This window comes from Adiantum capillus-veneris, chromosome 20 (genome assembly GCF_014529385.1).
Source record: "Adiantum capillus-veneris isolate H3 chromosome 20, ASM1452938v2, whole genome shotgun sequence".
Lineage (NCBI taxonomy): Eukaryota > Viridiplantae > Streptophyta > Polypodiopsida > Polypodiales > Pteridaceae > Adiantum > Adiantum capillus-veneris.
This window is the reverse complement of record NC_140950.1, coordinates 50,956,562-51,100,740: the sequence shown is the minus strand read 5'-3', so window position 1 is coordinate 51,100,740 and position 144,179 is coordinate 50,956,562.

Sequence of the window (144,179 nt, the reverse complement as noted above, 5' to 3'; positions counted from 1 at the left end):
TGACCGATAAGACAATACGTACCAAGATGGCTCAATTGGAGACTTTTGGCGATGCGTACGATAAAGGTCAGTCATCTACTCCTTCTTTGTGATGTTTTATGTCTTTGATACGTCCTTTGAAAGCTTCTGTGAGATCGAATTTATGCGTAGAAGTTGAGATTAAAATTTGAATTTCTTAATTGATTTGGATAGTATTCATTGCTTCTTATCGTCTAAATTGATTGAGAAATTAAACTTGAAATTAAATCGAGAAGTTAAAAGACTTGTGGACTTAACTAGTGGTAATAATAGTTCCACGAAAGAGTTAGTAGAAAATTTGTTTTTTTTTCTTTGAAGAGTCGAAATCATAAAGATGATTTCTATAACATAAACATTGATATGCATGATGTTATCATTGGTATCAATTAGATCATTGAAAATCATGTTTTGATTGATTGTTAAGAAAGAAAAATATATCTTTAATCATTTGATGATGATAAGTCACACTCTTTGTGGAAAGAAAGAGATTCTAAATCTAGTTTTGGCAATGGAATTGATAAGGTGACTTAGATAAGAGTGTGAGACGTTGCTTGTGTTTGCTTGTGTGAGACGTTGCTTGTGTTTGCTAATGAGATTAAAGAGAATCTGGGGATAAACATAAAGAGACAAATCCAGAATTTATAGAGAATCTCTTACATGAAGTTAAGGACGTGTTCCGGACGATCTTCCTAGTATACCTCGGCCTAGAGCGGTAGACCATGCCATAGATCTATATCCAGGAGAGACACCTTATTCCAGATCTCCATACAGGTTCAATATTGATGAGCTTAAAGAGCTCAAGATACAACTTGATGATCTTTTGAAAATGGGTTTCATTAAACCTAGTGTATCTCCTTGGGGTAGTCCTATGTTATTCCAAAAGAAAAAGGATGGTACATATAGGTTATGCATCGACTATAGGGGATTAAACAAAAAGACCATTAAGAACAAATATCCTCTTCCTCACATAGATGAATTGATTAGTCATTTGAGTGGTGCTACAATATTTTCAAAGGTTGATCTTCATTCTGGCTACCATTAAATCCGCATTAAGGTCGAGGACATTCCAAAGATTTCTTTTCGTACACGTTATGGACATTATGAATTTAGAGTTCTTGCTTTTGGTTTGAATAATGCACCAACAACTTTCATGTGCTTAATGAATAATATTTTTCACCCGTATCTTGATGACTTCATTCTGGTATTCTTGGATAATATTTTTGTGTATTCTACGAATGAAGAAGATAATGCATTGCACTTAAAGAAAACATTTGATGAGGTTTTGCGTGAACATAAATTGTATGCCAAAGCAAGTAAGTATTCTTTTGCAAAGGATCAGATTGTGTATTTGGGAAGAGTGATTTCTAAAGAGGGGATTCACATTGATCTTGATAAAGTTAAGACTATGTTAGTAAGAGATGTAAGAAGCTTTATGGGTCTAGCACAATATGAGAGAGCACACATTAAAGATTTCTCTAAGATAGCAAGTCTTTTGACCGAATTGACAAAGAAAGACAAGGGTTTTGTGTGGACTTCTAGCTGTGAGACTGCTTTTGAGACCTTGAAGGCTAAAATAGCGGAAAATTATGTTTTAAAAGTTCCTGAGATGGGCAAACCATTTGTTGTGTCCTGTGACTCTAGTGGTTAACAATTAGGTTGTGTTTTGACACAAGAAGGAAGAGTGGTTGCATATGAGTTTAGGAAATTAAGACGACATGAATTGAACTATCCAACACATGATCTAGAATTACTTGCTGTTGTTCATGCATTGAAGCATTGGCGTCATCTCTTGCTTGGTGTAAAATTTGAATTGCGTACTGATCATCAAAACTTGAAGTATATTTTCACTCAGCCATTGTTAAATAACAGACAAAGAAGATGGATTGAATTGCTGGCTGAGTATGACTTTGATTTGAAGTATTTGTGTGAAAAAGAAAATAAAGTTGCAGATGCATTGAGTCGTACGTCCATGGGTAATTTGTTGACTGTTGTGCGATCCAATTTGATTGATGATATGCATGCTGAAGTTGAAAATGATTCTTTTTATATGCCTATTTTGAAATTCTTGCGTGAGAATATTGGTGAGAGGTATGAGAACAGATATCACTTGTATAAGGAAAATCTGTATTATTATGACCGCTTGTGTATTCCTACAAATTCTACTTTCAAGAGTCAAATTTTGCATGAGTGTCATAATTCAACTTTTTCTGGTCATCCTGGATTGAATAAGACACATGAAAAGATTAAAAGCTCATTCTTTTTCCGCGTATGAAATTGGATGTTAAGAATTATGTGCGTGAATGCTTTCAATGTCAACAAGTTAAGATTGAACATAAGAGGATACTTGGTGACCTTCAACCCTTAGACATTCCTTTACAGAAGTGGGAGTGTATATCCATGGACTTTATCATTAGACTTCCTACTACTCGTGGAGGGTATGATTCGATCTTTCTGGTGGTAGATAGACTCACAACACAAGCTCACTTCTTTCCTGTAAAAATAACTTATACTGCATTGACCATTGCATACTTGTTTATGAAAGAGATATTTTCTTTGCATGGCATGCCCAAGAGCATAGTGTCTGACAGAGATTCTAAGTTCACTTCTCATTTCTGGAGAGCGACTTTTGACTCTATAGGTACCCAGTTACGCATGTCTACTGCTTTTCATCCTCAAACAGATGGGGAAACGGAGAGAGTGAATCGTATTCTAGAAGATATGTTACAAATGTATGTCAATGAAAACCAATCTAATTGGAATGAATATCTGCCTTTGGTGGTTGAATTTGCATATAACAGTTCATATCATTCATCTATTAGGATGACTCCGTTTGAGGCAATGTATGGCTATAACTATCCTACACCTATTCATTTTCTTAATTCGAGGAATAAGGTAGAACTGTCACGTGAGATGCTTGAGAAAATGGATAGCGAGTTGGCCAAAATCAGGGGGAATATTAGAGAATCTCAAAAGAGACATAATCTGTATTATGACAAGAAACATCGTGTTGTGGAGTATGAAACTGGTGATATGGTTTTTTAAAGGTTATTCTTGAGAAGTCTCGTTTGATTCTTGGAAATGATAGAAGATTGTCTCCACGATTTGTTGGTCCATTTAAAATTTTGAAGCGCATTGGTTCATTAGGTTACAAATTGGAATTGCCTTCTCATGTTAAAGTGCATCATGTATTCTATGTGAGTTTATTGAAAAAGTATGTTCCTAATGTGCATCATGTTTTAGAGGACAACTCTTAGTTGAAAGATGACGGACCATTGACTGTAGAACCAGACTTAGTACTAGATAGGCGTTTTAAACATCTGAGAAATAGAGACATTGTGGAAAATTTGGCTAAGTGGCAGAACTATCCAGTAGAGGATGCATCATGGATTGATCTTAGCGTTTTACAAACAGAATTTTCCTCTCTTTAGACCAACTCTGAGGACAGAGTTAATTTTGATAAGGGGAGAATGTAATAGGACTAGTTTTTGAAGTTCTTAAAGTCGAAAAGAATGTAGCAGGGCATATCTTTCGTTAGTACGATTTGAAAGATTGTTGAATAGTCTATTAAATAGAGCTTATACGAATGAGTTGAGATATTAAGAGAGAACATATATATATATATTTTTAAATAATACACTAAAGACGGATTTGATAAAGATTAATGAATAACAGATAGTCTGTCTATGAACAGTAAAATTGAGATTTTTATTAATATCAATGTTTTATATTTATGTGTTTTAGCTTAAAATGCATGGGTAGGCTTAAAATAAGTTGTAAAAGTAGTGGAGACCCAAACATAGAGGTTTTATGAGTTGCGACCTAAAAGTTACGTTTTTAACCAAACAAAGACGTTTTTCACAATTTTGTCCGCGTTGCCTTGTAGAACAAACCTATTCCCGTCGTTTTGAGTACCTGGATCTCTCTGTTCTGAGTTTGTTTGTAAAAGTTATAATGAAAACAAACAGAAGACAGCAGCAGTGTAGTGTACACAGGGACAAACAGACATACAACATCATACAGTTCTCCCTGCTATCAACCAAGAAGTGGATTGTTTCTTCATGATAGAGTATGACAATTGAGATTATGAAGGTATATAATTATGTTTTTTTACTTTGATTATCATGTTGAATTGGTTGCACGAGTATGTTCTTTTGGCTATTTTGTAGGCGATGCAGAAATCAATGTGTGAAACAGGATCTGTGCAAAGTGTCATGATAGAAATCTAACCTTTACGGATCGCTTAGCGATCACGTTCTTAAATTATTCTCGTAGGTATACTCGGTACGAAAATCGTGCAGGCTTTTCGAGGAAAAGAAGGATAAAAGCACGACGGGTGGTGCGTTTGGGGATCATTCACCGATCTCTTCTTCTGCGAGTGCGAGTGCGAGTGAGAGTGAGAGTGAGAGTGAGAGTGCGAGTGCGAGTACGAGTGCGAGTGAGACGCTGCATGCAAGCGAACTGAAGCTCGGGGGTGGTCGAGAGGTTCGAGCTCCGTACAACGGAGTGCGCCCATATATTTTTCTCCTCTGTTGTATCAAAACTCTACAAAGATTCATCAATACAAAGATCTCTTTCTCTATCTTTTTCTATCGATCTCTATTATTCGGTTCCCGTGACAATAAGTGTTCTTCGTAGAGCTCCCAAGACAAGGTGTGTTGGCTGAATGTGCAGATTCCATACCAAATTTTTGAATAGTATCTGCAATAAACTTTGATTGTCGAAGGAATAAAATACCTTTTGTACGGTTCCGTTGGATTTGAATGCCAAGACACGTGTGAATCTCTCCAAGATCCACCATATCAAATGCAGAAGACAATAACTTTTTCACTTGCTGAAGAAATCCTAAATCATTGGAAACAAGGATGGTATCATCCACATAAAGAGCAAGAATCACAAAACTGCTACCTTGGCGTTTTATGTATAAGTTGGGGTCTGATGAGCAAGAGATGAATCCTTTAGAGGTGAGAAAAAGATCAAATTTTGTATATCAGGCTCGCGAAACTTGTTTGAGACCATATAGTGCCTTATGGAGTTGAGCAACAAGGTCTTCTTTACCTGGAATAACAAACCCTTCTCGTTGTTCTATATAAATATCCTCTTCCAAGTCACCATTAAGAAAAGAAGTTCGCACATCCATTTGATGAGCTTCTAAATCAAATTGAACAGCAAATGCCAATAAAACTCAAACACTTGTAATGCGAACAACTGGTGAAAAAGTCTCTTGATAATCAATACCAGCTACTTGGGAGTAACCTTTTGCAACTAAACGTGCCTTGAACTTGTCAAAAGATCCATCTGCTTTTACTTTTGTCTTATACACCCACTTACATTTCATAGCTGTACGACCAGGAGGTATTCACTTAGTATCCATGTACCTTTCGAGATAAGAGAATCGTACTCTGCTTCCATAGCCTCTTTCCATTGATCCTTTTGTGGTGAAGAGATAGCTTCATCATAAGTGACCGAATCTTCAGAAGTAGAAAAAGCATTATCAGCAATATCGTCATCATAAACATGACATGAGCCATGTTCAAACTCAATAGGCAGATCAACAAAAATATTAATATCATCATTGGCAACATTCGGAATGGATGTTTGTGAGGGGGAAAGTTGCTCTATAGGAAGAGTTTCATCATCTCAAAGAAATGGAAAAGCCTGAAGCAATGATTTAGTATCATCAAAATTATCCATGGACCATAAGCCTCCCATAAGCTGTTCGTTAAAAGTAGCATCACGATTCACAATTACTTTCTTGGAGGAAGGGTCATAGAGTTTGTAGCCTTTGGAAGTGTCAGAATATCCAATAAATATAACTTTAAGACCAGGAGCATCAAGCTTTGTTCGTGTTTCTTTGGGAACATGAATATAAGCAATACATCCAAAGGTTCGAAAATGAGATACAGAAGGAATGTCACCTGTCCATGCTGTGATGGGTATCTTACGAGAGGGTGCAGTAGTAGGAAGATGATTTTGAATAAATACTACTGTCAAAGTAGCTTCACCCCAAAAAACACGAGATAAGCCAAAATGAATCAGTATACATCTTACAACATTGAGAATAGTGCCATTCTTTCGTTCAAGAATGTCTTTCTGTTGAGGCGAATATGGAATAGTGTGTTCATGATGAATTCCACTGTCAGCACAGTAACTAACAAAATCTCGAGAAACATATTCACCTCCATTGTCACTATGAACCTTCTTAAGGCGACGACCAGTTTGAAGTTCCGCAGCCTTGTGGAATTGTTTGAAAACAGATAAGGCTTCAGATTTTTGTCTAAGTAGAAACACAGTCGTATACCTTGAGAAATCATCAATGAAAGTAATGAAGTAGCGATATTGTGATCTCGAAAAGAGAAGAGGTCCACATATATCAGTATGAACAAGATCCAATATGTCATGAGAATGAGTTGTATTTGAAAGAGGAAAGGGTTTGCGATTGTGTTTCCCAAGAGCACAAAATTCACAAATTCCCATATGAGGATGGGCTTTAAGATCCATGCCATGAACAAGATCACGACGTTGAAGATCAAGGAGTTTTAAGAAATCAGCATGAACAAAACGGTGATGCCATACTTTGCAATCATGATCACCTGGAGCAGTGACAACAGTTGCTACAACATCGTTGAGAGAGAGTTCAAACAAATTACCATTTCTAGGAGCAGTGGCTATAGTCTGTCCATCATTCTCAATTTGGCATTTCGTATGATCAAATCCAACAAACAGACCAAGATCAACAAGTCTAGCAACTGAAAGAAGATTACGTTGAAGATCTGGTACATGTAATACTCCTCACAAAATTCGAGTGGAAGAAGATAAGGTACCAAGATATAAGTCTCCAATACCCTTTACTTGACAAGTAGTATCATCAGCAAGATAAACAACACGTTGAACTGGCAGTGGATGATAGTTATGGAGCCACTTAGACTGATATGTCATATTTCCTGTAGCACCAGAATCGACAATAAAAAGTGATCCATCGCGTACATGAAGTATTCTATCTGAAGCAACTGAACATAGGATGCAACTTGTTTCTGGTACAATGTTGTTTCGATGTTCAGTAGCATATGCTCTATTCCGATCTGTGTTGAATCGACGCTTATAGCACATATCAGTGGGATGATGAGATCGTCCACAATATTCACAAGAAGAAGAAGAAGAGTCTCTAGATAAACGTGGTTGTTTTGTGGCAATATTGTGTTCTTCATCATATTGACGTGCCCAACAATCATCTTCAGTATGGCCATTTCTGTTGCAGTAAGAACATTGCTTATTAGGAAATTTGAGACGAGAGAAAATATTACCGCGACGGCCACCTCTGCGGTTTCCTCGTTGAAATGGACGCCTTCGAGCATAAAAAGCCCGTTCCATCTGTTGTGACTCAGTCTCCTCTTGTGAAATCATAGCTGTATCATGACTAGCATTACAACGTTCTTGACGTTGAGAGTATTCAATTAAAGACATGCAGGCTTGGTCGAAATCAAGACCATCTTTATTAGAGAGAATAGTAACAATGTTATCATAAGAAGAGTCCTTCACCGTATCAAGGAGAAGTGTAATCAGTTGCTTTTGTGGAACAGGATCACCGACAGCAGCAAGTTGATTAATAATAGATTTGAAAGATTCAATATGTCCCGTCATGGCAGTACCAAATTCACATTGTAACTTGTTAAGCAACCCTCTCAAATAAAGTATTTCTGTGACAGATTTCTTCTGAAAGTTTGCAATAAGGTACTTCCATACGTCGTGGTAAGTAGGAAGTTTATACATATCAAGCAAAAGGGAATCAGTAAGAGCAGAAAGAATATACCGACGAGCTACTTTATCACGTCGTTGCCAATCCATATAGGCAACATTTCAATCTTCAAATATAGGTCCTTCAGTGATAAGCACGTTATCATTATCCGTATGAACAGGCTGAGACGGACAAACACGATTTCCAAGAACAACATTGAACAGTTCATCGCCTTCAAGAATTAACAACATCTTTGGTTTCCAGCCTGGAAAACCTTGACCTTGGAAAGGAGGATTAGAACGCTGGCCAGAAGGAAAGCCGTTGACGGGAATATTCATAGCCATATCTTGTTGCGAGAAGACGTATAAGATAAGATCGCAGAATTTGCACACCATATATGGTGAAGGCCACAATTGAGAATGAGAGAGATATGAGGACTGCGTTCTGTCAACGATAAACGTAAGAAGGATGCTCAAGGAACTTCCAAAGATGTGAGAGACGTCACCCAAAAAGGGCAGGGTAAAGGAGACGTTAATAATAAAAGAGTCCTCAAAATAGAGTGGCGTGAGACGCAAGATTGACGGCCACAATACGAATAGCAAAAAGCTAAATCTTCTCAAAAAAGTTAACGCGAAAATAAGAAAAACGATTGCGGACGCTTCACGAAGAAGTAGGAAGAAGAAAGCTGCGTCAAGCTCAATTGCAGTAAAAACAACATAACTTTCTGATGCGAACTCCGATTGATGCAAACCTAGAACTCAAATCGAAGAGCTCGAGGAGACGAACAAGTTTTGGATGAAAAGTCCCATTGCGCTATGCTCCATTGCGCTTTTCTTGTTTCTCCAAATTTTGAGCAGAACAGCAAGAAAAATTGAGATGAAGTTCAGGGTGTCATCAACAAGAAAACGTAATCAACGATTAGATTTATTAGAAATAAACGTCACACAAAACACTAATCATATTCTCTTAACACAAAACAACCACAGTTAACAAGAATCAATGCTCAAAAATAAAATTTGTAGCAATTTTTGAATCTTACATGCAAATCGCATACACACTATTTTGTCACCATGAATTGAATCGGCGCATGATCATTACTGCTTTGATACCATGTTGAGATGTAGAGAGAAAGAGAGAGAGACGAGACAAGAGACACACCATATACGCTCCCAAAGACTGATTCATATTGAGGACAAGATACAAATATATAGGTGAGACCAAGTTGAGTAGAGTGAGCCATATATAGCTCCAACAATAGGAACATAATAATAGAGATAGAACACAAAAGATAGAGAAAGAGATCTTTGTATTTATGAATTTTTGCAGAGTTTTGATACAACAGAGGAGCAATGGAATATGGACGCAAGAGATGAAATGTAGAGAGAAAGAGAGAGAGACGAGACAAGAGACACACCATATACGCTCCCAAAGACTGATTCATATTGAGGACAAGATACAAATATATAGGTGAGACCAAGTTGAGTAGAGTGAGCCATATATAGCTCCAACACCCCCACTCAAACAAAGGTCTCTAGCTTTGGATGAAAAAACCCTTGGGGAGTTCAAAGGAAAAACCCAATTCTCTATATAATGTGAAAATATGAACCAGCGATGATGATGTGAAAGTGAATTGTGCATCTATGTACAAATATTCAAGTGACTCAGAGATCACAATGTGCAAATGTGGAGTGTGCATAGTGCATGGTACCTAAAAGATTACAATGTCATATGTACAAAGCTATTCAATAGCAAAGAATCTAATCTAGAAAGAGTGAGGCTGAAGCAACTCCAAGCTCCGAGCACAAGAGGATGAAACGTGAGTCGTTGAGACCTTTGGTCAAAATGTCTGCAACAATCATCTGGTCACTTGGACAGTGTTCAACCATAATGGTTCCTTTGCGTACTTCATACCTGACATAATGATAATGGACAGCAATGTGCTTTGACTTATTACGTACGTTGAACATAGTCTTTTGCAAGACTAATAGCACTTTGGTTGTCACACCGCAAGGGTGTGCTAGAAAGAGGAGAGTGACCAATATCAACCAGCATTTGTCGAAGCCAAATTAACTCACGAGCTGCAAGTGATGCTGCAACATATTCTGACTCAATCGTAGAAACTGCAACACAACGTTGTTTCTTGCTTGTCCAAGAAACAAGACAACCATTTATAAAGAATTAATTTTCACTAGTAGATCGCATATTTAAATGTGAGCTTATCTAGTTTGCATCTGTCTAGCCCAAAAGAGAAAGAGATTGCATAGAATCCAATGTGAGTTGTCGACGATAGACTAAAACAAAATCTGTAGTGCCTTTCTAGTATTTCAATACACGCTTTGCAGTTGTAATAGAACTAGTCTTTGAAGTTCTTAAAGTCAAAAAGAATGTAGTAGAACATATCTTTCGTTAGCACGATTTGAAAGATTGTTGAATAGTCTATTAAATAGAGCTTATACGAATGAGTTGAAATATTAAGAGAGAACATATATTCTTTTTTTTTAATAATACACTAAAGACGGATTTGATAAAGATTAATGAATAACAGATAGTCTGTCTATGAACAGTAAAATTGAGATTTTTATTAATATCAATGTTTTATATTTATGTGTTTTAGCTTAAAATGCATGGGTAGGCTTAAAATAAGTTGTAAAAGTAGTGGAGACCCAAAAATAGAGGTTTTATGAGTCGCGACCTAAAAGTTACGTTTTTAGCCAAACAGAAACGTTTTTCGCAATTCTGTCCGCGCTGCCTTGTAGACCAGACCTATTCCCGTCGTTTTGAGTACCTGGATCGCTCTGTTCTGAGGTCGTTTGTAAAAGTTATGATGAAAACAAACAGAAGGCAGCAGCAGTGTAGTTTACACAGGGACAGACAGACATACAACATCATACAGTTCTCCCTGCTATCAACCAAGAAGTGGATTGTTTCTTCACGATAGAGTATGGAAATTGAGATTATGAAGGTATAGAATTATGTTTTTTTAACTTTGATTATCATGTTGAATTGGTTGCACGAGTATGTTCTTTTGACTATTTTGTAGGCGATGCAGAAATCAATGTGTGAAACACGATCTGTGCAAAGTGTCATGATAGAAATCTAACCTTTACGGATCGCTTAGCGATCACGTTCTTATATTATTCTCGCAGGTATACTTGGTACGAAAATCGTGCAGGCTTTTCGAGGAAAAGAATGATAAAAGCACGACGGGTGGTGCGTTTGGGGATCATTCACCGATCTCTTCTTCTGCGAGTGCGAGTGCGAGTGCGAGTGAGAGTGAGAGTGAGAGTGCGAGTGCGAGTGCGAGTGAGAGTGAGAGTGAGGCGCTGCATGCAAGCGAACTGAAGCTCGGGGGTGGTCGGGAGGTTCGAGCTCCGTACAACGGAGTGCGCCCATATATTTTGCTCCTCTGTTGTATCAAAACTCTACAAAGATTCATCAATACAAAGATCTCTTTCTCTATCTTTTGCTATTGATCTCTATTATTCGGTTCCCGTGACAATTGGTATCAGAGCAAGCGGTTGATTCTGGACATGGAAGGATATGAGAGGAGGATGAAGGAGCAAGAAGACCTGATTCGGCGACTATGAGAAGATATGAAAATTGCAAATCGGGAGCGTGCTGAGGCTCTGCGGGGCAAAGCAGCACGAGAGCTTGATATCTATGTAGACCTTGATGGCCAACATGAAGGTGAAAACCATGCTAATCCACCTGAAAACAATAATCATCGTGGCGACGTTGGGGTACCGCCAAAAGAAACGATGACGATATGGGAGAAGCGACAACCAAATCATTCTTAACGAAGGCTAAGCTTAAAGAGTTTGATGGCATAAGAAAGATATGCGAAGATTTAGAAGCGTGGATTGAAGAACTCAAAGATTGGGATTATACTTTCAATATCGAGAACACGACCACGAGACTTTCGAATGCTCGAGCAAGGTGACCGATAAGACAATACGTACCAAGATGGCTCAATTGGAGACTTTTGGCGATGCGTACGATAAAGGTAAGTCATCTACCCCTTCTTTGTGATGTTTTATGTCTTTGATACGTCCTTTGAAAGCTTCTGTGAGATCGAATTTATGCGTAGAAGTTGAGATTAAAATTTGAATTTCTTAATTGATTTGGATAGTATTCATTGCTTCTTATCGTCTAAATTGATTGAGAAATTAAACTTGAAATTAAATCGAGAAGTTAAAAGACTTGTGGATTTAACTAGTGGTAATAATAGTTTCACGAAAGAGTTAGTAGAAAAATTGTTTTTTTTTCTTTGAAGAGTCGAAATCATAAAGATGATTTCTATAACATAAACATTGATATGCATGATGTTATCATTGGTATCAATTAGATCATTGAAAATCATATTTTGATTGATGTTAAGAAAGAAAAATATATCTTTAATCATTTGATGATGATAAGTCACACTCTTTGTGGAAAGAAAGAGATTCTAAATCTAGTTTTGGCAATGGAATTGATAAGGTGACTTAGATAAGAGGGTGAGACGTTGCTTGTGTTTGCTAATGAGATTAAAGAAGAATCTAGGGATAAACATAAAGAGACAAATCCAGAATTTATAGAGGATCTCTTACATGAAGTTAAGGATGTGTTCCAGACGATCTTCCTGGTATACCTCCGCCTAGAGCGGTAGACCATGCCATAGATCTATATCCAAGAGCGACACCTTATTCCAGATCTCCGTACAGGTTCAATATTGATGAGCTTAAAGAGCTCAAGATACAACTTGATGATATTTTGAAAAAGGGTTTCATTAAACCTGGTGTATCTCCTTGGGGTAGTCCTGTGTTATTCCAAAAGAAAAATGATGGTATATATAGGTTATGCATCGACTATAGGGGATTAAACAAAAAGACCATTAAGAACAAATATCCTCTTCCTCACATAGATGAACTGCTTAGTCATTTGAGTGGTGCCACAATATTTTCAAAGGTTGATCTTCGTTCTGGCTACCATCAAATCCGCATTAAGGTCGAGGACATTCCAAAGACTGCTTTTCGTACACGTTATGAGCATTATGAATTTACAGTTCTTGCTTTTGGTTTGACTAATGCACCAGCAACTTTCATGTGCTTAATGAATAATATTTTTCACTCGTATCTTGATGAATTCATTCTAGTATTCTTGGATGATATTTTTGTGTATTCTAAGAATGAAGAAGATCATGCATTGTACTTAAAGAAAACATTTGAGGTTTTGCGTGAACATAAATTGTATGCCAAAGCAAGTAAGTGTACTTTTGCAAAGGATCAGATTGTGTACTTGGGAAGAGTGATTTCTAAAGAGGGGATTCACATTGACCTTGACAAAGTTAAGACTATTGTGGAGTGGCCAACACCAAAGTCATTAAGGGATGTGAGAAGCTTTATGGGTCTAGCACAATATGAGAGAGCACAGATTAAAGATTTCTCTAAGATAGCAAGTCCTTTGACCGAATTGACCAAGAAAGACAAGGGTTTTGTGTGGACTTCTACCTGTGAGACTGCTTTTGAGACCTTGAAGGCTAAAATAGCAGAAAATTGTGTTTTGAAAGTTCCTGAGATGGGCAAACCGTTTGTTGTGTCATGTGATGCTAGTGGTGAACAACTAGGGTGTGTTTTGACACAAGAAGGAAGAGTGGTTGCATATGAGTCTAGGAAATTAAGACGACATGAATTGAACTATGCAACACATGATCTAGAATTGCTTGCTGTTGTTCATGCATTGAAACATTGGCGTCATCTTTTGCTTGGTGTCAAATTTTAATTGCGTACTGATCATCAAAGTTTGAAGTATATTTTCACGCCGCCATTGTTAAACAACAGACAAAGAAGATGGATTGAATTGCTGGCTGAGTATGACTTTGATTTGAAGTATTTGTGTGAAAAAGAAAATAAAGTTGCACATGCATTGAGTCGTAGGCCCATGTGTAATTTGTTGACTGTTGTGCGATCCAATTTGATTGATGAGATACATACTGAAGTTGAAAATGATTCCTTTTATATGCCTATTTTGAAATTCTTGCGTGAGAATATTGGTGAGATGTATGAAAATAGATATCACTTGTATAAGGGAAATCTGTATTGTTATGACCGCTTGTGTATTCCTGCAAATTCTTCTTTTAAGAGTCAAATTCTGCATGAGTGTCATAATTCACCTTTTTTCTGGTCATCCTGGATTAAATAAGACATATGAAAATATTAAAACCTTACTCTTTTGGCCGCGTATGAAATTGGATGTTAAGAATTATGTGTGTGAGTGCTTTCAATGTCAACAAGTTAAGATTGAGCATAAGAGGATGCCTGGTGACCTTCAACCCTTAGACATTCCTTTACAGAAGTGGAAGTGTATATCCATGGACTTTATCATTAGACTTCCTACTACTCGTGGAGGGTATGATTCGATCTTTCTGGTGGTAGATAGACTCACAACACAAGCTCACTTCTTTCCTGTAAAAATAATTTATACTGCATTGACCATTGCATACTTGTTTATGAAAGAGATATTTCGTTTGCATGGCATGCCCAAGAGCATAGTGTCTGATAGAGATTCTAAGTTCACTTCTCATTTCTGGAGAGCGACTTTTGACTCTATAGGTACCCAGTTACGCATGTCTAATGCTTTCCATCCTCAAACCGATGCGGAGACGGAGAGAGTGAATCGTATTTTAGAAGATATGTTACGAATGTATGTCAATGAAAACCAATCTAATTGGAATGAATATTTGCCTTTGGTTGAATTTGCATACAACAGTTCATATCATTCATCTATTAGGATGACTTCGTTTGAGGCAATGTATGGCTATAACTGTCCCACACCTATAAATTTTCTTAGCTCGAGGAATAAGGTAGAAGTGTCATGTGAGATGCTTGAGAAAATGGATAACGAGCTGGCCAAAATCAGGGGGAATATTAGAGAATCTCAAAAGAGACATAAACTGTATTATGACAAGAAACATCGTGTTGTGGAGTATGAAACTAGTGATATGGTTTTCTTAAAGGTCATTCCTGAGAAGTCTCATTTGATTCTTGGAAAGGATAGAAGATTGTCTCCATGATTTGCTGGGCCATTTAAAATTTTGAAGCGCATTGGTTCATTACCTTATAAATTAGAATTGCCTTCTCATGTTAAAGTGCATCCTGTATTTCATGTGAGTATGTTCCTAATGTGCATCATGTTTTACAAAACAACTCTAAGTTGAAAGATGACAGACCATTGACTGTAGAACCAGACTTAGTACTAGATAGGCGTTTTAAACATCTAAGAAATAGAGACATTGTGGAAGTTTTGGTTAAGTGGCAGAACTATCCAGTAGAGGATGCATCATGGGTTGATCTTAGTGTTTTGCAAAGAGAATTTTCCTCTCTTTAGACCAACTCTGAGGACAGAGTTAATTTTGATAAGGGGAGAATGTAATAGAACTAGTCTTTGAAGTTCTTAAAGTCAAAAAGAATGTAGTAGAACATATCTTTCGTTAGCACGATTTGAAAGATTGTTGAATAGTCTATTAAATAGAGCTTATACGAATGAGTTGAAATATTAAGAGAGAACATATATTCTTTTTTTTTAATAATACACTAAAGACGGATTTGATAAAGATTAATGAATAACAGATAGTCTGTCTATGAACAGTAAAATTGAGATTTTTATTAATATCAATGTTTTATATTTATGTGTTTTAGCTTAAAATGCATGGGTAGGCTTAAAATAAGTTGTAAAAGTAGTGGAGACCCAAAAATAGAGGTTTTATGAGTCGCGACCTAAAAGTTACGTTTTTAGCCAAACAGAAACGTTTTTCGCAATTCTGTCCGCGTTGCCTTGTAGACCAGACCTATTCCCGTCGTTTTGAGTACCTGGATCGCTCTGTTCTGAGGTCGTTTGTAAAAGTTATGATGAAAACAAACAGAAGGCAGCAGCAGTGTAGTTTACACAGGGACAGACAGACATACAACATCATACAGTTCTCCCTGCTATCAACCAAGAAGTGGATTGTTTCTTCACGATAGAGTATGGAAATTGAGATTATGAAGATATAGAATTATGTTTTTTTAACTTTGATTATCATGTTGAATTGGTTGCACGAGTATGTTCTTTTGACTATTTTGTAGGCGATGCAGAAATCAATGTGTGAAACACGATCTGTGCAAAGTGTCATGATAGAAATCTAACCTTTACGGATCGCTTAGCGATCACGTTCTTATATTATTCTCGCAGGTATACTTGGTACGAAAATCGTGCAGGCTTTTCGAGGAAAAGAATGATAAAAGCACGACGGGTGGTGCGTTTGGGGATCATTCACCGATCTCTTCTTCTGCGAGTGCGAGTGCGAGTGCGAGTGAGAGTGAGAGTGAGAGTGCGAGTGCGAGTGCGAGTGAGAGTGAGAGTGAGGCGCTGCATGCAAGCGAACTCAAGCTCGGGGGTGGTCGGGAGGTTCGAGCTCCGTACAACGGAGTGCGCCCATATATTTTGCTCCTCTGTTGTATCAAAACTCTACAAAGATTCATCAATACAAAGATCTCTTTCTCTATCTTTTGCTATTGATCTCTATTATTCGGTTCCCGTGACAGCAGTAGACCGATGCTTAAGAGAAGGACATGCAAGATGTTGTCCAAGATAATTAGCAGAAAATGAAATATCAGGACGAGTGTTCATGCCAACAAACTGAAGACATCAAATCAAGTTAGCATAAGGTTGATTTGTGACAAGTTGACTGCCATTCTCAGAAGTGTTCTTCGTAGAGCTCGCAATACAAGGTGTATTGGATGAATGTGTAGATTTCATACCAAATTTTTGAATAGTCTCTACAATAAACTTTGACTGTAGAAGGAATAAAATACCTTTTGTACGATTTCGTTGGACTTGAACGCCAAGACACGAGTGAATCTCTCCAAGATCCACCATATCAAATGTAGAAGACAATAACTTTTTCACTTGTTGAAGAATCCCAAATCATTGGAAACAAGGATGGTATCATCCACATAAAGAGCAAGAATCACAAAACTGCTACCTTGGCGTTTTATGTATAAGTTGGGGTCTGAAGAGCAAGAGATGAATCCTTTAGAGGTGAGAAAAAGATCAAATTTTGTATACCAGGCTCGCGAAGCTTGCTTGACACCATATAGTGCCTTATGGAGTTGAGCAACAAGGTCTTCTTTACATGGAATAACAAACCCTTCTGGTTGTTCCATATAAATTTCCTCTTCCAAGTCACCATTAAGAAAAGCAGTTCGTACATCCATTTGATGAGCTGCTAAATCAAATTGAACAGCAAATGCCAATAAAACTTGAACACCTGTAATGCAAACAACTGGTGAAAAAGTCTCTTGGTAATCAACCAGCTATTTTGGAGTAACCTTTTGCAACTAAACGCTCCTTGAATTTGTCAAAAGATCCAGCTTCTTTTACTTTTGTCTTATACACCTACGTACATTTAATAGTTGTACGACCAGGAGGTATTCACTTAGTATCCATGTACCTTTCGAGATAAGAGAATCGTACTGTGCTTCCATAGCCTCTTTCCATTGATCCTTTTGTGGTGAAGAGATAGCTTCATCATAAGTGACCGAATCTTCAGAAGTAGAAAAAGCATTATCAGCAATATCGTCATCATAAACATGACATGAGCCATGTTCAAACTCAATAGGCAGATCAACAAAAATATTAATATCATCATTGGCAACATTCGGAATGGATGTTTGTGAGGGGGAAAGTTGCTCTATAGGAAGAGTTTCATCATCTCAAAGAAATGGAAAAGCCTGAAGCAATGATTTAGTATCATCAAAATTATCCATGGACCATAAGCCTCCCATAAGCTGTTCGTTAAAAGTAGCATCACGATTCACAATTACTTTCTTGGAGGAAGGGTCATAGAGTTTGTAGCCTTTGGAAGTGTCAGAATATCCAATAAATATAACTTTAAGACCAGGAGCATCAAGCTTTGTTCGTGTTTCTTTGGGAACATGAATATAAGCAATACATCCAAAGGTTCGAAAATGAGATACAGAAGGAATGTCACGTGTCCATGCTGTGATGGGTATCTTACCAGAGGGTGCAGTAGTAGGAAGATGATTCTGAATAAATACTCCTGTCAAAGTAGCTTCAGTCTAGAAAACACCAGATAAGCCACAATGAATCAGCATATATCTTACAACATTGAGAATAGTGCGATTCTTTCGTTCAACAATGCCGTTCTGTTGAGGCGAATATGGAATAGTGTGTTCATGATGAATTCCACTGTCAGCACAGTAACTCACAAACTCTCGAGAAACATATTCGCCTCCATTGTCACTATGAAGCTTCTTAAGGGGACGACCAGTTTGAAGTTCCGTAGCCTTGTGGAATTGTTTGAAAACAGATAAGGCTTTAGATTCTTGTCTAAGTATAAATACAGTCGTATAGCTTGAGCAATTATCAATGAAAGTAATAAAGTAGCGATATTGTGATCTCGAAGAAGGTAGAGGTCTACATATATTAGTATGAACAAGATCCAATATGTCATGAGAATGAGTTGTATTTGAAAGAGGAAAGGGTTTACGATTGTGTTTCCCAAGAGCACAAAATTCACAAATTTCCATATGGGGATGGGCTTTAAGATCCATGCCATTAACAAAATCACGACGTTGAAGATCACGGAGTTTTGAGAAATCAGCATGAACAAAACGGTGATGCCATACTTTGCAATAATGATCACCTTGAGTAGTGACAATATTTTCTACAGTATTGTTGATAGAGAGTTCAAACAAATTACCGTTTCGAGGAGCAGTGGCTATAGTGTGTCCATCTTTCTCAATTCGGCATTTGGTATGATCAAATCCAACAAACAGACCGAGATCAACAAGTCTAGCAACTGAAAGAAGATTATGTTGAAGATCTGGTACATGTAATACTCCTCGCAAAATTCGAGTGGAAGTAGTATCATCAGCAAGATAAACAACACGTTGAACTGGTAGTGGATGATAGTTATGGAGCCACTTAGACTGATATGTCATATTTCCTGTAGCACCAGAATAAACAGTAAAAAGTGATCCATCACGTACATGAAGTACTTCGTCTGGAGCAACTCAACATAGGACACAGCTTGTTTCTAGTACAATGTTGTTTCGATGTTCAGTAGCATATGCTCTATTATGATCTATGTCGAATCGACACTTATAGCACATATGAGTGGGATGATCAGATCGTCCACAATATTCACAAGAAGAAGTATAAGAGTCTCTAGATAAACGTGGTTGTTTTGTGGTAATTTTGTGTTCTTCATCATATTGACGTGCCCAATGGTCATCTTCAGTATGGCCATTTCTGTTGCAGTAAGAACATTGCTTATTAGGAAATTTGAGACGAGAGAAAATATTACCGCGATGGCCACCTTTGCGGTTTCCTCGTTGAAATGGACACTTCGAGCATAAAACGCACGTTCCATCTGTTGTGACTCAGTCTCCTCTTGTGAAATCATAGCTGTATCATGACGAGCATTACGACGTTCTTGACGTTGAGAGTATTCAATTAAAGACATGCAGGCTTGGTCGAAATCAAGACTATCTTTATTAGAGAGAATAGTAACAATGTTATCATAAGAAGAGTCCTTCACCGTATCTAGGAGAAGTGTAATCAGTTGCTTTTTTTGAACAGGATCACCGGCAACAACAAGTTGATTAATAATAGATTTGAAAGATTCAATATGTCCCGTCATGGCAGTACCAACTTCATATTGTAACTTGTTAAGCAACCCTCTCAAATAAAGTATTTATGTGAAAGATTTCTTCTGAAAGTTTGCAATAAGGTACTTCCATATGTCGTGGAAAGTAGGCAGTTCATACATATCAAGCAAAAGGGAATAAGTAAGAGTAGAAAGAATATATCGACGCGCTGCTTTATCACGTCGTTGCCAATCCGTATAGGCAACATTCCAATCTTCAAATATAGGTCCTTCAACGATAATCACGTTATCATTATCCGTATCAACAGGCTGAGGTGCAAAAAACATGATTTCCAAGAATAACATCAGAGAGTGATTGCGCTTTGTCAACGATAAACGTAAGAAGGATGCTCAAGGAACGTCCAAAGATGTGAGAGACGTCACCCAAAAAGGTAGGATAAAGGAGACGTCTATAATAAAAGGGTCCTTAAAATAGAGTGGCGTGAGACGCAAGATTGACGGCCACAATACGAATAACAAAAAGCTAAATTTTCTCGAAAAAGTTAACGCCAAAATTAGAAAAACGATCGCGGACGCGTTACGAAGAAGTAGGACGAAGAAAGCTGCGTCAAGCTCAATTGTCGTAAAAACAACATAACTTTTTGCTGCGAACTCCGATTGACGCAAACCTACAACTCAAATCGAAGAGCTCGAGAAGACGAACAAGTTTTGGGCTATGCATCATTGCGCTTTTCTGTTTCTCCAAATTTTGAGCAGAACACCCCCAAAAATTGAGATGAAGTTCAGGGTGTCATCAAAAAGAAAACGTAATCAACGATTAGATTGATTAACAATAAACGACACACAATACACTAATCATATTCTTCTTAACACAAAACAACCACGGTTAACAAGAATCAATGCTCAAAAAATAATTTTTTTAGCAATTTTGAATCTTACGTGCGAATCGCATACACATACTGTTTTGTCACCATGAATTGAATCGGCGCGTGATCGTTACTACTCTGATATCATGTTGAAATGTAGAGAGAAAGAGAGAGAGACGAGACAAGAGACACACCATATACACTCCCAAAGACTGATTCATATTGAGGACAAGATACAAATATATAGGTGAGACCAAGTTGAGTAGAGTGAGCCATATATAGCTTCAACAGTGTATACTACACTCCTACTTCCGTCTTCTTGTTTTCATCATAACTTTTACAAACGAACTCAGAACAGAGAAATCCAAGTGCTCAAAACGACGGGAATAGGTCTGGTCTACAATGCATCACAGACAGAATTGCGAAAAACATCTTTCTTTCTTTGGCCTACCCATGCATTTTAAGCTAGAACACATAAATATAAAACACTGATGTTAATAAAAATCTCAATTTTAATTTTCATAGACAGACTATCAATTATTCATTAATCTTTATCAAATACGTCTTTAGTGTATTATTTAAAAAAAGAATATATGTTCTCTCTTAATATCTCAAACTCATTCATATAAGCTCTATTTAATAGACTATTCAACAATCTTTCAAATCGTGCTAAACGGAAGATATGCCCTACTACATTCTTTTTTACTTTAAGAATTTCAAAGATTAGTCCTATTACAGTCACCCACCTTTTCCACAATTGAAAATCAATGGAACTTTGAAAGTCGGAATAGTATGAAAGCACCCATACATATTTTATTAGGGCCATCCTGTGTACTTTCAGATGCCTTCTTTTCCTTTGATAGATCAATTGTGTCACCATGGAGACCAAGTGACTCTATAGGATAGCTTCTAGAACTTTCTCTTATGCACTAGCCTTCTAAGCATGGCATTAAGCTCAAGGCTAGGCCATCCATAGAGTGAGCACACAAGAGTGACCTCTCAAGAATGAATCCTCTTTGCATAAAAAGGCTTCTTATAAAGACATGGACTTCAAGTATTTCTACTATGGAATTAAATTGAGACGTCTACCTTATATAATTTGGAATACATAAATGAGTCCAAGACCTTATACAATGTAAATAAAGAATATTTTGCACATCCATAGCCCATCCGTGGCTTGGTGCATAATCGATGTAGCATGTGTTTTTTCCACTTTGCTTGTACTCTGTCTTCTTTGGCGTGGTCCTCTCTTGTTCCATCAACTTTTTTTCCTCGTGACAAAATTGTTTTTTACTTCCTCACTATTCCATGTCGAAAATCATGGACGTTCCATTTAGGCTAGAGGTTTGCCTAAATGGCTGGTGCATACTTTGCGTGACAATAAATTGGATGCACCTTTGTCTAGTCATACTTGTTCAGGTTCTTGCCGTGCATCTTATGCATCACACTACAACAGGTCACTTGAATTCCGGCGCCACATAACCGGCGTCACTGGCGGGCTTCGAAAGATATGTGTGTATTTATCGAGGGAGCTAAGGTTTTTTTTTAAATTTGATTTTCAAATTTCCTATGCCTCTTTCGGCATGTATTTCGACGATAACGCGAATGCGCATACCTACGCCTCTTCCGATTGCTGTACCGACAGTTGTACTGATAGTTGTACCATCGACACTTGCAAAAATCAAAACCGCGGGCTTTCTCTGCGTATTTCTCTTAGTTCTTGCACGTTTTCTCAAGCTCTCCTCTTTCCCATCTCTCACAGATCTATTGCGATACATGCCGTCGGAGGTTCTAATCTTGCTTGTGGGTTAGCGCATAACACTAATGTAAGATTGTTTTCATGTTTGCTTGTAGATTTAGGGTTTAGGGTTTAACCTTGTGTTTGTGTATGCATTTTTGCAGGTTGCAGGACTTTTACAACAACTTTCAGTGCTTAAATAGGATGAATGTGAGTGTTCAAACCTTTAAATGCATATTAGGTTACTTAAATTACTTTGTATATTAAGAAAAGAAAATTTCATGCTTTAAACTTTGAATGCTTAAAAGAAATTAGGATGTTATATGTGAAATTTCATTTTAAATTATGGAAAAAAATTGCTTAATTTTATGAAAAATTCTTGTGTTGAAGAATATTTTAATTGAATTATGTCGTTTTTCAAATTATGTAGTTGATGAGGTTTGTGTTTTAGATTAAGTTTAGGTTATAAGTAAAGCTAGATAAGGTTAGGTTACGTTAAGTTAAGCTACATTGTTATGTTAGGTTATACGTTAGGTTAGGTTAGGTTAGGTTATCTTATAGGTTAAGTTAGATTAAGCTAAGCTACGTTAGGTTAGGTTAGGTTAAGCTACGTTAACTTAGGTTAGGTTATCTTATATGTTAAGTTAGGTTAAGTTAATCTACATTAAGTTTAGTCACCTTAGGTTATATAAAGCTACATTAGGTTAAGTTAGGTTAAGCTACGTTCGACAATACAGCAAGCCATAGAGCTTACCCATAGCGCATTTTAAAAACAACACAATGGCGATCCATTCGTCAATACGGCAAGCCATAAAGCTTACCCACAACACATATGCAGTGTGGGCAAGCTCTATGGCTTTTCGTATTGCCCAACGGCTCGCCATTGTGTTGTTTATATGTCCGCGAGCGGTTTTGATCAAGTCCTAAAATAGCACCGTGGAGAGCCGTTTGGCAATATGGAAAGCCATAGATCTTGCTTACAATGCAAATGCATTATGGGCAAGCTTTATGGCTTGCCGTATTGCCAAACGGATCTCATGGTGTTGTCTATATGTTTGCGAGCGATTTTCAAGTGCCAAAATTACCTCGTGCTCCTAAAAACAACACAATGGCGATCCATTTGGAAATATGGCAAGCCATAAAGCTTTCCCACTAGGCATATGCATTGTGGGAAAGCTCTATGGATTGCTATAGCCTATGGCTCACCATTCTGTTCTCTATATGTCTGTAAGCGATTTTCAGGCCATAAAATCGCTTCGCAACTCTAAAAACAACACAATGGTGAGCCATTTGCCAAATTGGCAAGCCATAGAGCTTGCTCGCATTGCATATGCATTGTGGGAAGTTGTATGGCTTGTCATTTTGCTAAACGCCTCACCATTGTGTTGTTTTTATGTTATGTTAGGTTAGGTTAGGTGAGATTATAGGTTAGGTTAGAGCTATCGACGACATAATAATCGAAAAACTACACACAGAGTTCGAATAAGACTCGTGTACTTCTAAAAACGCAAATGGTACTTTGGTTAGGTTAGGTTATAGGTTAGGTAGATGTTATAAGTTAGGTTAGATTATAGGTTAGGCATAACGATTATAGATAAGGTTAGAGCTAGCGTCAAAATAATAGTAGAAAAAACGCAATCTGGCTTCGAAGATGACTCGTGTACTTCTAAAAATGCAAACGGACTTAGGTTAGGTTAGGTTATTGGTTATGTCACAGGAACAGGATAATAGAGATAGACAACAAAAGATAGAGAAAGAGATCTTTGTATTGATAGAGTTTGATACAACAGAGGAGCAATAAAATATATGTGCGCACTCCGTTGTACGGAGCTCGCCGACCACCCCTGAGCTTCAGTTTGCTTGCATGCAACGTTTCACTCGCACTCGGACTCACAGAAGAAGAGATCGGTGAATGATCCCCAAAACGCACCACCCGTCTTTCTATTTTGATTTTTTTTCTCCAAAAGCATGCGACCTCTCAAAATTGCCGCTTTTCTATTTTTGGCATTCGGTCGACTTGACTTGCGCGCCAAGTATACCTGTAAGAATAAGGTAAGAATGTGATCGCGAAGTGATCCGTAAAGGTTAGATTTTTGAAGCTTTCCAGCTGTCCTAAAATTTTTAGTTGTCTTTAACTGACCATAACTCCCAAACGAAGCCAAAACAACACAAGTCCGTCTCACACAATCTTGTTGCTCTCGTTGCGCTCTTCGACGACTGTCTGATGGAAAATTTCCATAGCCTACTCTGATTTGCTGAAAATCAACCTGTAAAACAGCATTTTCTACAAAAGCGATGCAAAAACAGCAAATCCCACTTTTTTCTTAATCATTGGCCCTCAACGAGTATCAAAACATATAAATCTCTAAAGATTCAGAGAACCAAAGTTGTTCCTTATAATACATGCTTCAATCGCTTCATACATCACTTTTTCAAAATCCCACTTTAACACCTTAAAAAATGCCCCAGAAAGTGTCTTTCGAATCAAAAACATTTATTGGACGAAAACGTTAGGTTAGGTATAGGTTTTACGTTAGGTTAGATTATAGGTTAGGCATAACGATTATAGGTTACGTTAGAGCTAGCGTTAAATTAATAGTAGAAAAAACGCAATCGGACTTCGAAGATGACTCGTGTACTTCTAAAAACGCAAACGGACTTCGGTTAGGTTAGGTTATACGTTAGGTTTAGGTTATAAGTTAAGTTACATTAAGTTAGGTTAGGGTTATGTTATAGGTTAGGTTAGATCTAGCATCAAATTAATGGTAGAAAAAACGCAATCGGACTTCAAAAGTGCACATAGACTTCAAGAACCTTAATATATAGTCATCGACCAATAAAGACGAGATTATTACCTTGTGGTCCTAATCTCCGTGCACCTCTAGACCAAGGTGTGTAGGGATCGGACCTGGCTAGATAATGTGAGGTTGCTAGAGCTAGCAAAAAATAGCTAAAAAAATGCAATCGGAGTTCAAAAGTGCACACAGACTTCAAGAACTTTAATATATAGTCATTCACCAATAAAGACGAGATTATTATCCTGTGGTCCTAATCTCCGTCCAACTCTAGACTGTGGTGTGCGGGGATTGGGCTTGGCTAGAGAAGGTGAGGTTCTTAAATCTTGTCATTTACTTAGTAGTGTGTAGTTATATCAACTAGAGTGTTTTAATTATTTGTTGCATCATTGGTAGATAAAGTATGGACGATAGGATGGCGTGTCCTTGTGCGCATTGAAAGCTTAGCTATCCCGTTCATATCGACGTCATGATAGAAACGATGAGGAGGGAAAGATGATGCAAATTCTTGCACGCATGGCGCTCTACACTAGTGCAAAAATCTCAGTTCTCCGTATTGAAGGCCATTCAAAGAGAGTACAGGCCGGCAGAGGGGTACGATCAAGTCTCGAACAACTCAATTTTGAGTGTGGCAAGGTCCACAATGTCACAACGTCGGTCAAGGGCGAGGATAGGTACAATGACGGTAGTCCCAAGCCGGCATGGTTGGACGCACAAGAGTAGACGAGGATTGCACGAGAGACCCGAGACAATCCCGATAGATTTAAGAAGTAGAGAGATGCAGCCAGAGCACGTTTGGAGTCTACTGCAGCATCACATCTTGGGAGTGGAGGCTACGATACGCTTCGACATGAGTTTGTAAGTACTGTATGTATGCTTTAAATTATTGATAATACATATGTTTTTTGAAGATTTATCTAATGATTAAACCATAATTTTGTAGAAAGTTTCCGTGAAGCGCCTTCTGACATGCCAAGAGGAGAACTATGGGTACAAGCATGGACTTGTGGCCCTTTTGACCCAAATGCAAGAGGAGCAAGAGGACGTCGATTGGGAGGCATTACCATGAGGGTCTTTTCACTCAGTGATTGTTTGCATATGTACAGTTTTGTAGTGCTTATGTTTATGGTCTATGGTTATGTTTATGGTATGTCACGGATGTTATGGTTAAGGTTTGACAGTCAACTTAAGATTATGGTTTTGCTATGATGGTATGAAAATCATCTAATGGTTACGGTTATGGTTATGGTTGTGCAATGATGGTATGGCAATCAGGTGATGGTTATGGTTTTGTTATGATGGTATAGCAATCATGTGATGGTTATGGTTATGGTTATGGTTGTGCAAGGATGGTATGGCTGTTATGTTTATGGTATGACAAGCAAGGAATGGTAATGGTTATGATATGGAAAATAGGTTATGTTTATGGTTTTACAGTTTTTGGCTTATGTTTTAATTATGTTAACAAGTTATGTTATTCTTACAATGTTGCTAATTTCCATATACTCGCTCTTTAGCGTCAACTTGTAGGTGGAGTGCGGTTGCTTGTGCACTCTTTCTTTGGACAGACAAGGCTGTTCTTTTCCTGCAGTATATGCAACATTATTTCCCAGCCCCCCCTGCCCAAAAAAAATTTGCAGATTTTGGTCGTCGGTACAGGTAATGGTATCACCATCGATAGGGGCAACGGTATGAGGGACGGAATTTAGTATGAGAGTACTGTTTCTTATTACGTTGAATATTTTGACGCCTATTTAAAGATGTATTTTGACGCCCGCTATACCGATGGTTAAACCAACGCTACAATACCACCGTCTCTTTCGAGGCTTATTTCAACACTTGTTAGTTTAAAAATTAACGTTATTTTGTCAGTACCTGCGTCGATTTGTGTGCGACGTCTTGTAGTGTCAGATTGTTATGCTTTGGTTATATCTAGCTCACATGATGTTAAGGAACCTCAATCATTTTATGAAGCACAGAGTTTAGAAAATTGGGTGGCTGCCATGCAATCAAAATATGATGCACTTGTAGAGAATGACACATGGACTTTTTGTAATTTGTCTCCTGGCAAAATAACCATTGGTACAAAGTGGGTCTACAAGATGAAACGTGAGCTAGATGGTGAGATTGATCGTCATAAGACCTGAATTGTAGTAAAACGTTATGCACAACAAAAAGGCATAGATTATGAAGAGACTTTTCCTCCCACCTGTCGTATGACTACTCTGCATTTTCTATGTGCATCAATTGCTTATTTTGGTTGGGATGTACATCAATCTGACTTTGTTACTGCTTTCTTGAATGGTGACATATTTGAGGAAGTTTATGTAATGCACTCTCGCAGTTTGGCAAGAAAGGACAAGAGGATAAGGTGTGCAAATGTAACAAAGTGTTGTATGGGTTGAAGCAATCTCCTCGTTCTTGGTATGCGAAGGATGACACTCATTTGGTCAAACAAGGATTTTGTAATAGTCCAACTTAAAGCACATTGTATGTAGAGCGCGACGGTAATGTCCTTCTCATTGTGGTTCTTTATGTAAATGATTTCCTAATCACTGGACCAAATGAGAGACATATCACTGAATTTAAGGCTAATTTGAATGCTACTTTTAAGATGAAATATTTGGGACTATTGCATCATTACTTTGGTATAGGTTTTTTAAGCAGTGTGATGGTGGTATTGCGTTGTAAGTGACATAGAGTCATTGCCACTCCCATGGAAACAGGTTTAAAATTGATTCTTTAGGATACTGATGATCCTGCAGATATCACTCTTTACCAAACTGTTGTTGGATGTATGCAACACGAGGCCGGATATTCAATTGTCACTCTCACATGTTAGCAGATTTATGCATAGCCCAGGGTCTAAGCATTGACTGGCTGTCAAGAGAATTTTTTGCCACTAGAGTGCACTGCAACAAAAAAAGCTATCATCGAAGCACCATGTCAATATCTGCGTCAATATAGGCGTCCCTGTGAACCTGTCGCTATTTGCGTCGATATCTGTGTGGAAAGGCTTTATTTGCGACGCAGATATCGACGTAAATAGCGACGTAGATATCGACGACCATAACAGAATTGTTTTTTCTTGTGCAGAGGGCAGGTAGCCTGGCCTGTGCCTAGTGAAAAGATGGACACAGCCACCACAGCCAGACTTCCTGCCCTCTGCCCAAAAAAGCGAGCGGCACCAAAATCAACCGTGCTCCCGCAGAAATTTCGATAGAGTTCCCTTCGTTTTTACATAAACTAAAAAATATATATATATCATGTATACGCCTCCTACATGCTATCCATGTAGGATCTCAAATGAGATTTAAGGCAAATGACCATAACGAACCATAACCATAACTTAAAAGCATAACCATAACGAACCATAACCATAACTTAAAAGCATAACCATAACTTAAAACCATAACCGACCAATATAACCACTTTGATCATAACCAGAAACAAAATTGACAATAACCATAAGCATAACCAGAAAGTTAAACATAACCATAAACAAAACCTGAACCATAACTATATATGTCTATACAAGAATAGGAGAAATATCCATGTCTATACAATGACAATGACAATAACCATGAGGGTCAGAAGAACAATAACTGTCTAATCAATAATCATAACCATATATATATGTCTATACAAAAGGAGACACAGAAGCGTGTCTGTGTCTCACAAAGCATATATATATATGAAATCCGGTCCACTGATGACTAGCTAGGCGTCACAACTTGCACATAGGACAACTCACAAAATTAGTATTGATATTACTTCACATATACTTACTTAATTAAATCAACTCACACATATTAACGTCTCACCTCAAGCAATCAGCGAGACTGTAAGGCCGCCCAGTCTACGGGCTCTCCTGAAGCATCAAGATCATTCAATACTTCATAGATACCTCTGTGATATCCATCTGACTCCTCCTGACGTGTCGAGGCTCGATGCATCTCAAGATTCTACGTTTATACAAAAATCAGAGTAATAAGAATACATGATTCATCGCGTTTCAAAAACCTTCATAGTTAAGATTGGATTAGAAACTCACAAACTCATAGCAAAAGGTGTCGAAGCCTCCGCTGCCAAGATGAGATGTCCCATTGGTTGTCTGTTGTATCTGCGCGGCCTCACACTGCTGTCTGAGCCGCGTGGCTGCTGTCCGCTCATCCTCCCTGATCTGCAGCCACGTCTCGTGTGGGATGCCTGAAGGCTTCGGCGAGCCGGTCCTGAAAGCCTTCTGAGTTGCATCTCGTCAATGTTTCACGGTGTCCCGTGCAACACCCTTGATCCACCTCCTCGGAAAAACGTCAGAAACCCGGAGCAGGCTGGTACTCTCTCAAGATGGTCTCCACTATGTAAGTGACTTTGTCCTTTTTCTGTTGATCCCAAGACGTCAGAATGCTGGTCAAAAACTGTAGCTCCGCGAGCTGGCAAATCCGCTGTCTCATCTCAATCCCGACTCTATCCATGTCAACAAAACCATCTGGCCGTAGAGTATAGAGCTTGGAGGCACTAGGATCGTGTGCCCCCCAAGGTGTGCGAAGTGTGCCTGGGTAGGACGGGGGTCATGAGCGAGGAGGGGTCGAAGCATCTGTGGACCCTCCTCCACAGCAACCACCACCTCCACCTGACAATCGTCGAGATCGGTGAGTGTGCCTCTGCTGCGGAGATGAGGACGTACCCGCCTCTGTCCCACCCCTAGGTGTCGAAGCAACCGTGATGGGAGAAGCAGGCGTCGTACACATAGGCGTCCCCCCCCCCCCCCCCCCCAGGCGTCGGACCCTCGAGTGTGAAGCCCGGAGGAGTAGTACCCGTGCCTCTGGCTACCTAGTACTGAGAAGCCTCTCCCATCTGAGCAGGCGTCGGACGTGTAATGAAGCCCATGAATGCATCTGCACTCATAGAAGCGGGATCTGAAAACTGGTCTGCCATACTAAAGTCCTACAGAAAGAAAGTAAAATAAAGCGTCAGAACACAGCTATTTAAATTAACTTTAAGCTTAATTTTAAATCAACGTCTTCACACAAACACTTACAGGCCTAGGACTTGACGAGTGAGGCATCATCGATAAGATCTTGCACCATTTCATCGTCTATCTCTAATTGCAAACATAACTCTGTCCCAACTCGTTCTAGCAGATTGTCTTCATCCATTGCATCTTCGTCTACAAGTGTCAATTCTGGCTCGTCTGCATCATCCCTCGTATATCTGTCAGCTTCCTCTGCCATACCTTCGTCCATCTCATCTAATGTCACAGTAGTATGGACATCGTCTGAATGACTTTCCTCCACGAGATCTTGCCCTTCAAATACTTGTTTATTTCTTGGAGCAACCTGAACCACAAACCACCACTGTCGCTCTCGAGGGTCCGGTACAAAGACCACTTGCTCGCAATGTTCGGGGAGAGTAAATGTGTCGCTCGCATCTGTCCAAACCTTTGTAGAATCTATTTGCACAAGTTTGTTTCCATCTTTGCGTACCGGAATAGCCAGAATTTTGTAAATCAAGAACCATTACCAGAAGCTTCTCCGTATCCTGGTCAATCATGCATAGTCCACATAAGAAGTCCATGGATCCTTGCATGTTGTTGTCCTACTGGTTCAACCGCATCTACTATGTTGATCCCATGCCATAACTCTTGGAGCTCGTCAACTAGTGGAGCTAGATAAACATCCATGTTTTTTGCCTTGAACTTACCAGGTACAATCAAGCTTAATATCAAATGAACCTTCTTGATGGCAAGCCACGGCGGGAGGTTGTAATTGATGAGGCACATAGGCCAAGTGCTCCATGACGAGCTTCTCAAGCCAAATGGATTGACTCCATCCATTGCCATGTCCAAATGCAAATTGCGTGGTTCACTCTTAAAATGTGGCCAGGTATCTTCAATGTTCCTCCAGGCCTTTGAATCAGCAGCAGCAGGCACCCTAAATGTTGCGTCAGTGGATCTATTCATAGAATGCCACCGCATCAACTTTGCAATGGAACCACAACAAAACATGCTTTTTATCCTAGGAATAATAGAGAAATGCCGCAACACTTTAGCTGGCACTGTCTCGCCAACTGCATCTTGTTTGTAGCGCATTGCTCCGCACTTAGGACACGACAGACAATCTGCGAATTCATTGCGAAAAAGAATGCAATCATTTGGACATGCATGAATCTTGTTGTAGTCCAAGCCAGCTGAGGTCAATAGTTGCTTTGTGTCTGGCCTAGAGGGGGGCATTTCATTGCCAATAGGGAGAAGTTGTTCCCGAAACAACCTGTTTAAGCCACATTAAATTAAAAAGCTCTCCAAGCACGTCACCATTGCAATCGAAAAATCTCTTTTTTTAAATTACGTACCTAAAAAGCATCTGACCACCCGTACACTGAGTGAAGATTCAAAAACTCCAGACAAGTACAAAGGTCGATGTTTTGGCGCCTTCATAAATTGGTTGACGTGCCAACTTCCTCAACATGTCTTCAGGAGATAGCCGCATGGCTTCTGGTGCTGCTTCGTTAGCGTTCTCCTCGCTTGTCTAGAAGAAGGCATCCAGCATCTCCTCCATGCCGTCGTCTTCTTTCTGTAAGTCCTTTTTTACTTCCATCCTTGGATCTATATTGGTCAATAGTTGCTTTGTGTCTGGCCTAGAGGGGGGCATTTCATTGCCAATAGGGAGAAGTTGTTCCCGAAACAACCTGTTTAAGCCACATTAAATTAAAAAGCTCTCCAAGCACGTCACCATTGCAATCGAAAAATCTCTTTTTTTAAATTACGTACCTAAAAAGCATCTGACCACCCGTACACTGAGTGAAGATTCAAAAACTCCAGACAAGTACAAAGGTCGATGTTTTGGCGCCTTCATAAATTGGTTGACGTGCCAACTTCCTCAACATGTCTTCAGGAGATAGCCGCATGGCTTCTGGTGCTGCTTCGTTAGCGTTCTCCTCGCTTGTCTAGAAGAAGGCATCCAGCATCTCCTCCATGCCGTCGTCTTCTTTCTGTAAGTCCTTTTTTACTTCCATCCTTGGATCTATATTGGTCGAACCTTCACGCATAATCCTTTTTCTCTCTCTCTCTCAGATGTAGGTTCTATGTCGCGAAAATCAATGCCCGTTCCGTAGGAGTAGTATCGTAGATTCTGTACGGTTCTTTAGAAAACTCTCCGTACTCGTGCACATGCTCATTACATATCCTACGCTTGCGCAAGATTTGATACTTGCAGAGCGTGCACGAGCATGCAATATTTTCCTCCATGTTAGTCGATGACGTTGCCATCTACAATGATTATGAATGTATACTCCTCACAATGTAAACTACCTCGCATTCTCTAGTCTTGCCCAATCTCCGTACACCTCGGTCCGGAGGTGTACGGAGATAAGGACCACCGGGTCAAAATCGTGTCTTTATTGGTCAAATCCTATATGAGTAGATACATACGTGCACTCCCAGGTGTACATGGCAATGCATGTAGCGGGCATAAACCCCTTTGCCTCTTTTAGTTCCATAGTTTCTTCAACATCCAACAGCTATCTGTTTCTTCTATCCGTTTGACCTACAGCTTTCCATACGTGCTTTTGACATTGTTTTAATACTACTTAATGAACTACGGATGGTTTCAGTAGGCATAGAAGCCATTTCCGAAGTCCGTTTGCGTTTTTTCGTAGAAAAACGCAATCGCATTTGACCTACGGCTTGTGTATTTGACGTTTCTTCTATCCGTTTGACCTACGGCTTGCCATACGTGCTCTTGACATTGTCTAAAGACTACCTAATCATCTACGGATGGTTTCAGTAGGCATAGAAGCCATTTCCGAAGTCCGTTTGCGTTTTTTCGTAGAAAATCGCAACATGACTTGACCTACGGCTTGTGTATTTGGCGTTTCTTCTATCCGTTTGACCTACGGCTTGCCATACACGCTCTTGACATTTCTTTAAGACTACCTAATGGACTACGGATGGTTTTGGTAGGTGTAGAATTAGGTTTCAAAGTCCGTCTACATTTTTCCGTAGAAAAACGCAATCGAATTTGACCTACGGCTTGTGTATTTGGCGTTTCTTCTATCCGTTTGACCTAAGGCTTGCCATACATGCTCTTGAAATTGCCTAAAGCTTACCACATCGTCTACGGATGGTTTCAATAGGCATAGAAGCCATTTCCAAAGTCCGTTTGCGTTTTTTCGTAGAAAATCGTAACCTGATTTGACCTACGGTTTGTGTATTTCGCGTTTCTTCTATCCGTTTGACCTACAAATTTCCATACGCGCTCTTGACATTGCTGTAAGACTACTTAATGAACTACGGATGATTTCGGTAGGCATAGAATCCATTTCCGAAGTCCGTTTGCGTTTTTCCGTAGAAAAACGCAACCAGATTTGACCTACGTCTTGTGTATTTGACGTTTCTTCTGTCTGTTTAGACTACGGCTTGCCATACACAGTCTTGACATTGGCTTAAGACTACTTAATGGACTACGGATGGTTTCGGTAGGCATTGAATCAATTTCCAAAGTCCGTCCGCGTTTTTCATAGAAAAACGCAATCGAATTTGACTTACGGCTTGTGTATTTGGCATTTCTTCTATCCGTTTGACCTATGGCTTGCCATACGTGCTCTTGACATTGCCTAAAGACTACCTAATTGTCTACGGATGGTTTCAGTAGGCATAGAAGACATTTCCGAAGTCCGTTTGCATTTTTTCGTAGAAAAACGCAACCTGATTTGACCTATGGCTTGTGTGTTTGGCATTTCTTCTATCCGTTTGACCTAAGGCTTTCCATACGTACTCTTGAAATTGATTTAAGACTACCTAATGGACTTCGGATGGTTTCGGTAGGCGTAGAATCAGTTTTCGAAGTCAGTCTACGTTTTTTCGTAGAAAAACTGAATCGGGTTTGACCTACGGCTTGTGTATTTGGCATTTCTTCTATCCGTTTGACCTACGGCTTTCCATACACGCTCTTGACATTGCTTAAAGACTACCTAATTGTCTACGGATGATTTTAGTAAGCATAGAAGCCATTTTCGAAGTCCGTTTGCGTTTTTTCGTAGGAAAACGCAACAGGATTTGACCTACGGCTGGTGTATTGGGCATTTCTTCTATCCGTTTGACCTACAGCTTGCCATACGCGCTCTTGACTTTGCTTTAAGACTACTTAATGAATTACGGATGGTTTCGATAGGCATAGAAGCCATTTTCGAAGTTCGTTTGCGTTTTTCCGTAGAAAAACGCAACCGAATTTGACCTACGGCTTGTGTATTTGGCGTTTCTTCTATCCGTTTGACCTACAACATTCCATACACGCTCTTGACATTGCCTAGAGACTACCTTATCGTCTACGGATGGTTTCAATAGGCATGGAAGCCATTTCCGAAGTCCGTTTGCGTTTTTTCGTAGAAAAACGCAATCGGATTTGACCTATGGCTTGTGTATTTGATGTTTCTTCTGTCCGTTTAACCTACGGCTTTCCATACACAGATTTGAATTTGCCTTAAGACTACTTAATGGACTACGGATGGTTTCGGTAGGCGTAGAATTAGTTTCCGAAGTTCGTCCGTGTTTTTCCGTAGAAAAACGCAATCGGATTTGACTTAGGGCTTGTGTATTTGGCGTTTCTTCTATCCATTTGACCTACGGCTTTCCATACCCTCTCTTGACATTCCCTAAAGACTACCTAATGAACTACGGATGGTTTCGGTAGTCATAGAATCAGTTTCTGAAGACCGTTTGCGTTTTTCCGTAGAAAAACGCAACCGGATTTGACCTACGGCTTGTGTATTTCACGTTTCTTCTGTCCGTTTGACCTACGAATTTGTTGAGAGAGAAAGAGAGAGCACATAAATAGAATCCCAAAGTGTGTAGAATACACACATGAGATGATGTATATATAGAGGGGACCTGGGTGCCATATATAGAGAAGCCATATATTGAGTAGCTTCACATATAAGCTCAACACCCCCGCTCAAATAAGTGTCCCTAACTGTGGATGAAAAAACCCTTGGGGGATCAAGGGAAAAACCCATAGCTCTATATACACCCACCGTTATATTATAAAAATCATTGAATATACAAATGTTCACGAGGAGCTACATCACTCCTTTTACAATAAATATTTTATGAGGAGCTAGATCACTCCTTTTACAATGAATGTTTTATGAGGAGTTACATTACTCCTATCCTATCAAATACAATAATGAATACAAAGGTTCAATAAAGAGGTGTAAAGTCTCTCGATTAGCTTGTAATCAAAAGTGTCTCCGTGAATCTGCTGTGTAGCTTGTCATCAATGTCCCATCACCAAACATGTCTTCATGTTGTCATCAATACGGCATCACCAAACATATCTTCATAAATCTTTTATTGTCACCAAGTTTGTCTTCATAAAATCAATTCTTTGATCAATCCTACATAGATCATAGACTAAAAAAAAAAACATAGTCATGAAAATTTTTAGCATCATTAGTGAAATAATTACGTTCACAATGCCATAAGAGATGGTTCGCGACGCCACTCTTTTGACGACATTTATACGTACGACAACATATGGTACATAAAGTATGAACGTAAAAGTACAAGATGTGTGATTACGTGATGCAAATGATATGTGTATATACTACCATCAAAGTATTAAAAAAATATCATCATTGTATCAATAAAAATGAATAAATCATCATGGTATCAATGAAAAGCATCATGATATCACCGAGAATAATCATTGTATCAACGAAACAATATCATGGCATCACCGAGAATAACCATGGCATCAAAGAAACAACATCATGGTATCACCGAGAATAACCATGCTTTCAACGAAACAACATCATGGTATCACCGAGAATAACCATGGTATCAACGAAACATCATCATGGTATCAACAAAAATCACCATGGAATCAACAAAATATCATCATGGCATCACCGAGAATAACCATGGTATTAACGAAATATCATCATGGCATCACCGAGAATAACCATGGTATCAACGAAATATCATCATGGCATCACCGAGAATAACCATGGTATCAACGAAATATCATCATGACATCACCGAGAATAACCATGGTATCAACGAAATATCATCATGGTATCAACAAAAATCACCATGACCAAAGTATTAACAAAACATCATCATGGTACCATCAAAATCACTATGGTATCAATGAGAAATTATCAATAAAACAACGTAAACTATATCTATAAAAGAATAATTATACGAGAATCAATGAACGAGTGTATCATATAACAAAAGATCATGTATCAACAGTAGCTCGATAGAATTTGGACAATCATCAACGACTGAATCGAAACGATATGTAAAAGGCTTCTACAGCAAAGTTATATATGATTGGTGAAGAAAAAATATAATTGAGAAGTTTTCAATTATGAGAAAAATCAAAAGCAAAAAGTAAAATTTTGATTTTCAAACATATTCGTAGTCCAAGACGATAATCCAAAATCGGTGCAGAATTTAGAGAAACTTTCTTCTGCAAAGTTATAGACCACATTGATTTCGATGGCTCAAGCGAATAGTATCTCATCGATTTCGATGCCTGGAGCGGCTAGTTTCTTCTGCAAAGTTGTAGACCACGCCGATTCTGATCCCTCACGCGGGTAGTTTCTGCAAAATCATTTTCAATTAGCAGAAAAATCAAAAACATAAAACGAAACTTGTTTTTCACGTATGTACCCAGTCCGTGAATAATAACTCAAAATCGGTGCAGAATTTGAAAAAACTTCCTTCTGCAAAGTTGTAGACCACATCGATTCCAATACCCACTGTATAGTTTCTGCAAAATCGTTTTCAAATAGCAGAAAAACCAAATACATAAAACGAAACTTGCTTTTCAAACATGTACGTAGTCCGCGAACGTTAACTCAAAATCGGTGCAGATTTTGAAAAAACTTCCTTCTGTAAAATTGTAGATTACATCGATTCTGGTAGCTTAGCGCGGGTAGTTTCTGCAAAATCGTTTCAATTAGCAGAAAAATGAAAAACAAAAGCGGAATATGCTTTTCAGGCATGTACGCAGTCCGCGAACGATAACTCAAAATCGGTTGAGAATTTGAAAAAACTTCTTTCTGCAAAGTTGTAGACCACATCGATTCCGATCTGTACCCTAGATAGTTTCTGCAAAACCATTTTCAATTAGCAGAGAAATCAAAAACAAAAAGCGAAAGTTTCTTTTCAGGCATGTATGCAGTCCGCGAACGATAACTCAAAATCGGTGAAGAATTTGAAAAAACTTCCTTCTGCAAAGTTGTAGACCACATCAATTCCAATCTCTCCATCGAGTAGTTTCTGCAAAATTGTTTTCAATTAGCAGAGAAATAAAAAACAAAAACGTACTGCTCTGATACCATATTGAGAGAGAAAGAGAGAGCACAGAAATAGAACCCCAAAGTGTGTAGAATACACACATGAGATGATGTATATATAGAGGGGACTTGGGTGCCATATATAGAGAAGCCATATATTGAGTAGCTTCACATATAAGCTCAACAGGCTTTCCATACACGCGCCCATCACTCTAGGGCTATCTATCTTTCCATTGCCCACTAAGTAATATACTCTTTGTTATGTGCCTTGAGCTTCCTTCATCTTCTCCAAGCTATGTGTGTTTTCCTGCAACCCTAATTCCAATGTTTTCTTGGTGATGTGATAATTCACTTTTTATTAATCTATGAGTACTTGGAAGCCAGGTTTCTTGTTTTATGGCAAAAACCTTGATTTTTGTGAAATCGATATTTAATGGCACTATGGTTGATATCATTCTATTGCACCCTTGTTATTATAGGTACTTCATGTTTCTATCATTGTTCTTGTCTTATTGCACCCTCATCGTCATTGGTGCTATGGGTGTTATCGTCTTATTCCACCCTTGTCGTCATTGGTGCTATGGTTGTTATCATCTTATTCCATGCAGCCTCAAGTTGCAACCTCGTCATCATTGGTGCTATGGGTGTTATCGTCTTATTGCACCCTCGTTATCATTGGTGCTATGGTAGTTATCATCTAGTTGCATGCACCCTAGTCACCACTGGTGCTATGGTTCTTATCATTCTTGTCATTAGGGATTTGGTAGTTTTGACTATGCACCACTAGTGTTTCATAGAATTTATGTACAGACTTTGTGCACATGTGATTGCATTAACGTTACGTTTGTTTTTGTGTCGTCTCTAGAGCACCATAGCGAACCATCTCAAGGATAATGTGATGTGATCATTCTTTTAACCTTCACATTTTGATATGTTTCTTGGGTTGATATCATTTATAGGATAAAAGTCACGTCAAGCAGCATGTACAAGGGCTCAAAGATATTGCAGCATGTACAAAGACATTGAAAGACCACAATGTATATTATCGAATGATGTAGCTTCTAGAAAATTCATTTTGTAATATTTGATCATTGCTAATATAGTAGTGTATGTACATGCTGCTGTGGATTTTTCCCTTCTACCCCCAAGGGTTTTCTCATCTACGGTTAGGGACTCCTATTTGAGTGGGGCTGTTGGAGCTATATATACCAACCCCTGTGCTATATATAACTAGGAGTCCCCACTATATATGTGTACTTAGTGGGTGCTCTACACAATTTGAGTTGTCTCACTCTCTCTTCGCCTCTGTCTTCTCTTGTGTCCATCTTCCTCCCTTGTTAACAATCTCATCAAGGGTTAGCTTTTCCCTTTTAAGAAAATGAAAAATATCATCTATAGACTGCCACACATGAGCGCACTTAATTCCAAGAGCTGCTTCGTTACCTCTATAGGTGGTAATGTCACCCACCTTTATCCACAATTGAAAATCAATGGAACTTTGAAATTCTGAATAGTATGAAAGCACCTGGACATACATATTTTATTAGGGTGATCCTGTGTATTTTCACATGCCGTCTTGTCCATTGATAGCTCAATTGTGTCACCATGGAGACCAACACTCTATACGATAGCTTCGAGTTCTCTTATGCACTAGCCTTCTAAGCATGGGCATTAAGCTCAAGGCTAGGCCATCCATAGAGTGAGCAAACAAGAGTGAAATGTCAAGAATGAATCCTCTTTGCATAAAAGGGCTTTTTATAAAGACATGGAATCCAAGTGTTTCTATTATGGGATTAAATTGTGCCCTCTACCTTATATAATTTTAAATACCTAAATGAGTCTAAGACCTTATACAATGTAAATAGGGAATATTGTGCACATCCATAGCTCATCCGTAGCTTGGTGCATAATCGATGTATCATGTGTTTTCTCCACTCTGCTTGTACTCTGTCTTCTTCGGCGTAGTCCTCTCTAGTTCCTTCTACTTTTTTTCCTCGTGATGACAAAATTGTTTTTTACTTCTTCAATACTCCATGTGCAAAATCATGGACGTTCCATTTAGGCTAGAGGTTTGCCTAAATGGCTGGTGCATACTTTGCGTGAGAGTAAATTGGATGCACCTTTGTCTAGTCATACTTGTTCAGGTTCTTGCCGTACATATTATGCATCACACTACAAGTGGTCACTTGAATTCGGGCGCCACATAACCGGCGTCACTGGCGGGCGTCGAGATATGTGTGTGTATTTATGGAGGGAGCTAAGGTGTTTTTAAAAATTTGATTTTGAAATTTCCGATGCCTCTTCCGGCATGTATTCTGAGGACAACGCGAATGCGCATACCGACGCCTCTTCCGATTGCTGTACTGACAGTTGTACCAATAGCTATACCGTCGACACTTGCAAAATCAAAACGGCGGGCTTTCTCTGCGTATTTCTCTTAGTTCTTGCACGTTTTCTCAAGATCTCCTCTTCCCCATCCCTCACATATCTGCTGGGATACATGCTCTCGGAGGTGCTTATCTTGCTTGTGGGTTAGCGCATAACACCAAGGTAAGATTGTTTTCATGTTTGCTTGTAGATTTAGGGTTTAGGGTTTAACCTTGTGTTTGTGTGTGCATTTTTGCAGGTTCCAGGACTTTTACAACAACTTTCATTGCTCAAATAGGACGAATGTGAGTGTTCAAACCTTTAAATGCATACGGAGTTTATTTAATTTACTTTGTATATTAAGAAAAGAAAATTTCATGCTTTAAACTTTGAATGCTGAAAAGAAATTAGGATTTGTTATGTGAAATTTCATTTTAAATTATGGAAAAATTTGTTTAATAATATGAAAAAATCTTGTTTTGAAGAAATGTTTTATTGAATTATGTCGTTTTTCAAATTATGTAGTTGATGAGGTTTATGTTTTGGGTTAAGTTTAGGTTATAAGTTAAGTTAGATTAGGTTAAGTTACATTAAGTTAAGCTACGTTGTTATGTTAGGTTATACGTTAGGTTAGGTTACCTTATACGTTAAGTTAGATTAAGGTAAGCTACGTTAGGTTAAGTTATATTAGGTTAGGTTAGATTAAGCTACTTTAATTATCTTATATGTTAAGTTAGGTTAAGTTAATTTACATTAAGTTTAGTTACATTATGTTATGTTAGGTTAGGTTAGGTAAAGCTACATTAGGTTAAGTAATGTTAAGCTACATTCGACAATACGGCAAGCCCTAGAGCTTACCCACTGTGCATATTAAAAACAACACAATGGCGATCCATTCGTCAATACGGAAAGCCATAAAACTTACCCACAACACATATGCATTGTGGGCAAGCTCTATGGCTTTCCATATTGCCAACGGCTCGCCATTGTGTTGTTTATATGTCTACGACGAGCGGTTTTGATCAAGTCCTAAAATAGCACTATGGCGAGCCGTTTGGCAATATGGCAAGCCATAGATCTTGCTTACAATGCATATAAAATCGCTTCTCAACTCTAAAAACAACACAATAGTGAGCCGTTTGCCAAATTGGCAAGCCATAGAGCTTGCCCGCATTGCATATGCATTGTGGGCAAGCTGTATGGCTTGTCATTTTGCTAAACCTCTCACAATTGTGTTGTTTTCATGTTAGGTTAGGTTAGGTTAGGTGAGATTATAGGTTGGGTTAGAGATATCGACGGCATAATAGTAAAAGAAAACACACTGACTTCGAATATGACTCGTGTACTTCTAAAAACGCAAATCGTACTTCGGTTAGGTTAGGTTATAGGTGAGGTAGATGTTATAAGTTAGGTTACATTAAGTTAAGTTACGTATAGGTTTTACGTTAGGTTAGATTATAGGTTAGACATAACGATTATAGGTTAGGTTAGAGCTAGCGTCAAATTAATATTAGAAAAAACGCAATCCGACTTCGAAGATGATTCATGTACTTCTAAAAATGCAAACGGACTTCGAATAGGTTAGGTAGATGTTATAAGTTAGGTTACATTAAGTTAGGTTAGGTATAGGTTTTACGTTAGGTTAGATTATAGGTTAGGGATAACGATTATAGGTTAGGTTAGAGCTAGCGTCAAATTAATAGTAGAAAAAACGTAATCAGACTTCGAAGATGATTCATGTACTTCTAAAAACGCAAACGGACTTTGGTTAGGTTAGGTTATAAGTTAGGTTTAGGTTATAAGTTGGGTTACATTAAGTTAGGTTAGGGTTATGTTATAGGTTAGGTTAGATTATAGGTGAGGTTAGATCTAGCATCAAATTAATAGTAGAAAAAACACAATCGGACATCAAAAGTACACATAGACTTCAAGAACATTAATATATAGTCATTGACCAATAAAAACGAGATTATTACCCTGTGGTCCTTATCTCCGTGCACCTCTAAACCAAGGTGTGTAGGGATCGGACCTGGATAGAGAATGTGAGGTTGCTAGAGCTAGCAAAAAATAGCTAAAAAAATGCAATCGGACTTCAAAAGTGCACACAGACTTCAAGAACTTTAATATATAGTCATTGACCAATAAAGACGAGATTATTACCATGTAGTCTTAATCTCCGTGCAACTCTATACTGTGGTGTGCGGGGATCGGGCCTGGCTAGAGAATGTGAGGTTGTTAAAACTTGCCATGTACTTAGTAGTGTGTAGTTATAACAACTAGAGTGTTTTAATTAATTTTTGCATCATTGGTAGATAAAGTATGGAAGATAGGATGGCGTGTCCTTGTGCGCATGCAAGCATCAGATCTTTCGAAAACAAAAAATGTGCGACCAACGCATACGCAATCACGGTCTCTTTCCGATAGAGAAAGTACAAGACCTACGTTTTTGATCTCATGGTCTAGAGATTGAAGGTCAAAGTTCGCAAGTAGATATTGCTCCAGATTCATCCTAGATAAGACGATTTTCAAACGAGCAGCCATCGACTGAGTCCTCCCAACTAATACCTGAAGCGGCATTTCAAGAAGTAGAGATGGAGCAGATGTTGGATGTGTTCTTTGACATGGATTCCAACATAGAAGGCGACTACATTGAACGTAGTACTACTGGACCAACCTTAGCTATCCCGTTCATATCGACGGCATGATAGCAACGATGAGGAGGGCGAGATGATGTAAAGTCTTGCACGCATGGCGCTCTACACTGGTGCAAAAATCTCAGTTCTCCATATTGCAGGCCATTAAAAACGAGTACAGGCCGGCAGAGGGGTATGATCAAGTCTCGAAGAACTCAATTTTGAGTGTGGAGAGGTCCACAATGTCACACCATTGGTCAGAGGTGAGAGACAGGTACAATGACGGCAGTCCCAAGCTGGCATGGTTGGACACAAAGGAGTGGGCGGGGATTGCATGAGATACACAAGACAATCTAGATAGATTTCAGCAGTAGAGAGATGCAGCTAGAGCACGTTTGGAGTCTGGTACAACGTCACATCTTGGGAGTGGAGGCCCTTTTGACCCAGCTGCAAGAGGAGGGAGAGGACATCGATTGGGAGGCATTACCATGACGGTCTTTTCACTCAGTGATTCTTTGCATATGTACAGTTTTTTAGTGTGTATGTTTGTGGTATGCCACATATGTTATGGTTAGGGTTTGGCTGTCAACTTAAGATTATGATTTTGCTATGATGGTATAAAAATCATCGAATGTTTATGTTTATGGTTATGGTTGTGCAATGATGGTATGGCTCTTATGCTTATGGTATGACAAGAAAGTTATGGTATGGCAAACAGGTTATGTTTATGGTTTTATAGTTTTTGGCTCATGTTTTAATTATGTTAACAAGTTATGTTATTCTTACAATTTGGTAATTTCCATACACTCACTCTTTAGCATCAGCTTGTAGGTGGAGTGTGGTTGCTTGTGCACTCTTTCTTTGGGCAAACAAGGTTATTTTCTTCTTTTTGCAGTATATGCAGCATTAGTTCCCAGCCCCCCCTGTTGAATTTTTTTTTGGAGGTTTTGGTCGTCGGTACAGGTAACGGTATCACCATCGATAGGGGCAACGGTATGAGCGTCGGAATTTAGTATAAAAATACCGTTGCTTATTATGTTGCATATTCTGATGCCTATTTAAAGATGTATTTTGACGCCCGCTATACCGATGGTTATACCAACTCTACGATACTAGCGTCTCTTCCGAGGCTTATTTCAATGCTTCTTAATTTAAAAATTAATGCTATTTTGTCAGTACCTGCGTCGATTTCTGTGCGACGTCTTGTAGTGTCAGATTGTTATGATTTGGTTATATCTAACTCACATGATGTTGAAGAACCTCAATCATTTTATGAAGCACAGAGTTTAGAAAATTGAATGGCTGCCATGCAATCAGAAAATGATGCACTTGTAGAAAATGGCACATGGACTTTATGTAATTTTTGTCTTGGCAAAAATACCATTGGTACAAATTGGGTCTACAAGTTGAAACGCGCGCTAGATGGTGGATTGACCGTCATAAGACTTGAATTGTAGTAAAAGGTTATGCATAGCAAAAAGGCATAGATTATGAAGAGACTTTTCCTCCCACTTGCCGTATGACTACTGTGCATTTTCTATGTGCATTGACCGCTTATTTTGGTTGGGATGTACATCAATCCAACATTGTTACTATTTTCTTGAATGGTGACATATTTGAGGAAGTTTATGTAATGCACTCTCGCGGTTTGGCAAGAAAGGACAAGAGGATAAGGTGTGCAAATGTAACAAAGTGTTGTATGGGTTGAAGCAATCTCCTTGTTCTTGGTATGATAAGGCTGACACTCATTTGGTCAAACAAGGATTTTGTAACAGTCCAACTTAAAGCACATTGTATGTAGAGCGTGAGGGTAATGTCCTTCTCATTGTGGTTCTTTATGTAAATGATCTCCTAATCACTCGACCAAACGAGAGACATATCGTTGAATTTAAGGATAATTTGAATGCTACTTTTAAGATGAAATATTTGGGACTATTGCATCATTACTTGGGTATAGGTTTAAGCAATGTGATGGTGGTATTGCGTTGTGTCAGAAATATTACATAGAGAAATTGCCACTCCCATGGAAACAGGTTTGAAATTGAGTCTTTATGATGCTGATGATCCTACAGATATCACCCTTTACCAAACTGTTGTTGGATGTATGCAACACGAGGCCGGATATTCAATTTTCAGTCTCACAGGTTACCAAATTTATGAGTCTCACAGGTTAGCAGATTGATGCATAGCCTTGGGTCTAAGAATTGACTGGCTGTCAAGAGGCTTTTTTGCCACTAGAGTGGTACTTTATAGCCTGGCTTGTTTTACCCCAAGGGGAGATCAATGCCGCCAGACTTACATGCTTTTTTGGACTTAGATTGGGCTGGTTGTTTTGACACACAACTGTCCACAAGTGGTTTTTGTTTCATGCTTGGTAGCTCATGCATATCATAGTTGAGCAAGAAGCAACCTAATATGGCCACTTCCAGTTGTGAGACTGAGTACAGGCAAGTCTTCATAGTTACAATTGAGTTTTGATGGCTCAGACGCCTTATGGATGATTCGGGTATTGGATACGATGCTGCCAACACTATCTACATGGACACTGCCAACACTATCTACATTGACACTCAAAATGCATTGGCAGTTGCGAGGAACCCATTTTTTCATACTCGCACAAATCACATTGAGGTGATGCATGGTTTTTAGGACCCCTTCTGAAGATGCAATAAAGGCACAGTCAATTGTTGGGGAGATGAGGATACTCTAGTCCAAGGGATCTCGAAAGAGAAGAAAAATCTACTTCACAAGCACCAAAGAGTAAAAAGTGCCATGGACAGAAGATACGTGGGAACGAGCTCTTATGCATGCCTACAACCTATATCTTACAAAATAGCCCATTCTAGGTGTGAATTTCTAGTGAAATTTACACGAGGATGTTCGTGTGGACTCACAGCACAGCATACTCCGTTTTCACTTTTTTACCGACAGTAAATATTTTTTACCACAGTAAATATTTTTCACCTACATGGTAAATACAAATCACTTTTTACCTACAGTAACTTTTTTTACCCATGGTAAATATTTTTTACTGCACCATAAGTATTTGGTAGGTAACAATTCACTGTTACTAGAAGCAGTGATTGGGCATCAACAATGCAGTTACAGGAGGAGGAAAGGGGAAAATCTTTTGGTAAAGGTGAGTCAACAGGGATAAAGACTTTTGAGTTGAAAAGAGACATGCTGATTTTTTCAAAGAAGCCATGGTTGAGGATTTTTTGAGAATTTGATATTCAGGAGGATCCAGCTGCCACCTCCCCCCCGCAGGCCCCCCCCTGACATGTGCAGAACCTCCAGTTTCAACAGCCACCTTACCTGCTCTTAAGTGCTGGTCAAGGCCTTATCCCCATGTGTCACAATCAAAAAAATCAGCATTTACCCTCCCCTCTCACATCACTCTAGAGAATATCTTGATGGTGACATATCAGGTGACCTCAATCTGTTGACCACCCTAAGCAAAATGTAACCCCAATCAGCGGATCTAAGCATGTTTATCCCTAATCCTAAACCCTCTCAGAAACCTATATAAGGAAGCCTTCTCTCACTCAAAACCAACACTTCACCCACTTCACCAAGCAACGAAGCTATGACGACATTGCTCACAACAAGGAGCTATGGATGGAGCTCTACTTTCTCTGTCTCTCTCTCTCTCTCTCTCTCCCTCTAGTATGCTACATTACTAGCCCTAAAACCTAAATAAGGAGTCTTCTCTCATGCTCCATGGCCACCATCCTCGCCATCATTCTCTAAGGTATTGATGTGTTGCTAGTAGGATCATATTGACTTACTGGGTTGATTGTTTTTTTGACAAGGGATTATGCCATCCTTGGCTTGCTTCTCTATATCCTTGTTATGTATGATTAGATGCCGTTGTATTGTTAAGCTGATGTCTTGTGTATATATATGCTACATAAGGTCCCTAAGCTTCGTTTCTATGTGTTTTGCCATATGTTTTGATGCAATCATAATGCCAGAAGTCTCACTTGCCTATGTGCACTATGTGTGAGGTCCCTAAACCTCTTAATTTAGGGTGGTGCCCCCTTTGTTTTGTTCTTTGCTTGTTTACACGAGTACAGAGGACACCCGATTGCACTGCTCTTTTTCCCGCTATCATTTTGGTGCCCCCACTGAGGAGGGCTACACAGACCTTCAGTCCACAAGCAATGTAGATGTGCAATCTACAACATGGATGAATGGCGTGAGGAGTTTGCAAATTGGAGAATAGAAGAGGAGGAGGCTTTAGAGGCCTTAAAAGCTTTCATCGAGGTCTTGTTACCAGGTTGCAGTGTCATTGAGATTCAAGAAGTAAGTTCTTCTACATGCCTTGTTCGTGATCGTTGCCAACGAAGGAGAGGAAGAAGAAGAGCTTGATATACCTCTCCTCTTAACCTATGAGTGCTCCAGAAACCTCCAACGCACACGAGCTTGAAATATTCTACATCAACATACACGAAGGTACTGTGACACACATTAAGGGAAGAGAAAGCATCACCAGACCTCTCTTTCCTGAGGAGCCGACTAAGAGGAGGAAGATCACCTCTACACCTAAGTGGCCCAAGGCCGCAGCGCGTGCTCAAGCGTAAGGTAACATTTGGCTTAATCTCATTAATAAGGGATTACATGACCACTACAGGCAAGAAAAAGGCTAGTGAGCAACCAACTTCAACCTCCAACTTGCAACCACGACTCTCACCCCTAAATCCTCCTGAAGCAAAGAGGCGAAGGCTTGCCTACAAGATTGCCGCCCGTCTACGAGTGCTCCCAGTGCACTTTGTGAATCCAGACACCACCAATCCCAAGCCAACCTCATGTCCGCGTGAAGATCACTTTGGATATTGTCCAAAGTGCTTTGGAGACCGGATGAAAAGCCTCCCTGCCCTACCTTTGCTGCTAATTTTCAAGAAGTTATCTCAATCTTAGGAAACTATCTTAGTTGATGATGTGCTGCACATTAATGGTGTCACTTTCATTCGTCATGCTGATTATGGTAATAGCATCCAATTGTTGCTTGCTAAAAGACTCAGCATTGTACAAAGTGTTGCCATCATGCCTTATGTCTTCACAGATGCATCAGGAAGAGTCGAAGTGATCCGAGGTGCTGACCTTCTGTGGCTGATCAGGCTCATTGGTCCCAAGGTGGTGCAACTAAGCTAGGCTCTTGTGTGTAAGTATGGATGCCAATAATGAGAATGATGATCCCCGCATGTTTCCTTTCCATTTTGTGCGTCATATCCGTGTGAATATTTGTATTGATAGAAAAATCTTTTATCAGCAAAGAATAGCCCTGTTGTTTGGAGCCGAGAGACTTGGGGAAATCTTGCGCTCTCCTCATCCTGTCATTCTACCCTTACTAGACTATTACCATTCCTTTGATGTGTCGATCTTCATTCTATTTTGAGCTAAGTTGTGCTAAAGCTCCAAATTGTAATTACCATACTCTATTTTAAAATAAATTGGAGCTGTTTGTGTAATTGTTTACTCTCTCACTTATGGCCTTCCCTAATTTTTATGGTAAGCCTGGGGAGGTTGCTCCAGAATTTTTGGATAATTTGGAAATGGCCTTTCTAGTATCGGGAAGGGATGATGAAGCTTCTAAGTTAAGGGCCTTTCCTTTGGTCTTGAGGGAAGGTGCAAAATTATGGTATCAAACTTTGGCACCTGAAGAAAGAAGAGACTGGGAGTCCTTAAAGATGGCCTTCATCGAAGAATTTCGCCGCCATGAGCCTCCAGAGGAGATATGGAGACAGCTGTTAGAGCTACGCCAAACATCACCCAATGACTATAGAAGCTATGAAAAAAAGTTTTCCAACCTGTGGGAGAAATGGTGTGCATCACTAGGTGAAGGAGAAAGGGCACCAGAATGCCTAAAGAAGGACTGTTTCCTGGCAGGGCTTTACCCCATCCTTCGAGAAAAGGTAAAAGGTAAATTCCTAGATACCTTTGATAAAGCTATGACTTATGCAAGGGAGAAGGATAGGAAGTTAAAATTCCAAGCTCAACTACAAGGGAGAATGGAGCCTCCACCGCTAGCTCAACCTACGGCAAGGGTAGTAGCAGGGACAAGAGCAACAGACCAAGAGTCCTCTCAACAAGAATTACTTCAACAAATCACCAATCAACTAGAGAGCCTGTCCATCAATCTGGTTCAAGGTGTAAGGGCTACCCAGCCAGGAAATAAACGAAATAGACAAGAAGGACAAAGGCAAGAACGTGAGTACATTTTCTACAACTGTGGAGAGGTAGGTCACGGCATGTATTATTGCCCCCATCCACGACGCTATCAAGGAAATGGTAATCAAAGATGGCCTCCTCGCCAGCAAGTCACTCCTCCTCGAGCTAGGCCACTAAATGGACAAAATGCACACGTGGCTCCACCAATCCAAATATTGAGACCCCCTCCTCCACCACCACAAGCACCAGCAGAGATCCCTCCACTACCATCGGGTGGGGAGGACAGGGCTGTCTCTGTCATAAGTCTTGACAATGGTAAGGATAAAGGGAAAGAAAAAATGGAGGAAGCTGTTGCCATGCCAATAAAGAGAGTTAGGAGACAGAGAACTGATGAAATGGAAGCTTCAGAGCCGGATAAAGGGAATGAGGGTTCCTCCCAAGTGATAGGAGACAAGAAAAGGAAGAGTAGGTCAAGGAGGCACATAGGAGTAGAAGACGTTTCACTTGGGGTAGGATCCATACCTTACGACCTGGTAGCAGATGTGAGTAAGCAAGGACCAAAGATTTCATGGCAGCAACTCCTCCACCTTTCCCCAAAGATGCGTAGAACCTAGTCTAAGATGGTCAGCACCAGGAGGGCTAAGGAAAAGTCAGTTGGGTCTATTAGTGCAAGAGGCATGAAGGATATCGTGCCAGTCATTGATGCAGAGATTAAGAGTCAGCGAGTCTCCAATGTGTACGTAGATGGTGGAGCCGAGATTTGTGTTATGACAAAGAAATTAATGCACAAGTTGGGTTTGGAAGTAAACGAGCAAACTTCCTTACAAGCTAAGATGGAAAATAATGTAAGGGTGGCTTGTGTGGGAAAGGTTAATGGAGTGAAGGTTTCAGCTTTTGGTGTTGCAATCTCAATTGATGCTTATGTGATCCCAACTAAGGGGGAGGGCTATCTGCTAATCCTTGGAAGACCTTGGCTTATGGCTGTGAAAGCTAGGCAAGATTGGGAGACAGGTTCCCTTGAGTTGCGACCAAATCATAAGGTAGGTGGCAAGCAACAAAAAATTGTGTATGACATGAAGCACGGTAGACAACAAGACCTAGAGATGGAGACTTCTATGGATGAATGGAGCACAAGCAGCTGCTCTTCATCTGAGGATGAGTCATCTGAGGAGGATGCTAGCTCTTTGGAAGTCATGGGTATAACACTGCGAAACCCAAAAGGAGAAGGTGGTCAAGACTCTCTAAACAAGGAAGAAGCCACAGGCTTAGAGGAGATGCTAGCTAAGGACCTACTAGAAGAAGAGAGAGAACCCTATTTGCAGGTACTAAAGAAGCATGATGGCCTCTTTATAACTAATTACGAGCACATTAAAGGAGTGACGGTAACCCAACACCATATCCAATTAAAAGAAGGTGCCAAACCAGTGGTGCAAAGGCTAAGGAGATTAGGGCTAGTGCAACAAGATGCACTCTTAAAAGAAGTAAAAAGATTACTCAAGGCAAGATTTATCTACCCAGTGGAAGATTCTGAGTGGGTGTCTCCAGTTGTGGTAGCACCAAAGAAAAATGGGAAGTGGAGGGTATGTGTGGATTACAAGCCTCTAAACGCAGCCACAAAAAGGGACCATTTTCCTTTGCCTTTTCAAGATGAAATACTAAATGAAGTGGCTGGTCATGAAAGGTACATAGTGTGTGATGGGTACTCAGGCTACTTCCAAATCAGAATTGCAGATGAAGACCAAAGAAAGACTACCTTCATAACACCTTGGGGGTGTTTTGCTTATAGAGTTATGCCTTTTGGTTTAACTAATGCCCCAGCTACTTTGAAGAGGTTTATGAACTTGGTGTTTCAACCTTACTTTGGTAAGTCCATATGAGTCTTCATTGATGATTTTTGCATTTACAGCTCTAGGGAAGTACATCTGTCCAAGGTTTATGAAGGTTTCACCCGTCTGGCCCAATTGGGTGGGCAATTGAATAAAGACAAGTGCCACATAGGTGAGAGCAAGGTCACTCTACTAGGCCATGTTGTGTCTCAAGATGGTATTGAGGCTGACCCTGAAAAGGTAAAGACATTGTTAGCTTTACCTACTCCTTCAAACGTGAAGCAACTAGTCTCCTTCATTCAAAAGGTTCGCTACATGGGACGATTCATACATCTCCTTTCTCAGGCAATCTATCCTTTGCAGCAGCTCACTAAACACACTACATTGACATGGAGTGAGGAGGGTGAAAGGTGCTTTTAAGAAGTTAAAACCATTTTGAGCTCATTGCCTGTCGTCCTACAACCCACATGGGGTGAATTATTCTATGAAAATCAGTGTAGGTCCAGCAGCTCTAGGAGCTGTCTTGATGCAAAAAGACCCAAAGACATCTCTCATGAGACCAGTCTACTTCTCTAGTAGAGTGATGACAGCTGCTGAAAAGGGTTTCAGCGCAACTGAGCAATTGGTGCTGGCTCTTAAGTTTGCAGTGGAGAAGTTTCGGGCTTACTTACTTCCGAGACAATTTGTGGTGATCAAAACTGAGGAGGTTTTTCCATATGCCCTACAACACATGGAATTGTCTCAAAGAATAGCAAAGTGGGTGGTGCAGCTTCAAGAGTTTGACTACACACTACAAGTAGAGGATTCCACCCGTGCTTGTTTGGCAGATGTCCTCACACAAAGGTGTTATGAGAAGGCCAAGAAAGAGGCACCTAGTAAGGTACCGCCTATCCCGGAGCCTGAAGTTCTACTGGGAGCACACAGTCTGTATTTTGATGGGGCTTACAAGAGGACCAAAGACAAGGCATCAGCAGGCATAGTAATATTAGGTCTAGAGAAGGAGAAGATCTTTGCAAAAGGGTTTCATCTAAAAGAGGTTCATTCTAACAATGAGGCAGAGTACCATGCCCTTGTTTTAGGGTTGCAATGTTGTCTTTCTCAGGGCATCACAAAGCTAAATGTTTTTGGTGACTCCATGTTGATTGTTAAGCAAATGGTTGGTGTATGGGCCTGTAAAAATGACAAATTGTCTGTTAAGATGAGGGACGCAAATGCCTTGTTGAAGGGTTTTAAAGAAGTTCGAGTGCACTTTGTACCTAGAGATCAAAATCGAGAAGCAGATGCCTTAGCAGGTGAAGAACTACAAACTCTCATAGTAGGTGCTATCCTTGTGAAAAGTCCTTTATACCAGGGAAAGGAGGAGCTGCATGATTTACTTTACTTTCTTGAGCATTGTGAAGCACCCTCTGTTATGAGTAAAAGTGAATGTAGGTGGTTGGCAAAAAAGGCTACTAGCTATAGCTTAGTGAATGAGGACTTGTATTGTAGAGGGAAAGATGCTGTCTTAAGGAGAGTTCTTGCATCCCAAGAGATAAAGGATATTTTGTTTAGTTGTCATGAAGGTGTGTGTGGTGGCCACTTTGCACAAGAGATTACTAGCAGAAAGATTTTACAAGCAGGGTTCACGTGGCCAAGCCTCCATCGAGATGTACAACATTGGTGCCGCACATGTGAGGTTTTCCAAAAAGCTACACCAAGGCGTCTTACCCATGAAAATCAGCATCCAATCAAAACCTATGGGCCATTTGAAAAATGGGGGATAGATGCAATAGGGCCACTACCTTGCACTCAATCAGGGAAGGAATACATCATTATGGGGGTGGAGTACATGTCCAGATGGGCAGAAGCTCGTCCCACAAAGCGCATCACAGCCAAGGACGTGAGTGATTTCATTTTTGAATGCCTTTTTTGCCGTTTTGGCACACCTTTGGAAATTCTCTCGGATAGGGGACCGAGATTTCGAGCTGATTTAGTCGGGCAATTGATGAGCAAGTTAAAATCAAGCGTAGGCACTCTACACCATACTACCCTCAGTGCAATGGTCTTGTGGAAAAGGTAAATGGTCTTATATGTAAAATCATCACTAAGCAAGTGCATTTACATCCTAAGGCATGGGACAAACACCTAGATGCAGCACTTTGGGCCTACAGAACATCCTTTAAAACATCCTTGGGGTATACACCTTTTCACTTGGTTTACGGGCAAGAGGCACTATTGCCTATAGAAGTGGAGCTAGCGAGCCTCCGAGTTCTAAAAGCACATCAAGAGGATAGTCAAGAGAAGCAGGTGGAAGGAAGAATCATCGATTTGGAGAGGTTAGGGCTAGATCGAGAGTCAGCAGTGAAGTACTATGCAGCCCAGGCAGAGAAGAAACGAAAGAAGTTCAATCGCAACCTTGTTAAGAAAGGTATCAAGGAAGGTTCTTTAGTGCTCAGATACGACAATCGCTTTGATCACAGGAAGGATGGTAAGTTCTTGCTTAAGTGGGAAGGCCCTTTTGTAGTGATACAGAGGTTCTCAAATGGTAGTTACCAACTAGGTGACCTAGATGGTAAGGTACATCAGACCCCGGTAAATGGTTGGCGATTGAAGGCCTACCAATGTCGTCTTTCACAGCCATATGCTGGTGAAATCAATGCTAAGGATGGTTCAGAGGAGAGCTCATCATATTTGAGCTCCAACTAGGGTAACAATCATGTACATAGTCGTTTCAAAAAAAAAGAGAAGAAAAAAAGAAAAAAAGAGAATGCTACCAGTGAAAGCGGATATTGACAATGGATGGGATATGGCTTTCAAGGGTCTAGGAGACCAGTTGTTAGTCATGGATGGATACAATTATTCATCAGAAAGGACTAAACAGGGTGCATCAGCCAAGAAAGCAGTAACATGGCAAATTCAATTGATACCAGGTAGGTAAGTATTCAAGAGAACCCTATTGTAGCACAACCTACAGCTAGAGGCATCAAATACCTCTAGCTTAAGGGGGAAGGCTATATGATGCATGGTTTTTCGGACCCCTTCTGAAGATGCAATAAAGGCACAGTCAGATGTTGGGGAGATGAGGATACTCTAGTCCAAGGGATCTCGAAAGAGAAGAAAAATCTACCTCACAAGCACCAAAGAGTAAAAAGTGCCATGGACAAAAGATACGTGGGAACGAGCTCTTATGCATGCCTACAACCTATATCTTACAGAATAGCCCATTCTAGGTGTGAATTTCTAGTGAAATTTACACGAGGATGTTCGTGTGGACTCACAGCACAGCATACTCCGTTTTCACTTTTTTACCTACAGTAAATATTTTTTACCTACAGTAAATATTTTTCACCTACATGGTAAATACAAATCACTTTTTACCTACAGTAACTTTTTTTACCCATGGTAAATATTTTTTACTGCACCATAAGTATTTGGTAGGTAACAATTCACTGTTACTAGAAGCAGTGATTGGGCATCAACAATGCAGTTACAGGAGCAGAAAAGGGAAAAATCTTATGGTAAAGGTGAGTCAACAGGGATAAAGACTTTTGAGTTGAAAAGAGACATGCTGATTTTTTCAAAGAAGCCATGGTTGAGGATTTTTTGAGAATTTGATATTCAGGAGGACCCAGCTGCCACCTCCCCCCCGCAGGTCCCCCCCTGACATGTGCAGAACCTCCAATTTCAATAGCCACCTTACCTGCTCTTAAATGCTGGTCAAGGCCTTATCCCCATGTGTCACAATCAGAAAAATCAGCATTTACCCTCCCCTCTCACATCACTCTAGAGAATATCTTGATGGTGACATATCAGGTGACCTCAATCTGTTGACCACCCTAAGCAAAATGTAACCCCAATCAGCGGATCTAAGCATGTTTATCCCTAATCCTAAACCCTCTTAGAAACCTATATAAGGAGGCCTTCTCTCACTCAAAACCAACACTTCACCCACTTCACCAAGCAACGAAGCTATGACGACATTGCTCACAACAAGGAGCTATGGATGGAGCTCTACTCTCTCTGTCTCTCTCTCTCTCTCTCTCCCTCTAGTATGCTACATTACTAGCCCTAAAACCTAAATAAGAAGTCTTCTCTCATGCTCCATGGCCACCATCCTCGCCATCATTCTCTAAGGTATTGATGTGTTGCTAGTAGGATCATACCGACTTGCTGGGTTGATTGTTTTTTTGACAAGGGATTATGCCATCCTTGGCTTGCTTCTCTATATCCTTGTTATGTATGATCAGATGCCATTGTATTGTTAAGCTGATGTCTTGTGTATATATATGCTACATAAGGTCCCTAAGCTTCGTTTCTATGTGTTTTGCCATATGTTTTGATGCCATCATAATGCCAGAAGTCTCACTTGCCTATGTGCACTATGTGTGAGGTCCCTAAACCTCTTAATTTAGGGTGGTGCCCCCTTTGTTTTGTTCTTTGCTTGTTTGCATGAGGCGTGGTTTGTGGAGTGTGCACGAGTACAGAGGCCATCCGATTGCACTGCTCTTTTTCCCGCTATCAGAGGTATATTACCACTATGTCAAGGAGAGGCTCTCAACACGAGAGATCATCTTGGCTTATGTGCCAACATAGGACAACCTTGCAGATATTTTCACAAAGACACTGTCTTGTAAGAAGTTCGAAGCTTTCAGCAAAGCTTTGGGATTACTCTCCTTTGTGGACTGAGCATATCCTTAGGGCATCGCACTTCCCTTTACTCTATGTGAAAGCTCTCGTTCACAGCATCACTCAAGGTGATATTTGCTACCATATACATGTGGTACTGATGTGTGAACGCACTTAAGAGCGTCGCGTTATTTTTTTTCGGGTTTTTTCCCCCGTGCACTTTATATATGCTCATCACTCTAGGGTTATCTATCTTTCCATTGCACACTAAGTGATATACTTTTTGTTATGTGCCTTGAGGTTCCTTCATCTTGTCCAAGCTATGTGTGTTTTCCTGCAACCCTAATTCCAATGTGTTAATACTTTTTTCTAGCATAGTTCCCTGCTAGAAAATTTGCCTAAATCTTCATTGATTTCTTCAGTTCCCATGACAATTTTCAACTTTTTTCACCTCCCCACGAGAGGTATTTTGTTTGTGAGATTCTTCATGTGAACTTATGTGTGCTATAGAAGGGATCGGATCCTTTGTAGAAGAAGAATATTTTTTACGTTTGATACCACTTTTATACGCTTGGAAACTCCAAGCAAGAAATCAATAGCAACACATGAACAACAACTACAAAATCATTTGACTTTATGAGAGAGAAAGAGAGAGTCAACACGACACGGCAGAGTTCCATGCCCAAATGCACTGGTCTTGGTGCCCCTTTCAATATTTCTTTATTATTATGCCACAAGGGTCCTTTGCACTCGTGATATCATATATTGTGTCTTTATTTTCTCCATCCATGTCTTTGTTTCTTGATACATGCTATTGATCTTTTCATGATTTGTCATAACATAGTTCACATAATTTTATGATCATTTTATGATGGTATACTAACGTGTGTGATGGTCTTCTGAATCATTGATGTATAGATGATATGATTTACCAAGCCATTATCTTTTACTAGTCATTGTGTTTGAGATTTTTTAGATTTTGCATTTCCTCACGAAAATAGCGTCTCTGATGCCATGGTATGTAAAGCCATGATGATGACTATTATTTTACAGTTTTTATTTGTTTTGAAGAAAGTATCTCTTATGCCATCGCACGTAGAGCCATGGTGATTTCTATTTCAAAATTCTTCTAAGCATCTCTAATGCCATGGTGAATAGTGTGATACCATGGTACATAAAGCTATGATGATGATAAGTGACACCACGAAACCTTGTTTATCGAACTGACGTGATAATCAAATACAAGATAGTAATCTTAATGCCATGGTGAATAGTGTGATACCATGGTACATAAAGCTATGATGATGATAAGTGACGTAATCTTAACCGACGTAAGCATCTCTAATGCCATGGTGAATAGTGTGATACCATGGTACATAAAGCTATGATGATAAGCTATGATAGTAATCTTAACTGACGTAAGCATCTCTAATGCCATGGTGAATAGTGTGATACCATGGTACATAAAGCTATGATGATGATAAGTGACACCACGAAACCTTGTTTATTGAACTGACGTGATAATCAAATACAAGATAGTAATCTTAAAGGCCACATACCTTTCTAGTTATATCTTGCCTGTCGAATGCTGGCACTTGGACTACTTTTGTAACATGGTTCAGTATCGACTCTCGATTCAAGTCCCCTCACGACGGCTACGACGGCCCCCAACAATCGGCCACACATTCACAAAGAAGAGCTATTTTTACTTTTGTCCTTTATCTTTTAGAACTCTAGTTAAAATCTGGGAATGTTTGATGGTGGGCTATAAATAAAGTGTGTTTCTGTGTTATAAGTAGCGTTCACTTATTAGTGGCTAATGGTGCCAGATGATGACGCTTCCACATAGTGATTTTAAGAGTTATGACTCAAACTGACTTCTTATGTGCATTTAACGTAAGGGGAATGGTCATGCATGTCCAGAAGACTTGGGTTTAGCGCATGGTAATCATAGTGGATGGTTTATTGCATGGTAGTCACCACACATGGTTCAATATCTTGTTATTTGTATTGCTTATTTTGGCTTTATTTCCTTCGATCAGGCTCAAGTTTTCATATACTCTGGGTATATAATAAAGTCTGAACAAGTTAGAGGATTTGGAAAAATATTACTCATCGCTCTTGTCATAAAACTTCATTTGATGTCCATCATTAATTACATGATTCGTGGAGTTTAACACTTATGCTTTGTACATAAGGACCTTACTAATTCTTTTCTTCGTGATGTGATAATTCACCTTTTATTAATCTATGAGTACTTGGAAGCCTGGTTTCTTGTTTTATGGCAAAAACCTTGATTTTTGCGAAATCTATATTAAATGGCACTATGGTTGATATCATTCTATTGCACCCTTGTTATAGGTACTTCATGTTGCTATCATTGTTCTTGTCTTATTGTACCCTCATCGTCATTGGTGCTATGGGTGTTATCGTCTTATTCCACCCTTGTCATCATTGGTGCTATGGTTGTTATCATCTTATTTCATGCAGCCTCAAGTTGCAACCTCGTCATCATTGGTGCTATGGGTGTTATCGTCTTATTGCACCCTCGTAGTCATTGGTGCTATGGTAGTTATCATCTCCTTGCATGCACCCTAGTCACCACTGGTGCTATGTTTCTTATCATTCTTGTCATCAAGGATTTGGTAGTTGTGACTATGCACCACTAGTGTTTCATAGAATTTATGTACCGACTTTGTGCACATGTGATTGTATCAACATTACGTTTGTTTCTGGGCCATCTCTAGACCACCATAGCGAACCGTCTCTAAGGATAATGTGATGTGATCATTCTTTTAACCTTCACATTTTGATATGTTTCTTGGGCTGATGTCATTTACATGATAAAAGTCACGTCAAGAAGCATCTACAAGGGCTCAAAGATATTGCAGCATGTACTTCCAAAGACATTTGAAAGAGCACATTGTATATTATCGAATGATGTAGCTTCTAGAAAATTCATTTTGTAATATTTGATCATTGCTAATATAATAGTTATGTACATGGTGTTTTGGATTTTTCCCTTCTACCCCCAAGGGTTTTCTCATCCACGGTTAGGGACTCCTATTTGAGTGGGGGTGTTGGAGCTATATATACCAACCCCTATGCTATATATAGCTAGGATTCCCCACTATTTATATATGTACTCTATGGGTGCTCTACACAATTTGAGTTGTCTCACTCTCTCTTCCCTTATATCATCTCTTGTGTCCATCTTCCTCCCTTGTGAACAATCTCATCAAGGGTTCGATTTTCCCTTTCAAGAAAATGAAAAATATCATCTACAGACTGCCACACATGAGGGCACTTAATTCCAAGAGCTGCTTCGTTACCTCTATAGGTGGTAATGTCACCCACCTTTATCCACAATTGAAAATCAATGGAACTTTGAAATTCTAAATAGTATGAAAGCACCTGGCCATACATATTTTATTAGGGTGATCCTGTGTACTTTCATATGCCTTCCTGTCCTTTGATAGCTCAATTGTGTCACCATGGAGAACAACACTCTATAGGATAGCTTCGAGTTCTCTTATGCACTAGCCTACTAAGGATGGGCATTAAGCTCAAGGCTAGGCCATCCATAGAGTGAGCACACAAGAGTGAACTGTCAAGAATGAATCCTCTTTGCATAAAAGGGCTTCTTATAAAGACATGGACTCCAAGTGTTTCTACTATGGGATTAAATTGAGCCCTCTACCTTATATAATTTTAAATACCTAAATGAGTCTAAGACCTTATACAATGTAAATAGGGAATATTGTGCACATCCATAGCTCATCCGTAGCTTGGTGCATAATCGATGTTTCATGTGTTTTCTTCACTTTGCTTGTACTCTGTGTTCTTCGGCGTAGTCCTCTCTAGTTCCTTCTACTTTTTTTCCTCGTGATGACAAAATTGTTTTTTACTTCTTCAATACTCCATGTGAAAAATCATGGACGTTCCATTTAGGCTAGAGGTTTCCCTAAATGGCTGGTGCATACTTTGCGTGACAGGAAATTGGATGCACCTTTGTCTAGTCATACTTGTGCAGGTTCTTGCCATCCGTCTTATTCATCAAATTGGTATGCTTTGCTTATGTCGTCAAGCTCACATGATGTTGAGGAACGTCACTCGTTTTATGAAGCACAGAATTTAGAAAATTGGATGGCTGCCACGCAATCACAATATGATGCACTTATAGAAAATGACACATGGAATTTATATAATTTTCCTTATGGCAAAAATTCCATTGGTACAAAATGGGTCTACAAGTTGAAATGCGAGCCGGATGGTGAGATTGATCGTCATAAAGCTCAACTTGTTGTAAAAGGTTATTCACAACAAAAAGGAAATAGGTTAAGAAGAGACTTTTCCACTCGTTTGTTGTATGACTACTGTGCATTTTCTATGTGCATTGGCATCTTATTTTGGTTGCAATGTACATCAATCTCACATTGTTACTGCTTTCTTGAATGGTGTCATATTTGAGGAAGTTTATGTAATGTAGCCTCACGCTTTTAGCAAGAAGGGAAAAGAGGATAAAGTGTGGAGATGTAACAAAGTGTTCTATGAGTTGAAGCAATCTTCTCGTTCTTGGTATGAGAAGGCTGACACTCATTTGTTCAAACAAGGATTTCATAACTGTTCAACTCAAAGCACATTGTATGTAAAGCGTGAGGGTAATGTCCTTCTCATTGTCGTTCTTTATGTAGATGATTTGCTAATCACTTGACCAAACAAGAGACATATTGTTGAAATAATTAAGGCTAATTTGAATGCTACTTTTAAGATGAAATATTTGGGGCTATTGCTTTATTACTTGGGTTAAGAGTTTAAGCAATGTGATGGTGGTATTGCCTTGTGGCATAAAATTTACATAGAGACATTGCCACTCCCATGGAAACGTGTTTGAAATTGAGTCTTCCTGATGATGATGATGCTGCAAATGTCACTCTTTACCATACTTCTATTGGATGTCTCATTTATGTATTCAACACGAGGCTAGATATTCAATTTTCAATCTCACAGGTTAGCAAATTTATGCATAGCCCAGGGTCTAAGCATTGGCAGGCTGTCAAGAGGATTTTCCTCTATTTGAGTTGTACTTTGGCTTATTTTATCCCAAGGGAGATCATTGCCGCCAGACTTACATGCTTTTTTGGACTTAGATTAGGCTGGTTGTTTTGACACACGAGTTTCCACAAGTAGTTTTTGTTGCATGCTTGGCAGCTCATGCATATCATGGTTGAGCAAGAAGCAACCTACTATGGCCACCTCCATGTGTGAGGCTGAGTACAAGGTAGTCTTCATAGCTATAGTTGAGTGTGTATGGCTCAGACGCCTTATAGATGATTTGGGTGTTGGATAGGACACTGCCAACACTATCTACACTGACACTCCGAGCGCATTGGTAGTTCTGAGGAACCCATTCTTTCATGCTCTCATAAATCACATTGAGGTGCATTACCATTATTTCAAGGAGAGGCTCTCAGCGCAAGAGATCAACTTGGATTACGTGCCAACACAGGACAACCTTGCATATCTTTTCACAAAGGCATTGTCTCGTGATAAGTTTGAAGCTTTCCGCAAAGCTTTAGGCTTACTCCCCTTTGTGCACTGATCATGTCCTCAATACATGGCACTTCCCTTTACTCTATGTGCCAGCTCTCATTCACCGCATCACTCTAGGGGAGATGTGCTACCATATATACATTGTGTGCCTTGAGCTTCCTTCATGTTCTCCAAGCTATGTGTGTTTTTCAGCAACCCTAATTACAACATGTTTGTACTTTGTTCTAGCATAGTTCCCTGCCAAAAGATTGCCTAACTATTCATTGATTTCTTTGGTTCCCATGAGAATTTTCAACTTTTTTTCACCTTCCCACTGAGAGACATTGTCTCTGTGAGATTCTTCACGCGAACCTATGTGTGCTATAGAAGGTATCGGATCATTTGTAGAAGAATAATATTTTTTATCTTTGATACCACTTTTATACTCTTGGAAACTCCAAGCAAGAAATCAATAGCAACACATGAACAACAACTACAAAATCAATTAACTTTATGAGAGAGAGAGAGAGAGAGAGAGAGAGAGAGAGAGAGGGAGAGAGAGGGAGAGAGAGAGAGAGAGAGAGAGAGAGAGAGAGAGAGAGAGAGAGAGAGAGAGAGAGAAAGAGTCAACATGGCAAAGAAAAGTTCCATGCCCAGATGCATTGACCTTGGTGTCCCTTTCAGTATTTCTTTATTATTATGCCACAAGGATCCTTTTCTCTCAAACTTTGTGTCTAGATCATTTGAAAAGTGAGGTCCCACGGGATCTTATAAACAGTGCAAGTGTTGCCCAAAGGTAGAGCCCCAAAAGCACTTCTCTCAAAAGTGCTCCAAAAGCTAGCACCAAACACTCCAAAATCTATTAGTACAATGCTTGGTGTCTCAAAGTTCATTACTGGGTTATCAATTTATTGGTGCCTTTGTAATGAATTTTTGATGGTTTGAAAAGACTACTAAGAAATGTATATCTGCTTCACTTAGCAAAGCCTATCTGCTTCACTTATTCTAAGTTATGTGTTGGAAATTGACAAAGGAAAATGGGCTAAGATAACTGTATAAGATTGGTGAAGACTGTTGTAGTGTAGACTTTTGGATATGGGTGAAATTAATTTGAAGTGTCTATGTTGATGGATAAAGTATGGATTTGGGTTAGCTTTTCTTCTTCACGCATACTTGCATACATTGCTAGGGCTACCCATTTTGTAAGAACACAGCTAATATATAGATGGTCTTTATGTGTGTGTGTGTGTGTGTGTATCAATCACCTACTTGGCATTAAGAATTTCATTTTGAAAATATTAGGGCAAGGGGGTGCACATGATGCGAGTGTTGGCCATTGTAGGGCCTCTATCAGATGTGAGCGCAAAAGCATGAAGCATGCAGATTTGGAATAAGGAGATATTTACTTGTATTTTCATTATGTTTAATGACCCAATGTTTAGAGGTAGAGAACAAATATTGTGAACAATGAGATAATGAATTTACAATATCTTCCGGTAGTTTGATCATATAAGCTAGTAGAAAACCAATAGTAGTAACACAATGGTGAAATGAAACTATCATTTCTCCATCATAAGTTGACGAGCTACTTTGGATGACGTCAAACACCAACAATTAAAAAGTCTAGATTACTAGAAACATGCCTTGAATAAGTTTTTTTTGTGAAGGCTGGCATTAATAAAAAGAGAAAAGGATATAGGAGTATTTGATGTGCATAGTACTAGTTCAAATTTATTACAATCGCATGATTGATTGTATTTCATTATTGAACAAAATGTCATTCCTATATTCGAGTATGTGTGAGAAGGTATCAAGATATGCTTATGATTTCTATCAAAAAAACAAGATGTTAGTCCAAGCTCTAAATCCATTCCTTTTTTGTATTTTCAACACGTGTTATGGATCAATGTTTAGACATAGATTAGACTCTGAAAACCAAATAAGTATTAGTCTGAAAGAAACTAACAAATGTATTCGAATTAGATGAAGAAGATAATATATTGCATGTAGTCTTCAATGTGACAAAATTAGTTGATGATGTCACAAGGGTGACGGTGACCGGCAGTAGCTAGCTCAACCATTTGTGCGCTTCTTCAGTGGTGCAAGGATAGATTAGGCACAGACCCTCACCTACATCAAGTATTTTTTTATCAAGACTAGCTTCGATAGTGGACTTGAAAGTGCATATCACTAGAAACTTGTATCTAAATCGGGAAAATAGGAGCCCACATGAAATCAAAGGTTCGATCGTGTTTTTTGCATGAGGGGAGGGACTATGGTGTTGGTGGTGGTGGTGGTCATGGTGTTGGTGGTGGTGGTGATGGTGATGATGGTGTTGGTGGTGTTGGTGGTGGTGGTCGTGGTGGTGATCATGGTCGCGGTGTTGGTGGTGGTGGTATCTCTCTATATATAAACAATGTTTTGCTTCTCCCATACCCTACTGCTTGCCATTTGTCCCCTTCCTTGCATGGCATCTTCTGCCTCTCCTCACTTCCCCTCCAGCATTCGTTGGTTTGCCACCTATCTCACTGCCCTCAATCGGATGCCGTGAGTATTGCACCTGTAAATTCTCACAACCGCGTCCGCATTCATGGGCACCTTCCAAGATTCCTTTCACTTTTGGAATTTTCTTGAGTCGGTACCCCCTACTACTGGCTCATTTCCTGTTCTTAACAGGCAATAGTTGTTTTTTTTTTGAAATGGGGGGGACCTACTTGCGTACCAAAAATACATCCAAAAAGTATTTTTTCCCAAAATCTTGGCAAAACCTACATATGAGAAATTATAGAGCTAAAGTGACTAAATTGGAAGATTTTTACACTTAGCTTCTCTAGAATATTTTGTAAGGTTTTTCCACCTTCAAATTTATAATTACAAACAAGGTCCTATTAGCTTTGCTATACTATGGTTGATTGTGAGCACTACTAACTAACAATAGCAATGATGGCATATGTTTGCTCCTTTGTTATGTCTTTATTTACTTACTGATATTGCATGTCTCTATGTCCGTATGTTCTGGAAAAGTTTCCCACCAACTCTATGTAGGCTTGTTCTTGACGTTCCTCTATTGCGTGAATGGGGTTGCACTATATAATCATGGAAACGTTATGAGCCAGAAGCTTCTAGCCTAATGGAAAACTGATTTCATGATGCATGGAAAATGAGATTATACAAGGAAAGTGAACAGTAACAATTACTGTCATGAAATGGTATAAGAAAATGGAGAGACGATAAGAAAAAGAAATGTGATATGTGTGGTACTTTAAGCAAGGAGGTTATTGTGGATTGATCCACATTGAGGAAAAGATATATATGTATAGGTGAAAACAATAGGAGTAGTGTCATAATAATCAATATCTAATTCTCCTAAATGATTTTCTCATATTAAACTGATCATTCAATGTGGGAAAGTGCCTGGGGAGAAAAAGCTAGAATATTGGTTAAGCTAGAAGACCGGCCTCAGTAGGGATCCAAAGGGGGGGCCATCTGCAAAAGATCCATGTGCAACAATGGGCTAAAAAGACCCTAAGGTTCAGCCCATTAAGACTTCCAAAATGCTAAGTTTCCAAAATTCAAAGGTAGTGTCCAAAGGTCAACCCTAGGGAAAATTGGATGCTTTGTGTGTGCCCTAAAAATCTTTGCACATCCCTACATGGCACGGGGCAAGCCCTTCCTCTAGGGGATGAGAGAGAAAGCCACACACACACACACAAGCCCCTTTACACAAAGGGAATTAGGGACACATGTCAGCTCCCTAGCCCAGATGCCCACAAGGTGTGCCCAATTCCTATTGGATGATCCTTGAAGTGGCTACATATACACTAGTGATGATAGACACAATAGAAAAAGTGTATGCGACAATCATAGTGATGCCAGAAACTGCACAAGAGATGATCACAAAGATCTAGGTAGTCACAATCCACATTGGATAACTTATAAAAGACATAGTACATACTAAGTCTGGTGGCAGCTTCTGCCAAAACTCCAAGCATAGTCGAGTCCCCCCTCCTATCCCTTGGGAACCGAAAGACCCAAGCTCTCGATACTCTCTATCTAGCATGGAGAGTTTTCTTAACTTCCTTGCAATTATGGATGCTGCTGACGTTAGAGTGTTGTAGCTCACAATAGTATACTCTTGGGATACGTTCTTTTGCTTTATTATATCATTCACAAATCCATATTCTAACATAATTTCATTAACCACTAAACTCACTAGAGAATGATAATCTACTGCTATCTCTACCAAAATTATGTGATCTTGCATCTTTCACTAGTAGATTTTCGCTCAAGAATTAAGGCATGCTACCTGAATAGTGTGCCAAGCTTCAACTTTTTTCGATATTCATGAAAAACTTAACTATTTCTTGTCTGAGAAGCATAAACTAGGTCAAGTTTGTATTTATATAGAAAGAACAAAGATTTATGGACTTAGGAGGTACTCTCTGACACTAATCATAATATAATTTATAGTAGCTACCTTGTATAACCTAGATGGACCTTTCGGCAAGCATCTTACCTTCATTCACTCCAATAAATCTTTAACTGAGTTTTTTCTATGTACAATTATTCCATTCTAGAATTCTAGACGTTGAATCATATTGCTATTCTTTTCTTTTTAACAATATAGTTTAATTGTCATAGCATATTGTTTTATTTCATGGTCAATTGTTGATAAAAACTTAACACTTGCAATTGTTGGATTTGGACTTGGTATATGATATTTTCATGTCGCGACAGTATTTATGGAATTGCAACTAACATTGACGAGAATTGATTATTGGATGATGAGTGTGACCAATGATATCTTGAATTATCAAGGTATAACATATACTGCTTATTCTAGTGTTATGGGACACTAGAATAGGTAATATGTGGATGATGACAGGCATAAACAATATATTTTATTTTAATAATTTTTTCCTTTTACTATGACATGTTCCTAACGTAAAATATTAATCATTGTTTTTGACAAGTATTGTTTGTAGATTCTTATCTTTGCAAGTGAGAGCAGTTTCTTTTCAACGGAGAGTATGTAATGGAAGTGATATTTTGGGAATTTACTGCAACTGACAGGTGGAAAAGGCTTGACCTATCTAGTCCCTATACAAACAGATATATATATATAATGTTTACTTTATCAAGTGCTCTTTTATGAGCTTTGGCCATTTACGACCGGCCGGCTAGTTTGTACTCGTTTTTGACCATTTAGCAAATCTATAATCAAATACGTGCAAGAGGAAAATGTTCACTCTTGCACAGGGGGAGATTGCACTTAGTGTTTGTCTTGTTCTTGTCTCCTCTCCTCTCTCCTCTCTTGATGTGCTGGCGTAGCACTCCGGTCTAGGAGGTGAACCTTCCCTTGCTCTCTCGCTCTCTCCCGCTTTCTTTTCCTCTTTGTTCATGTATGGCAAAGATTATGGTGCACAAGTTAGTTGTTAGGTATCTAGTTCTGTCAATTATGGCTTGCAGTATGTTGTTTTGTTTGGCTTTAAATAGTGCACGCCATAGCATTCCAACAATAGTCAACTTGCAGTGCATTAGTTTGAGCTCTTTGTAGATCCTAAGTACATTGTTGTACCTGACTATCTAGCTCCTAACGAGTTAGCAAAAGCTTTTGAGCATCTCCCTATGGTGGGCTATGGTGTCCAGACCCGGACACAAACCAAAGAACTCTAGTGTGTGAAACTAGCGTGATAACCAAATACACTATATATTTTGGATGCTTTCATCACCTGTCCAGTGTTTCTAGACCACTGGTCATGGAGGCTTTGCTAAAAGTGGGCCCATGTTCCCACAGTAAAGGTGTTCTTCCTCCCCTAGTCCCTCATGTTTTGTTGCTGCTTTTCCTGAATTGAAAAGGATAATAGGTCTCCACTAAGAGCAGAGTCACCCTCTCGTCTGTGAGCAAATGTCTCCACTAGACTGTAGACCAATCGTCTGATTAGCATCCTAGGTCGAGCACTAGAGAGAGAATCATCTCAAAGTCTCTCCTCTCGTCTTTGAGGAAATCTGTAAAGCTCGTCACAATAGCTCAAGGTGCACATAGTAGGCTTTTATCTTCTAATGTTTGGCGGAGAAGATTCAAAATGTTGGCTTCTTAATGATTTGAATATTGTTGACCTTGAAATAATGACGTGGGATGATGTCAAAGCAATAGGAACACCGCCTTCTCCTCATTCTGATCATACAACTACAGTTCAAGCATGCCATTATCTACTTGTATTCGGTGATAGTTCTCGGCTTCAATGACCTTCATGTTCTTGACCTAGACAGTATGGAATGGTCCTAACCTCAACCACAAGGAGTGACACCAACACCTCGAGAAGGTCATGCAGGCGTCAAAGTTGGAGATAGTTGGTACATTATCGGTGGTGAAGATAATAAAAGAGGACATCAAATAGCCATAGCTAAGAAAATTGAATGATGAATTGGTAGGGTAACTAAACACTAAACCATAAACCATCCTTTTTCCTCCTTGGCCAAACCAAGGATGATTCTATTGGTGCTCTACCTTTGGAGGAATTTATTGAGAAGACATATGCCGTGTCTATCACCATTTGTATTGTGAAATGACAAGTTTAACCAAGATCTATAATGACACGTCGAGCTCCATGGTGTCATGGGTGAAGTTACATGATGCATCTTTATTTTCTCCATCCATGTCTTTGTTTCTTGTTACATTCTATTGATCTCATCACGATTTGTCATAAAATACTTCACATAATTTTATGATCATTTTATGATGGTACACTAACATGTGTGATGGTCTTCATGTGAATCATCGATGTATAGATGAAAAGATTTACCAAGCCATTATCTAATGACTAGTCATTGTCTTTGATGTTTTGCAAATTTTTCATTTCCTTATAAAAATAGCGTCTTTGATGCCGTGGTACGTAAAGCCATAATGATAATTACTATTTTATAGTTTTTATTGTTTTTTAAGAAAGTATCTCTAATGCCATGGCACGTAGAGCCATGATGATTGCTATTTCAAAAATCTTCTAAGCATCTCTAATGGCATGGTATCTAGCAGTGCCTGTGACCTGCTACACTTGTTAGCTCCCAACAAGTTGGCTTTAAATAGTGCATGCCATAGCATTCCAACAATAGTCAACTTGCAGTGCATCAGTTTGAGCTCTTTGTAGATCCTAAGTACATTGTTGTACCTGACTTGTTAGCTCCCAACAAGTTGGAAAAATCTTTTGAGCATCTGCCTATGTTGGGCTATGTTGTCCAGACCTCGACACAAATCAGAGACCTCTAGTGTGTGAAACTAGCGTGATAAATGACTACATCATATATTTTGGATGCTTTCATCGTCTCTCCACTGTTTCTAGACCACCAGTCATGGAGGCTTTGCTCAAAGTGGGCCCATCTTCCCACGGTCAAAGGTGTTCTTCCTCCCCCAATCCCTCATTTTTTGATGCTGCTTTTCCTGAATTGAAAAGGATAATAGGTCCCCACTAAGAGCCGGGTCACCCTCTCATCTATGAGAAAATCTCTCCAACAAATTGTAGACCAATCTTGTCTCATTAGCATCCTAGGTCGAGCACTAGAGAGAGAATCATCTCAAAGTCTCTCCACTCATCTGTGAGCAAGTCTGTAAAGCTCGTCCCAATAGCTCGAGGTGCACATTAGTAGGTTCTAATCTTCTAATGTTTGGTGGAGAAGATTCAAAATGTTGGCTTCTTAATGATTTGAATATTCTTGACCTTGAAATATTGATGTGGGATGATTTCAAAGCAGTAAGAAAACTGCCTTCTCCTTGTTATGATCATACAACTACAGTTCAAGTAGTCCATTATCTACTTGTATTTGGTGATAGTTCTCATTCAACTTGCTTCAATGACCTTCATGTTCTTTACCTAGACAATATGGAATGGTCCCAACCTCAACCACAAAGAGTGACACCAACACCTCAAGCAGGTCATGCAGGTGTCAAAGTTGGAGATAGTTGGTACATTATCGGTAGTGAAGACAATAAAAGAGGACATCAAATAGCCATGGCTAAGAAAATTGAATGATGAATTGGTAGGGTAACTAAACCCTAAACCCTAAACTGTCCTTTTTCCTCCTTGGCCAAACGAAGGATGATTCCATTGTTGCTCTACCTTTGGAGTAAGTTATTGAGAAGACATATGCCGTGCCTATCACCATTTGTATTGTGAAATGACAAGGTTAACCAAGATTTACAATGACACGTCGAGCTCCATGGTGTCATGGGTGAAGTTACATGATGCATCTTCATCCATGGTTCAAGGTGATATCATATGTTGTGTCTTTATTTTCTCCATCCATGTCTTTGTTTCTTGATACATGCTATTGATCTCGTCACGATTTCTCATAAAATACATAACATATATTTATGATCATTTTATCATGGTATACTAACGTGTGTGATGGTCTTCATGTGAATCATCAATGTATAAATGACAAGATTTACCAAGCCATTATCTACTAACTAGTCATTCTCTTTGAGGTTTTACAGATTTTGCATTTCGTCACAAAAATAGCATCTTTGATGCCATGGTACGTATAGCCATGATGATGATTACTATTTTATAGTTTTTATTTGTTTTGAAGAAAGTATCCCTGATGCCATGGCACATAGAGCCATGATGATTTCTATTTGAAAATTCTTCTAAGCATCTCTATTGCCATGGTGAATATTGTGATACCATGGTGCGTAAAGCCATGGCGATGATAAGCTACACCACGAAACCTTGTTTGTCAGACTAACGTGATAATCAACTACATGATAGTAATCTTGAAGGCCCCATACCTCTCTAGTTATATCTTTCCTCTTGGATGATGGCACTCAGACTGCTTTTGTAACTTGGTTTTAGCGCATGGTAATTGTAATGGATGGTTTAATGCATGGTAATCACCGCACATGGTTCAATATCTCGTTATTTGTATTGCTTATTTTGGCTCTATTTCCTTTGATCAGGCTCAAGTTTGCATATACTCTTGTGTATATGATAAATTCTCAACAAGTTACAGTATTTGGAAAAATATCACTCATTGCTCTTGTCATGAAAACGTCATTTGATGTCCATCATTATTTACATGATTCATGCAGTTTGACACTTATGCTTTGTACATAATGACTTAACTAATTCTTTTCTTGGTAATGTGATAATTCACCTTTCATTAATCAGGGATGTGACAAAGTTTATGAGTACTTGGGAGCTTGGTTTCTTGTTCTATGGAAAAAACCTTGATGTTCTTAATCAATATTTTATGGCACTATGGGTGATATCATTCTATTGCACCCTTGTAATTGGTATTTCATAGTGCTATCATTGGTCTCGTCTTATTGCACCTCTTCATCATTGGTGCTATGGGTGTTATTGCCTTATTGCACCCTCATCCTCATTGGTGTTATGGTTGTTATCATCTTATTTCATTCACCCTTGTCATCATTGGTGCTATGGGTGTTATCGTCTTAGTACACCCCCGTCATCATTGGTGCTATGGTTGTTATCATCTTATTTCATGCACCGTCATCCATCATTGGTTTTATGATTATTATCATTCTTGTCATCAGGGATTTGGTAGTTGTGATTATGCACTATAGTTGATATCATTCTATTGCACCCCTGTAATTGGTATTTCATGGAGCTATCATTGTTCTTTTCTTATTGCACCCTCGTCATCGTCATTGATGCTATGGGTGTTATCATCTTATTGCACCCTCTCTTCATTGGTGCTATGGTTGTTATCATATGATTGCATGCACCCTCGTCATCATTGGTGCTATGGGTGTTATCATCTTATTGCACCCTCGTCATCATGGTGTTATGGTTGTTATCATGTTATTGCATGCACCTCAAGATGCACCCTCGTCATCATTGGTGCTACGGGTGTTATCGTCTTATTGCACCCTCCTTGTTATTGGTGCTATGGTAGTTATAATCCCATTGCATGCACCCTAGTCTTTGTTGGTGCTAGTGTTCTTATCATTCTTGTCATGAGGGATTTGGTAGTTGTTGTGACTATGCACCACTAGTGTTTCATAGAATTTATGTACCGTCTTTGTGCACATGTGATTGCATCAACATTACATTTGTTTCTGCCATCTTCTCTAGAGCGGCATAGCAAATCGTCTCTAAGGACTATGTGATGTGATCATTCTTTTAACCTTCATGTTTTGATACATTTCTTGGGTTGATGTCATTTACAAGATAAAAGGCACGTCAAGCGACATGTACAACGGCTCAATGATATTGAAGCTACTCAAAGATATTTCAGTTGCTCAATCATATTGAAGCTACTCAAAGATATTGAGCAATTTGCATCAATTCAATTATAGGGTTAGTAAACTTCCAAAGATGCTTGAAAGTGCACATTGTATATTATGGAATGATGTAGCTCCTGGAAAATGAATTTTGTAAATTTTGATAATTGCTAATATAATAGTGTATGTATATGGTGCTGTGGATTTTTCGCTTCTACCCCCAAGGGTTTTTTCATTCACTGTCAAGGACTCCTTTTTGAGTGGGGGGGTTGGAGCTATTTATACCAACCCCTATGCTATATATAGCTAGGAGTCCCCACTATATATGTGTACTCAGTGGGTGCTCTACACACACCTTTTGGGGTTTGCAAATCTGAGTGGTCTCGCTCTCTCTCATCTCTCGTGTCCATCTTCCTCCCTTGTAAACAATCTCATCAAAGGTTAGCTTTTCCTTTTCAAGGAAATGAAAAATATCATCTACAGACTGCCACACACGAGTGCACTTAATTCCAAGAGCTGCTTCATTACCTCTGTAGGTGGTAATGTCACCCACCTTTTTCCACAATTGAAACTCAGTGGAACTTTGAAGTCAGAATAGTATGAAAGCAAATTCCTAGCTTTACTACCACCCATTCATATTTAAGTAGGGAGATCCTGTGTACTTTCAGATGCCTTCTTGTCCTTTGATAGCTCAATTGTGTCACCATGGAAACCAACACTCTAAAGGATAGCTTTGAGTTCTCATTTGCACTAGCCTTCTAAGAATGGGGAAAAAGATAAGCTCATAGTAGAAAGAAGAAGCACATGACATACAGAAGAAAACCTTATCTGCTCATTAATCAAAACTTTACAAAGCTACCTTTTATACCCTGGATGTGTGTTGGGAACGAGCTATGGTGGATGGAACCAGATGGGAGAAGCCATGGCGACATATGCCAAAGAGAGAGAGAGAGACTCAAAGACTTGACACAATAAAATACCACACTTGCTTGTATTGTATTTTTTGAAAAGCTTTACATATATGAAACTTGTCATGCTAACTCCATGCAATCTGCACATATAGACTGCATATGTAGATGCATGTCCTATTACATGTTCCCACGGGATGTAGTTGCATGCCTTACCGCATGTTCCCACGGGTTGTTAGGCTTGAAAACCCAGCAACCCAACCCCCCCCCCCCCCCCCCCCCCCCCCCCCTCAAGCCCAAACCATTGACAATGGACTTGGTGCAGACCATGGTAAAGTTCAATCACCCAAAACTACGAGTAGAAGCCCCCTCTTGACAATAACATAGGTGTGTGTGTGTGTGTGTGTGTGTGTTTTGTTGACGTACTCAACACTCGAAGCAAATCTTCATATTTTTCATTGCTTGCCTCATTGCTATCTTCAATTGGTCGAAAATACCTTGAATTGATTTGAATATGTTTATTGGCTAGGTTCTTCTCACTGCAAAAGATTGTATTTGAAAGTTCACATGTCTTGCCCAACCAATGGGACCACCTGGAGTAGCAGTTCTGATCCAGACACAGTAGCCAAAAAATTCTCCAACTTGGAGGATTCAAATATCTTTTTTCAAAAGAATCTGATAGTAATCCATAAATTTCTTCGCATCAAGTAGCCCTTCATTTGTATATGCCGTGTGCGAACACCAAATCCATTGAATTTATCAAGCTTTGACATGATGATTGAAGTTGTAGATAGTTTTTCCTCAAAGCTGATGTCAAGATTGATGAATACCAAAAGCAAAACATTACGTGCGATATGGTGCATCAAAGTCTCCGTAAATGAATAATTTTGTTGAAAGAAAAATTTCAAGAATTTTTGACATGGATGTTTTTCGACAAGCTCACAATCACTGAACAAGACCTGTCGATAGTGATGAATAACGTGGGTTTGAAAGAGCTCTTTCTCACGGGTCAAGGATCAAAATAAGGCGAACAATGTAAATCAATGTGATTTTTTTTAAAAAAATGGAACTGTTGTAATCATTAACACGGCAGACGGCAGCATCGAAGGCAATTTTTCTCTAGAGCAACCACTAGAGGCAAAGTTGGAAGATGATGCAGTGTCAAAAACTCACGACCATGCAAGGGAGAGCATATTGAGGGCCAAGGTGACAAATTTTGAGCAGGTTGATAACCTCCCTCTCTCTTCTACAAGCGGCTGCTCCCACGAGGCTGAGTCGAGCCGAGGCCTTGGATGATTAGGCCCATAGCTCTGATACCACTTGTTGAGAGTGGGCTATGGTGGATGGAGCCAAATGGGAGAATCCATGGAGAGATGTGAAAAACAGAGAGAGGGAACGAGAGAGAGAGAGAGAGAGAGAGAGAGAGAGAGAGAGAGAGAGAGAGAGAGAGAGAGAGAGAGAGAGAGAGAGAGAGAGAGAGAGAGAGAGAGAGAGAGAGAGAGAGAAGAGGCCCGACATAATAAAACACAACGCTTGCTTGTATTGTATTTGTTGAAAAGCTTTACATATATAAGACTTGTCATGCTAACTCCATGCAATATCCACATATAGACTGCAGATGTAGCTGCATGCCCTACCACATGTTCCCATGGGTTAATGACAACACTGACATGGTCTTGAAAACCCAACAATGTGTTTTACCATCATCATCCTTTTTGCAACTTCTTTAATCAACATGTTAGTTGTTGCATTCACTTTTGCTATCATGCTTGCCAGTACTACCTGCACTAATTTGGATGTTCTTGCTCTTCGGGTAGGTTGAATCTATTGCATTGTCCATCAGTAGGCTCACACAAACATACATAAACTTTGACTAACAATATCATTGTGAATTTTTGTGCCCATATCAGCATCTTGCGTACAGCCATGCAAAAAGTCCATTATGCTTGTCCTCTGCCTTCTTAGGTGCAGCCCTCTCTCACTCCCTCTACTTTTTTTATCGCTACCTTAACTCCACTCTGCTCGTACTTTGTCTTCTTCAGCGCGGTCTTCTCTTGTTCCCTCTGCTTTTTTACCTCGCGACGGAATTGAATTTTTAATTCTTCGATATTCCACGTGGAAAATCATGGAAGTTCTATTTAGGCTAGAGGTATGCCTAAATGGTTGGTGCATACTTTGCATGACAATAAATTGGATGCAACTTTGTCTAGTCATACTCATTCGGGTTCTTGCCATGCATCTTATGCATCAGATTGTTATGCTTTGGTTGTGTCTAGCTCACATGATGTTGAGGAACCTCTATCTTTTGATGAAGCACACAATTCAAAATATTGGATGGCTGCCATCAATCAGAATATGATGCACTTATAGAAAATGACACATGGACTTTATGTAGTTTGCCTCTTGGCAAAAATGCCATTGGTACAAAGTGGGTTTACAAGTTGAAAGCAAGCCGGATGGTGAGATTGATCGTCATCATAAGGCTCGACTTGTTGCAAAAGGTTATGCACAACAAAAAGGAATAGATAATAAAGAGACTTTTTCTCCCACTTGTCGTATGACTATTGTGCGTTTTCTATGTGCATTGGTAGCTCATTTTGGCTGGGATGTACATCAATCCAACATTGCTACTACTTTCTTGAATGGTGACATATTTGAGGAAGTTTATGTAACGTAGCCTAAGGTTTTGTCAAGAAAGGACAGGGGGATAAGTGTGCAAATGTAACAAAGAGTTGTACTGGTTGAAGCAATCTCCTTGTGCTTGGTATGAGAAGGCTGACACTCATTTGGTCAAACAAGTATTTTGTAACAGTCCAACAACATTGTATGTAAAGTGCGAGGGTGATGTACTTCTCATTGTGGTTCTTTATGTGGATGATTTACTAATCATTGGACCAAATGAGAGACATATTGCTGAATTTAAGGCTAATTTGAATGCTACTTTCAAGATGAAAGATTTCAGGCTATTGCATCATTACTTGGGTGTAGAGTTTAAGCAATGTGATGGAGGTATTTCCTTGTGTTAGAAAAGTTACATAGAGACATTGCTATGTAAGTTTGGACTTGAGGATTGCAAACCTATTGCCACTCCCATGAAAACTGGTTTGAAATCGACTCTTCATGATGCTAGTGATCCTGCAGATGTCACTCTTTACCAAAATGCTATTGGATACATCATTTATGTATGCACACAAGGCCTGATATTTAGTTTTTAGTCTCACAGGTTAGCAGATTTATGCATAGCCCAAGGTGTAAGCATTGGCAGGCTGTCAAGAGGATTTTCCACTACTTGAGTGGCACTTTAGATCTTGGCTTGTTTTATCCCAAGGGTGGATCATTGCCCCAGACTTACATGCATTTTTGGACTCAGATTGGGCTGTTTGTTTTCACACACGAGTTTCCACAAGTGGTTTTCGTTTCATGATTGGCAGCTCATGCATATCATGGTTGAGAAAGAAGCAACCTACTGTGGCCAGTTCCAGTTGTAAGGTTGAGTACAAGGTAGTCTTCATAGCTAGCACTATGTATACTTACAATTAGAGCGCATTGGCAGTTGTGAGGAACCCAGTTTTTCATGCTCGCACAAAGCAAATTGAGGTGCATTAGCACTATGTCAAGGAGAGGCTTATGTGCCAACATAGGATAACCTTGTAGATATTTTCACAAAGGCATTGACTCATGAGAAGTTTGAAGCTTTTCGCAAAGCTTTGGGCTTACTCCCCTTTGTGGACTGATCATGTCCTCATGGCATGGAACTTCCCTTTACTCTATGTGCCAGCTCTCGTTCATCACATCACTCCAGTGGAGATTTGCTACCATATACATGTGGTAGTGATGTGTGTGAACACACTTAGGACCGCCGGGGCATTTTTTTCTCTCACTAGGAGGTTTTTTTCCCCGTGCATTGTATATATGTCCATCACTCTAGGGCTATCTATCTTTCCATTTCACACTAAGTAATATACTCTCTCTTGTGTGCCTTGAGCTTCCTTCGTCTTCTCCATGCTATATCTGTTTTCTTGCAACCCTAATTCCAACATGTTTGTACTTTATTCTAGCATAGTTCCCTAGCAGAAATTTACCTAAATCTTCATTGATTTCTTCAGATTCCATGACAATTTTCAACTTTTTTTACCTCCCCACTAAGAGGTGTTGTCTTTGTGAGATTCTTCACGTGAAGCTATGTGTGCTATAGAAGGGATCAGACCCTTTGTAGAAGAAGAATATTTTTTAGCTTTGATACCACTTTTATAGGCTTGGAAACTCCAAGCAAGAAAACAATAACACATGAACAACAACTACAAAATCATTTAACTTTATAAGCCTTGGTGCCCCTTTCGGTATTTCTTTATTATTATGCCACAACGGTCCTTTACTCTTAGACTTTGTGTCTAGATTATTTGAAAAGTGAGGTCCTAGGGGCTCTTATAAATAGTATAAGTGTTTCCCAAAGGCACAGCCCCAAAAGAACTTCTCTCAAAAGCGCTCCAAAAGCTAGCACCAAGCACTCCAAAATCTACTAGTGCAATGCTTGGTGTCTCAAAGAAATTTACTGGTGCTTTTGTAATGAATTTTGATAGTTTGAAAAGACTACTAAGAAATGCATATCTGCTTCACTTAGCAAATCCTATTTGCTTCACTTATTCTAAGCTATGTGTTGGAAATTGTCAAAGGAAAATGGGCTAAGATAACTATAAAAGATTGTTGAAGACTATTGTAGTGCAGAATTTTGGATATGGGTGAAATTAATTTGAAGTGTCTATGTTGATGTGGATAAAGTATGGATTTGGGTCAGCTTGTCTTCTTCATGCATACTAGCATTCATTGCTAGGGCTACCCATTTTGTAGGAATACATGCTAATATATAGATGGTCTGTGTGTGTATTTCTGTGTGTGTTTGAATTTAAAACCCCATCTTTCAGAACCATATATTGATAAACTTAAATACTGCTTGCAAAGGTACATTGTGTATAGAAAAAAAACCCGTTTGTTGAAAAATAGTACATTACAGGATACTTTGATATATGACAAAGTAGGAGTTAAAGCTGAAACTCCTACTAGATGAGAGCAGGGATCTTTACCTGAACTGAATTAGCCGATTAGTAATACTTTGTTTAGTATTACTTATGCATATATGCTTGTATTTATTTGGAGATATGATATTGTGGTGTTTCCCTTTCATTCTTTCTCTTTCGTGTAGTGATGCCCATGTGTATATGCATGTGCGTTGTATCAAAACATGGTTAGATCTATCAACGGCATAATAGTAAAAAAAATACACATGGACTTCGAATATGACTCTTGTACTTCTAAAAACGCAAATTGTACTTCGGTTAGGTTAGGTTATAGGCTAGGTAGATGTTAAAAGTTAGGTTACATTAAGTTAAGTTAGGTATAGGTTTTACGTTAGGTTAGATTATAGGTTAGGCATAATGATTATAGGTTAGGTTAGAGATAGCATCAAAATAATAGTAAAAAAACCGCAATCCGACTTCGAAGATATCGTGTACTTCTAAAAATGCAAACAGACTTTGGTTAGGTTATAGATTAGGTAGATGTTAGAAGTTAGGTTAGGTATAGGTTTTACGTTAGGTTAGATTATAGGTTAGGCATAACGATTATAGGTTAGGTTAGAGCTAGCGTCAAATTAATAGTAGAAAAAACGTAATCGGACTTCGAAGATGACTCGTGTACTTCTAAAAACGCAAACGGACTTTGGTTAGGTTAAGTTATATGTTAGGTTTAGGTTATAAGTTAGGTTAGGGTTATGTTATAGGTTAAGTTAGATCTAGCATCAAATTAATAGTAGAAAAAACGCAATTGGACTTTAAAAGTGCACATAGACTTCAAGAACATTAATATATAGTCATTGACGAATAAAGACGAGATTATTACCCTGTGGTCCTAATCTCAGTGCACCTCTAGACCGAGGTGTGCAGGGATTGGTCCTGGCTAGAGAATGTGAGGTTGTTGGAGCTAGCAGAAAATAGTTGAAAAAATGCAATCGGACTTCAAAAGTGCCACACAGACTTCAAGAACTTTAATATATAGTCATTGACCAATAAAGACGAGATTATTACCCTGTGGTCCTAATCTCCGTGCACCTCTAGACTGAGGTGTGCGGGGATCGGGCCTGGCTAGAGAATGTGAGGTTGTTAAATCTTGTCATTTACTTAGTAGTGTGTAGTTACAACAACTAGAGTGTTTTAATTATTTGTTGCATCATTGGTAGATAAAGTATGGACGATAGGATGGCATGTCCTTGTGCGCATTGCAAGCATCAGATCTTTCAAAAATGAAAAATCTACGACCAACGCATACGAAATCACGGTCTGTTTCCGATAGAGCAAGTACGAGACCTACGTTATCGATCTCATGGTCTAGATATTGAAGGTCAAAGTCAGCAAGTAGATATTGCTCCAGCTTTATCCCAGTTAAGACGATTTTCAAACAAGCAGCCATCGACTGAGTCCTCCCAACTAATACCTGAAGCGGCATTTCAAGAAGTAGAGATGGAGCAGATGTTGGACGTATCTTTGACATGGATTCCAACATAAAAGGTGACAACATTAAACATAGTACTGCTTGACCAACCTTAGCTATCCCGTCATATTGACGGCATGATAGCAACTATGAGGAGGGCGAGGTGATGCAAAGTCTTGCACGCATGGCTCTCTACACTAGTGCAAAAATCTCAGTTCTTCGTACCGGAGGACATTCAAAGAGAGTACAGGCTGGCAGAGGGGTACGATCATGTCTCTAACAACTCAATTTTGAGTGTGGCGTGGTCCACAATGTCACATCGTCGGTCAGACATGAGAGACAGGTACAATGACGATAGTCCCAAGCCGGCATGCTTGGACGCAAAGGAGTGGATGAGGATTGCATGAGAGACACAAGACAATCCTGATAGATTTCAACAGTAGAGAGATACAGCCAAAGCACGTTTGGTGTCTGCTGCAGCGTCACATCTTGGGAGTGGAGGCTACAATACGCTTCAACATGAGTTTGTAAGTATTTTATGCTTTAAACTATTGATAATATATATGTTATTTGAAGATTTATCTAATGATTAAACCTCAGTGATTGTTTGCATATGTACAGTTTTGTAGTGCTTATGTTTATAGTATGCCACAAATGTTATGGTTAAGGTTTGACAGTCAACTTAAGATTATGGTTTTGCTATGATGGTATGAAAATCATCTAATGGTTATGGTTATGGTTGTGCAATGATGGTATGGCAATCAGGTGATGGTTATGGTTATGGTTGTGCAATGATGGTATGGTAATCAGGTGATGGTTATGTTTTTGCTATGATGGTATAGTAAGCATGTGATGGTTATGGTTATGGTTGTGCAATGATGGTATAGTAAGCATGTGATGGTTATGGTTATGGTTGTGCAATGATTGTATGGTTGTTATGTTTACAGTATGACAAGCAAGTTATGGTATGGCAAACAGGTTATGTTTATGGTTTTACAGTTTTTGGCTCATGTTTTAATTATGTTAACAAGTTATTTTATTCTTAGAATTTCATAATTTCCATACACTCTCTCTTTAGCGTCAGCTTGTAGGTGGAGTGCGGTTGCTTGTGCACTCTTTCTTTGGCTAGACAAGGCTATTTTCTTTTGCTTCAGTATATGCAACATTAGTTCCCAACTCCCCCTGCCCAAAAAAAATAGTACAGGTAACAGTATCACCATCGATAGGGGCAACGGTATGAGCGTCCGAATTTAGTATAAAAATACCATTGCATATTCTGACGCCTATTTAAAGATGTATTTCGACGTCCTCTATACCGATGGTTATACCAACACTACGATACCAGCATCTCTTCCGAGGCTTATTTCAACTCTTTTTCGTTTAAAAATTAATGCTATTTTGTCAGTACCTCCGTTGATTTCTGTACAAGTCTTGTAGTGTCAGATTGTTATGCTTTGGTTATATCTAGCTCCATAATGTTGAGGAACCTCAATCATTTTATGAAGCACAGAGTTTAGAAAATTGGATGGCTGCCATGCAATCAGAATATAATGCACTTGTAGAAAATGACACATGGACTTTATGTAATTTTTCTCTTGGAAAAAATACCATTGGTACAAAGTGGGTCTACAAGTTGAAACGCGAGCTAGATGGTGATATTGATCGTCATAAGACTTGAATTGTAGTAAAAGGTTATGCACAGCAAAAAGGCATAGATTATGAAGAGACTTTTCCTCCCACTTGTCGTATGACTATTGTACATTTTCTATGTGCACGACCGCTTATTTTGGTTGGGATGTACATCAATCCGACATTGTTACTGCTTTCTTGAATGGTGACATATTTGAGGAAGTTTGTAATGCAGCCTCGTGGTTTTGTGCAAATGTAACAAAGTGTTGTATGGGTTGAAGCAATCTCCTCGTTCTTGGTATGAGAAGGCTGACACTCATTTGGTCAATCAAGGATTTTCTAACAATCCAACTTAAAGCACATTGTATGTAAAGCATGAGGGTAATGTCCTTCTCATTGTGGTTCTTTATGTAAATGATCTCCTAATCACTCGACCAAATGAGAGACATGTCGCTGAATTTAAGGCTAATTTGAATGCTACTTTTAAGATGAAATATTTGGGACTATTGCATCATTACTTGGGTATAGGTTTAAGCAGTGTGATGGTGGTATTGCGTTGTTTCAGAAAAGTTACATAGAGACATTGAGTCTTCATGATAATGATGATCCTGCAAATATTACTCTTTATCAAACTGTTGTTGGATGTATGCAACAAGAGGCCGGATATTCAATTTTCCGTCTCACAGGTTAGCAAATTTATGCATAGCCCAGGGTCTAAGCATTGACTGGCTGTCAAGAGGATTTTTTGCCACTAGAGAGGTACCTTACAGCCTGGCTTGTTTTATCCCAAGGGGAGATCAGTGCCACCAGACTTACATGCTTTTTTGGACTTAGATTGGGCTGGTTGTTTTGACACACAAGTGTCCACAAGTGGTTTTTGTTTCATGCTTGGTATCTCATGCATATCATGGTTGAGCAAGAAGAAACCTACTATGGCCACTTCCTTGTGAGACTAAGTAGAGGCAAGTCTTCATAGTTACAATTGAGTTTTAATGGCTCAGACGCCTTATGGATGATTTGGGTATTGGATACAACACTGCAAACACTATCTACACCGACAGTGCCAACACTATCTACACTGACACTCAGAGCGCATTGGCAGTTGCGAGGAACCCATTTTTTCATGCTTGCACAAAGCACATTGAGGTGCATTACCACTATGTCAAGGAGAGGCTCTCAGCACGAGAGATCAGTTTGGCTTATGTGCCAACACACGACAACCGTGTAGATATTTTCACAAAGACACTGTCTTGTGAGAAGTTCGAAGCTTTCAGCAAAGCTTTGGGCTTACTCTCCTTTGTGGACTGATCATATCCTCAGGGCATGGAACTTCCCTTTACTCTATGTGAAAGCTCTCGTTCACCGCATCACTCAAGGTGAGATTTGCTACCATATACATGTGGTACTGATGTGTGAACACACTTAAGAGCGTCACGGTATTTTATTCTGGTTTTTTCCCCCATGCATTGTATATATGCCCATCACTCTAGGGCTATCTATCTTTCCATTGCACACTAAGTAATATACTCTTTGTTATGTGCCTTGAGCTTCCTTCATCTTCTCCAAGCTATGTGTGTTTTCCTGCAAACCTAATTCCAACGTGTTTGTACTTTTTTCTAGCATAGTTCCTTGCTAGAAAATTTGCCTAAATATTCATTCATTTCTTCAGTTCCCATGACAATTTTCAACTTTTTTTCACCTCCCCACTGAGAGGTATTGTCTCTGTGAGATTCTTCATGTGAACCCATGTGTGCTATAGAAGGGATCGGATCCTTTGTAGAAGAAGAATATTTTTGACGTTTGACACCACTTTTATACTCTTGGAAACTCCAAGCAAGAAATCAATAGCAACACATGAACAACAACTACAAAATCATTTAACTTTATGAGAGAGAAAGAGAGAGTCAACATGGCATGGTAGAATTCCATGCCCAAATGCAATGGTCTTGGTGCCCCTTTCAATATTTCTTTATTATTATGCCACAAGGGTCCTTTGCACTCCTGGTAACATATATTGTGTCTTTATTTTCTCCATCCATGTCTTTGTTTCTTGATACATGCTATTGATCTTGTCATGATTTGTCATAACATACTTCACATAATTTTATGATCATTTTATGATGGTATACTATCGTGTGTGATGGTCTTCATGTGAATCATTGATGTATAGATGATAAGATTTATAAAGCCATTATCTTTTACTAGTCATTGTCTTTGAGCTTTTGTAGATTTTGCATTTCCTCACAAAAATAGTGTCTCTGATGCCATGGTATGTAAAGCCATGATGATGATTACTATAGTACAATTTTTATTTGTTTTGAAGAAAGTATCTCTTATGCCATGGCATGTAGAGCCATGATGATTTCTATTTTAAAATTCTTCTAAGCATCTATAATGCCATGGTGAATAGTGTGATAACATGGTACATAAAGCCATGATGATGATAAGCGACACCACGTAACCTTGTTTATCGGACTGACGTGATAATTAACTACAAGATAGTAATCTTAAGGCCCACCTACCTTTCTAGTTATATCTTGCCTCTCGAGTGCTGGCACTTGGACTACTTTTGTAACATGGTTTAGTATCGACTCTCGATTCAAGTCCTCTCACGACGGCTACGACCGCCCCAACAATTGGTCACACGTTCACAAAGAAGAGAGATTTTTACTTTTGTCTTTTATCTTTTAGAATGCTAGTTAAAATCTCATAATTTTTTATGGTGGGCTATAAATAAAGTGTGTTTCTGTGTTATAAGTAGCGTTCACTTATTAGTGGCTAATGGTGCCAGATGATGACGCTTCCACATAGTGATTTGAGGGGTTATGACTCAAACTGAATTCTTATGTGCATTTTACGTAAGGGGAATGGTCATGCACGTCCATAGGACTTGGGTTTAGCGCATGGTAATCATAGTGGATGGTTTAATGCATGGTAATCACCACACATGGTTCAATATCTTGTTATTTGAACTGCTTATTTTGGCTCTATTTCCTTCGATCAGGCTCTTTCTCCTTCGATCAGGCTCAAGTTTGCATATACTCTTGGGTATATAATAAATTCTGAACAAGTTAGAGTATTTGGAAAAATATTACTCGTCGCTGTTGTCATAAAACGTCATTTGATGTCCATCATTAATTACATGATTCGTGTAGTTTAACACTTATGCTTTGTACATAAGGACTTTACTAATTCTTTTCTAGGTGATGTGATAATTCACCTTTTATTAGTCTATGAGTACCTGGAAGCCTCGATTCTTTTTTTATAGCAAAAACCTTGATTTTTGTGAAATCGATATTTAATGGCACTATGGTTGATATCATTCTATTGCACCCTTGTTATAGGTATTTCATGTTGCTATCATTGTTCTTGTCTTATTTCACCCTCATCGTCATTGGTGCTATGGGTGTTATCATCTTATTCCACCCTTGTTGTCATTGGTGCTATGGTTGTTATCATCTTATTCCATGCAGCCTGAAGTTGCAACCTCGTCATCATTGGTGCTATGGGTGTTATCGTCTTATTTCACCCTCGTTGTCATTGGTGCTATGGTAGTTATCATCTCGTTGCATGCACCCTAGTCACCATTGGTGCTATGGTTCTTATCATTCTTGTCATCAGGGATTTGGTAGGTGTGACTATGCACCACTAGTGTTTCATAGAATTTATGTACCAACTTTGTGCACATGTGATTGCATCAACATTAAGTTTGTTTCTGTGTCGTCTCTAGAGCACCATAGCGAACCGTCTCTAAGGATAATGTGATGTGATCATTCTTTTAACCTTCACATTTTGATATGTTTCTTGGGCTGATGTCATTTACGAGATAAAAGTCACGTCAAGCAGTGTTGAGCTTATATGTGAAGCTACTCAATATATGGTTTCTCTATATATGGCACCCAGGTCCCCTCTATATATACATCATCTCATGTGTGTATTCTACACACTTTGGGGTTCTATTTCTGTGGTCTCTCCTTCTCTCTCAACATGGTATCCGAGCAGTACGTTTTTGTTTTCGATTTTTCTCCTGATAAAAAACGAGGCATCGGAATCGATGTAGTCTACAGCTTTGTAGAAGGAAGTTTTTTCAAATTTGGCACCGATTTTGAGTTATCGTTCGCGGACTGCATACATACCTGAAAAGCAACTTCCGCTTTTTGTTTTTTATTTGTCTGCTAATTGAAAACGATTTTTCAGAAACTAGCCAATTGAGCCATTGGAATTGATGTGGTCTACAACTTTGCAAAATGAAGTTTTTTCAAATTCTGCACCGATTTTGAGTTATCGTTCACGGACTGCATACATACCTGAAAAGAAACTTTCATTTTATGTTTTTGATTTTTCTCTTAATTGAAAAGAAGTTTGCAGAAACTAATCGTGCGAAACACCGGAATCGATGTGGTCTACAACTTTCCAGATGAAAGTTTTTTCAAATTCTTCACTGATTTTTGAGCTATCGTTGGCGGACTGCGTACATACCTAACAGGAAACTTCCGTTTTTAATTTTTAATTTTTCTCCTAATTGAGAATGATTTTGCAGAAACAGCCTGCGGAGGCACTAGAATCGATATGGTCTACAACTTTGCAGAAAAAAGTTTTTTTTTAAAATTCTGCATTGATTTTTAGTTATCATTTACGGACTGCGTACATGCCTGAAAAGCAACTTTTGTTTTTGGTTTTTTTTTTTTTTGCTAATTGCAAATGATTTTGCACAAACAATCCAGAACAATCATGTGGCGTATAACTTTGCACAAAAAAGTTTCTCTAGATTCTGTACCGATTTTGGGTTATCGTTCTTGTACTGCGAATATGTTTGAAAAGCAATTTTTTTTTTTGCTTTTGATTTTTCTCAGAATTGAAAACTTCTCAATTATATTTTCTCTTCATCAATCATATATTTGTTACTGACGTAACATTGCTCCAGAAGCCAGTTACATATCATTCCGATTCAGTCGAGCCGTTGATGATCATCCAAATTCTATCGAGCTACTGTTGGTACATGATCTTTTGTTATATGATATACTCGGTTCATTGATTCTCGTATAATTATTCTTCTAGAGATATGGTTTACACCGTTTTATTGATAATCTTTCGTTTGATACCATAGTGATTTTGATGGTACCATGATGATGTTTTGTTAGTATGTTGGTCATGGTAATTTTCGTTGATAAATGATGATATTTCATTGATATCATTGTTATTCTCGGTCTCGGGGGGTTCACTATGTGTAAAACTACCATATCACGTGCGTTCAAGACATGTTTGTAAAACCCCTTATCTGTGAATTTTGTTAGGAATATAATGTACCCTTTTATTTTAAAATCTGTAAGTTTTTTTCAAATTTGAATAAATAATTCCCTTATGTATATATATTTCTATAAGTTTCAAGAACTTTAAATACCCTTCTGTTGAACTCACGTGATAGGTTACATTTTTATTAGGTGACCTCCTCGGGTTCTCGGTGATGTCATGATGATATTATTTCATTGATACCATGGTTATTCTCGGTGATTTCATGAAGATATTTCTTTGATTCCATGGTGATTTTTGTTGATACCATGATGATGTTTCGTTGATACCATGGTTATTTTTGGTGATACCATGATGTTGTTTCGTATACCATGGTTATTCTCGATGATGCCATGATTTTGATACAATGATTATTCTTGGTGATATCATGATGTTGTTTCGTTAATACCATGGTTATTCTCGGTGATACCATGATGTTGTTTCGTTGATACAATGATTATTCTATGATGCTTTTCTTTGATACCATGATGATTTATTCATTTTTATTGATACAATGATGATATTTTGTTAATACTTTGATGATACTCATTGATATCACTACATTGATAAATGTCATTTTATGTAGTATATACATATGTCATTTGCATCACGTATCATGCATCTTGTATTTTTTATGTTCATACTTTATGTCCACATGTTTTGTCATACGTATGTATGTCGTCAAAAGAGTGGCATCGCGAACCATCTCTTATGGCATTGTGAACGTAATTATTTCGCTAACGATGCTAATAATTTTTATGACTATGTTTTTTGAGTCTATGATCTATGTAGGATTGATCAAAGAATTGATTTCATGAAGATAAACTTGGTGACAATAAAAGATTTATGAAGACTTGTTTGGTGATGCCATATTGATGAAAATATGAAGATATGTTTGGTGATGCAATAGTGATGACAAGCTACACAGCAGATTCACGGAGACACCTCTTTATTGAACCTTTGTATTCATTATTGTATTTGATAGGATAAGAGTAATGTAACTCCTCATAAAACATTAAGTGTAAAAGGAGTGATGTAGCTCCTCATAAAATATTCAATGTAAAAGGAGTGATGTAGCTCCTCATTAACATTTGTGCATTCAATGATTTTTATAATATAACGGTGGGTGTATATAGAGCTGTTGGTTTTTCCCTTGATCCACCAAGGGTTTTTTTTTCATCCACAGTTAGGGACCCTTATTTGAGCGGGGGTGTTAAGTTTATATGTGACGCTACTCAATATATGGCTTCCTTATATATGGCACCCAGGTCCCCTCTATATACACATCATCTCATGTGTGTATTCTACACACTTTGGGGTTCTATTTCTCTGCTCTCTCCTTCTCTCTCAACAAGCAGCATGTACAAGGGCTCAAAGATATTGCAGGATGTACTTCCAAAGACATTTAAAAGAGCACATTGTATATTATTGAATGATGTAGCTTCTAGAAAATTCATTTTGTAATATTTGATCTCATTGCTAATATAATAGTGTATGTACATGGTGCTATGTATTTTTCCCTTCTACCCCAAAGGGTTTTCTCATCCACGGTTAGGGACTCCTATTTGAGTGGGGGTGTTGGAGCTATATATACCAACCCCTCTGCTATATATAGCTAGGAGTCCCCACTATATATGTGTACTCAGTGGGTGCTCTACACAATTTGAGTTGTCTCACTACTCTCTCTTCCCCTCTGTCATCTTGTGTCCATCTTCCTCCCTTGTTAACAATCTCATCAAGGGTTAGCTTTTCCCTTTCAAGAAAATGAAAAATATCATCTACAGACTGCCACACATGAGCGCACTTAATTCCAAGGGCTGCTTTGTTACCTCTATAGGTGGTAATGTCACCACCTTTATCCACAATTGAAAATCAATGGAACTTTGAAAGTTAGAATATTATGAAAGCACTTGACCATACATATTTTATTAGGGTGATCCTGTGTACTTTTAAATGCCTTCTTGTCCTTTGATAGCTCAATTGTGTCACCATGGAGACCAACACTCTATAGGATAGCTTTGAGTTCTCTTATGCACTAGCCTTCTAAGCATGGGCATTAAGCTCAAGGCTAGGCCATCCATAAAGTGAGCACACAAGAGTGAACTGTCAAGAATGAATCCTCTTTGCATAAAAGGGCTTCTTATAAATACATGGACTCCAAGTGTTTCTACTATGGGATTAAATTGAGCCCTCTAACTTATATAATTTGGAATACCTAAATGAGTCTAAGACCTTATACAATGTAAATAGGGAATATTGTGCACATCCATAGCTCATCCGTATCTAGGTGCATAATCGATGTATCATGGGTTGTCTCCACTTTGCTCCTACTCTGTCTTCTTCCGCGCGGTCCTCTCTTGTTCCCACTGCTTTTTTTCCTTGCGACGAAATTGTTTTTTAATTCTTTGATATTCCACGTGGAAAATCATGGAGGTTCCATTTAGGCTAGAGGTATGCCTAAATGGCTGGTCCATACTTTGCGTGAAAGTAAATTGGATGCACCTTTGTCTAGTCGTACTTGTTCAGGTTCTTGCCATCCATCTTATGCATCAATTTGTTATGCTTTGCTTATGCCAAGCTCACATGATGTTGAGGAACCTCAATCGTTTTATGAAGCACAGAATTTAGAAAATTGGATGGCTGCCACGCAATCACAATATGATGCACTTATAGAAAATGACACATGGAATTTATGTAATTTTCCTCATGGCAAAAATGCCATTGGTACAAAGTGGGTCTACAAGTTGAAATGCGAGCCGGATGGGGAGATTGATCGTCATAAGGCTCGACTTGTTGTAAAAGGTTATGCACAACAAAAAGGAAATAGGTTAGGAAGAGACTTTTCCACTCATTTGTTGTATGACTATTGTGCATTTTCTACGTGCATTGGCATCTTATTTTGGTTGCAATGTACATCAATCCGACATTGTTACTGCTTTCTTGAATGGTGTCATATTTGAGGAGGCTTATGTAACGTAGCCTCACGCTTTTAGCAAGAAGGGACAAGAGGATAAAGTGTGGAGATGTTACAAAGTGTTCTATGAGTTGAAGCAATCTTCTCATCATTCTTGGTATGAGAAGGCTGACACTCATTTGGTCAAACAAGGATTTTGTAACAGTTCAACTAAAAGCAGATTGTATGCAAAGCGTGAGGGTAATGTTCTTCTCATATATTGTCGTTCTTTATGTGGATGATTTTCTAATCACTCGACCAAATTAGAGACATATTGTTGAAATAATTAAGGCTAATTTGAATGCTACTTTTAAGATGAAATATTTGGGACTACTGCTTTATTACTTGGGTAAATAGTTTAAGGAGTGTAATGGTGGTATTGCCTTGTGTCAGAAAAGTTACATAGAGACATTGCCATCCCATGGAAACATGTTTGAAATTGAGTCTTTATGATGATGATGATGCTGCAGATGTCACTGTTTACCATATTTCTATTGGATGTCTCATTTACGTATTCAACACGAGGCCAGATATTCAATTTTCAATCTCACAGGTTATCAAATTTATGCATAGCCTAGGGTCTAAGAATTGGCAGGATGTCAAGAGGTTTTTCCTCTACTTGAGTGGTACTTTACATCTTGGCTTATTTTATCCCAAGGGCGATCATTGCCGTCAGACTTACATGATTTTTTGGACCCAGATTAGGCTGGTTGTTTTGACACACGAATTTCCACAAGTGGTTTTTGTTGCATGCTTGGAAACTCATGCATATCATGGTTGAGCAAGAAGCAACCTACTATGGCCACTTCCAATTGTGAGGCTCAGTACAAGGCAGTCTTGAAAGCTACAGTTGAGTGTGTATGGCTCAGATGCCTTATAGATGATTTGGGTGCTGGATAGGACACTGCCAACACTATCTACACTGACACTCCGAGCGCATTGGCAGTTTTGAGGAATCCATTCTTTCATGCTCCCATAAAGCACATTGAGGTGCATTACCACTATGTCAAGGAGAGGCTCTCAGCACGAGAGATCAGCTTGGCTTATGTGCCAACACAAGACAACCTTGCAGATCTTTTCACAAAAGCATTGTCTCGTGATAAGTTTGAAGCTTTTCGCAAAGCTTTAGGCTTACTCCTCTTTGTGCATTGATCATGTCCTCAAGACATGGTACTTTCCTTTACACTATGTGCCAGCTCTCATTCACCGCATCACTCTAGGGGAGATGTGCTACCATATACATTGTGTGCCTTGAGCTTCCTTCATGTTCTCCAAGCTATGTGTGTTTTCCTACAACCCTAATTCCAACATGTTTGTACTTGGTGTCTCAAAGTTTATTATTGGGTTATCAATTTATTGGTGCCTTTGTAATGAATTTTTGATAGTTTGAAAAGAATACTAAGAAATGTATATTTGCTTCACTTATTCTAAGTTATGTGTTGGAAATTGACAAAGGAAAATGGGCTAAGATAATTGTATAAGATTGGTGAAGACTATTGTAGTGTAGACTTTTGGATATGGGTGAAATTAATTTGAAGTGTCTATGTTGATGGATAAAGTATGTATTTGGGTTAGCTTGTCTTCTTCATGCATACTTGCATACATTGCTAGGGCTACCCATTTTGTAAGAACACATGCTAATATACAGATGGTCTCTATGTGTGTGTGTGTGTGTGTGTGTGTGTGTGTGTGGGTCTCTATGTGTGTGTGTGTGTGTGTATCAATCACCTACTTGGCATTAAGAATTTCATTTTGAAAATACTTGGGCAAGGGGGTGCACATGATGCAAGTGTTGGCCATTGTTGGGCCTCTAGCAGATGTGAGTGCAAAATCATGAAGCATGCAGATTTGGAACAAGGAGATATTTACTTGTATTTTCATTATGTTTAATGACCCAATGTAGAACAGATATTGTGAACAATATAAGCTAGTAGAAAACCAATAGTAGAAACACAATGGTGAAATGAAACTATCATTTCTCCATCATAAGTTGACGAGCTACTTTGGATGACGTCAAACACCAAGAGTTATAAAGTCTAGATTACTAGAAACATGCGTTGAATAAGTTTTTTTGGTGAAGGCTGGCATTAATAAAAAGAGACAAGGATATAGGAGTATTTGATGTGCATAGTACTAGTTCAAATTGATTACAATCGCATTATTGATTGTATTCCATAATTGAACAAAATGTCATTCCTATATTCGAGTATGTGTGAGAAGCTATTAAGATATGCTTATGATTTCTATAAAAAAAACAAGATTTTAGTCCAAGCTCTAAATCCATTCCTTTTTGTATTTTAAACACGCGTTACGGATCAATGTTTAGAGATAGATTAGACTCAGAAAACCAAAGAAGTATTAGTCTGAAAGAGAGAGAGAGAGAGAGAGAGAGAGAGAGAGAGAGAGAGAGAGAGAGCTGACTTAGATCAATGGGAACGAGGTGGTTGCAAACCCCCGATCTTGTTAGAATTACAAACAAGGTCCTATTAGCTTTGCTATACTATGGTTGATTGTGAGCACTACTAACTAACAATAGCAATGATGGCATATGTTTGCTCCTTTGTTATGTATTTATTTACCTACAAATACTGCATGTCTCTATGTCCGTATGTTCTGGAAATGTTTCCCACCAACTCTATGTCGGCTTGTTCTTGACGTTCCTCTATTGCGTGAATGGGGTTGCACTATATGATCATGGAAACAATAACAATTACTGTCATGAAATGGTGTAAGAAAATGGAGAGACAATAAGAAAAAGAAATGTGATATGTGTGGTACTTTAAGCAAGGAGGTTATTGTGGATTGATCCACATTGAGGACAAGATATATATGTATAGGTGACACCAAGAGGAGTAGAGTGAGCCATATATAGCTCCAACAAGTTATAATCAGAATCATTTTGAAATTGAAATTGAGAATGAAATTAATGAGCTTATTGAGATCATGATTAAGAACAAGATTGACGCTCGGACCTATTGCATGCAAGATCACGCACCATGAAAGAATCAATCAAAACCAACAATATATATATATATATATATATATATTTATATATATATATATATTGAATAACGGAGAATTTATGAAAGAGGAAACTTGTAGTAGAAATAGAACCCCAAAGTGTGTAGAATACACACATGAGATGATGTATATATAGAGGGGACCTGGGTGGCATATATAGAGAAGCCATATATTGAGTAGCTTCACATATAAGCTCACCACCCCAGCTCAAATAAGGGTCCCTAACTGTGGATGAAAAAAAACCCTTGGGGGATCAAGGGAAAAACCCATAGCTCTATATACACCCACCGTTATATTATAAAAATCATTGAATATACAAATGTTCATGAGGAGCTACATCACTCCTTTTACAATGAATATTTTATGAGGAGCTACATCACTCCTTTTACAATGAATGTTTTATGAGGAGTTACATTACTCCTATCCTATCAAATACAATAATGAATACAAAGGTTCAATGAAGAGGTGTAAAGGCTATAGATTAGCTCGTAATCAGAAGTGTCTTTAAGAATCTGCTGTGTAGCTTATCATTAGTATCGCATCACCAAACATGTCTTCATGTTGTCATCAATATGGCATCACCAAACATGTCTTCATAAATCTTTTATTGTCACCAAGTTTTTCTATGATCAATCCTACATAGATCATAGACTCAAAAAACATAGTCATGAAAATTATTAGCATCGTTAGTGAAATAATTACATTCACAATGCCATAAGAGATGGTTCGCGACCCCACTCTTTTGACGACATATATACGCACGACAACATGTGTGGACATAAAGTATGAACATAAAAATTACAAGATGGATGATGCGTGATGCAAATGACATGTGTATATACTACATAAAACGACATTTATCAACGTAGTGATATCAATGAGTATCATCAAAGCATTTACAAAAGATCATCATTGTATCAATAAAAATCATCATGATATCAACGAAAAGCATCATAGAATAATTATTGTATCAATGACACAACATCATGGTATCACCGAGAATAACCATGGTATCAACAAAACAACACATGATATCACTAAGAATAATCATTGTACCAACAAAACAACATCATGGTATTACCGAGAATAATCATGGTATCAACGAAACAACATCATGATATCACCGAGAATAATCATTGTATCAACGAAACAACGTCATGGTATCAACGAAACAACATCATGCTATAACAGAGAATCATCATGGTATCAACAAAATATCATCATGGCATCACCAAGAATAACCATGGTATCCACGAAATATCATCATGGTATCAACGAAAATCACCATGACCAAAGTACTAACAAAACATCATCATGGTACCATCAAAATCACTATGGTATCAACGAGAGATTATCAATAAAACGGTGTAAACTATATCTCTAGAAGAATAATTATAGGAGAATCAATGAAAGAGTAGGTCATATAACAAAAGATCATGTACCAACAGTAGCTCGATAGAATTTGGACGATCATCAATGGCTCGAATGAATCGAGACGATATGTAATTGGCTTCTGCAGCAAAGTTATGGCAGTAACAAATATATGATTGATGAAAACAAAATATAATTGAGAAGTTTTCAATTATGAGGAAAATCAAAAGCAAAAAGTAAAATTTGGTTTTCAAACATATTCGATGTACGAGAACAATAACCCAAAATCGGTGCACAATTTAGAGAAACTTTCTTCTGCAAAATTATACACCACATGGATTCCGATGGCTGAAGTGAATAGTTTCTGCAAAATCATTCTCAATTAGGAGAAAAATCAAAAAACAAAAACGAAAGTTTCTTTTTAGGCATGTACGCAGTCCGCCAACGATAACTCAAAATCCATGAAGAATTTGAAAAAACTTCCTTCTGCAAAGTTGTAGACCACATCGATTCGGGTGGCAAAATTGTTTTTGCAACATTGTTTTCAGTTAAGAGAAAAATAGAAAACATAAAATGAAAGTTGCTTTGCAGGCATCTATGCAGTCCGCGAACGATAACTCAAAATCAGTGCAGAATTTGAAAAAACTTCTTTCTGCAAAGTTGTAGACCACATCCATTTCGATGCCTCATGCCGGTAGTTTCTACAGAATCATTTTCAATTAGCAAAAAAATTAAAAACAAAAAGTGGAATCTACTTTTCAGGTATGTACGCAGTCCGCGAACGATAACTCAAAATAAGTGCAGAATTTGAAAAAACTTCCTCATGCAAAGTTGTAGACCACATCGATTTCGGTGTTTCTTGCAAGTAGTTTCTTTAAAAAAAAATTCAGTTAGCAGAAAAATAAAAAACAAAAAGCGGAAGTTTCTTTTCAGGTATGTACGCAGTCTGCGAACGATAACTCAAAATCGGTGCAGAATTTGAAAAAACTTCCTTCTGCAAAGTTGTATACCACATCGATTCCAGTGCCTTTCACGAGTAGTTTATGCAAAATCGTTTGTGATCAGGAAAAAAATTGAAAACAAAAACGTACTGCTCTGATACTATGTTGAGACAGAAAGAGAGAGCACAAAAATAGAACATCAAAGTGTGTAGAATACACACATGAGATGGTGTATATATAGAGGGGACCTCGGTGCCATATATAGAGAAGCCATATATTGAGTAGATTCACATATAAGCTCAACAATAAGACCTCCCACAAACATGGAGCCTTGAAGCCTCATACATGGTGGCTTTGCTTTTCCCAGGCAAGTGCGAGCATCAAACTAATAACAAAATTCTGTTTCGAACGTAGCCGCCTTGGTTTGAGATATGGGAGCCATGTTGTGTGCAGTATCTTGTGGTGCAGCTCTAAAAATAGAATCAAGTCAAACTTACATCCTATTTATTGATGACTTAAGACAATCAACAACAAATATTGTGTTAAGACTAATAACTAGCTAAACTTCTAAACAATTTACGAGTATGACTTGATATACAGTAACTCTCCAAGTTGAAGCATCTTCTCTTTTCAACCACAATAACTTCTATCAAACAATTACAATTATCGGGCCTTAAATGAAAGTAATTGTGCGGCAATCAAGGTCATCAAGCACAACCATACTTCCTTTAACATCATAAGTATTAAATTATTGATACACCCATCAACATTATTTCAAGTTTCACATAATTGGAGTAGACAACCTATAGAAAATTTGACGTCGTTTAGATAGACTTAAAAAGACATAACTGTAGGACTAGGATCAAAAAATGAAATCATGTATGTAGAATAGTTTCTTATGATCAAGAGGGATTTAAGTTGCAAACATCTAGCAATGCTAATGTTGCAGCTGCAGACCTTTTGTACAGAGTCAATTTCAAAGATAACCACAATTGAGATTTTTGGCGCATACACTGACCACGAAGAGGTGATGCTTTCTTAGAGAACCAATAAAATAATTCTTTGCTTGTATTAATTGTTTTGAATATTCTAGCTAAACTGTGTTAGATTCGAGAAGCTTTATATTAGCAATTTGATGATGTTGAAGGTTCCCTATTGAGCGTCTACTTGTGTAGCTTCATGCAAAAGAATATTTCTGTAGACGTTTGCACATAGTAATTTTATAGATACTTGCAGAGAATAGTTTTGTAGACACTTGCAGAAGAGGTGAGTGAGAAGTAGCAGACAATCACTACTATGAGCTATCCAAGCGCGTGCTTGCAGTTTCCTGGGAAAAGCATAGCCACCATGTATGAGGCTTCAAGGTTCTACGTTTGAAACATAATTTTGTTCTTAGTTTGATGCTCGTAGTTTCCTTGGAAAAGATCACCCATCATGTACGAGGCTGCAAGGCTCCATGTTTTTGAGAGGTCGCATGGTCCTAATCGGATGCGTTTTGTTGGAGCTATATATGGCTCACTCTACTCAACTTGGTCTCACCTATATATTTGTATCTTTTCCTTAGTATGAATCAGTCTTTGGGAGTGTATATGGTGTGTCTCTTGTCTTGTCTCTCTCTCTTTCTCTCTACATCTCAACATGGTATCAGAACGGTAACGATCACGCGCCGATTCAATTCATGGTGACAAAACAGTATGTGTTGTTTTGTGTTGAGAAGAATATGATTAGTGTTTTGTGTGGAGTTTATTGCTAATCAATATAATTGTTGATTACGTTTTCTTGTTGATGACACCCTGAACTTCATCTCAATTTTTGGGGGTGTTCTGTTCAAAATTTGGAGAAACGGGAAAAGCGCAATGGAGCTCTTCAATTTTAGTTCTAGGTTTCCATCAATCAGAGTTCGCAGCAAAAATTTATGTTGTTTTTACTGCAATTGAGCTTGACGCAGCTTTCTTCGTCCTACTTCTTCGTGAAGCGTCCACGATCGTTTTTCTTATTTTGGCATTAACTATTTCGAGAATATTTAGCCTTTTGCTACTCATATTGTGGCCGTCAATCTTGTGTCTCACGCCACTCTATTTTGAGGACTCTTTTATTATTAACGTCTCCTTTATCCTGACTTTTTTGGGTGACGTCTCTCACATCTTTGGACGTTCCTTGAGCATCCTTCTTGCGTTTATCGTTCACGAAACGTAGTCCTCATATTTCTCTCATTCTCAATTGCGGCCTTCACCATATATGGTGTGCAGATTCTGCGATCTTATCTTTTACGTCTTCTCACAACCAGATATGGTAATGAATATTCTCGTCACGGATTTCCTTCTGGCCAGCGTTTTGTTCCTCCTTTCCAAGGTCAAGGATTTCCAGGCTGGAAAGCAAAGATGTTGTTAATTCTTGAAGGCGATGAACTCTCCGATGTTGTTCTTGGAAATCATGTTTGTCCGCCTCAGCCTGTTCATACGGATAATGATAACGTGCTTATCACTGAAGGACCTATATTTCAAGATTGGAATGTTGCCTATACGGATTGGCAACGACGTGATAAAGCAACTCGTCGGTATATTCTTTCTACTCTTACTGATTCCCTTTTGCTTCATATGTATGAACTGCCTACTTCCCACGACGTATGGAAGTACCTTATTGCAAACTTCAGAAGAAATCTGTTACAGATATACTTTATTTGAGAGGGTTGCTTAACAAGTTACAATATGAAGTTGGTGCTGCCATGACGGGACATATTGAATCTTTCAAATATATTATTAATCAACTTGCTGCTACCGGTGATCCTGTTCCACAAAAGCAACTGATTACACTTCTCCTTGATACGCTAAAGGACTCTTGTCATGATAACATTGTTACTATTCTCTCTAATAAAGATGGTCTTGATTTCGACCAAGCCTGCATGTCTTTAATTGAATACACTCAACGTCAAGAACGTCGTAATGCTATTCACAATACAGCTATGATTTCACAATAGGAGACTGAGTCACAACAGATGGAACGTGCTCAAAGGCATCCATTTCAATGAGGAAACCGCAGAGGTGGTCGTCGCGGTAATATTTTCTCTCGTCTCAAATTTCCTAATAAGCAATGTTCTTACTGCAACAGAAATGGCCATACTGAAGATGATTGTTGGGCACGTCAATATGATGAAGAACACAATATTACCACGAAACAACCACGTTTATCTAGAGACTCTTCTTCTTCTTCTTGTGAATATTGTGGACGATCTGATCATCCCACTCGTATGTGCTATAAGCGTCGATTTGACACAGATCGTAATAGAGCATATGCTATTGAACATCGAAACAACATTGTACCAGAAACAAGCTGCATCCTATGTTCAGTTGCTCCAGACAGAATACTTCATGTATGTGATGGATCACTTTTTATTGTCGATTTTGATGCTACAGGAAATATGACATATCAATCTAAGTGACTCCATAACTATCATCCACTACCATTTCAACGTGTTGTTTATCTTGCTGATGATACTACTTCTCAAGTAAAGGGTATTGGAGGCTTATATCTTGGTACTTTATCTTCTTCCACTCGAATTTTGTGAGGAGTATTACATGTACCAAATCTTCAACGTAATCTTTTTTCAGTTGCTAGACTTGTTGATCTTGGTCTGTTTGTAGGATTTGATCATACCAAATGTTGAATTGAGAAAGATGGACAGAATATAGCCACTGCTCCTCGAAACGGTAATTTGTTTGAACTCTCTCTCAATGATGTTGTAGCAAATGTTGTCACTGCTCCACGTGATCATGATTGCAAAGTATGGCATCACCGTTTTGTTCATGCTGAGTTCTCAAAACTCCTTGATCTTCAATGTCGTGATCTTGTTCATGGCATAGATCTTAAAGCCCATCCCCATATAGGAATTTGTGAATTTTGTGCTCTTGGGAAACACAATCATAAACCCTTTCGTCTTTCAAATACAACTCATTCTCATGACATATTGGATCTTGTTCATACTGATATATGTGGACCTCTATCTTCTTCGAGATCACAATATCGCTACTTCATTACTTTCATTGATGATTTCTCAAGGTATACGAATCTATTTCTACTTAGACAAAAATTTGAAGCCTTATCTGTTTTCAAACAATTCCACAAGGCTACGGAACATCAGACCAGTCGTCGCCTTAAGAAGCTTCGTAGTGACAATGGAGGCGAATATGTTTCTCGAGAGTTTGTGAGTTACTGTGCTGAGAGTGGAATTCATCATGAACACACTATTCCATATTCGCTTCAATAGAACGGCATTGCTGAACGAAAGAATCACACTATTCTCAATGTTGTAAGATGTATGCTGATTCATTCTGGCTTATCTCGTGTTTTCTGAGATGAAGCTACTTTGACATTAGTATTTATTCAAAATCATCTTCCTACTACTGCACCCTCTGGTAAGATACCCATCATAGCATGGACAGGTGACATTCCTTCTGTATCTCATTTTCGAACCTTTGGATGTATTGCTTATATTCATGTTCCTAAAGAAACACGAACAAAGCTTGACGCTCCTGGTCTTAAAGTTATTTTTATTGAATATTCTGACACTTCCAAAGGCTACAAATTCTATGACCCTTCCTCCAAGAAAGTAATTGTTAATCGTGATGCTACTTTTAACGAACAACTTATGGGAGGCTCATGGTCCATGGATGATTTTAATGATACTAAATCATTGTTTCAGGCTTTTCCATTTCTTTCAGAGGATGAAACTCTTCCTATAGAGCAACTTTCCTCTTCACAACCATCCATTTCGAATGTTGCCAATGATGATATTGATATTTTTGTTGATTTGCCTATTGATTTTGAACATGGCTCATGTCATGTTTATGATGATGATATTGTTGATAATACTTTTTCTACTTCTGAAGATCGTGTTACTTATGATGAAGCTATCTCTTCACCACAAAAGGATCAATGGCAAGAGGCTATGGAAGCAGAGTACGATTCTCTTATCTCTAAAGGTACATGGATACTAACTGAATTACCTCCTGGTCGTACAGTTATTAAATGTAAGTGGGTGTATAAGACAAAAGTAAAAGCAGATGGATCTTTTGACAAGTGCAAGGCGCGTTTAGTTGCAAAAGGCTACTCCCAAGTAGCTGGTGTTGATTATCAAGAGACTTTTTCACCAGTTGTTCGCATTACAAGTGTTCGAGTTTTATTGGCATTTGCTATTCAATTTGATTTAGAAGCTCATCAACTGGATGTGCGAACTGCTTTTCTTAATGGTGACTTGGAAGAGAAAATTTATATGGAACAACGAGAAGGGTTTGTTATTCCAGGTAAAGAAGATCTTGTTGCTCAACTCCATAATGCACTATACGGTCTCAAACAAGCTTCGCGAGCCTGGTATACAAAATTTGATCTTTTTCTCACCTCTAAAGGATTCATCTCTTGCTCTTCAGACCCCAACTTATACATAAAACACCAAGGTAGCAGCTTTGTGATTCTTGCTCTTTATGTGGATGATACCATCCTTGTTTCCAATGATTTGGGATTTCTTCAGCAAGTGACAAATCTATTGTCTTCTGCATTTGATATGGTGGATCTTGGAGAGATTCACTCGTGTCTTGGCATCCTTCGACAATCAAAGTTTATTGCAGATACTATTCAAAAATTTGGTATGGAATCTGCACATTCAGCCAACACACCTTGTCTTGCGAGCTCTACGAAGAACACTTCTGACAATGGCGGTCAACTTGTCACAAATCAACCTTATGCTAACTTGATTGTATGTCTTCAGTTTGTTGGCATGAACACTTGTCCTGATATTCTGTTTTCTGCTAATTATCTTGGACAACATCTTGCATGTCCTTCTCTTAAGCATTGGTCTGCTGCAAAGCATGTATTGAAATACTTGAAAGACACTACATATTTTGGTTTAGTCTATCGACCATAACTCACATCAGATTCTATGCAATCTCTTTCTCTTTTGGGTTACATAGATGCAGACTGGGCAAGCTCACATTTACCTATGTGATCTACTAGTGGAAATTGCTTCTTTAAAAATGGTTGTCTTGTTTCTTGGACCATCAAGAAACAACGTTGTGTTGCAATTTCTACGACTGAGTTAGAATATGTTGCGGCATCACTTTCAGCTTGTGAGTTGATTTGGCTTCAACAAATGCTGGTTGATATTGGTCACTCTTCTCTTTCTAGTACACCCTTGCGGTGTGACAACCAAAGTGCTATTAGTCTTGCAAAAGACTATGTTCAACATAATAAGTCAAAGCACATTGCTGTCCATTATCATTATGTCAGGTATGAAGTACGCAAAGGAACCATTATTGTTGAACAATGCCCAAGTGACCAGATGATTGCAGACATTTTGACCAAGGGCCTCAACGAGTCACGTTTCATCCTCTTGCACTCGGAGATTGGAGTTGCTTCGGCCGGGGCGGGCAACAAGAAGAACAACCTCTAGACACCCTTCAAGGCTCCCGTGCTGCTCAATGGGGCTGGGGCACAACACAACACAAACCGAAACCACAAACCCATAGCCAAATCCCAACTACACAAGGGGCAGCACCTCGTTTAAGAGCGAACTAGGACGCAAAAGAGGAGAATCGTTAGAGCAACCCACAAACAAGCAATGAATTTACACTAACCCTAACACCAATGGAACACTCTCACACACTAAAACACGAGAGAGAGAGAGAGAGAGAGAGAGAGAGAGAGAGAGAGAGAGAGAGAGAGAGAGAGAGAGAGAGCTTCAACTTTATATTTTGCACAAAAAGGAACTTAGAGCTTGCGGAATCAAGTGACAAGATTTGGTTATAGCATCACTAGCACATTGTCTTAGGGTTATGGGAATCCTCTCACCATCCACCCTCTTACAATGGTAGCCAAACAATAGCCAATGAATCACAAGCAACAAAACAACAACCTTCAATGAAACAAGTCACCTTATGAAGCTGAATGAGTTTGCCAAGCCAAATTGGAGGAGAAGCGTGAGCATTTGGACATGAATTGCACCCAAAACTACCAATTCATTGATGTTGGGATAGAAACAACAATGGTAGGAAGAATATCTTCTACTCGCACTCACTCAAACTAGCTCAAGCTTTTCTATGCACCAAGGTGATGGTGTATAGAAAGCTTACTCTCTCTTTACAACCAACATAGAACTGGCGTGTGGTATGCTCAATCTAGTGTGCAATGGTATAGTGATGTCTTTTACAAGAAGGAATGGGTTCTATTTATAGGTTTTAGAAGCCTTGATTAGGATTAAGCCTAATCAATTTTATTAGGAAAGATCAAGGATTATGAATTTCAAATGAGAATGGGGTCTCTCTTTTCTCTTGAGTCACATGGATGTGGGCTCAAGTAAGAGAATTATTGATGTGGTGAAAGGAGAGAAACTTCCATGGGAATGAGTGAATTTGTTTTACTTGTGCGGTTTCCTACTCCATATGTTGATAGTGTGGGTGTATTTTTACAAGAGAAGTTAGTTGTTTGTGGTAATAATCACTAGAATTGTTTGATACATTTACAATGGGTAGGATGAGTTGATTTGTTGAAGGAAGAGGGGTGACTTAAAAGAGAATCATTGAGATGGTGAAGCTTTGAAGAAGCTTGAACTCACCCTTGTGTAGATTGTGGAAAAAATGAACGTTGATCTTCTTCTTCTTCTTCGCTTCTTTACGCCGCCGCTACGGTTGACCACTACGATGAAAAGAGGATTTGTTGATGAAAAATCCTCAATTTGCAGAAGTTATCATGGTTAAGATTCCGAATTTTAGATATTTTTAGGAGAGGTAAATGAAATTGTAACATAGAAGCAATAGAGAGAGACATAGAGAGGGTGTGTGTATGTAGAGGTTCATAAAAGAACTATAGGGATGAAAGGGAAGGATAATGGTGAAGAGGGTGGGAGAAGCCATGGAAATTGCAGGTTTGAGTGAGGGAAGGAGGGGGAGGGATGTGCAAGAGTGAGTAGGTGTGTGGAAGGGTGAGAGAAGACTAAGAGCTACTTGTGAGAAAAGTGGGCAGATTCGGGTCCACTCAAAAAATCATAGCTCACCGCTGGTAGCTCCAAAAATCATGAAAAACTTTGACGTGATTATTCAGAGCGTGGGCTACATTTTCTCTTTTGACCACTCCTCCAAAGTCGGAGTGGAGATAGGTGCCAAAATTCTCATCAAAAAGCCTATTTTTATGCCTGCAAAAGTCTTTTAGTGACCCCCTCCTTTGTTGAATTTGTACAATGCATCCAAGAGTGAGCCCCTCCTTTGTCATAGTATAATACAAAGCATCCAAGTTGCCCTTGACCCATGCATGGAGGAGGATTATTGGTGAATAAAGAAACATATACATGGTGGGACTAGTGTATGGACTATTCATGGACTTTAGCTCAATGAGCACATGGTGTTAGAATAATGAGTAAAAATAATAATAAAAATAAGGAGGAGTTATGGATATGGAAAGATATTGGAATCATATGATATGGTCCCTCCTTGAATTATTTTGGGTGAAAGAGGAAAAGGTATGCAAGTAAATAATATAATAAAAGTAACCAATGAGTAGACATCAATTTTTTGTTTTCACGAGGGTGAGGGTGAAAATGTGGGAGTGATTTGTATAAAGGAAAAATATGAGGTTAGAGTATGTACAATATTGGCAAAAAATATAATTATGGTGTAAGAGAATGAAAGAAGGTGTACATAGGTTTAATAAAACACACACCTAAGTAGAATATTTAAATAAAATACCAAAATAATTATAAAAAATCCCTATATTTAGGCCATATATAGAATGAAATATTTACACACAAAGAGGCCATAATATACTTTTATTTTTTATTTATTTTTTATTTTTTTGGCTCAACTAGCCCAGTGACTAGCTAGCTGAGGGTTTTTAAGAAGATATGGGAAAAGCCCCCTAATTCACACACGCCTATCTACAGTGAAATGGTAGGGATAGCCATAGCGTTTGGGTCAATTTGGTAGGGTGGAATAACTTACTATGGAAATTATGGAGAGCCAAAAAACGGCTATCATTAGCCCTCCCCCAGGATGATGGTATATTCATGTACCATCATAGAGCATCTTTTCCAAAGAGAGTGCTTTAGAGTCCTTGACAAGATCTTCATTGTTTGGCTTCGCGGCATTTTGACTAGAGTTACATTGGTACTTCATGTAACAATACTTACATGAGACAGCTGTCCTTTGACAGATCTTTGGTAGAATTTGACTCAAATAAGGCTTCAAGCGATACCCGTTTACCTTCCTGGAGTGCTCTTTCCCATTCAAGTCCATAAGTTGATAGTAACTTGAATTGAAAGCCTTCTTAACTATGTATGGCCCCTGCCATCCTGTTTCAAATTTGGCATCGAAACGATTGTCAAGTCGATTGTCATACCTTAGCACAAGCTCTCCTTCCTTGATGCCTTTGTCCTTCAGTTTCTTGTCGAGCTTTTCTTTTGCTTGTGTGGCTTTCCTCTTGTAACACTCGTAAGCTGCTTCTCTTTTCCACTCAAGCTCCACTAACGTAAGAAGTCGATCCATCCATACCTCTTGATCATCTTGTGCACCTTTGCCATGAAGCCGCATTGTTGGAATGTTGAGCTCGATAGGCTGCAAAGCCTCTTGACCATAGACCAAGTGAAATGGTGTGAACTCCGTGGCTTCCCTATATGTGGTTCGATATGCCCACAAGGCACCATCCAAGAAGTCATCCCATAATTTTGTCTTGTTTTGCACCATCTTTCTAATGATTCCTACAATGACACCATTAGCCTTCTCCACCAAACCATTTGACTGTGGGTAGTATGGTGTGCTATGACGATGTAGAATGTGAAGCTCTTCACAAACTTCTGTGAGAAAGCCCTTCCTAAACCCTGGACCATTATCAGAAACAATCTCCAAAGGTGTGCCAAATATGCAACAAATGTGATTGTACACAAACTTGCTAACTGTCCTCTCATTCACTCTTGCCACACTTTGAGCTTCCACCCACCTAGTCATATAGTCTACAGCCACTAGAATGTAGAGTTTACCATTTTTTGTCCTAGGCAGAGGACCCATAGCATCAATGCCCCACTTTTCAAAGGGTCCATTTGCAAGCACTATTTGCCTCGGGCCATGCACCAACCTTCTATTTCCATTTATCTGACAATTGTGACAGCTTTTACACCAATGTTGAACATCCACATGCAAGGTTGGCCAAACATACCCCACAAGCAAAATCTTCTTCATAGTTGATTCTTGGGCAAAATGACCACCACATGCCTCTTCATGCAAACCTTTTAGAATGGCTGGAATTTCCTCGATAGTTGGTACTCTTCTGCACACTTGATCCTTCCCTCTTTGATAGAGGGAGCCTTCTAGGAAGAGATAGAAACTTGCCTTCGTCATGAGTCTCCTCTTCTGAGCCTTCGTGAAGTCTTGTGGAAACTCACCCTCCAAAATGTAGCCAATAATGGGAGCCAATGACTCCAATCCCTGGTATCTCGGTTGCTTGACAGCTGCTGCCACCATGATGACCTGTACTTCTCTCTCAACACATCTAACTGCTTGTTGTGCAAGTAAATCGGCATCTTCATTTTGTTTCCTCGAAATATGATATAGTTGCACTTCTTCAAATTGATTAAACATCCTACGAATGGCATGAACTTTTGTCCTTAAGCTTTCATTCTTGCATGCCCAAATGCCTAAAATCTGTTTAACAATGAGAAGTGCATCTCCTTTTACCAAGAGACATTTTATCCCTTGGCCAATGCACATCTTCAAACCATGAAGTAGTGTGTCGTATTTTGCTTCATTGTTGCTAGTTGAACCTGGTAGATTGACCTTCTCTTTCATGACCACCTCTCCACTTGGGTTGAGCAACACTAGCCCTCCCCCTGCTTTCCCTGTGGCTCGTCGAAAATCTCCATCAAAGAACAAGGTAAAATCATTAGGAATACTTTTAGGTGGTGGCAATGGTAGGGTCTTTACTTCAAGCACCTTAATATCCTTCTCATGTACCCTATAAGTAAGGATCCTTGCCAATTGTGCACGCACACTATCTTCTACCTTGAAAGAGTATTGGAACTCTTGCAACTCCATAATCCACTTTGAGATCCTAGTACTAAGATTCATTTGAGATGACACCCAAGGGAACAAATTTTCTGCAGTGAGGATTACAAAAGGTTTTGGTAGCAGGTAGGATCTAAACTTTATCACCGCAAACATGAGAGAAAGCATCATGAGTTCTGCTTCTGTGTAGCTTCTCTCCAAGGCATTCATGACCCTACTAGCAAAGTAGATGGGTCGCATCCTGGTACTGTGGGGATCTTGTTGTAATAAAACTGCACCAATTGTTTCCTTCCCAACACTAGAGCTAACAAAGAATGTGTACTCCCAACAAGGAGGCATGAGTGTTGGTAGCTCTGACAAAATGACTTTAATGTTACAAAAATACTCTTCAAGCTCATCAGACCATGCAAATTCTACTTGTTGTGTCAACTTTTGCAAAGGGTGAAGTAACTCCGAGGCTAAGTGAATGAAGCGTGACATATACTTCACCTTCTGAATGAAAGAGATGACCTCCTTAAGACTCTTCGGTGATGGGAGCTCAATAAGAGCCTTTGCCTTTGAAGGATCCACCTCAATGCCTTTATAGGAAACCTTGTGACCGAGCAAGATCACTTCATCCTCACCTATGTGGCACTTGTCGGGGTTGAGTTGACCTCCCATGTCGTAGAGCTTCTTTAAACCTTCTTCTACCCTTTGTAGATGCAATGATTTTGAGCTATAAATGCATAAATCATCAATGAACACCCTAATTGACTTTCCAAAGAATGCTTGAAACACCATGTTCATGAAACGTTGGAATGTTGCAGAAGCATTTGTCAGACCAAATGGCATGACTCTAAAAGCATAACAACCCCAAGGAGTGATAAAGGTTGTTTTCAATTGATCTTCCAATGCGATACCTATTTGAAAGTAGCCTGAGTAGCCATCACACACAGTGTACTTCTCATGACCAGCTACCTCATTTAGTATCTCATCCTGAAATGGGAGGGGAAAGTGATCTCTTTTTGTTGCCTCATTGAGTGGACGGTAATCCACACACACCCTCCACTTTCCGTTTTTCTTAGGAGTGACAACAACGGGAGATACCCACTCTGAATTCTCCACTGGATAAATGAAACCTGCTGCTAGAAGCTTTCTTACCTCCTTGAGTAAAGCCTGCTCCTTGATGACTCCTAGCCTTCGTAGCTTTTGATCCTTAGGTGTGGCCTCTGGCTTCAACTCAATTTTGTGTTGAACAGCATCTACTCCACGCACATCGGTGTAGTCTTTAGCAAAAAGCCTAGGAAATTTCCTTAGCACACATTTGAAATCCTCTCTTTCATCCTTTGTAATTGTTGTAGATAGCATACCTTCTATCATTCTTTCATCTTCCACTTTTTGGTTCTCTTGGGAACCTACCTCCTCCAAACCTTGACAAGAGGTCTTTTGGTTGGTTGGCTTAAACCTTACCCCCATGACTTCGATGGAAGACTCCTCTTCAGTAATGTTGCCGCTACTTTCTTCTTCTGAGTGTTATCGGTCCAACCTTCTTCCGTCTCACTTTGAGATGATTCTTCATGGAGCTCCTCTTGGCGTTGCTCCTTCATGTCAAAGACAACCTTCTTATGATTGCCGTTCCTGCAAATTAGCTTTCCACTCTCCCAATCCTGCAAAGCTCGCATTTTCATTAGCCATGGTCTCCCTAGGATAAATGGGTAACCATTTCCTTTGGTAGACATGACATAGAAATCCACTGCCTTCTTAATGCCAAAGGCCTCCACAAAAACATTTTTACAAATGCCTACGCACCTAGCCTTGCTATTGTTTGCCATCTTGACCTTAATTTCAGGTGTCTCATGGATGTGCATGCCTAGTTTTTGCATGAGTCCCTTTGTCATGATGCAAATTTGTGCACCCCCATCCACTAGACCTTTCCTAACCAATCTCCCTTTTATGTAACAATCTAGCACAGGTATAATGTCCTCATTCATTTCAGCTTGTGCAATTTTTACAACACGCACACTCTCTTTTACCTTTCTCCTAGTGCTAACTGCCCTTGTTAAATCCCTCCTAACTTGTGGACATAATGCAAGAAATTGAGGCCATGAGATATCAGGACCCTTACCTCTCATGTCTTCCAACAGGTTGTATGGAGCCATTCCATGTCCAAGAGGAAAGTCTTGGAGGTTGATACGACGTCGAGTCCTCTTAGCTTCCTTGGTCTCCTTTGCCTTCTTTTCTCGTCCATGGTCACTTTGTGATGTAACTCCTTCTTTCTCCTTACCTTTCCCTTGGCCACGCTTAATGCCATTTGCTTCCATGTCAACCTCTCTTGAATTTGTCACCTCTACCACATGCACGTTTGGGTCTGGCAAAGGTGGAACTCCTTCCACTCCTTGTGGAGGTGGTCTTGCTCCATTTGGCCTTTGTATAAGCCGTGGTTGCTGACTAGTTCCTTCACCTGCATTCATCACTGGGTAATTCAAGTTAGGTCTCCCTGGCTCCCCACGGGGCCAAGGACAATTATACATCCCATGTCCAGACTCACCGCAATTCCAACATTGCAAGACTCTCCTAGGTCATGGGTCTCGCTCTTCAGACTTCTTTGCTTGTCCCTTTGGACCTACAGCTTGTGCAAGGTGAATTGACAAGCTGCTTAAAGATTCATTTAACTTCTCAATCACTTCCGCCGTTACCTCAGTAAGCTCCTTACATGTTGATGCTTGTGACTTACCTTTGGGTCTAAGACCTTCTATTGGAACCTCCCCCCTTAAGCACTTGAGTTTCCTATATTTCTCAGCAGCCCTAGTTTCAGCTGCATCAAAGGTAGCAGGTGCACCCGCCTCAACTTTTACCTTAAGCTCAGGAAAGAGTCCGGCTATGAACCTCTCCTTCTTTAGAAATTCTGCACCATCACCAGGGTTAGCAACATTTCGTATCCATAGAGCCCAAGGACGTAGGAACTCTTGCTTGTACAAGTAGTAGTCATCTAAGTCTTTTTGCTTATAAGAAACAATGTCTTGCCATAATTTCTGAGTGTTTTGGGGATCAAAGAAGTATTTCTTGAAACGATTCAAAACTTCCGTGTAATTCCCTTTAACTTCCTCAGGCAAAGAGTCGAACCAAGTGCTAGCATCTTTCCTAAGGACCACCTCAAACATTTCTACACGTTCTTGATCAGTTACTATCATCTTGATACGGCAAGACATCTTGAACTTCGCTAGAAATAATTCTGCATCCTCTCCAGGCTCTCCAAAGAAAAGAGGATATCCAGAAATTTGGCGTTGGCTCTCCATCGAATTGATTTCAAAGTGACGCGTTTTTGTTTTTTCTTTCTTTAAAAGATTTACACAATAATATTTTCTAAATTGCAATCTATTCTACAACAAAATAAAAATATTCACATCAAATGACCTATGATAGTCAATAAGAGGTAGAATGACAGGGTTTGGTGACGCGAGAATTTCTCCTACTCTTTGGGCACCAAACATGAATACCATACGTTGTTGAAAATGGATTTTTTTACTAATTGCAATGTTTACTCTAATGTGTGGAGTGAAATGAAAGGGAAAAACCTGTATTCCTGGGCCATTATCCATGTTCTATGCATGACCTAATTCTTAAAACAAAACAAAAATATAGACGTCCAAACTAAGGTCGTACCTAATGAGAGGCAAAATAAAAGGATTTACTGATGCGTTCATCTCTACCAACCTAAGAGGACCTAAAATTCTACGAATTACTCGCTGAAATTGCAACTTAGTACTAACAATTATGTGTACCTTTTGCCTTGCAATGGGAATGAAGGGATCATACAAATTCTCGTGATTCATGCAAGCTACTTGATTAGGCTAAAGGTTGAGCCTTCACAAAACATACACAAGCCTGTTCCTCCGTGGGGGCACCAAAATTGAGGCGGTCCGGGGCGGGCAACAAGAAGAGAAACCTCTAGACACCCTTCAAGGCTCCCGTGCTGCTCAATGAGGCTGGGGCACAACACAACACAAACCAAAACAACAAACCCACAGCCAAATCCCAACTACACAAGGGGCACCACCTAGCTAAGAGCGAACTAGGACCCAAAAGAGGAGAATCGTTAGAGCCACCCACAAACAGGCAATGAATTTACACTAACCCTAACATCAATGGAACACTCTCACACACTAAAACATGAGAGAGAGAGAGAGAGAGAGAGAGAGAGAGTACAACTTAGCTTCAACTTTATATTTTGCACAAAAAGGAACTTAGAGCTTGCGGAATCAAGTGACAAGATTTGGTTATAGCATCACTAGCACATTGTCTTAGGGTTATGGAAGCCCTCTCACCATCCACCCTCTTACAATGGTAGCCAAACAATAGCCAATGAATCACAAGCAACAAAACAACAACCTTCAATGAAACAAGTCACCTTATGAAGCTGAATGAGTTTGCCAAGCCAAATTGGAGGAGAAGCGTGAGCATTTGGACATGAATTGCACCCAAAACTACCAATTCATTGATGTTGGGGTAGATACAACAATGGTAGGAAGAATATCTTCTACTCGCACTCACTCAAACTAGCTCAAGCTTTTCTATGCACCAAGGTGATGGTGTATAGAAAGCTTACTCTCTCTTTACAACCAAGATAGAACTGGCGTGTGGTACGCTCAATCTAGTGTGCAATGGTATAGTGATGTCTTTTACAAGGAGGAATGGGTTCTATTTATAGGTTTTAAAAGCCTTGATTAGGATTAAGCCTAATCAATTTTATTAGGAAAGATCAAGGATTTTGAATTTTTATGAATTTCAAATGAGAATGGGGTCTCTCTTTTCTCTTGAGTTACATGGATGTGGGCTCAAGTAAGAGAATTATTGATGTGGTGAAAGGAGAGAAACTTCCATGGGAGTGAGTGAATTTGTTTTACTTGTGCGGTTGCCTACTCCATATGTTGATAGTGTGGGTGCATTTTTACAAGAGAAGTTAGTTGTTTGTGGTAATAATCACTAGAATTTTTAGTGATACATTTACAATGGGTAGAATGAGTTGATTTGATGAAGGAAGAGGGGTGAATTAAAAGAGAATCATTGAGATGGTGAAGCTTTGAAGAAGCTTGAACTCACCCTTGTGTAGATTGTGGAAAAAATGACCGCTGGTCTTCTTCGCTTCTTTACGCCGCCACCACGGTTGACCACCACGATGAAAAGAGGATTTGTTGATGAAAAATCTTCAATTTGCAGAAGTTATCATGGTTAAGATGCTGAATTTTAGATATTTTTAGGAGAGGTAACTGAAATTGTAACATAGAAGCAATAGAGAGAGACATGGAGAGGGTGTATGTATGTAGAGGTTCATAAAAGAACTATAGGGATGAGAGAGAAGGGTAATGCTGAAGAGGGTGGGAGAAGCCATGGAAATTGCAGGTTTGAGTGAGGGAAGGAGGGGGAGGGATGTGTAAGAGTGAGTAGGTGTGTGGAAGGGTGAGAGAAGACTAAGAGCTACTTGTGAGAAAAGTGGGCAGACTGGGGTCCACTCAAAATATCATAGCTCACTGTTGGTAGCTCCAAAAATCATGAAAAAATTTGAGGTGATTATTCAGAGCGTGGGCTACATTTTCTCTTTTGACCACTCCTCCAAAGTCGGAGTGGAGATAGGTGCCAAAATTCTCACCAAAAAGCCTGTTTTTATGCCTACAAAAGTCTTTTAGTGGCCCCCTCGTTTGTTGATTTTGTACAATGCATCCAAGAGTGAGCCCCTCCTTTGTCATATTATAATACAAAGCATCCAATTTTCCCTTGACTCATGGATGGAGGAGGATTATTGGTGAATAAAAAAATATATACATGGTGGGACTAGTGTATGGACTATTCATGGACTTTAGCTCAATGAGCACATGGTGTTAGAATAATGAGTAAAAATAATAATAAAAATATGGAGGAGTTATGGATATGGAAAGATATTGGAATCATATGATATGGTCCCTCCTTGAATTATTTTGGGTGAAAGAGGAAAAGGTATGCAAGTAAATAATATAATAAAAGTAACCAATGAGTAGAAATCAATTTTTTGTTTTCACGAGGGTGAGGGTGAAAATGTGGGAGTGATTTGTATAAAGGAAAAATATGAGGTTAGAGTATGTACAATATTGGCAAAAATTATAATTATGGTGTAAGAGAATGAAAGAAGGTGTACATAGGTTTAATAAAACACACACCAAAGTAAAATATTTAAATAAAATACCAAAATAATTATAAAAAAACCCTATATTTAGGCTATATATACAATGAAATATTTACACACAAAGAGGCCATAATATACTTTTATTTTTTTTATTTTTTTTATTTTTTTGGCTCAACTAGCCCAGTGACTAGCTAGCTGAGGGTTTTTAAGAAGATATGGGAAAAGCCCCCTAACTCACACACGCCTATGTACAGTGAAATGGTAGGAATAGCCATAGCGTTTGGGTGAATTTGGTAGGGTGGAGTAACTTACTATGGCAATTATGGAGAGCCGAAAAACGGCTATCAGTACCATGCACTATGCACACTCCACATTTTCACATTATGATCTCTAAGCCACTTGAATATTTGTACATAGATGAACAATTCACTTTCAGATCATCATCGCTGGTTCATATTTTCACATTGTATAGGGGCTTGGGTTTTTCCCTTGAACCCCCCAAGGGTTTTTTCATCCAAAGCTAGAGACCTTTGTTTGAGTGGGGGTGTTGGAGCTATATATGGCTCACTCTACTCAACTTGGTCTCACCTATATATTTGTATCTTTTCCTCAATATGAATCAGTCTTTGGGATTGTAATAAATAAGCGACTTTAGCAATAAGTAAAATCTGAGTAATCTAATTATAAAAAAGCTTCCACGATTGTCTATAAATCATTGAGACAAAGCAAGAGAAAAAAGTGAAGGTGTACCAAGTCACAGACGCCGCTAGTATTTGCCTACAGTTGTGGAAGCCATAGATAGAGATCTAGGAAAGCAAGGTCAAATTCAAAGGCCTTGCAATCATGGATGCTCTCTGCAAAATCAAGAGTTGTTAGTATAGTATTCTGATATTCTACGAGTTTGGCTTTAAATAGCGCATGCCATAGCAGTCCAACAATAGTCAACTTGCAGCGCATCAGTTCGAGCTCTCTATAGATCCTGAGTATATTGTTGTTCCTGACTAGTTAGCTCCTAACAAGTTAGCAGAAGCTTTTAAGCATCTGCCTATGGTGGGCTATGGTGTCCACATCCGGACACAACCAAAGAGCTCTAGTGTGTGAGACTAGCGTGATAATCGCCTACATTGTATATTCTTTATGCTTTCATCACTTGTCCGCTATTTCCAGACCACTAGGCTCAAAGAACTTTCTCAAAGTGGGCTCATCTTCCCATGGTCAAAGGTGTTCTTCCTCCCCCCATCGATCGGGTTTTGCCATTGCTTTTCTTGAACTAAAAAGGATAATAGGTCTCCACTAAGAGCCGGGTCACCCTCTCCTCTATGAGAAAATCTCTACAATAGAGTGCAGAGGACTACTACTTGTACAAGCAAGAGTTTGTATGTCTTTGAGCTCTATGGATACGAAATGTTTCTAGCCATGGTGATGTTGCAGACTTTCTAAAGAATCAGAGGTTCATAGCTGGGACTCTTTCTTGATCTTAAGGTAACGGTGGAGGCAGATACACCTGCCACCTATGATACAGCTAAAATTAGAGCTTCCAAGAAGTATAGGAAACTCAAGTGCCTAAGGGGAGAGGTTCCAATAGAAGGTCTTATACCTAAAGATAAGTCATAAGCATTAACATCTAGGGAGCTACCTGAGGTAACGACTGAAGTGATTAAGAAGTTAATCTCGTCTCATTAGCATCCCATGCACTAGGAAGAGAATGGGGTCTAGGAGGGCCTCTTTATTTGGCAATTTAAGGAAGTCAAACCTTTAGTATTAATAAAGTAATCAAAGAACAGTTGAATTCACACATGCAAAACGGCTAGTTTATTTGAATTCAAACTTTTCCTCCAAAATCAAATTTAAAATCTAGTAGGTAAAACCATATCATGTACCATATCTATGAAAGAGTTGGACGCATAGATTGCAGATCTTTGATCTCCGCTCAAATCGGAGATCATATGTGGGAGTTATGGATGTTTGAAAATCATAAAATTATCCACTTCCTTTTTTGGGGCAAAATTGCATCCTTTGACCACTCGTAAACATCTCTTACACACCCACCATTCAGGCACAGATGGTGTACACCTATTCGTCAAAATGTTAATCACCTCCATAAGATCATGGCAAATAAAGAGGCCCTTATACACCCCATCCTCTTTTTAATGTCGAGCACTAGAGAGAGAATCATTTCAAAGTCTCTCCTCTCGTCTATGAGCAAATCTGTAAAGCTCGTCTCAATAGCTTGAGGTGCACATTTGTAGGCTTTAAACTTCTAATGTTTGGCGGCGGAGAAGATTCAAAATATTTTCTTCTTAATAATTTGAATATTCTTGACCTTGAAACAATGACGTGGGATGATGTGCAAGCAGTAGGAACACTGCCTTCTCCTCGTTCTCATCGTACAACTATAGTCAAGCATGCCATTATCTACTTGTAGTTGGTGGTAGTTCTCATTCAACCTGTCTCAATGACCTTCATGTTCTTGACCTAGAGAGTATGGAATGGTCTCAACCTCAGCCACAAGGAGTGACACCAACACCTTGAGCAGGTCATGCGGGCGTCAAAGTTGGATATAGTTGGTACATTATCAATGTTGAAGTCAATAAAAGATGACATTAATTAGCCATAACTAAGAAAATTGAATGATGAATTGGCAGGGTAATTGGACCCTAAACCTTCAACCATCCTTTTTTCTCCTTGGCCGAGAAGACATATGCCGTGTCTATCATCATTTGTACCGTGAAATGACAAGGTTCACCAAGATCTACAATGACAGGTCGAGCTCCATGGTGTCATGGGTGAAGTTACATGATGTATCTTCATCCATGGCTGAAGGTGTGGTATCATATGTTGTGTCTTTATTTCTCCATCCATCCATGTTTTTGTTTCTTGATACATGCTATTGATGTCGTCATGATTTTCATAAAATACTTCAAATAACTTTATGATCATTTTATGATGGAATACTAACGTGTGTGATGGTCTTCATGTGAATCATCGATGTATAGCTAATAATATTTACCAAGCCATTATCTTCTGACTAGTCATTGTCTTTGAGGTTTTGTAGATTTTGCATTTCCTCACAAAAATAGCGTCTTTGATGCCATGGTATGTATAGAAATGATGATGATTACTATTTTACAATTTTTATTTGTTTTGAAGAAAGTATCTCTGATGCCATGGCACATAGAGCCATGATGATTGCTATTTCAGAATTTTTTTAAGCATCTCTAATGCCATGGTGAATACTGTGATACCATGGTACATAAAGCCATGATGATGATAAGCTACATCACTAAACCTTGTTTGTCAGACTGACGTGATAGTCAGCTACACGATAGTAATCTTAAAGGCCCCATACCTTTCTAGTTATATTTTGCCTCTCGGATGATGGCACTCGGACTGATTTTGTAACATGGTTCAGTCTCGACTCTGGATGCAACTCCCCTCATGACGGCCACGACTGCCCCTAGCAATGGGCCACACGTTCACAAAGAAGAGTTATTTTTACTTTTTTTTTTCTTTTAGAATGCTAGTTAAATTTGTGTAATGTTTGATGTCGGGCTATAAATAAAGTGTGTTTCTATTTTATAAGTAGCATTCACTTATTAGTGGCTAATGGCGCCTGAGGATGACGCTTCCACATAGTGATTGTAAGGGTTATGACTCAAACTGACTTCTTATGTGCAATTTACGTAAGGAGAATGGTCAAGCATGTCCACGGGACTTGGGTTTAGTGCATGTTAATCATAGTGGATGGTTTAATGCATGGTAATCATCGTACATGGTTCAATATCTTATTATTTGTATTGCTTGTTTTGGCTCTATTTCCTTTGATCGGGATCAAGTTTGCATATACTCTTGCGTATATGATAAAGTCTCAACAAGTTACAATATTTGGAAAAATATTACTCGTTGCTCTTGTCATGAACACATCATTTGGTGTTCGTCATTAATTACATGATTCATGCAGTTTGACACTTATGCTTTGTACATAATGACTTTACTAATTCTTTTCTTGGTGATGTGATAATTCACCTTTTATTAATCAGGGATGTGATAAAGTTTATCAGTACTTGGGATCCTGGTTTCTTGTTTTATGGAAAAAACCTTGATTTTTGTGAAATCGATATCTAATGGCACTATGGTTTATATCATTCTACTCCACCCTTGTAATAGGTATTTCATGGTGCTATCATTGTTCTCGTCTTATTGCACCCTCGTCGTCATTGGTGCTATGTGTGTGTGTGTGTGTGTGTGTGTGTGTGTGTGTGTGTCTGTGTGTGTGTCTATTTTGAGTGGGCAAATGGATAGTCTCTCTCCTCTCACTCCATCAGTGTGTTCCCTGTCTCTGTCGGGTGGGTTGTGTAAGCCGAGTGGTGCCCCATAGAGTGTGTGCATATCATCCCAAGAGTGTGCGTCGGGTGATTATAGAGGATTTGTGTGCGTTTCCATCCCATTCACAACGTGCAAGAGGGAAATGGTCACTCTTGCACGGGGGGCAATTGCACCCAGTGTCCGTCTTGTTCTTCTCTCCTCTCCTCTGGATGTGCCGGCATAGCACTCCGCTCTAGGAGGTGCACTTGCATTTGCTCTCTCACTCTCTCCCACTCTCTTTTCCTCTCTCTTCATGTATGGAAACGAGTATGGTGCACAAGTTCTGTTGATTATGGCTAGCAGCATGTTGGTTTTGCTATTTTGCAGGGCTCTCTATGCTTGTGTTTGTAGCAGTGGTATCAGAGCTACCTAAACAATGGTGGAAATATGGACATCACTCGGACAAGAGAATCATGATAACAATCATACCGTAAAGCTAAGCTTATTTATTTTTGTAGTTCTATTGACAATGATTTTTATTGATAGAATTCATTGTTTGATCATTTTGTCATTTTGTTAAGCAAGACTACCTTGCTCCACATATTAATTAGGTCTTGTGAAGGATACTCTAATCGAGATTTGATTATAGTTAATAAGAGTGTCATTAATAAAATTACTTAATTAGATTGAGTATATATATTTCTATGTAGGAAGGAATTAGAAGGGAGATTAGTAGTCTGGTAGCAGTACTAGGGCGGCCCGCTTTGTAGAATTTCATGGGCCATGAATTGTAGCATGGAGAAAAAAAAAAACTCAGCGTGGGTGCCTTGGGATGACAACGGTTCAAGATGCGGAACCAGGAGAACTTGTCAATGCATAGCGGTAGTTGATGGGAGGCAATAATGAAGAATTTGGGAGGAAGATGAGTAGTCTGGTAGTAAACACTTTTATCTTCAACCTTAGCTCCGCAAAATTCTTTTCCAACCACCCAACCTCTATGGAACTTCATCAGTTGCACCGTCACACACCAACCATCTACCTCTTTCTTAGACTGCCATGCAATAGTACTACCAACCACTTTCTCAACCAACCACTACCTACTCTCGTCCCCTCCTCAGCAATACCAAACACGCCATGCAACTCTAAAGTTGGAGATTGCGATTATGGGTAGCATATTTTTGCAGGTCTATGAGTGCTACACAAGGTGCTCACACCACACACACTCTCTCTCTTGCTACAGCCGCCAGCCCAACCGCATGCAGCAACCGCATGCAGTCTCTTTTCGTAATCCCTCTTTCATTTCTTGCCGGCCACACTATGCAGAGGACAGCTCTGCTAGATAACGAAGGACCACCACCAACCAACTCTCTCTGAAGAGCTTCCATGCAACACACTTGTGCCCAACCTCTATGGCACTTCATCATTTGCACCGTCACACAACAACCATCTACCTATTTCCTAGACTGCCATGCAATAGTACTACCAACCACTTTCTCAACCAACCACTACCTACTCTCGTCTCCTCGCCAGCAATACCAAACACGCCATGCAACTCTAAAGTTGGAGATTGCGATTATGGGTAGCTAATTTTTGCAGGTCTATGAGTGCTACACAGTGTGCTCACACCACACACACTCTCTCTCTTGCTACAGCCGCCAGCCCAACCGCATGCAGTCTCTTTTCGTAATCCCTCTTTCATTTCTTTCCAGCCACACTATGCAGAGGACGGCTCTGCCAGATAACGAAAGACCACCACCAACCAACTCTCTCTGAAGAGCTTCCATGCAACACACTTGTGGCCCCCTAGTTTGCATAGACGCTCAACCATTCAGAAAGACACTCCAGCTCTCTCTCCCTCATTGGTGAATGAAAATATCTAAGAACTGATCATAACTGCCACTCTTTTTTTTTTTTTGCTTATGATGCCAATCCAATCCGTGTTGCAAAGTGCCAAGCGACTGACTTCATCAGCACCGTTTTCTCTCTCTTTCTCTCTTTCGTGTTCTCCACACACATACACCTTCAGTTGTTGCCATCCAATCAAATTTTCTTTTAAAAAAAAAATCACGACTACCTCATGACCTACACTCTTTATTTCTTTCTCTCTCTCTCTCTACGATCTCCACTCATTGCTAGCACTCTTGGCCGTCAACTCGCTTGCATGCAATAGTTGCAACTCTTCAACCACCAACTATCACCCAATTTATAGTTTGGAGAAGGGGTGAGCATGAATATTATTAGCATTTCTCGAAGGTGATCATACTGAATGGACCTATCACAAGCAGCACAACCAAGAGATAGAACTGGGGAAAAAGACATGGCGTACATTGATGACGCTATGAAGCGACCTCTACAATACCTTCTCAGATGATGCCTTGACGATGCGGATGATGACTAAATTTTACCTCATTTTGTTTTATGCAAACATTGTATTAGATCATATCATTTTCATCTCATTGGCTTTTGAAGACTTGTTAGTATGTCACTACGATTTTGCAAAATGGTTTATTAGGAGGAATCAACAAATATACCCACAAGTATCAAAGGCAAGGAACATCCAGTCGCACAGAGGTAGGTGACGAATGACAAACAGGGAGGTTGGTGGTAGACAGTAGGGCACACAAAGTCAGGCAGAAAAAACTTGGGGGACAATGGAATCACTACGTCCTCGAGTTGGGACCTGGGAAAAAGTGTTGTTTTTTTTATTATGTGAGTTACTTTGAATATGCACGGACGGTCTACCTACGAGTTGGTTAGCGTCGTTAACCTGGGATCTGACCATGCTTTCGTGAGTTTGACTCTACCCTCTCTTCAAAGTTTTAGTGTTCCGTCAATTTCGTGAGTTCCTTGAATCCAAGGTTGTAGAAGAATCTTTTAAGATTCCCACTGTTACAAATTGAGATGACGGAGTATGTCAGTTACTTGTGTTGGTGCAAGTATAACATTTCATTTCATTTCTATCTCTCCTCGTCTGCGGATAGATCTTTAAGGTCTCTTTTTCTTCTTCTATACCAAACACTGGCGTGCCCACCATGCAATCCACGTCGTTTTTTTTGGGAGATAGGTACTTGATCTTTCTTGGAGTCAAATCCACAACTAGTTTTTGATCTTTTGAATGTTGGGTTTTTGCAATGGGCTATCTCACGTAAGCTATCATCCTCATCATGCAGAGGCTCTCGAAATTCAACAACCTGTTTCTTTTACTTGTGTGTCGAGCATCACATGCATACTCATAGGGACAGATAGAGAGCAAAATTCCTTAAGTTTCTATCTTATTTTATGTAAATAGAAAAATAAAAAATAATAAAACAAAAACCATAATGGCTACATATTAGTACTAGTTCTCTATTTGTGGCTTACGCCTTTTGAATTACAGCTGATATTACTGGCCAATAATCCCTTCGTGATTTCTCTTTGATTATTATTTCTAGGGTCCCTACTAAATGCCAGCCTCATAGGTTTATAACCCAATGAACAACACACTTTTAGTGTTGACGGTTCATCTATTCAATTATTGAGGCCTCTTTAGATTGTTAAGGGGTGTACATGTCCATCCAAACCTGTTAGAGTGATCATGCTAACTCGAATAGTTTATCATTGAGCTTAACCAGAACATCCCCAAAAGGGTGTTTGTGCTTCAGTCTACATTGAAAGCAGAGAAACAATACTACATATACACTAGTGATGATAGACACAATAGAAAAAGTGTATGCGACAATCATAGTGATGCCAGAAACTGCACAAGAGATGATCACAAAGATCTAGGTAGTCACAATCCACATTGGATAACTTATAAAAGACATAGTACAGACTAAATCGGGTGGCAGCTTCTGCCAAAACTCCAAGCATAGTCGAGTCCCCCCTCCTATCCCTTGGGAGCCGAAAGACCCAAGCTCTCGATACTCTCTATCTAGCATGGAGAGTTTTCTTAACTTCCTTGCAATTATGGATGTTGTTGACGTTAGAGTGTTGTAGCACACAATAGTATACTCTTGGGATACGTTCTTTTGCTTTATTATATCATTCACAAATCCATCTTCTAACACAATTTCATTAACCACTAAACTCACTAGAGAATGATAATCTACTGCTATCTCTACCAAAATTATGTGATCTTGCATCTTTCACTAGTAGATTTTCGCTCAAGAATTAAGGCATGCTACCTGAATAGTGTGCCAAGCTTCAACTTTTTTCGATATTCATGAAAAACTTAACTATTTCTTGTCTGAGAAGCATAAACTAGGTCAAGTTTGTATTTATATAGAAAGAACAAGGATTCATGGACTTAGGAGGCACTCTCTGACACTAATCATAATATAATTTATAGTAGCTACCTTGTATAACCTAGATGGACCTTCCGGCAAGCATCTTACCTTCATTCACTCCAAAAAATCTTTAACTGAGTTTTTCCTATGTACAATTATTCCATTCTAGAATTCTAGACGTTGAATCATATTTCTATTCTTTTCTTTTTAACAATATAGTTTAATTGTCATAGCATATTGTTTTATTTCATGGTCAATTTTTGATAAAAACTTAACACTTTTTAACACTTGCAATTGTTGGATTTGGACTTGGTATATGATATTTTCATGTCGCGACAGTATTTATGGAATTGCAACTAACATTGACGAGAATTGATTATTGGATGATGAGTGTGACCAGTGATATCTTGATTCATCAAGGTATAACATATACTGCTTATTCTAGTGTTATGGGACACTAGAATAGGTAATATGTGCATGATGATAGGCATAAACAATATATTTTAGTTTAATAATTTTTCCCTTTTACTATGACATGTTCCTAACGCAAAATATTAATCATTGTTTTTGACAAGTATTGTTTGTAGATTCTTATCTTTGCAAGTGAGAGCAGTTTCTTTTCAACGGAGAGTATGTAATGGAATTGATATTTTGGGAATTTACTGCAACTGACAGGTGGAAAAGGCTTGACCTATCTAGGCCCTATACAAACGGATATATATATATATATAATGTATACTTTATCAAGTGCTCTTTTATGAGCTTTGGCCATTATGACTGGCCGGCTAGTTTGTACTCGTTTTTGACCATTCAACAAATCTATAATCAAATATGTGCAAGAGGAAATGTTCACTCTTGCACAGGGGGAGATTGCACTTAGTGTTTGTCTTGTTCTTGTCTCCTCTCCTCTCTTCTCTCTTGATGTGCTGGCATAGCACTCCGCTCTAGGAGGTGAACCTTCCCTTGCTCTATCACTCTCTCCCGCTTTCCTTTCCTCTTTGTTCATGTATGGCAAAGATTATGGTGCACATGTTAGTTGTTAGGTATCTAGTTCTGTCGATTATGGATTGCAGTATGTTGTTTTGTTTGGCTTTAAATAGTGCATGCCATAGCATTCCAACAATAGTCAACTTGCAGTGCATCAGTTTGAGCTCTTTGTAGATCCTAAGTACATTGTTGTACCTGACTAGCTAGCTCCTAACGAGTTAGCACAAACTTTTGAGCATCTGCCTATGGTGGGTATGGTGTCCAGAGCCGGACACAAACCAAAGACCTCTAGTGTGTGAAACTAGCATGATAACTGAATACACTATATATTTTGGATGCTTTCATCACCTGTCCACTGTTTCTAGACCACCGGTCATGGAGGCTTTGCTCAAAGTGGGCCCATCTTCCCACAGTAAAGGTGTTCTTCCTCCCCCAATCCCTCATGTTTTGATGCTACTTTTCCTGAATTGAAAAGGATAATAGGTCTCCACTAAGAGCAGAGTCACTCTCTCGTCTGTGAGCAAATGTATCCATTAGACTGTAGACCAATCGTCTCATTAGCATCCTAGGTCGAGCACTAGAGAGAGAATCATCTCAAAGTCTCTCCTCTCGTCTGTGAGGAAATCTGTAAAGCTCGTCACAATAGCTCAAGGTGCACATAGTAGGCTTTTATCTTCTAATGTTTGGCGGAGAAGATTCAAAATGCTGGCTTCTTAATGATCTGAATATTGTTGACCTTGAAATAATGACGTGGGATGATGTCAAAGCAATAGGAACACCGCCTTCTCCTCATTCTGATCATACAACTACAGTTCAAGCATGCCATTATCTACTTGTATTCAGTGATAGTTCTCGGTTTCAATGACCTTCATGTTCTTGACCTAGACAGTATGGAATGGTCCTACCCTCAACCACAAGGAGTGACACCAACACCTCGAGAAGGTCATGCAGGCGTCAAAGTTGGAGATAGTTGGTACATTATCGGTGGTGAAGATAATAAAAGAGGACATCAAATAGCGATAGCTAAGAAAATTGAATGATGAATTGGTAGGGTAACTAAACCCTAAACTGTAAACCATCCTTTTTTCTCCTTGGCCAAACCAAGGATGATTCTATTGGTGCTCTACCTTTGGAGGAAGTTATTGAGAAGACATATGCCGTGTCTATCACCATTTGTATTGTGAAATGAGAAGTTTCACCAAGATCTACAATGACACATCGAGCTCCATGGTGTCATGGGTGAAGTTACATGATGCATCTTCATCCATGGTTCAAGGTGATATCGTATGTTGTGTCTTTATTTTCTTTATCCATGTCTTTGTTTCTTGCTACATGCTATTGATCTCATCACGATTTATCATAAAATACTTCACATAATATTATGATCATTTTATGACGGTACACTAACATGTGTGATGGTCTTCATGTGAATCATCGATGTATAGATGAAAAGATTTACCAAGCCATTATCTAATGACTAGTCATTATCTTTCAGGTTTTGCAAATTTTTCATTCCCTTATAAAAATAGCGTCTTTGATGCCGTGGTACGTAAAGCCATAATGATAATTACTATTTTATAGTTTTTATTGTTTTTTAAGAAAGTATCTATAATGCCATGGCACGTAGAGCCATGATGATTGCTATTTCAAAATTCTTCTAAGCATCTCTAATGGCATGGTATCTAGCAGTGCCTGTGACCTGCTCCACCTTCGCTTTTTTCTCTTGCTTTGTCTCAATGGCTTATAGACAGTCACGTAAGCTTTTATCAAATTATATTATCAAGATTATGTGTTGTTGTAGCCGTTGTTAAAACGTTGGTCATGTGTATATTTTTACCTAAAATAGCATCTATATAAGAACATGATTCTATTTTGAATGCAACCACTTAGGACCATGCCACCTCTCACAAACATGGAGCCTTGCAGCCTCATCCATGGTGGTTGTGCTTTTCCCAGGCAGCTACGAGCATCAAACTAAGAACAAAATTCTATTTCGAACGTAGCTGCCTAGGACCATGCAACCTCTCACAAACATAGAACCTTGCAGCCTCATACATGGTGGTTGTGCTTTTCCCAGGAAACTGCAAGCACACACTTGCATAGCTCATAGTAGTGGTTGCCAGCTACTTCTCACTCACCTCTTCTGCAAGATACTAAAAATCTATTATGTGAAAGTGTCTACAAAATTATTAGGTGCAAGGGTCTACAAAACTATTATTTTTCATGAAGCTACACAAGTAGACACTCAATAGGAAACCTTCAACATCATCAAATTGCTAGTACAAAGCTTCTTGAATCTCACAGAGTTTAACTAGAATAATCAAAACAATCAATACAAGCAAAGACTTATCTTCTTGGTTCTGTGAGAAAGCATCTCCTCTTCATGGTCGGTGTATGCGCCAAAATCTCGATTGTGGTTAACTTTGAAATTTACTCTAGACAAAAGGTTTGAAACTTCAACATTCGCAGTGCTAGATGTTTGAAACTTAAATCCCTCTTGACCATAAGAAAGTATTCTACATACATAATTTCAGTTTTTGATCCTAGTCCTATAGTTATGTCATTTTAAGTCTATCAAAATGACATCAATTTTTTATAGGTTGTCTACTCCAATTATGTGCAACTTGAAATAATGTTGATGGGTGGATCAATAATTTAATACTTATGATGTTGAAGGAAGTATGGTTGTGTTTGATGATCTTGATTGCCACATAATTACTTTCATTTAAGGCCCGATAGTTGTACTTGTTTGATAGAAGTCATTGTGGTTGAAAAGAGAAGAGGCTTCAACTTCGAACGTTACTATATATCAAGTAATACTCGTAAATTGTTTAGAAGTTTAGAGCTAGTTATTAGTCTTAACATAATATTTGTTGTTGATTGTCTTAAGTCTTTAGTAAATGGGATGTAAATTTGAGTTGATTCTATTTTTGGAGCTGCACCATAAGAAATTGCACACAACATGGTTGCCATACCTCAAACAAAGGCGGCTATGTTGGGAACAGGATTTTGTTCTTAGTTTGATGCTCGCAATTGCCTGGGAAAAGCACAGCCACCATGTATGAGGCTGCAAGGCTCCATGTTTGTGAGATGCCGCATGGTCCTAAGTGGTTATGTTTGAACCAGAATCCTATACTAAGTTTGATGCTATTTTAAGTAAAAACAATACGCATGACCAACGTTTTATCAGTGACTGCAGCAACAAATAATCTCGATAATCTAATTATAGAAAATCTTCCACGACTGTCTATAAACCATTGAGACAAAGAAAGAGAAAAAAGTGTTGTTGTAGCAAGTCACATGCACTACTAGTATTAGCCTAGAGTTGTGGTAGCTCTAGATAGAGATCCGAGAAAGGCAGTTCAAATTGAAAGGCCTCGCAATCATGGATGCTCTCTCGAAAATCAAGAGTTGTCAGTAAAGTATTCTGATATTCTACGAGTTTGGCTTTAAATAGCGCATGCCATAGCAGTTTAGCAATAGTCAACTTGCAGCACATCAATTTGAGCTTTTTGTAGATCCTAATGAAATTGTTGTACCTGACTTGCTAGCTCCCAACGGGTTGGCAAAATCTTTTGAGCATCTGCCTATGTTGGGCTATGTTGTCCAGACCTCGACACAAATTAGAGACCTCTAGTGTGTGAAACTAGCGTGATAAATGACTACATCATATTTTTTGGATGCTTTCATCGTCTGTCCACTGTTTCTAGACCACCAGTCATGGAGGCTTTGCTCAAAGTGGGCCCATCTTCCCACGGTCAAAGGTGTTCTTCCTCCCCCAATCCCTCATGTTTTGCTGCTCCTTTTCCTGAATTGAAAAGGATAATAGGTCCCCACTAAGAGCCAGGTCACCCTCTCATCTGTGAGAAAATCTCTCCAACAGATTGTAGACCAATCTTGTCTCATTAGCAGCCTAGGCCGAGCACTAGAGAGAGAATCATCTCAATGTCTCTCCTCTCGTCTGTGAGCAAGTCTGTAAAGCTCGTCCCAATAGCTCGAGGTGCACATTAGTAGGTTATAATCTTCTAATGTTTGGTGGAGAAGATTCAAAATGTTGGCTTCTTAATGATTTGAATATTCTTGACCTTGAAATATTGATGTGGGATGATTTCAAAGCAGTAGGAAAATCGCCTTCTCCTTGTTATGATCATACAACTACAGTTCAAGTAGGCCATTATCTACTTGTATTTGGTGATAGTTCTCATTCAACTTGCTTCAATGACCTTCATGTTCTTTACCTAGACAATATGGAATGGTCCCAACCTCAACCACAAAGAGTGACACCAACACCTCGAGCAGGTCATGCAGGCGTCAAAGTTGGAGATAGTTGGTACATTATCGGTAGTGAAGACAATAAAAGAGGACATCAAATAGCCATGGCTAAGAAAATTAAATGATGAATTGGCAGGGTAACTGAACCCTAAACCCTAAACCGTCCTTTTTCCTCCTTGGCCAAACGAAGGATGATTCCATTGTTGCTCTACCTTTGGAGGAAGTTATTGAGAAGACATATGCCGTGTCTATCACCATTTGTATTGTGAAATGACAAGGTTAACCAAGATTTACAATGAGACGTCGAGCTCCATGGTGTCATGGGTGAATTTACATGATGCATCTTCATCCATGGTTCAAGGTGATATCATATGTTGTGTCTTTATTTTCTCCATCCATGTCTTTGTTTCTTGATACATGCTATTGATCTCGTCACGATTTCTCATAAAATACATAACATATATTTATGATCATTTTATCATGGTATACTAACGTGTGTGATGGTCTTCATGTGAATCATCGATGTATAAATGACAAGATTTACCAAGCCATTATCTACTGACCAGTCATTGTCTTTGAGGTTTTGCAGATTTTGCATTTTGTCACAAAAATAGCATCTTTGATGCCATGGTACGTATAGCCATGATGATGATTACTATTTTATAGTTTTTATTTGTTTTGAAGAAAGTATCCCTGATGCCATGTCACATAGAGCCATGATGATTTCTATTTGAAAATTATTCTAAGCATCTCTATTGCCATGGTGAATATTGTGATACCATGGTGCGTAAAGCCATGGCGATGATAAGCTACACCACGAAACCTTGTTTGTCAGACTAACGTGATAATGAACTACATGATCGTAATCTTGAAGGCCCCATACCTCTCTAGTTATATCTTGCCTCTTGGATGATGGCACTCAGATTGCTTTTGTAACATGGTTTAGTCTTGACTCTGGATGCATGTCCCCTCACCACGGCTACAACTACCCCCAAGAATCGGCCACACGTTCACAAAGAAGAACTATTTTAACTTTTTTCTTTTATCTTTTAGAATGCTAGTTTAACTCTTGTAATGTTTGATGGTGGAAAATAAATAAAGTGTGTTTCTATGTTATAAGTAGCGTTCACTTATTAGTGGCTAATGGCGCCAGATGGTGACGCTTCCGCATAGTGTTTGTAAGGGTTATGACTCAAACTGACTTCTTATGTGTATTTTACATAAGGGGAATGTTCATGCATGGCCACGGGACTTGGTTTTAGCGCATGGTAATTGTAATGGATGGTTTAATGCATGGTAATCACCGCACATGGTTCAACATCTCGTTATTTGTATTGCTTATTTTGGCTCTCTTTCCTTTGATCAGGCTCAAGTTTGCATATACTCTTGTGTATATGATAAAGTCTCAACAAGTTACAGTATTTGGAAAAATATCACTCATCGCTCTTGTCATGAAAACGTCATTTGATGTCCATCATTAATTACATGATTCATGCAGTTTGACACTTATGCTTTGTACATAATGACTTTACTAATTCTTTTCTTGGTAATGTGATAATTCACCTTTCATTAATCAAGGATGTAACAAAGTTTATGAGTACTTGGGAGCTTGGTTTCTTGTTCTATGGAAAAAACCTTGATGTTCGTAATCAATATTTTATGGCACTATGGTTGATATCATTCTATTGCACCCTTGTAATTGGTATTTCATAGTGCTATCATTGGTCTCGTCTTATTGCACCTCGTCATCATTGGTGCTATGGGTGTTATTGCCTTATTGCACCCTCATCCTCATTGGTGTTATGGTTGTTATCATCTTATTTCATTCACCCTCTTCATCATTGGTGCTATGGGTGTTATCGTCTTATTACACCCCTGTCATCATTGGTGCTATGGTTGTTATCATCTTATTTAATGCACCATCGTCCGTCATTGGTTTTATGATTATTATCATTCTTGTCATCAATGATTTGGTAGTTGTGATTATGCACTATAGTTGATATCATTCTATTGCACCCCTGTAATTGGTATTTCATGGAGCTATCATTGTTCTTTTCTTATTGCACCCTCGTCATCGTCATTGATGCTATGGGTGTTATCATCTTATTGCACCCTCTCTTCATTGGTGCTATGGTTGTTATCATATGATTGCATGCACCCTCGTCATCATTGGTGCTATGGGTGTTATCATCTTATTGCACCCTCATCGTCACGGTGTTATGGTTGTTATCATGTTATTGCATGCACCCTCAAGATGCACCCTCGTCATCATTGGTGCTATGGGTGTTATCGTCTTATTGCACCCTCGTTGTCATTGGTGCTATGGTAGTTATAATCCCATTGCATGCACCCTAGTCTTTGTTGGTGCTAGTGTTCTTATCATTCTTGTCATCAGGGATTTGGTAGTTTTTGTGACTATGCACCACTAGTGTTTCATAGAATTTATGTACTAGCTTTGTGCACATGTGATTGCATCAACATTACATTTGTTTCTGCCATCGTCTCTAGAGAGGCATAGCAAATCGTCTCTAAGGACTATGTGATGTGATCATTCTTTTAACGTTCATGTTTTGATACGTTTCTTGGGTTGATGTCATTTACAAGATAAAAGGCACGTCAAGCAACATGTACAACGGCTCAATGATATTGAAGCTACTCAAAGATATTTCAGTTGCTCAATCATATTGAAGCTACTCAAAGATATTGAGCAATTTGCATCAATTCAATTATAGGGTTAGTAAACTTCCAAAGATGCTTGAAAGTGCACATTGTATATTATGGAATGATGTAGCTCCTGGAAAATGAATTTTGTAAATTTTGATAATTGCTAATATAATAGTGTATGTATATGGTGCTGTGGATTTTTCCCTTCTACCCCCAAGGGTTTTTTCATTCACAGTCAGGGACTCCTTTTTGAGTGGGGGGGTTGGAGCTATTTATACCAACCCCTATGCTATATATAGCTAGGAGTCCCCACTATATATGTGTTGAGATGTAGAGAGAAAGAGAGAGAGACGAGACAAGAGACACACCATATACGCTCCCAAAGACTGATTCATATCGAGGACAAGATACAAATATATAGGTGAGACCAAGTTGAGTAGAGTGAGCCATATATAGCTCCAACACCCCCACTCAAACAAAGGTCTCTAGCTTTGGATGAAAAAACCCTTGGGGAGTTCAAGGGAAAAACCCAAGCCCCTATACAATGTGAAAATATGAACCAGCGATGATGATGGGAAAGTGAATTGTGCATCTATGTACAAATATTCAAGTGACTTAGAGATCACAATGTGCAAATGTGGAGTGTGCATAGTGCATGGTACCTAAAGGATTACAATGTCATATGTACAAAGCTATTACAATAGCAAAGAAGCTAATCTAGAAAGAGTGAGGTCGAAGCAACTCCAAGCTCCGAGCGCAAGAGGATGAAACATGACTCGTTGAGGCCTTTGGTCAAAATGTCTGCAATCATCTGGTCACTTGGACAGTGTTCAACCATAATGCTTCCTTTGCGTACTTCATACCTGACATAATGATAATGGACAGCAATGTGCTTTGACTTATTATGTTGAACATAGTCTTTTGCAAGACTAATAGCACTTTGGTTGTCACACCGCAAGGGTGTGCTAGAAAGAGGAGAGTGACCAATATCAACCAGCATTTTTCGAAGCCAAATCAACTCACGAGTTGCAAGTGATGCCGCAACATATTCTAACTCAGTCGTAGAAATTGCAACACAACGTTGTTTCTTGATGGTCCAAGAAACAAGACAACCATTTATAAAGAAGCAATTTCCACTAGTAGATCACATAGGTAAATGTGAGCTTGCCCGGTCTGCATCTATGTAACTCAAAAGAGAAAGAGATTGCATAGAATCTGATGTGAGTTATCGTCGATAGACTAAACCAAAATCTGTAGTGTCTTTCAAGTATTTCAATACATGCTTTGCAGCAGACCAATGCTTAAGATAAGGACATGCAAGATGTTGTCCAAGATAATTAGCAGCAAACAAAATATCAGGACGAGTGTTCATGCCAACAAACTGAAGATATACAATCAAGTTAGCATAAAGTTGATTTGTGACAAGTTGACCGCCATTGTCAGAAGTGTTCTTCGTAGAGCTCGCAAGACAAGGTGTGTTGGCTGAATGTGCAGATTCCATACCAAATTTTTGAATAGTATCTGCAATAAACTTTGACTGTCGAAGGACTAATTACCTTTTGTACGGTTTCGTTGGATTTGAATGCCAAGACACGAGTGAATCTCTCTAAGATCCACCGTATCAAATGCAGAAGACAATAGCTTTTTCACTTGTTGAAGAAATCCCAAATCATTGGAAACAAGGATGATATCATCCACATAAAGAGCAAGAATCACAAAACTTCTACCTTGGTGTTTTATGTATAAGTTGGGGTCTGAAGAGCAAGAGATGAATCCTTTAGAGGTGAGAAAAAGATCAAATTTTGTATACCATGCTCGCGAAGCTTGTTTGAGACCGTATAGTGCCTTATGGAGTTGAGCAACAAGGTCTTCTTTACCTGGAATAACAAACCCTTCTGGTTGTTCCATATAAATTTCCTCTTCCAAGTCACCATTAAGAAAAGTAGTTCACACATCCATTTGATGAGCTTCTAAATCAAATTGAACAGCAAATGCCAATAAAACTCGAACACTTGTAATGCGAACAACTGGTGAAAAAGTCTCTTGATAATCAACACCGGCTATTTGGGAGTAACCTTTTGCAACTAAACGCGCCTTGAACTTGTCAAAAGATCCATCTGCTTTTACTTTTGTCTTATACACCCACTTACATTTAATAGCTGTACGACGAGGAGGTAATTCAGTTAGTATCCATGTACCTTTAGTGATAAGAGAATCGTACTCTGCTTCCATAGCCTCTTGCCATTGATCCTTTTGTGGTGAAGGGATAGCTTCATCATAAGTAATGGGATCTTCGAAAGTAGAAAAAGCAGTATCAGCAATATCGTCATCATAAACATGACATGATCCATGTTCATAATCAATAGGCAGATCAACAAAAATATCAATATCATCATTGGCAACATTCGGAATGGATGGTTGTGAAGAGGAAAGTTGCTCTATAGGAAGAGTTTCATCTTTTGAAAGAAATGGAAAAGCTTGAAGCAATGATTTATTATTATCAGAATCATCCATGGACCATGAGCCTCCCATAAGCTGTTCGTTAAAAGTAGCATCACGATTCACAATTACTTTCTTGGAGGAAGGGTCATAGAATTTGTAGCCTTTGGAAGTGTCAGAATATCCAATAAAAATAACTTTAAGACCAGGAGCATCAAGCTTTGTTCCTGTTTCTTTGGGAACATGAATATGAGAAATACATCCAAAGGTTCGAAAATGAGATATAGAAGGAATGTCACCTGTCCATGCTGTGATGGGTATCTTACCAGAGGGTGCAGTAGTAGGAAGATGATTCTGAATAAATACTGTTGTCAAAGTAGCTTCAGCCCAAAAAACACGAGATAAGCCAGAATGAATCAACATACATCTTACAGCATTGAGAAGAGTGGGATTCTTTCGTTCAGCAACACCGTTCTGTTGAGGCGAATATGGAATAGTGTGTTCATGATGAATTCCACTGTCAGCACAGTAACTCACAAACTCTCGAGAAACATATTCGCCTCCATTGTCACTATGAAGCTTCTTAAGGCGACGACTAGTTTGAAGTTCCGCAGCCTTGTGGAATTGTTTGAAAACTGATAAGGCTTCAGATTTTTGTCTAAGTAGAAATACAGTCGTATACCTTGAGAAATCATCAATGAAAGTAATGAAGTAGCGATATTGTGATCTCGAAGAAGGTAGAGGTCCACATATATCAGAGGAAAGGGTTTGCAATTGTGTTTCCCAAGAGCACAAAACTCACAAATTCCCAGATGAGGATGGGCTTTAAGATCCATGCCATGAACAAGATCACGACGTTGAAGATCAAGGAGTTTTGAGAAATCAGCATGAACAAAACGGTGATGCCATACATTGCAATCATGATCACCTGGAGCAGTGACAACATTTGCTACAGCATCGTTGAGAGAGAGTTCAAACAAATTACCATTTCGAGGAGCAGTGGCTATAGTCTGTCCATCTTTCTCAATTCGGCATTTGGTATGATCAAATCCAACAAACAGACCAAGATCAACAAGTCTAGCAACTAAAAGAAGATTACGTTGAAGATCTGGTACATGTAATACTCCTCGCAAAATTCGAGTGGAAGAAGATAAGGTACCAAGATATAAGTCTCCAATACCCTTTAATTGACAAGTAGTATCATCAGCAAGATAAGCAACACATTGAACTGGCAGTGGATGATAGTTATGGAGCCACTTAGACTGATATGTCATATTTCGTGTAGCACCAGAAGCGACAAGAAAAAGTGATCCATCGCGTACATGAAGTATTCTGTCTGGAGCAACTGAACATAGGATGCAGCTTGTTTCTGGTACAATGTTGTTTCGATGTTCAGTAGCATATGCTCTATTCCGATCTGTGTCGACGCTTATAGCACATCTGAGTGAGATGATCAGATCGTCCACAATATTCACAACAACAAGAAGAAGAGTCTCTAGATAAACGTGGTTGTTTTGTGGTAATATTGTGTTCTTCATCATATTGACGTGCCCAACAATCATCTTCAGTATGGCCATTTCTGTTGCAGTAAGAACATTGCTTATTAGGAAATTTGAGACGAGAGAAAATATTACCGCGACGGCCACCTCTGCAGTTTCCTCGTTGAAATGGACGCCTTCGAGCATAAAAAGCCCGTTCCATCTGTTGTGACTCAGTCTCCTCTTGTGAAATCATAGCTGTATCATGACTAGCATTACAATGTTCTTGACGTTGAGAGTATTCAATTAAAGACATGCAGGCTTGGTCGAAATCAAGACCATCTTTATTAGAGAGAATAGTAACAATGTTATCATAAGAAGAGTCCTTCATCGTGTCAAGGAGAAATGTAATTAGTTGCTTTTGTGGAACAGGATCACCGGCAGCAGCAAGTTGATTAATAATAGATTTGAAAGATTCAATATGTCCCGTCATGGCAGTACCAACTTCATATTGTAACTTGTTAAGCAACCCTCTCAAATAAAGTATTTATGTGACAGATTTCTTCTGAAAGTTCGCAATAAGGTACTTTCATACGTCGTGGGAAGTAGGCAGTTCCTACATATCAAGCAAAAGGGAATCAGTAAGAGCAGAAAGAATATACCGACGAGCTGCTTTATCATGTCATTGCCAATCCGTATAGGCAACATTCCAATCTTCAAATATAGGTCCTTTAGTGATAAGCACGTTATCATTATCCGTATCAACAGGCTGAGGCGGACAAACACGATTTCCAAGAACAACATCGGAGAGTTCATTGCCTTCAAGAATTAACAACATCTTTGCTTTCCAGCCTGGAAAACCTTGACCTTGGAAAGGAGGAACAGAACGTTGGCCAGAAGGAAAGCCGTTGACGAGAATATTCATAGCCATATCTTGTTGCGAGAAGACGTATAAGATAAGATCGCACAATTTGCACACCATATATGGTGAAGGCCGCAATTGAGAATGAGAGAGATATGAGGACTGCGTTCTGTCAACGATAAACGTAAGAAGGATTCTCAAGGAACTTCCAAAGATGTGAGAGACGTCACCCAAAAAGGGCAGGGTAAAGGAGACATTAATAATAAAAGAGTCCTCAAAATAGAGTGGCGTGAGACGCAAGATTGACGACCACAATACGAATAGCAAAAAGCTAAATCTTCTCGAAAAAGTTAACGCCAAAATAAGAAAAACGATTGCGGACGCTTCACGAAGAAGTAGGACGAAGAAAGTTGCGTCAAGCTCAATTGCAGTAAAAACAGCATAACTTTCTGCTGCGAACTCCGATTGACGCAAACCTACAACTCAAATCGAAGAGCTCGAGGAGACGAACAAGTTTTGGATGAAAAGTGCCATTGCGCTATGCTCCATTGCGCTTTTTCCGTTTCTCCAAATTTTGAGCAGAACAGCAAGAAAAATTGAGATGAAGTTCAGGGTGTCATCAACAAGAAAACGTAATCAACGATTAGATTGATTAGCAATAAATGTCACACAAAACACTAATCATATTCTTCTTATCACAAAACAACCACAGTTAACAAGAATCAATGCTCAAAAATAAAATTTGTAGCAATTTTTGAATCTTACATGCAAATCGCATACACATACTATTTTGTCACCATGAATTGAATCGGCGCATGATCGTTACTGCTCTGATACCATGTTGGGATGGAGAGAGAAAGAGAGAGAGACGAGACAAGAGACACACCATATACGCTCCCAAAGACTGATTCATATTGAGGACAAGATACAAATATATAGGTGAGACCAAGTTGAGTAGAGTGAGCCATATATAGCTCCAACAATATGTGTACTCAGTGGGTGCTCTACACACACCTTTTGGGGTTTGCAAATCTGAGTTGTCTTGCTCTCTCTTCTGTTGAGAGAGAAGGAGAGAACACAGAAGTAGAACCCCAAAGTGTGTAGAATACACACATGAGATGATGTATATATAGAGGGGACCTGGGTGCCATATATAGAGAAGCCATATATTGAGTAGCTTCACATATAAGCTCAACACCCCCGCTCAAATAAGGGTCCCTAACTGTGAATGAAAAAACCCTTGGGGGATCAAGGGAAAAACCCACAGCTCTATATACACCCACCGTTATATTATAAAAATCATTGAATATACAAATGTTTACGAGGAGCTACATCACTCCTTTTACAATGAATGTTTTATGAGGAGTTACATTACTCCTATCAAATACAATAATGAATACAAAGGTTCAATAAAGAGGTGTAAAAGCTATCGACTAGCTTGTAATCAAAAGTGTCTCCGTGAATCTGCTGTGTAGCTTGTCATCAATATCGCATCACCAAACATGTCTTCATGTTGTCATCAATATGGCATCACCAAACATATCTTCATAAATCTTTTATTGTCACCAAGTTTGTCTTCATAAAATCAATTCTTTGATCAATTCTACATAGATCATAGACTCCAAAAAAAAACATGTCATGAAATTATTAGCATCGTTAATGAAATAATTACGTTCACAATGCCATAAGAGATGGTTCGCGACGCCACTCTTTTGACGACATATATACGCACGAAAACATATGGTACATAAAGTATAAACATAAAAGTACAAAATGTGTGATTACGTGATACAAATGATATGTGTATATACTACATAAAACAACATTTATCAATGTAGTGATCAATGAATACCATCAAAGTATTAACAAAATATCATCATTATGTCAATAAAAATGAATAAATGATCATGGTATCAACGAAAAGCATCATGATATCACCGAGAATAATCATTGTATCAACGAAACAACATCATGGCATCACCGAGAATAACCATGGTATCAACGAAATATCATCATGGCATCACCGAGAATAACCATGGTATCAACAAAATATCATCATGGCATCACCGAGAATAACCATGGTATCAACGAAACAACTTCATGGTATCACCGAGAATAACCATGGTATCAACAAAACATCATCATGGTATCAATAAAAATCACCATGGAATCAACGAAATATCATCATGGAATCACCGAGAATAACCATGGTATCAACGAAATATCACCATGACCAAAGTATTAACAAAACATCATCATGGTACCATCAAAATCACTATGGTATCAATGAGAAATTATCAATAAAACGACGTAAACTATATCTCTAAAAGAATAATTATACGAGAATCAATGAACGAGTATATCATATAACAAAAGATCATGTACCAACAGTAGCTCGATAGAATTTGGACGATCATCAACGGCTCGACTGAATCCGAACGATGTGTAACTGGCTTCTGCAGCAAAGTTACGTCAGTAACAAATATATGATTGATGAAGAAAAATATAATTGAGAAGTTTCCAATTATGAGAAAAATCAAAAGCAAAAAGTAAAATTTTGATTTTCAAACATATTTGCAGTCCGAGACGATAACCCAAAATTGGTGCAGAATTTAGAGAAACTTTCTTCTGCAAAGTTATAGACCACATCGATTCCAATCCCCATCGCGGGTAGTTTCTTCTGCAACGTTGTAGAACACATCGATTCCGGTCTCTCACGCGGGTAGTTTCTGCAAAATCGTTTTCAATAAGCAGAAAAATAAAAAACAAAAAACGGAAATTGCTTTTTAGGTATGTACGCAGTCCGCGAACGATAACTCAAAATCGGTGCAGAATTTAAAAACACTTTCTTCTGCAAAGTTGTAGACCACATCGATTCCGGTCTTTCTCATGAGTAGTTTCTGCAAAATCGTTTTCAATAAGCACAAAAATCAAAAACAAAAAGCAAAAATTGCTTTTCAAGTATGTACGCAGTCCGCGAACGATAACTCAAAATCGGTGCAGAATTTGAAAACACTTCCTTCTGCAAAGTTGTAGAACACATCGATTCCGGTCTCTCACCTGGGTAGTTTCTACAAAATCGTTTTCAATTAGCAGAAAAATCAAAAACAAAAAGCGGAAGTTGCTTTTCAGGTATGTACGTAGTCCGCGAACAATAACTCAAAATCAGTGCAGAATTTGAAAACACTCCTTTCTGCAAAGTTGTAGACCACATCGATTCCGGTTTCTCGAGTGGGTAGTTTTTGCAAAATCGTTTCTAATTAGCAGAAAAATCAAAAACAAAAAGCGGAAGTTGCTTTTCAGGTATGTACGCAGTCGGCGAACGATAACTCAAAATCGGTGCAGAATTTGAAAACACTTCCTTCTGCAAAGTTGTAGACCACCTCGATTCCGATCTCCTGCTTTGGTAGTTTCTGCAAAATCGTTTCCAATTAGCAGAAAAATCAAAAACAAAACGCGGAAGCTGTTTTTCAGGTATGTACGCAGTCTGTGAACGATAACTCAAAATCGGTGCAGAATTTGAAGAAACTTCCTTCTGCAAAGTTGTAGACCACATCGAGATCCAAAAGGGATGGCCTAGATATTGAATCTCTTGAAGGAAGAATTCACTTTTCTTTTGGTTGAGAAAAGGTTTGTTCTCCCTCAAGGCTTGAAAAATCACTTGGAGATGTTGCTTATGTTCCTCCAAAGACTTGGAGTAGGTGATGATATCATCGAAGAACACTCCAGTGAATTTTCGATATGGTCTAAAAATTTTCTCCATCAAACGATTGAACGTAGCTGGTGCATTAGTCAAGCCAAAAGGCATGACTAGATATTCATAAAGACCAAATGTTGTGCGAAACGCGGTCTTTAAGATATCCTCATCCACTATCCTTATTTGATGATAGCCACTCTTAAGGTCAATCCTACTGAAGTAGGTAGAGCCTTGTAGCTTATCAAACAGATCTTCTACCCGAGGTACGGGAAATCTGTTTTTGATAGTGATATGGTTTAGTGCTCGATAGTTCACACACATACGGTATGTACCATCTTTCTTTTGCACTAAAAGGACTGGAGAACAAAAGGGAGAGGAACTAGGCCTCACCATCCCTTTGTCTACCAGCTCTTGTACTTGCCTCGTGATCTCCTCTTGTTGAGCTTGTGAGACTCGATAAGGAGGTTTGTTAGGCGGTGAGCTTCCTGGAAGGAACTCAATACGATGGTCATCATCCCCTCGTTTTGGAGGTAGGTCCATAGGGATATCATCGATGAACACATCTTGGAATCCTTTTAGAAAAGTAGACAAGTCTAACTCTTCTTGATTCCTATCATTTTCATTTGATGAAACATTATTAGCTTTTAGAGACTCTTTGACATAAATCATGTACGCAGAAACTGAGCTCTTCATTGATTTATCAAAAGAAAGAGGATTTACAAGTGGAATAGTGCGACCACGCTCACTAGCATCTATATACATGTTCTTTCCCCTGTAGGTGAAGTAAATTCTCCTTTCAGGGAACTTCATGTTGGCAGCCATGCGATCAAACCATGGTGCCCCTAGGATAACATCCTGATGTTGGAGGGGAGAGATGAAGAAGTCTTCTTTGTCGACATAGCTTTGGACATGAAGCCTCAACTTCCCAATCAAGGGAGTAACGGAGGCTTGTTGTCCCTTAAAAGCTGCATCAGCTGTTACTATATCTCCCATCTCAAAAGCTTGAATGCCCAACTTGGTGGCCAACTCTATTGATATGAAGTTGAGAGTAGAGCCAGGATCAAACAAGATGAAGGCATCATGCTCTCTTACCTTTCCCCAAGCATAGGAGAGTGATGATCCTTTGCAATGAGCATCCTCTTTTGGAGCTTCGATGGTGGAAGCCCTAGGAGTCTCATTGCGAGTATTCTTCTTGGGGCAAGAACGATAGCCATGTCCTTGCTCCCCACACTTGAAACACTTATGGTCCTTGCGAAAAGCTTCAAGCTCTTCAGGAGAGAGTTTGTTTTTACCTTTGTAAACTCCCTTCTCCTTGGACTGATTGTTGTTGTTGTTGTTGGAAGTGCCTTGCGAATTATTTTGAGCATTGGATTTCCCCTTTGCATCATTTTTATCTTTGTTTTCCATGGGCTTGACATTACGTCTAGCCCCTTGATGGAAATTGATGCGTGAAGCAACCATGGTGTGGTGGATTACTTCGGTAATAGTACCAGGCCGTTGAGAGTTGATATATTCGGCCATCTCTTTAGGTAATCCCGCACAGAATTGTTGTCTTTGCTCGGCAAAGTCTATCTTTTGAAAGACTGTAGCTTTGAGATGTAAATCCCAAAACTTATCTACATACTTGTTGATAGACTCATGAGAGAGGAGCTTCAAGCCGCGCCATTCGGTAAGAACTTTATCTTTAGTAATCGCTTGGAAGAAATTGCTTCATGATGGAAACTCGTAGAGTTTTCCATGTCTTTGGGGCTTCTCCATTGCCACGAAGGCTAGCCCACCATTGACGAGCTGATTTTTGGAAGTGCATAGCTACATGGCGTAGCTTCGAGGACTCTGTGAATCCCTCGTCCCCAAAGGCCACATCAAATTGCTGGATGAAGGCCAACACTTTGTCGGTAGCACCAAAGGTGCCATCGTAGGTGAGAAAAGAGATACTCTTTCCTCCCTCCTTGAACTTCTTTAGCTTTTGTGACCTTCGCCATGCAGGAAATGATTTGCGATGTCCTCCCCTCTTGTATTCTCTAGGAGAATAGCCATAACTTTCATCGGAAGAGAAGGAAGGTGAAGAAGAAGGAGAAGAGGGTGACCTCTTCCTAGCCCTTTTCTTCCTTTGTTTCCTCTCTTGCCTTTGAGAGTGATGAGGAGAAGGACTATGGGTTGCTCTTTTCCTCTTGGGAGGAGTAGGCGATCGTCTAGACCGTCTTCTTCGTGGAGCCACATCTTCAGAAGAACTTAGACTTTCATTGCTTTCTTTCTCTTTGGATTCCTCCTCTCAAATGGGAGAGAGTCTTCTTTTCGGGGTCTCTTCAAGAGGCCTCCTAAGCTCTCTCTCCTCTTGGAGAGGAAGGGAAATTCCATAAGCACGAAGTTGCTGAGTAACTTCGGCTTGCAAGGTAGGGTTGCCCATAGCTTGTTGCAACCTAGTCACAAGATAATTCACAAACATGGGAGCATCATCATTAGCACCTTCATGTGCAAAATCAAAGCTATCAATGTTCATTCTACTCTCTTGATTATTGTCAGCCATGATAACAAAATTTTATGTATGTACTTAGTGTATGCTTTGGCAATTCAAAACCTTAGTTGCCACTCCTCTTAGCCTTTGAAAATCGGCTCTTAAGTATCTACACCCACGGCTCAAAGTGGTTAATTATAGAGAATAGAGGAGTAGGTCTAACATAGCAGAGTTGCCAAGGGCTAGCTCCTTTCAGACTTCTTATGGCTCAATAATGGTAAAGCCGTAGGCAAGTCTAAAAAGACTCCATTATTAAGTCCAAAGCTCCCGAGGTGTGCACCATCCCCCACATAGTGGGCTTAACAAAACCGGTATTAGATCCCAGTTCCACTTACTCTATTATAATTAACAACATCAACCATTTATAGGCTACTTAAGGACCTCTCTTCTTAAGCAAGAAAAGAGAAACCAAATGCTCTGATACCAATGTAATGGAATTTGCCTATTCAATTTGAGAATAGCGGAATTTAATGAGAGTACTTTCAAGAAATGATTTTGTGAGCATAGCGGGTAGACATAATTGAAGATAGCAACATAATCATAGCAATTAGTTAACTTGGCATAGACAATACTTTTGCAAGAGAGAGAGTTTAGAGAACATGACAACAATTGAGGAGCGGATTTATGTGGAGCCGGTCCCCCCTCCAATAGGCATTTGTATTATGATTTCTCCCATAAAGAGAGACTTGTTACAATACAGTCTTTGTGTTCCTTGTGACCTAGGTGATGCCATGAAGATGGAAGGCTTCATGCACCACAAATATAACATAAACTTGAAGAAAGCTTTAACTATCCCAAGCCTCAGTCCCAAGACCTCAAACACCTTCGAAGGTGGAGAGAGCTAGCAGGGAATGAGGGTAGGGAAGAGGAAGAAGAAACATTTCGTAAGAGAAAGAATTAGTTCCTCACTTATCATACTCTTGTTGCTAGCATACATAATAGCATAGTAATGAAGAAGGAGGAGATGGCAAGCTTAAGCATTGAAGCATGGCTCTTGGTTGGATTTGCACTCCATAGCCAAGAGTGTTGGTGTAGGCTCTCAACCTCTACTTGCTTGGAGAGGGAGCTCTTGCACTTGCATAGCACACAATGAGAGTGATTGTGAGTGTGTGTGGGTGAGTATACCCCCTAGGCACCCCCCTAGCTTGCTTGGGTCGACCCCCCCTTGTAGCTCATGCCTGAAGCTCATTGGACCCCTCCAGGCCTAGCCAATCACAAGCAGGAGCCATTACAAGCAACATGGGTAGCCTTGGGACAAGTGTCCCCCTTTCCCCTTTGAGAGAGAGGACTTGATAAATGCTAAAACAATTAGATAATTCATGTAATTTATCATTGGACCCCTTTGAAGCTTAGCCAATAGGCTTCAAGCAACACATGAAGGTAACATGGGTAGGGGCCTGACATGTGTCCTTGCTGCCTCTTCAAGTTGGGGCTTCCCTTGTGTGTGTGAGTGGGTGTTCTCTCTCTAGCTCCTAGGAAAAGGGCTCGCCCCCCCTCTTGTAGGAATGATTTTGACTTTAGGTGATCAAGAACCTTACTCATCAAGCATGACAAAGCACTTGAACTAGGGGGTGTTCCCACAAGCATCTCAGGCAAGCTTCTCAAGGCACCTCAAGTACCTTAATCATGCAGCAAATCAAGCACCTCAAGCATGGAGCCAGTCAAGCACCTCAAGCATCTTAATCAAGCACCTCAAGCATGAAAAACACCTCAAGCATGACAAGCACCTCAAGCAGGACAAGCACCTCGAGCTTGGGCCGGGTTCCCACCTCAAGCTCAGCCCTAGCTTACTTAAGGTCAAAAGGACTTTTACACACATTTATTGGAGGTCTTCAATGAAGCTAACCCTAAGGTCTTATGCTCCATTGGTTAGCCTTGCTCTTTGATAGACCATCTCCCTTTTGGGCCCCTTTACATTGGCCCCGTGTTGAGATAGATCTAAAAGCACATACCTATATCTTAACACTTGTTCCCGTTTATTCTCCCACATTAAGTGATCAATTTAATATGAGAAAATCATTTGGGTTAGTTAGATATTAGATTTTATGACACCTTTTATACCCTGGGTGTGTGTTGGGAACGAGCTATGGTGGATGGAACCAGATGGGAGAAGCCATGGCGACATATGCAAAACAGAGAGAGAGAGAGAGAGAGAGAGAGAGAGAGAGAGAGAGAGAGAGAGAGAGAGAGAGAGAGAGAGAGAGAGAGAGAGAGAGAGAGAGAGAGAGAGAGAGAGAGAGAGAGAGAGAGAGAGAGAGACTCAGAGACTCAGAGACTCGACACAATAAAATACCACACTTGCTTGTATTGTATTTGTTGAAAAGCTTTACATATATGAAACTTGTCATGCTAACTCCATGCAATCTCCACATATAGACTGCATATGTAGATGCATGTCCTATCACATGTTCCCACGGGATGTAGTTGCATGCCCTACCGCATGTTCCCACGGGTTGTTAGGCTTGAAAACCCAGCAACCCCCCCCCCCCCCCCCCCCCCCCCCCCCCCCCCCCCAACACCCCTCCAGCCCAAACCATTGACAATGGACTTGGTGCAGACCATGGTAAAGTTCAATCACCCAAAGCTACGAGTAAAGGCCCCTCTTGACAATAACATAGGTGTGTGTGTTTGTGTGTGTGTGTGTGTGTGTGTTTTGTTGACGTACTCAACGCTCGAAGAAAATCTTCATATTTTTCATTGCTTGCCTCATTGTTAGCTTCAATTGGTCGAAAATACCTTGAATTGATTTGAATATGTTGATTGGCTAGGTTCTTCTCACTGCAAAAGATTGTATTTGAAAGTTCACAAGTCTTGCCCAACCAATGGGACCATCTGGAGTAGCAGTTTTGATCCAAACACAGTATCCAAAAAATACTCCAACTTGGAGGATTCAAATATCTTTTTTCAAAAGAATATGATAGTACTCCATAAATTTCATCGCATCAAGTAGCCCTTCATTTGTATATGCCATGTGCGAATACCAAATCCATTGAATTTATCAAGCTTTGACATGATGATTGAAGTTGTAGATAGTTTTTCCTCAAAGCTGATGTCAAGATTGATGAAGACCAAAAGCAAAACATTACGTGCGATATGGTGCACCAAAGTCTCCGTAAATGAATAATTTTGTTGAAAGCAAAATTTCAAGAATTTTCGACGTGGATGTTTTTCAACAAGCTCACAATCACTGAACAAGACCTGTCGATGGTGATGAATAACGTGGGTTTGAAAGAGCTCTTTCTCACGGGTCAAGGATCAAAATAAGGTGAACAATGTAAATCAATGTGAATTTTTTTTTATAAATGGAACTGTTGTAATCATTAACACGGCAAACGACAGCATCGAAGGCAATTTTTCTCTAGAGAAACCACTAGAGGCAAAGTTGGAAGATGATGCAATGTCAAAAACTCACAACCATGCGAGGGAGAGCATATTGAGGGCCGAGGTGACAAATTCTGAGCAGGTTGATAGCCTCCCTCTCTCTTCTACAAGCGGCTGCTCCCACGAGGCTGCATCGAGCCGAGGCCTTGGATGCTTAGGCCCATAGCTCTGATACCACTTGTTGAGAGCGGGCTATGGTGGATGGAGCCAAATGGGAGAATCCATGGAGAGATGTGAAAAACAGAGAGAGGGAACGAGAGAGAGAGAGAGAGAGAGAGAGAGAGAGAGAGAGAGAGAGAGAGAGAGAGAGAGAGAGAGAGAGAGAGAGAGAGAGAAGAGGCCCGACATAATAAAACACAACGCTTGCTTGTATTGTATTTGTTGAAAAGCTTTACATATATAAGACTTGCCATGCTAACTCCATGCAATATCCACATATAGACTGCAGATGTAGCTGCATTCCCTACCACATGTTCCCATGGGTTAATGACAACACTGACATGGGCTTTAACACCCAACAATGTGTATTACCATCATCATCCTTTTTGAAAATTCTTTCAACATTTTAGTTGTTGCATTCACTTTTGCTATCATGCTTGCCAGTACTACCTGCACTAATTTTGATGTTCTTGCTCTTAGGGTAGGTTGAATCTATTGCATTGTCCATCAGTAGGCTCACACAAACATACATAAACTTTTACTAACAATATCATTGTGAATTTTTGTGCCCATATGAGCATCTTGCGTACAGCCATGCAAAAAGTCCATTATGCTCGTCCTCTGCCTTCTTAGGTGCAGCCCTCTCTCACTCCCTCTACTTTTTTTATCACTACCTTAACTCCACTATGCTCGTACTTTGTCTTCTTCAGTGCGGTCCTCTCTTGTTCCCTCTGCTTTTTTACCTCACGACGGAATTGTTTTTTAATTCTTCGATATTCCACGTGGAAAATCATGGAAGTTCTATTTAGGCTAGAGGTATGCCTAAATGGTTGGTGCATACTTTGCATGACAATAAATTGGATGCACCTTTGTCTAGTCATACTCATTCAGGTTCTTGCCATGCATCTTATGCATCAGATTGTTATGCTTTGGTTGTGTCTAGCTCACATGATGTTGAGGAACCTCTATCTTTTGATGAATCACACAATTCAAAATATTGGATGGCTGCCATGCAATATGAATATGATGCACTTATAGAAAATGACACATGGACTTTATGTAGTTTGCCTCTTGGCAGAAATGCCATTGGTACAAAGTGGGTTTACAAGTTGAAAGCAAGCCGGATGGTGAGATTTATCGTCATCATAAGGCTCGACTTGTTGCAAAAGGTTATGCACAACAAAAAGGAATAGATAATGAAGAGACTTTTTCTCCCACTTGTCGTATGACTATTGTGCATTTTCTATGTGCATTGGCAACTCATTTTGGTTGGGATGTACATCAATCCAACATTGCTACTACTTTCTTGAATGGTGACATATTTGAGGAAGTTTATGTAACGCAGCCTAAGGTTTTGTCAAGAAAGGACAGGGGGATAAGTGTGCAAATGTAACAAAGAGTTGTATTGGTTGAAGCAATATCCTTGTGCTTGGTATGAGAAGGCTGACACTCATTTGGTCAAACAACTATTTTGTAACAGTCCAACAACATTGTATGTAAAGTGTGAGGGTGATGTACTTCTCATTGTGGTTCTTTATGTGGATGATTTGTTAATCATTGGACCAAATGAGAGACATATTGCTGAATTTAAGGCTAATTTGAATGATACTTTCAAGATGAAAGATTTCAGGCTATTGCATCATTACTTGGGTGTAGAGTTTAAGCAATGTGATGGAGGTATTTCCTTGTGTTAGAAAAGTTACATAGAGACATTGCTATGTAAGTTTGGACTTGAGGATTGCAAACCTATTGCCACTCCCATGGAAACTGGTTTGAAATCGACTCTTCATGATGCTGGTGATCCTGCAGATGTCACTCTTTACCAAAATGCTATTGGATGCCTCATTTATGTATGCACACGAGGCCCGATATTTAGTTTTTAGTCTCACAGGTTAGCAGATTTATGCATATCCCAGGGTGTAAGCATTGGCAGGCTGTCAAGAGGATTTTCCACCACTTGAGTGGCACTTTAGATCTTGGGTTGTTTTATCCCAAGGGTGGATCATTGCCCCATACTTACATGCATTTTTGGACTCAGATTAGGCTGTTTGTTTTGACACACGAGTTTCCACAAGTGGTTTTCGTTTCATGATTGGTAGCTCATGCATATCATGGTTGGAAAGAAGCAACCTACTATGGCCAGTTCCAGTTGTAAGGTGGGGTACAGGGTAGTCTTCATAGCCAACACTATGTATACTTACAATCAGAGCTCATTGGTAGTTGTGAGGAACCCAGTTTTTCATGCTCACACAAAGCACATTGAGGTGCATTAGCACTATGTCAAGGAGAGGCTCTCAGTAGGAGAGATCAGCTTGGCTTATGTGCCAACATAGGATAACCTTGTAGATATTTTCACAAAGGCATTGACTCATGAGAAGTTTGAAGCTTTTCGCAAAGCTTTGGGCTTACTCCCCTTTGTGGATTGATCATGTCCTCAGGGCATGGAGCTTCCCTTTACCCTATGTGCTAGCTCTCGTTCATCACATCACTCCAGTGGAGATTTGCTACCATATACATGTGGTAGTGATGTGTGTGAACACACTTAGGACCACCGGGGCATTTTTTTCTCTCACTAGGAGGTTTTTTTCCCCGTGCATTGTATATATGTCCATCACTCTAGGGCTATCTATCTTTCCATTTCACACTAAGTAATATACTCTCTGTTGTGTGCCTTGAGCTTCCTTCGTCTTCCTCCAAGCTATATGTGTTTTCTTGCAACCCTAATTCCAACATGTTTGTACTTTATTCTAGAATATTTCCCTAACAAAAATTTACCTAAATCTCATTGATTTCTTCAGATTCCATGACAATTTTCAACTTTTTTTACATCCCCACTAAGAGGTGTTGTCTTTGTGAGATTCTTCACCTGAACCTATGTGTGCTATAGAAGGGATCAGACCCTTTGTAGAAGA